A 116,714-nucleotide genomic window follows, 5' to 3' on the forward strand; every position below is an offset into this window, starting at 1 on the left:
CTTTTAAATCCCAGTCACAAGATCCTTGTTATCTAATATGTTTCAGGCTCTTTTATTTAGAGGAATTACTCATAGGGTGAGCTCTACTCATTATTTTCTGAATGTTCATTTTATCCTTGCTCCATTTTCCATGCCAGCTTGCATTGAGAATGACAATTCCATTCTACTCTAACACTGAATTACTATGTAGACCTCTTGTGTAAAAAAAATCTACTGCCCAGCACTATAAAAATCTTTAGCAATTCCTGAAGGTAACACCAGTAGCACAAACACTGAGATCGACAATTAATAAATGGGACCTCCTGAATGAAACTGAGAAGCTTCTGTAAGGCAAAAGACACAGTCAGCAAGACAAAAAGACACCCCACAGATTGGGAAAAGATATTCACTAACCCCACATCCGACAGAGGGCTGATCTCCAAAAATTACAAAGAACTCAATAAGCAAGTCTCCAAAACACCAAAGGATCGAATTAAAAAATGGGGGACTGAACTAAATAGAGAATTCTCAATAGAGGAGTATAAAATGGCAGAGAGACACTTGAGAAAGTGTTCAACATCATTAGCCATTAGGGAAATGCAAATCAAAACAACTCTGAGATATCATCTTACTCCTGTCAGAATGACAGTCTGTACTGGAGAGGATGTGGAGAAAGGGGAACACTTCTCCACTGCTGGTGGGAGTGCCAACTCGTACAGCCACTATGGAAATCAGTGTGGAGATTCCTAAGGAAAATGGGACTCAGTCTACCACAAGACCCAGCAATTCCACTCTTAGGCATATACCCAAAAGACACCCATTCACACAACAAGGATGTCTGTTCCACTGTGTTCATAGCAGCATTATATGTAATAGCTAGATCCTGGAAGCAACCTAGATGCCCCACAACTGAAGAGTGGATAGAGAAAATGTGGTACATTTACACAATGGAGTACTATTCGGAAAAAACAAAGGAATCTTGAAATTTGCAGGCAAATGGATGGCACTAGAGGAAGCCATCCTAAGTGAGGTAATCCAGACACAAAAAGACAAACATGGTATGTACTCACTCATATATGGATTTTAGACATGGATCAGGAAAGTGTCAGCCTACAATCCCAGTGCCAATGAGTCTGGGAAACAGGGAGGTTCCCAAGAGATATGCATGCTACCCCAGAGAAGTGGAATGAGGCAAGATCTCCTGAGCAGATTAGCAACATGGGGGGGGGGAGAGGGAACCAGGAAAAAGAGAGGGGGAGAAGAGGAGGGGAGAAGAATGCATGGGGGAGCAGGAAGGTTGAGTCGAGGTAAGAACAGAGGAGAGCAGGATGAGAGATACCATAATAGATTAAGTCATTATAGGCTTGAGGAGAGAGCTGACACTAGTGAGATCTCCAGAGATCTACAAGGATAACACCAACTGGGAAACTAAGCAATAGTGGAGAAACTACATTAATTGCCCTTCCTTGATGGTAAGGTTGATGACTACCTTATATGCCATACTAAAACCTTCATCCAATGACTGGGAGCTCTTGAATCCCAGACTGATGGCTGAGAGGCCAACAGGGGACTGATCCAGGGAGGAGGCCACAGAAATCACTGGGACCTTGGGTAGTAGATCAGTGTTTATCGTGGTTTATAAATGATCTTTGGAAGCCCATTCCAAATAGAGGGATGCTCTCTCAGCCTGGACACATGGGGAAGGTCCTAGGTCCTGCCCTGAATGAAATGACAGACTTTGGAGATCCCCCCAAGGAGGGCCTCACCTTCCCTGGGGAATGATGTGGCGGTTGGGTGGGGGGTTGGGGGGACTGGTGGAGGGACAAGGGAGGAGGGATGGGAGAGGGAGCAGATATTGACATGTGAAGCATTCATGTTTCTGATTTAAATAAAAAAAAACAAAAAACCCAATGAAATTCAAAGCAAAGCAACAAAGCAAGAAAAGGAATTCTAAACATCTGAGAAATAGAAAAAAAACTTTAGCGATTGCTTTTGTAAATAATACCATACCTTTAGGTATTACATGCTCTATCTACAAGCAGCTTAGCATCAATTACATGAGTTGAAAATCATATGTTGTCGGGAGCCATCATTGTTATTTAGGACATCTTACAAATATTGCCAGCCTTTTTAAAAGAATAGCCCATCTGTTAAAAGAATAGCTGCCTTCAGTCCCATTCAACCCTCTTCCCCTCCCCAGCTTCCTAATGAATAGAACTTGGGCTCACAGGAATAGCTGATGGCAAAAAGGAAACATCCACAATTAGATCACTTAACCCCTCCCTCTGTGACCCTTTCACCTTGCCAACACCTGCTATCTGCTCACCTTCAGTGGCCTGGTTACTAGGCAACGGCCCCTCTCTTTCGATTACTCCACCCTACAAGTTTCCTGGCCTAACCACTATATAACAGGCCTGAGAAAAATAAAATCTCACAGCTTGATCAGAAAGCCTGTCTTGCTGTCCGTTCTTTGTGTCTCTTGTCCCTTTCATTCCAGGTTCCTATGGGCACGACCTCCGTTGTTCCCTGCTGGCCAGGGCAATATGTTACTATAAAGTATTCTCTTCCATCTCTGCCCTAGTATTTTATATGTTCTTCAGCCTGTTCACCTGTGGCTCACAGAGAGGCTCTCTCCATCCCTTCACTTTCACCAAAAGCAGACTTCTGGTAAATGGTACCTGGTGTCTCCTGACTCAGTGTCAGTATCTGGGGGCAATCTCTTTAACTCTCTCTGATCTAATCCCAAACTTAGGGAGACCTTGTATTCCAAGTCATGGAGGTGGTGGTGGGGGGAGGGAGTCTACTCAGCAATTCCGCCTCTCTCCAGTACAGAAAGATCTCTATGCAGTTACCCAGAACTGTGCCCTATACTCTACTTAGGGACATAGATCATCACAGCTCTCCTTCCTTGGCCTCAGCGGGTCTTCACCAGAGCTCTCTATCCTTTTTCTGCAAAGGATGTATGATTTTGTTTCTGCATGTAAAAGAGTTGTGTGGTGTTGTGTGCCTGGACCCTTAGAGACAGTCTTGGTCTAATTTTCCTATGTGCTGTCATTCTTACTCATAAATACCTGGCAGGTAGCCTTTCTGTGAGCTATCATTCTTAGTCATGGACACCTGGCAGAAGTTCATGGAGATGAGTCAGTGATGGGTGCAAACTCCCCCTTGGGTTTGTAGTTATCAGGGATTTTATACTCCCACACTTGCCAATGAGTAGCCATTAGCACTACAGTGTGACAGTTTTGCCCACTGGGAGGTAAATGATAAGGCAATAAATCACATCTCACCTTTCCCCCATCAGCTGTCTCCCTTCAGATTCCAGCAACCATTCCCCCAACTTTTCCCTGAAAAGTGTCTTTCTTTGCCGTCACCTCTGTTCATCCTCCTGCCCTCAATGAGTGTGGACACAACGCCTGACTTGACCTCCAAAAGAAAATTTATTTTCCATATGAGACACAAATATTCCCACTCCTTGGCCCCTTCCTCCACTATTAAGTCCTGCAGTTTCCTCTGCAAGACCCATCGTTTGGGAGCACCATCTTTTGTGGAATAGCTCCATCTCGGCTTCTCTGGTCCTGAGGCTGCCAGAGACTCCCATTCACAGCTCAGTGTGCTCTGTCTGAGGTGTCTTCTTAGCCAGGATCTCAGTCCAGAAAGCCACTTCCTCCCCCTTCAGTCTCTGGGCTTGCTGGGTGGTGGCTCCAATTTGCAGGTAGCCTTCCTTCTGGTCATATTCTGGCCAGTGTGGCAACCCCTTCCCATTGGGGTTCCTGTGAACATAATCAAATAGAATTCCTTAAGACCTCTAGGTGGCCCTCCATTCCTCTGAAGTTTAAATGGATCACTGGCTTATCTCAGTTGAGAAGCAACAACCTTCACAGACATTGATTCTAGAAAATTCTTGCCATAGAATGCTGTAACCTCACAAAATGGTCAGGGCTTTGGTCGCTATGATTTCGGAAGTCACCCTTTCCAAAAGGTATGCCCAACTACACTGTGTCCACCCTTTACACATTTGCCACCAGCCTCACCCATTCCTAGCAAAGTTGGCCCAGTATTTCATCACCATCTTGCTGAGGTTGGTTTCCTCTTCTGAGGCGCCCCCTGTGGGGAAGGTGAAAGAATGTTTTTGTTACTCCAAGTGTGGACCAGATGGAGCATCATTTGAAAGCTTGTTAGAAAGTGGAACTACCTGTTTACTCTTCAACTACTCAGTCAAACCCTTCAGTGTGAAGATTCTGGCTAATTACTGTGCACATTCAGGGAGAGACTGATAAATGATTCAATAATGAGAATGTGTGTGCCATGAGCCTGTTGCCTTTGTTGTCCATATTCATCTGCCTTTCCCTCCTTCCTCAGGGTCAGAATGCCATATTTCAGACTGTCCTCTGCTTTGGAGAGGTGCATCTGGGTTATGGGAGTAACCAGCCAATATGTGATTTGACACTCCAGGACATAGAACCCATACATGACATTGCTTGAATTATTGAGAACCTAAAGCCCAGGGACCTAGGGAAAATCCAACTACTACTTTTGCAAAAAAATTAATAAATAATGTATAACAACTACAATGTAGCAATAAAATGACTCCCATCGATACTATACTATGACTATGCTATAGTCATAGAGCAATATCTTGCTCAGTCATTGTCAAAGATGGGAGCCAACGCAGAGACCCTCAGCCAGACATTAAGTTGAAGTTGTTTTGTGGGAAATCAAATAGTGGTATTTTAGTTTTAGATCAGGGTCTTGTGGGTGATCTATCACTTCTCTTCCGGATCCACAGTTCATGATTTATAGAATGACAATGACAGGGACACATAAATCTTCATGTGTCTTAGCATAAGAGAAAGGTTGGGAACTGCCTGCTGTATCTCAATTCTGTCATAGAGTACCAAGAAAGTAGCATCAGGAGAGGAGAAACTTGCTGAAAGCCCCTGAACCAAGAGTGGGTCCCACTTCTCCTGACTTCCATATAACACCCAATATAGAGCCAATACCTTTCAAAAATGGAGCCCCAAATACAGAGAAGATTTCATCACCATGGTCTCCTACCACTGTCTTGGGTCTCTTTTCAGTTATGAAGCTTGGACGATACTGAAACTCATACGTGTAGGTAGGAACTCCAGCATCTAAGGAGACATGGATTCATGCACAGTTCATGTTAGCAGATGGACACCTGGGTGGTACTGAGGTCTCCAGCCCTGAAGGAAACAGCTGGTTACAAGTACAGAAGAGAGGCAGCCTCTGGAAAGCCCAGCGATTGCTTTGGGTTTGCACAGTTTTTGAAATAGACGTGGGATCTGAGTCAGGTGTTGATAGAATACAGAATGAGAGGATATAATTCAGGCAGTAAGTGCTTGGGTGTGTTCAGTGACAATACACAGTGCCTGCTCATTCTGGGGAATCAACACCCAGTCAGCCTGGTTTTGTGCTTTCCCACTCAGTAGAACCATGCAAATTCAGTTTCTTGTTGGAATAGGAGGGTATACAATTACATATAAATGTATACAAAGAAATCTGCCTTTGTGTTTAAGGAAAGCGCTAAACTTGCAGTTCATACTTCAGACACCCTCATTACCTTGTTTCCTGCTTAACCTGGAAAAGTTAAGTTCTTACAAAATTAGAGCGGAGAAAACAGGCACACTCTTTTCCATCTCCTCTACCTTCTTGTCTCACCAGCAAAGATGCAGTGTATCAAGATGTCTTTCAGAAACGAGGAAGAAATAACAGCCCCCCCTGAAAGAAGCTCATGGAGCTCATTGTCTCTGCAGCTTCCTTGTAAGAATTTGCTAGAGTCCTTAAAACTGAATGCTGAATATGCTAATTAACAACATGGAAGCCAGTGATGTAAACTTGTGAATGCATATTCAGACCACTGTTGAACTATAATCATAATAGGTAGGGGATTTTGTTCTACATAATACTACATTCTGTACAAAAACACGGCTAACAACTAACAGTAAGATAGCCATTCAAAACGACATGAATTCTGGCACCAAAAAATGTGAAAAGTGGGGCTATAGAGATGCCTCAGTAGTTAAGAGCACTGAATGATCTTACAGAGGACCTGGGCTCATATCCCAACATCCACATAGCAGCTCTTAACTCAAGGTCCAGGGACCGATGCCCTCTTCTGGCCTTTGTGGGCACCAGGCACACATGATGCACAGACATACACAGGCAAATAAACCCACACACATAATATAAAAATAATAAATGTTTATAAAAATGTCAAACATAGATAAAATGGTAGAGTTGTTATATGAAATCAAAGTTATATTGCTATCAACTTAATGTAGGTTTCATAGGCATAGGGCATCACTGTAAATGATTCTCAAGGTAGCCACAATGTGAAATTTCTTAGCAAAGCACACAATAAAACTAAGGGACTCAAATCATGTAAGCACAAATACCACCCAATCAGCTGGAAGGGACCAAAAGAGTGAGGATGAAAGAGAGTATTTATAAAACCATCAGAGAAAACCTCGCCACCCTCCACCCTCTGCCCTCTGCCCTCTGTTTGAGGTGAGTGTGGGCTCTGCTCAGAGACCAACTCTAGACAACCCTATTCCCTTGGATCTTCTTGGGCCTGCTCCATGGGTAGAATGGACCCACCCCAGCAGTACAGACCACCCTGAGTCTGACCACACCTCACTCTTGGCTCCTGTATGCCCTATACCTCCCGCCTTCTGTCTTCTGCCCTGTGCCCCCTCTTCCCTCCACTTGAGTCTTGGTCCCTCTAAACCTTCAGCTTGAGTGAGGAGAACACCAGGAGAGGCCAGACCATCCAGAGTTGCAGACGTTGATGTCTTGACCCACTTACACACATGAGAGACTAGAGGAGAGGAAGAGACCCCACCTGCATCCACTCGAAGAAGGGATGGGAAGACCACAATATAAGAACACACTTAACAACAGAAAGATCACCAGAATCTAGGGACTCCACACCAGCAGGATCTGAAAAGCCAAATGCAGATGAAGCAGAGGAAAAAGACAAACAAAATACACATGGACTTTGGACTCCCATCCAACAATGTGAGATGCACTCTCACCCTGAACTCTTGGGGGAAGGTCTGGGCCCTGCCCTGGATGAAATGACAGACTGTGGACACCCCCATGGAGAGCCTCATCCTCCCTGGGGAAGTGAGGGGATATTGGGGGGACTGGTGGGAGGGCATGGGAGGAGGGGAGGGAAATGGAGAGGGACCTGGAACTGACTTGTGAAGCAACCTTGTTTCTAATCTAAATTTAAACTTAAAAATAAACAATAAAAAATAAAAACCAAAAAAAAGTACAGTATATACACATGCACTCATGATAATGTAAGGGTATGTGTGCCATGACATAAATGTGGAGGTTTGAGGATATTTTTATGGACACTTTTCTGCCTTTACATGAATCCTGGACATAGAATTAAGGTTGTCACGTTTTCAAGGGTATTTCTGTAAGAAAAAAATGCATAAAATGGATGAAAAGACAAACCAAAAAATGCAAGAAATAAACAAATCTCTTAAAGAATCTAAAGAATGCCAAGAAAAAAACCAACTAAACAAGTCTAGCAAGCAATTCAAACAGTTCAAGGCTTGAAAGCTGAAATAGAAAAAAATAAAGAAAACACAGAGTGAGGGGATGTTGGAAATAGAAAAGCTGGGTAAAGGACCAGGAACTACACATGTAAGTATAATCAATAGAATACAAGAGATGAAAAAGAGAATCTCAGGTGTTGAAGACTCACTAGAGGATATACAGTCATCGACTAAAGAAAATCTCAAGTCCAACAAATCCCCAACACAAAATATCCAGGAAATATGGAACACCATGAAGAGGCCAAACCTAAGAATAATAGGTATAGAAGAAGGTGAAAAAATACAGTTCAAAGGTACAGAAAACATATTCAACAAAATCATAGAAGAAAACTTCCCCAACCTAAATAAGGATACACCTATGAAAATACAAGAAGCTTACAGAACACCAAACAGACTAAGCCACAAAAAGAAGTCCCCTTGCCACATAATAATCAAAACACCAAACTTACAGAATAAAGAAAAAATATTAAGAGCAGCAAAAGAAAAAGGTCAAGTAACATATAAAGGCAGGCCTATCTGAATTACACCCGACTTCTGAATGGAAACTTTGAAAGCCAGAAGGTCCCGGATAGATGTTATACAAACATGAAGGGAACATGGATGCCAGCCAAGACTACTATACCCAGCAAAACTTTCAATCACCATAGATGGAGAAAACAAGATATTTCATGACAAAACCAGATTTAAACAATACATATCCAGAAATCCAGCTCTACAGAATCTATTGAAAGGAAAACTCCAACCCAACGAAGATAACTACACTCACAAAAACATAGTCAATAGATAATCCCACTTTACCAAACACCAAAAGAAAAAGAAGGCAGGGCAGGGGGGGGATCCACACACAATAACACCACCACCAACAAATCCAAAACAAACAAGAATCAACAGTCAATGGTCATTAAAATAAACATGACATGTACTCTCTCATATATGGATTTTTAGACATAGATCTGGGGAGTGCCAGCCTACAATCCCATGGCCAGAGAGTTTGGGGAACAGAACCTTTATTCAGTGGCTGATAGAAGCAAAGGCAGACTCCCACGGCTAAGCACTGAGTTGAACTCAAGAAATCCAGTGACAGAGAGGGAGGGCTGATGACCAAAGGGGTTAAGACTAGCCTGGTTTAACCCCCAGAAACAGCTGACCTGACAAGGGTTAGCTCTTGAATCCCAGACTGATGCCTGGGAACTGATCAAAACCCCCTGAATGTGGGTGTCAGTGAGGAGGCCTAGGTAATCTATTGAGCCTTGGGTAGTAGATCAGTATTTATCCCAGGTATATAAATGGACTTTGGGCTCCCATACAACAATGAGAGATGGACTCTCACCCTGGATTCTTGGGGGGAGGGTCTAGGCCCTGCCCTGGATAAAATGACAGACTATGGACACCCCCATGGAGGGCCTCATCCTCCCTGGGGAAGTGAGGGGATATTGGGGGGATTGGTGGGAGGGCATGGGAGGAGAGAAAGGGAGAGGGACCTGGAATTGACATGTGAAGCAACCTTGTTTCTAATTTAAATTTAAATTTAAAAATAAAAAAGACTGGAAATTGTAGGGAGGTAAAAAAAGGAAAGTACCTACCATTGTATCTAATAATAATGCTTTAAATATATGCTTATATATAAAAAATCCCTCAATGACAATGGTCTTAACTTGCCTTTAAAAAGACACAGGTTAACAGAATGGATATTAAGACAGAATCCATCCTTCTGCTGCATACAAGAAATATACCTCAACTTCAAAGACAGTGGTTACCTCAGAATAAAGGATTGGGAAAAGATTTTCCAATCAAATAGACCCAAGAAACAAGCTGGTGTAGCAATCCTAATATCTAACCAATTAGACTTCAAACTAAAATCAATCAAAAGAGATGAAGAAGGGCATTTCATATTCATCACAGGAAAAATCCATCAAGATGAAGTCTCAATTCTGAACATCTGTGCCCCAGATACGAAGGCATCCACATTTGTAACCATAATAGAGGGAGCCACTATAGGTTTGAGAAGATATCTGGCACTAGGGAGATTTTCAGAGATCTACAAGGTTGACACCAACTGACAATCTAAACAATAGTGGAGAGGCTACCTTAAATGCCCTCCCCTATAATGAGATTGATGACTACCTTATATGCCATCCTAGAGCCTTCATCCAGTGGCTGATGGAAGCAGAGGTAGACACTCAAAGCTAAAGACTGAGCTGAACTCCTGGAACCCAGTTGTAGAGAGGGAGGTGTGATGAACAAAGAAGTCAAGACCTGAATGGTGAAACCCACAGAGACAGCTGACCTGAACAAGGGGGAGCTCATGGACTCCAGACTGGTGACTGAGAGGTCAGCATGGGACTCATCCAGACCCCCTGAACATGGGTATCAATTGGAGGCTTGGGAAATCTATGGAGCCTCGGATAGTAGATTAGTATTTACCCCTGGTGTACAAATGGACTTTGGGATCCCATTCCACATGGAGGAATGCTCTCTCAGCCTGGACACATGGGGGAGGGCCTAGGCCCTGCACAGAATGATATGATAGACTTTGAAGATTTTCCATGGAGGGCCTCACCCTCCCTGGGGAGTAGAGGGGAGATGTGGTGGGGGGCTGGGGACACTGGAGTAGGGTAGGGGAGGAGGGAAGAGTGAGGGAGCTAGGATTGGCATGTCAAGCAAGCTTGTTTCTAATTTAAAAAATAAGTTAAAAAAGAAGCATTACTAAAGCTCAAATTACACATAAAACCTCACACCCTTATAGTGGGAGACTTCAACACCCTGCTCTCACCACTAGACAGAAACTTAACAAATAAACAAAGGAAATACGAGAAGTTATGACCTAATGGATTAACAGACATCTATAGAACATTCCATACAAACACAAAAGAATATATCTTCTTCTCAGCGCCACATGGAACCTTCTCTAAAATCAACCACATACTCTCTAAAATCGACCAACATAGCAAAGTTCAACAGATACAAAAAAATTAGAATAACCCCATGTATCCTATGGGATCACCATGGTTTAAAGATAGGATTCAACAACAGCACAAATTGCAGAAACCCTACCTACTCATGAAAACTGAACATTGCACAATTGCACAATTCCTGGGTCAAGGAAGAAGTAAAAAAAAAAATAGACATAACATACCCAAACTTATGGCACACTTTGAAAGCAGTGCTAAGAGTACAGAGCACTAAGTGCCCACTTGAAGAAACTGGAGAGTAGTCACACTAGAGAATTAACAGCACAACTGAAAGCTCTAGAACAACAACAACAACAACAACAACAACAAAAAACAAACTCACCCCAGAGGAGTAGATGCCAGGAAATAATCAAATTGAGGACTGAAATCAATAAAGTAGAAACTAGGGAAGCAATAAAAAGAATCAATGTAATTAAGAGTTAGTTCTACAAGAAAATCAACAAGACAGACAAAACTTTATCCAAACTTACCAAATGACAGAGAGTGAACATGCAAATTAACAAAATCAGAAATGTAAAAGAGGGCATAACAATTGACACTGAGGAAATCCATAGAATCATCAGGTCATACTTTGAAAACCTGTACTCTACAAAATTCAAAAATCTAAAGGAAATGGACAATTTTCTGGACAGATATCACACCAAAATTAAATCAAGAATAGATAAGCAATTTAAATAGACCTATAAATCCTAATGAAACACAAGCAGTCATCAAAAGTTTCCCAACCAAAATAGCCCAGGGCCAGATGACTTCAGTGCAGAATTCTACCAAATATTTAAAGAACAGCTAATACCAATTCTGCTCAAATTGTTCCACACAATAGATGTAGAAGAGATAATACCACACAAAAAAACAACTAAGAAAGAGAACTACAGACCAATTAACATTGATGCAAAAATACTCAACAAAATACTGGCAAATTGAATCCAAGAACACATCAGAAAAATCATCCACCATGATCAAATAGGCTTTTCTCATCACAGGGATGCAGGGATGGTTCAACATATGAAAATCCATTAATGTAATCCACCATATAAACAAGCTGAGAAACAAAAATCACATGATCATCTTACCAGATGCTGAAAAAAACCTTTGACAAAATCCAACATCCCTTCATGATAAAGGCCTTGGAGAGATCAGGGATAACAGGAATATACCTGAACATAATACAAGCTATATACAGCAAACCAACAGCCAGCATCAAACTAAATGGAGAGAAACTCAACTCCATTCCTCTAAAATCAGGAATAAGACAAAGCTGTCAACTCTCTCCATATCTCTTCAATATTGTACTTGAAGTTCTAGATAGAGCAATAAGACAACAAATAGAGATCAAGGGGATACAAATTGGAAAGGAAGAAGTCAAACTTTCACTCTTTGCACATGATATGACAGTTTATATATGTGACCCAAAAAACTCTATCAGGGAACTCCTTCAGCTATAAACACCTTCAGCAAAGTGGCAGGATACAAAATTAACTCAAAAAATCAGTAGCCCTACTATATACAGACAATAAATAGGCAAGAAAGAAATCACAGAAACATCATCTTTTACAATAGTCACAACGAACATAAAATATCTTGGGGTAACACTAACCAAACAAGTGAAATATCTGTATTGTAAGAAATTTGAGTCTTTAAAGAAAGAAATTAAAGAAGATACCAGAAAATGGAAATATCTCCCATGTTCTTGGATAGGTAGGATCAACAGAGTAAAAATGGTAATCTTGCCAAAAGCAATCTACAGATTCAACACAATCCCCATCAAAATCCCAACACATTTCTTCACAGACCTTGAAAGAACAATACTCAACTTTATATGGAAAAACAAAAAACCCAGGATAAGCACTACAACCTTGTACAATAAAGGAACATCTGTAGGCGTCACCATCCCTGATTTTAAGTTCTATTATAGAGCTATAGTCCTGAAAACAGCTTGGTATTGGCACAAAAGTAGACAGGTATACCAATGGAATCAAATTGAAGACCCTGACATTAACCCACACACCTTTGAACATCTGATCTTTGACAAAGAAGTTAAAGTCATACAATAGGGAAAAAAGCTTCTTTAATAAATGGTGCTGGTGTAACTGGATGGGGTCATTCAGAAGATTGCAGATAGACGCATATCTATTGTCATGCACAAAACTTAAGTCCATATGGATCAAAGACCTCAATGTAAGTCCTGCCACACTGAACCTCTTAGAAGAAAAAATGGGAGGTACCCTTGAATGAATTGGTACAGGAGACAGCTTCCTGAACATAACAACAGTAGCACAGACACTGAGATTGACAATTAATAAATGGGACCTCCTGAAACTGAGAAGCTTCTGTAAGGCAAAGGAAACAGTCAATAAGTCAAAAGGGAAGCTCACAGAATGGGAGAAAATCTTCACCAACCTATCTAACAGAGGGTTGATTTCCAAAATATACAATGAACACAAGAAGCAAGCCACCCAAACAGCAAACAATCCAATTAAAAATTGGGGTACAGAATTAAATAGAGAATTCTCAATAGAGGAATCTAAAGTGGCTGAAAGACACTTAAGAAAGTACTCAACATCCTTAGGCATCAGGGAAATGCGAATCAAAACAACTCTGAGATACTAAGATACTATCTTACTCTGGCCAGAATGGCTAAAATCAAAAACACCAATGACAGTCTATGCTGGAGTGGATGTGAAGAAAAAGGAACACTCCTCCACTGCTGGTAGGAGTGCAAACTTGTACTACTTTGCAAACCAGTATGACAGTTTCTTAGGAAAATGCCAATCAGTCTACCTCAAGATCCAGTAATTCTTCTCTTGGGCATATACCCAAAGATCGCACATTTATACAACAAGGACATATGTTCAACTATGTTCATAGCAGTGTTGTTTGTAATAAACAGAACCCAGAATCAACCTAGATACCCCTCAACCAAAGAATGGATTGAGAAAATGTGGTACATTTACATAGTGGAGTATTACTTAATGGAAAAAATGCAACAAAATCTTGAAATACCCAGGCAAATGGATGGAACAGGAAGAAAACATCCTGAGTGAGGTAACCCAATCACAGAAAGACAAGCAGGGTATGTGCTCACTCATATATGTTTATTAGAAATAGAGCAAAGGACTACCAGCCTACAATCCACACCACCAGAGAAACTAGGAAAGAAGGTGGACCTAAAGAGAAGAACATATGGACCCCTGAAGAAGGGGAGGGGGACGAGAACTACTGAGCAAATTGTGATTATGGGTGTGGGGGGTAAGAAGAGGGAGGTAGAAAGGGGAGAAGGGGAGTAGGGAAGGGGGAGGAGAACAGGAGAGAACAGGAGGTCTGAGACAGAGGAGGAATAGAGGAGGGAAAGAAAGGAGATTTCTTGATAGAGGGAGTCAGTATAGGTTTGGAGAGATGTCTGGCACAGGGAAAAAGTTAGGGGTTCCACAGGGATGACCCCAACTAAAAATCTAGGCAGTGGTGGAGGGGCTGCCTTTATTGCCCTTCCCCTATAATGAGATTGATGAGTACCTTGGTTGCCATTCCTAGAGCCTTCATTCAGTAGCTGATTGAAGAAGAAACAGGCACCCACAGCTAAACACTGAGTCATACTCCTGGAATACAGTTGTGGAGAGGGAGGAGGGATGAGCAAAGGAGCCAAGACTGTGCTGGAGAAACCCTCAGAAACAGTTGACCTGACCTAGTGAGAACACAGAGACCATAGTCATAAATCTGGGGAACCAGCATTGGACGAAACCAAGCCCTTTGAATGTGGGTGCCAGCTAGAAGGCTAGAGCAGTCTATGGGACCTCTAACAGTGGAGCCAGTGTTTATCCCTAGAGCACAAATGGACTTTGGGAGCCATTCCCAGCCCAGATACAAGAAAGAGGGCCTAGGCTCTCCCCCAAATGATGTGATGGACTAGGGCATTACTATCCTTGAGGAGTGGATGGGATGTGTGTTGGGGGGCTGGTGGGTAGCATGGGAGGAAGGGAGGGCGATGGAATGGGGGAATTGATATGAAAATAGCAGTGCTCCTAAAATTAAAAAAAAAACCCTCAAGTGAATGGCATTAATAAGTCCTTGCCTGTCAATAATTCCGTTCAATATATATTCTCCAGTAAGGGCGTATGTAGTGACTGAATACTGAATGGGTATTTTTTTAAGGATCTGGGATTCTGTAGTCTTAAAACAACCCCCCACCAACTTTTTAAGACCCACACAGACTGCCTATGAAGGAAAATTAGATATTATTCACAAAGAGGAGCAATAGGTGAAAAAGAGGATTATAGCTACCTCATAACAGAGTTTTAAAAAAGTACAAAAAGAAAAAAAATAAAGACGTATTGTATTGATGAGAAGTAAATTCACCAATGAAATATATACGCTGATTTAATGCAATGTACATAAACAGATAAAACAAATATTAAAGTATCAGGAGGGAGAGGGAAAGGGAGAGAGAGAACTTATAATACCAAAGCAGTAGTGGATTGCAGTACCCCACTTTCTACAATGATCAGGTAACACAGACAGAAAATTCACAATAAAACACTGAATTTGAACAAAGGTTTTAGAACACGGGGCATGATGGAACCGAAGAATAGTTAGAATAGTTCACAGCTTAACCCCAACAAAATATATATTCTTTCCAAGCACCCACAGAACAAAAGCTGGAATAGAGCACACATAGGCACAAGCGAATCTTGCTTCATTTAGGAAGAACTAACCTCACACTCTGTCTGTGCAGTCCTGAGTCATTGACAGACAGCCCTGTGGTAGTTGGAGAAGGTCTCGACTTCTCCAACTAGGGCTCACAAAGGTGGATAAAGGGGCACCAAGGACATCAAAGATTTCCTACGCCTCCTTTCCTTATAGGTCTTTCCAATCTCTTTTTGGACTTTCTCGTCTGGAAGAAGTTCTTTCCCATACAATCCTATTCCTGACCACGGATTTTCATTCGTTCTCTTGATTTGCTTTTGTAAGAAAGTGCTTTGTTTAGCCCAGGCTGGCATTGAACTCCCGATGTAGCCAAAGAGGACCTAACCTTCCTTCCCTGCCTCCCAAGTACTGGGATTACAAACATGTGCCACTAGGTCTGACTTGTATGGTACTCAGGATGGAACCAGGGCGTCCTGCATTCTAGCCAGGCTCTCTACTGACTGAGCAACATCCTAGACTCATGTATTATGTGTGTGAATGTGTATGTGTCAGTGTATATGCACACATGCACATATATGTATATATACACATGTATATACACAAATACATATATACGTGTATGTGTATGTCCTTGTGTATGTGTATATATATACACCTGACTGAGAAGTTGCCAAGTCAGAGACTTGTTATTGAGTCTATGTCCTCCTGCTCGAAATGTAGGACTCACCTCTGAGTCCACGGGACATGAGAACAGTTGGAATAGCCATAAATATATCTCCAAACAAGTCCAGGAGAAGGTTTTTCTTTTTGATGGGGTCGTCTGTTTGTCCTAAATACTTCCCAACGACTGCTGGAATCATATTCTCAGAGATGTTCTGAAAAAGATCGGAAAGTGACCACTCCCACCTGCAGACAATTAACAAGACTTTATGGCTCATGAACCACCAGGCTCTGTGCCAAGCATCTGGTTATACCAGGGAGGATTCTTTAGATCAACCTGAGTTAGGATGTCAGGCATCTGAAAATTGCTTTTCCATTGGCTGTGGTGGAATGGATCCTTTTGCCTGACAGCTTGGACACCATTGCCTAGTGAATGCTATACTCAGCTGTTTCTAGAGGAAATTGCTTTTCTCTGTCTCCTGCATAGAGGAAGGAACCCCCAGTGTCTCTCCCTGTTCTCTAGGGAGAAAGACACTGTATATCCCAGCAAATGACTTTAGAGTAAGCTATTCCTAGGAAATGGATTGAAAAAGACACGGCTCAGGAGATTTTAGTCAGCAAACACTTTGTGTTAGATTTACAGAACCCAGACTATCTATCCAGGGATCTATTGACGACAGAAGGTCATGCGTCAGAAAAGCAGGAAACCTCCAGTGTGTATAGGCCACAGAACCCACCTATCTGATTTGCCTCCTAACTACTGGGTCTTAGGCCTCCAAAAATAAATCTGATGGTCTTTGTGGTTCATGGAATAAGTATTTTCTAAGTATAAACTCTCCAAATAAATCTTTCTCTTGGCAACTTGTCCTGGACCCATGAGGGTATTTGATTGGTGAACAATGATTGCGAGTTTATTACACAGGGGTATAAAGTGGAAGAGTAGAAAAGTCAGGAGTGGACCCCTGTCGCCACTGTTGCTTACAGCCATTGAAATTGTCTGTGTTTAAAGCAAGCCACTGAACTTTGCTTCCCAAAACATCCCCATGAATCCCTAGAGCCTTACAAAGACGGAGTGTAACTTCAACAGGAGGGAACTGGCCATTTTCTCGTCCATTTTGTCTTCAATACCCATCATCTGGTAAAAAAAAAATATGGTAAAACATTTGTAAATCACAGTAAAACAGGAGAACTCTACAGACCAATCAAATGGAACAATGGAACAAAGATGCTTGTTGTATTTGTGTGGTTTTAACAGAGATGGGAGTTTATGTGCTGAAAATGAAATCAACAAACAGATGGAACTCCATGAATACATCTAAGCAATACAGAGCGGACAATCAAGTGAGTGTATTTATTACACTGGGAGGCAACAGTGATCCTCTAGGCAGTGGAACATTCAGACCATGGTCAGGTCACATAGAAGCTGAGGGGACGCAGGAGACACAGCCCACACCCCTTCAGATTCAGGTGGCAGGGGAAACAAAAACAAGCATTGTGTCTGTGAGTCTGTCTCCCTGTGATGCTCCCTGAAGTCCTTTTGTGTGAGAGATGCAGTGTGGAGAAGCACAGATCATTTCCTGTCCAGAAGAGGAGGTGCCCCAAGCTGAGGATCGGCACCATCACAAGATGGCGCTGGGAAGAAGCTACGGAGGTGAGGTTTCAAGTGTTAACTAAGAAAAACAGTCCACTGTCCAAACTCACACCAAATGAGGTTATCACACTAGCAGACTGTGCTCAAGAGGGTGTAGGACACTATATACATAATAGGAATATCTTTAAAATTACTGGGTAATACTTTTCCTGCTCTGCTTTTTTTTTTTTTTTACTTTAAGAGGGCTTTGCTGTTAAACAATAAACGAGATCTTACTTGACTTGACTCCCTGTTGCGCCTGATTGTCTCCAGGTTCCAGGGAAGCTGCAGGGATGGTTCAACAGCACACTGCCATCTCTGAGCTCGACCCAGGGGGCCTCTAGAGACCCCAACACTGCAGGACACTGGGATGTGCTGATCTGTCTAGGTTTGCACTCAGAGCTCTGGTCTGGTTTCAGCATGTCTTTGAGCACAAAAAGCCACATCCCAGGCTGACACCATGGCCCCAAGATGCCTGCTTGGAGAGCTTAGCATTGCCAATGGAAAGGTTGGTGGTGGTCAGACAGGACCCTGAGCTCCTGCTCAGAAGTTACTTTAGGAAGCTTACAATTACTTATCCCTCCTTTGCCCCATGTGGTGCAAATTGACACTCTGGCTTTATTGGGGACTCTCAGAGCAAATTTACTTGGAAAGTTTTAAGCTTCTTTGAAATGTACTTTATCTGGGTGCAAAATCCTTGATCAGAGCAGGGAGGATGCTGGTTGATCCTCTGTGGAGGTCATCTAAGAGATATGTACATTCTCACCATTGGAATGATCCAGCCAAACTCTTGCTTGTTGATGCCCACCATGTAGGGCACAGTGTTGAAGCTCTTCTCAGCCAGGATCTCTTCTGGTGCCTTTGGCAGCACCACTCCATCAATCACAGTGGACAGGGAGGGATTTTCCTGGGGAAAATAGAAATACAGTGCTTATGAATGCCCTACCCTAGGTTTCTCCTATATATCCCATCTTTGCTGGCCTGAGAGTTTGTCAGGTATAAAAGCCCTTGTGGCTATGGCCACAGAAACCCAATGTGCTAAGAACAATGGTTGAATCTAGGAGTCTTCAAGGTCAGAAATGTGAATTGTGGTCAAATGTCACAATGTGATGGTGGTAGGGAATTGAAGAGAATTTCCACGTATTAGTGAGAGCTACTCATTAATAGTTCTTACTTATTAATGCATCTGCCTATGCGTTTCTAAACCTGGGATATATGAGTGGTTTGGAGACTTACTGAACTGTTCTCGAGGTGCCCCAGACCTTGTTCCTAGTTAGAGAAAGAAAAGACCACAACCAACAATAGAGAATACCACCTGGGTGTGATTACTGCCAACTTGGAGAAGCTGAGTAGTGAGGAGGGCCTGCTCTAGATTCTGGCAGGAGGAGCTACCTATCTGAAGGAGGATGACATGCTGACCATGCGATGCTGGTCTTTCTGATGTCTGGAGAGGCATCTTTGCAAGAACACTACATCAGCTGAAGAACAGCAGGAGAAGGGAACGGATCAAGTGACAGAGGAGCCTGTGTACAGGGCTAATCCCAGGAAAGTCACAGAGGTGGTAGACTTCAGTGGAGAGTATTAGGGAGAGGGCCACAGGGCGGGGCTATTTTTTCCTTATGTGACAAATTTTTTGTCTTTACATTTACTAAAATTTCATTGTGTAACGTACTCCATTTTCATTTTCCATTCTTCTGTTGATAAACATACATGTGATCCTGTTTCTTTGATATTATGAATAGTGAGACAAAAAAATGTAAACGTGGACAGGCAGAAAACAGCAAAAATAAATAGTTTGGCGACATTTATAATAAAACGTAATTCTTCATAATATGCTATATACTGCATAATAATGTGTACATTGGTTTAACAGCCTAGGGTCACATGAGAAGGGAGTCACAATTGGAGAATTGTCTAGATGACATTGGCTTGCAGGCACGTCTATGGAAGAATGCTTTGCATTCCTGAGAACTAGCAAGCAGCCATCTCCATGGATTCTGTTGTGCCGATTTCCTTGACTGTTCAGAACTGTGTGAGATTCTGCCACGAATTCCCTCAATGATGGACTGCGGTTGAGACATGGGGCACAAAGAAACCCTTTCCTCCACCAAACAGCTTTGGCTCCCAGTGTTTTAATAACAGCTACCGAAAAGAAAAGAAACAGAAATATATATGGCACCTTCTGGGAACTCAGGGTACTTTTGTGGGGACTATCACAATGGAGCCAAGGGAATTAATCCTGCGAGCAAAGTCAGGATTTAAAGAAGGGAAATGGCATGGGCCAACTTGTATTCTCAAGGAGGAATGGAGTGAGAAGTAAGGTAGAGGCAGAAAACTTCCAGAAGACCAACAGTCAAGGCCAGCATGGACGGGAACCTGGGATTCTGAGGATGACTCTGACACTGGCAGCTGAGAGCCACACAGGAAATGCCACCCCTTCCAGGAATACTGATAGCTGATTTGGAGGCCAGGTGCTTGTCTTTTTGAGACAGAGAAGCGAAGGCATCTTTCCCTCTTCTATTTATCTCATGTTCCACAACTTTTGTGTTGATAGGTCCAGTTTGAGGTTCCTTCCCAAGTATCTGCACTCCAGTCACATCTCATCACTCCACTGTTCAGTCCCTGATCTCACCTACAAATCCCTGCACTGTAATCTCCCTAACCCACCCCCTGGAACTTCCCTGCCCCTTGTCTGTACAATGCATCTCTACTTGGTACTATGGCTTAGACCTGTAATACTGTCAAATGTGAGGCTGAGGTAGGAGCATCAAAAATTTCTATGCTACATAGTAGTAGTACATTGTCTGGAAATAAAAGAAATAAAAATAAGACACTAAAAAAGACCATTGTTCAGAGCCCACCTATCATATATCTATGCTGAATCATAATCCAAACTTTTAGCTAAAACTACACCCCTCACTTCAGTGACTTCCTCAAGCTTGCTCCTTCCTCACTGCCTCCATCTAAATGTCTCCTGCAGCAGATCTAGGGAGGCACAGACCTGTCTTGTGTCACTGTTTTATCTCAGCCATAAGTCAGCTCTTATTGCACAGTAAAACCTGACTGAAAGAATCTCATGCCTTCCTCACAGGGTCTTCAGGGAATGTCTGTGATCTCCAGGGACAGGGTCCAAGAGAAGGCTGTAGATGCTCATAGCTAATGACTCCAGACATAGGCCAGTTCTGGGAGGTGACAGGACAGGAGGATTAGGCTGTGGGCACTGTCTGTGACTTTCCTGGTCATGGATGGAGGGTGGAGCTCTCAGAACTGAATGTCTTAGGCTCCTGTCTGTGTAACTCCAGTCCTGTACTCCAAAGACTACTGAGACTGTAGCCAGTTATGCAGCTTCTTCTTAGCAGAGGTTCAGTGCAGGCTTCTCCTATCAGGCCATCTGTGTAATGAGAACTGTAAATGGGGAGAGCTAGTCCCAGTGAGGTAAAGATGCTGACTGAGAGCACTGTACATGGAGTCAGTTAGCCCCACCTCTGGTCCATATGCCTAGTTTAACCTGCAAGTGACTTCTCTGGGAGCCTTGGGGAAAGCCTTCATTCATAGGTAACTAGAATTTGATGCTGTTAAGATGTAACACCAGTAATCGAGAAGAAGTTCCTTACCTTTCCATGGTCTTCACTTTCATCCAGATCAAAAGGATTCTATGAACACAAAGGGAAGGATGCATTGAGAACCTTCTCCCCATAAGAGTTCACCCTTTGACCTTTTCCCTGGGGTATCAATTTCCCCCACCTGGGTCTTACATGCGGTCCCTGCATGTGAACACAGTGTAGAGCAGAATGGAAATAAAAGCAGCATGAAGGGGACAGGCCCTGGGATCCAGAGCCTGGGTCCATGTAACTCTGGAGAACATGTTTATTGCCTATGCCTGTGTTCCTCTTAAACACCACCCCAACTTGGGCTCTCTAGTAACAATGGTGTTTTCCTCAGGAGCAACAGCTCAATGAGGTGGATGTGGCGGCCAGGACTGTGTGTTCAAGAGGAGATGGGACAGTGGATAGATTTGGTGTCATGGCATAACCTGTCCCTTTGGCAGAATCTTGCTAATCTGGTGCCAGAGTGTCAGCAACTAGCCTTAATCTTCCTTGGGCTACACCAGGCCTAGCCCTGTAGAATTGTCTCCTTCCTCTAATTCATCTTTTGTTTAGAAGATACCCTTTCTTTCTCCTGTTGCTCTGTGTGAAACTTGTCTGAGAAATGTAATTGTATTAATCTCAAAATAACTCTGGATTGAATATACTTGAAATTTAGTAGTTATGTTTTCAGGAATATAGAATGTCTTATTCAATAAAGAATATGACAAGAGTGTTCAAAAAGCAAGTCTGCAAGATTTCCATGCAATTCCTCACCATGGAATACATTATTAGACTATCTTTTGATATTTAAGATGTTTCATAATAATAGATGAAATTTCCTGTTAGGTCAGAAGGCCAACACTCTACCTGAGAGCTGAGAAACTGTTCCCTTAGAGTTTATGCAGGGCAGGAACATCAGAATATATAAAGTTTGAGGCCAAGGACTCAGAATAGGGGCAAATATAATGGACACACATACCAATTTCAGTGAGACCTCCAAGAGCTCCTTTTCTGTCTTCTGGCGCAGGCAGTGAACCATGACAGCTGACGTGGTGGTTTTACAGCCAGAAATCGTAGCAATCAACTGAAAATATTATAGGCAACACCAGAGCAATGACTACATCCTTCATCTGTGTAGAGAGTGAACTCTAGCCTGTACCCAAGAGTAATGACTTTGTCCTCCATCAATGTAGACAGTGGATTCTAGCCTGGACCTGATTTTCTTCTTATTCTGTCCTCTTCTTCCTTCTTCTTCTCTTTCCCTCCCTCGCCTCCTCTCTTTTTCTTTCATTCACTCTTATTTGTTGGTTTGGTTTTGTGATAGAGTTTCACTAAGCATTGATAGCTGGCCTAGGACTTAGAATATAGACCAGGGTGGCCTCAGTCTTACATCAATTCTACTATCTACCTTTGATTCCCTAGGTATTTGAATTATAGTCATGCATCACCATATTTGGCTTGCACATCCAGTGTTTTGTGGTTATAAAGGGTTTGTAATGTCCCTAAACCAGCAGTTCTCAACTTGTTAATTGTAACCATTTGGCTCAATTTGGAAAAATGAAAATTATCCTATATATCAAATAATCACTTTATAAGTCACAAAAGTAGCAAAATTAGAGTTATGAAGTGGCAATCAAAATAATTTTATGGCTGATGGATCAACACAACATGAAGAACTATATGAAAGGATCACTGAATTAGGAGGGTTGGTAGTCATTGCTCTAAATTGCCAGATGTAGAAATTAAATTTCATGGACTATTGCCTCTGTTACTAACTGCAATAATGACATGTCATGGTTACATAGTCAATACCTGAACCCTGTTATCTTTCCCTGATTAAATGTGCACAGAGGCAGCCCCAAGTACTACGTATACACACACACACACACACACACACACACACACACACACACACACACACACAGCACATTGTTTTCCAACTTGGATATCTCTAAGGAGGTAATTTGTAGTGAAGGATAAGTTTTGTTTGGTTTTGAACTCACTAATATTTGGTCTCAGGTGAGCTATAGAATCCCTTCATGTTTCCGTTTCAGGGCAGAATCACAGGGTGTTGGAGAAACACGATTCACATGACTTCAGAAATCGAAGGATGTGTCTAATCTGTGAGACAATAGCAGCCCTTCTGCCCAGCCATTCTTACTTTGAGAATTTTTGGACTACTCAAGTGGCATGTCACAGCCAGAAAGGCCAATGAGAACCCAAGGGAAGCTCAGCAAAGCATGCAAGAGTTGTTCAGGTTGGCACCTACTTCAGTCACAGACTGGGTGTTCCTCTTGACCAGGCCTGTACTGACCACCACACCACTCTCAGAAATGGCCCTGTGGAAGAGGTTCTTGGCCAGAGGAGACAACACCTGGTGGGGGGAGAGAAGGGGAGATTTTATGTGCACAAGATGTTGTCATGGTTAACATCAAATTGAACATGGATCAAGGCTCTCCTAGAGATAAACCTCTAAGCAAAGCTGTGAGGGAATTTCTGTATCAGATTAATTGAAGTTGGAAGCTGCTTCACAATGGCAGCATCATTGTTGTGACCTGTAACTGTCAGCCTGCCTATCATCTGGGTCCCTGTTTACATGGGGATGCTGACTCACTGGGTCATCAGCCCAAGCCAAAACAAACAAGGGAGAAAAATAAACTATAGATAAGTCCCAGATGGCTGGTGAAAGTCAAAGGGATTGCCCCAGTCTGCATCGCAAATACACCTTTTAAGAGTACTGTGCAGGTTTCTGCGGATAAATTTTGTTTTACTTAGAAAGATACCACACTTGTTTGATCCTCCTGCCATTTTAAACAACATGATTTTGAAGATCTGAGGCCCTCAGTGAACTTAGCAATAGCATTCAGTTCTGTTCTGCACCCTCTCTATGGAGTCCATGTGACTAGTCACATCAGTTTTTGCTGTGGTGAGGTGACCTCCCTGCCATTATAAAATGCATCATGAAACTCCATATGAAATAAAGTCTTCTTTCAGCTGCTTTGGTTGGGTATTTGCCACAGCAAGGAGAAAAGTAACTAATACTATGAATCATGAGACACTAGACTTTTAGGGTTTCCTCTATCTTCTCATTTATCCCTGCCATGCACCTGGTAACCGGTGTGCTCCATGGATATGACTGCTTCTCACCAATCCTGGCGCAATTGCCAGGAAGCTCTTTGTTTTGACATTCCCCAAGGGCATCTCAGCAAGATGTGGCTTGAGTTCAGAGGTAGAAACTGCATGGAATGGAAACACCCTAAAGTACCTATAGGGAAAAAATCCCTACTATTGGAAAGGCAATACTAGCGAAAAGCATGGCAATACCTAACCATACTAACTTTCTGTCTCTCTGTTGCTTAGAATTAGCCTTAGACTAAAGTCATGAAGGCCTGTGAAAATTTCTCAGAATGCTAGTGCATTTTTCTAGTAGTGAAAAGTGAAATTAGACGAAGATATCACTATCATAAGATTCAATATTTAGGACTCATTCTTTTTGTTTATGTTTTATATTCCAATCCCAGTTCACCCTTCCTCCTCTCCTCTCGCTCCCGTCACTCTCCCCCCACACCCCACATCCCATCTTCTCCTCCAAGAGGGTAAGGTGTCCCCTAGGAAGTCTACTAAGTCTGTCCCATCATCTCCTTGAGGCAAGACCAAAGCAACTCTCCACCCCCACACACCTGTGTCTAGACTGGGCAAGGTGTCTCTCCATATAGAATGGGCTCCACTAGGTCATGAGATTCCATCTAACACCGTTCAGAATGGCTAAGATCAAAAGCACCAATGACAGCTTGTGCTGGAGAGGATGTGGAGAAAGGGGAACATTCCTCCATTGCTGTGGAAATCACTATGGTGATTTCTAAAAAAACTAGGGATCAACCTACCTCAAGACCCTGCAATACCACTGTTAGATATGTGCCCAAAGGAGGCACTTTCACACCACAGGGACATTTGCCCAGCTATGTTCATAGCAACATTATTTGTAATAGCCTGATCTTGGAAACAACCTAGGTGCCCTCAACTGAAGAATGGATAAAGAAAATGTGACATATTTACACAGTGGAGTACTTCTCATCAGTAAGTAATAATGATATCCTAAAATTCAAAGGCAATTGGATAGAACTAGAAAAAAACCCATCCTGAGTGAGGTAATCCAAATTAGGAGTCATTCTTCCAATGCAATATCATGCATTACAGAAAGGTAATAATGGGCAAGAGGACTTACTATTAAGGAATGTATTTATCTTATGTTATATATAGATAAAAACTAAAAGAGATTATAGATGGAAGCTGCTAGGATGCATGCATGATGAACAGATAAAAGAATGATATATATCATACACATATAATTATTCATATGTGTTTATAAATGTATATACATTTTTAGCAAAAGGCTGAAAAAATAAATGAGACAATAGCCAAGATAAAATCCCTGTGTATGTTGTTAACAGATGATTTTATTCTTCATTGGGCATTTTATAGATTTTTTCCATTTACTTAAAAATTCTTCTTCTGAGCATTCAAGTATGAAACCAGTGTTAGTTCCATCACAGAATACCTGCCCAGCTTTGCCGAAGCTAAGGATTCTTATAGGTCCCAGGACATCCAGCAGTTTCCCTCACTGTTCCCTGCTCAGTTCCATGCATGAGCAAGACACCTCATGCCCAGAGCATGCCTGAGACCCACATCTTCTTCCCTAATCTTCCCACTGAGTCTTCCACCTCTCCTTTCTCCCTTCAGAACTTCCTCACCTCCCTAAGATGGCCTGCCCCTGCTTTCTTAAATTCAGGGAAGCCTCAGTCTGATCATGGATGTTGAATTTCCTTAATGCGCAGATGTGACTTCAACCCAGGCAAGGACCCTTGGTCCAACTCATTGCTCCTCTCTTCCAATTTGTAGTCTGTACCCATCAATGCATCCCAGGACTTGAACAATGAGACCTAATGCCAAAATTATGAGATAATCGGAAGCAATCAACCAAGTGAGGAGAGAAGCTGGAGATTTTCATGGCTCCAAGACAAATAAATTGAATGGTAAGCTTATGAGAAAAAGAGAGTTAATTGTGTCTGGAGCTGGTCACCATCTGATTGATGCTGTGCAACAAAAAGAATCAACCTGAACACAGGTACTGGATGTACAGGTGTTGGGCTTGACCGGCCTTTTTAAAACGGATCCCTTCCACAGCCATGTCAAACCTCAGCAAGAGGTCTGGAGCCAAGAACACTTACAAGAACAGAGACACTTGCACCTCCTGCTGACTCTCCAAAGATGGTCACGGAGCCTGGGTTCCCTCCAAAGTTTGCAATGTTATCCTGGACCCAGCGCAGTGCGGCCACCTGGTCCCGATGACCCCAGTTCCCAGGGCTGTGCTCATCACCTGTACTGCAAGATGGCAGGATATAACAGGCGTAAAGATGCCACAACTGGGCCCTAAGGAGCTCAAGGTGGCCTCAGGGGACTTTCAGAATCAGGCTTGAAGCTGCATTTTGACATGATGGACTTTACCTGCCTATCATCCCTCCAGCATTGCTTGATGTGGGACTCCACACTCATCTTCTAGCAACTATGTGCTGCACTGAGGATCCATGATGCATCTAACACTTCCCTAAAGACTAGAGAGTATCCCATTATAAGGCAGACAAAAACTCTGACTATGCCCAGCTTACATTGGAGAGCTAATCAAGAAGACAAGAAGAGAGCATGTCAGCTGGCAGAAAAACACACTGTGGTCAATGTGGGGCTGCATCATGCTGCTTCAACTGGGAAACTGCTATTTGAAGCAGTAAAATTGTGAAAGAGGAAGAAAGGACCATATGGGTCCCATCAGTAATTACAACAGACATTAGTTAGGAGAAGCAGCAGATGCAGAGATCCATGCCATGGGAATAGAAGTGTGAAGTTAAGAAGTATCACATGGAAATAAACTAGAGACTTTGCAGGATCATCCATGCCTTCCCAAGTGCAGTCCACTGTCCAGAGACATGATGCCGTCATTGTCTCCTGAACACTTGGTCCACTGGCTGGAGAAGTTATTGCATTAGAGCTGGAAATTTAGAACCACAAGTGTTTATAGAAACTATAAATGTCAAAGGGCTTTGGGTACAGGAATAGCGAAAGGTATTAGTGTCTGCCCAGCCCAATGCTGGGTTCTGGCTTCTGCAATGGTAGTCAGAATCAGCAGGGAAGGAGTCTGAAAAAGTGAGGCCAAGTGCAATATGACATTGAGTGTCACATGCAAGAGGGATCTCTGTAGTGTTCATAGGACCTTGTTTTTTTGTTACAAAAAGTAGCAAACCTGTCTCCCATTACTCACTTCCTCCTTTGTCATGAGATCTCCTCTGCGTGTAGCAATCTGATTTCTATTCTTCTAGTGTGTTGCTTCTCAGTCAAGGGCTCTCACTAGTGTTCTTCTACCCAATATTGGCTCTGAGTCTGCAGACTATTTTAAATAAATATGTGTTCTTATATCTACCTAGTCTCAGATACCTGTGTTATTAGTAGAGAAAAAACAGAACAAATACTAGCAGAGAGAAAATCTAGTATCTTACCTGAGCAATCCAAAAATACCCAGGCGATATTGAATGGTTACCACTACCACGTTTTCATGGGCAGAGAGAGCTAGTCCATCATAGGTTGATGCCCCACCTATCATCAGTCCACCTCCATGGATCCACACCATCACCTGGAAAATAATAGAGTCACACAAGAAGTACATTAAAGAGTTGGAAAGACTGCCAATTTCATCTGAATTGGAAACCTGAACCTAGGCTGTGACTCCAGGTTATCACTCAAAGAACACCAGTTCTAGGGATTGCTGCAAATGCCTGACTCTGTTGTTTCTAACTCTCCAAGATAAAGTCCAGGCTGCCATGACACTCAGTATGCTCTACATTTCTTCTCATTTCTCATATCCTTCTAAGACATAGAATTGAGGTTTTCCTGGTGCCTGTAAAGGCTCAAGAGTGTTGTCACAGCCCACAACCACATCACTTCACAATAGGACCTTTCAGGCAACTGAACATGAACAAGTGGCAGACATTGTATTTCAGCTCAGTCTCATCAAAGTTAACTACTCAGTGGTGAATTAAACCCCTCAAGGTAATGACTGTCTTGTGAGACACCCACTCCTCTGATGCTGCCCCTTTGTAATGTGCCTCTTCTGAAGTCCCAAATCCAACCACTATGCTAAGCCCAGTCCACATCCACTTCATTCAAGAAGTCTTTGGTCATTTGGCTAACATTATCTCAGTATCTACAGTGTATCAGGCACTCTGATGAATCTTGAGATAGGAATGCAATAATTCATATTCTGTGTTATTTGATTTAAACGGGACGGGGATCGGGGATCAAATGAGGATATGTAAAATAATATTGGGATAATAGTATCAATTAAAGAGAAAATATCATGGGCAATGAACCCAGAACGGATGTATGCACCATAAATCACTTCTTCTATGGCAAGGGTCAATACTCTCCTGCGTGACAGATAAGAAACAGAGGTGAAACTTTTTCTGCTGAGAAACTACAGCCAACAAGAAAAGGTGGATGGGCTTGATCCTGATGCTATTTCCCAGCACCCAGATACTGAACTTCCCAACCCTTGCAGCCCATGACCACAGTGTAGTGAGTCAGCTGATGGGTCAGGAGGCAGACTCTCCTGCAGGTCTGACTAGTGTGTCAAGTCATTGAACTTTCACATGACAATACCCATGTGAGGAAGCAGACTGAGGTTAAGAAACGTTTCTGCTCTCTCATGAATTCAAAGGAACATCTATGATTTATACCCAGAACTTGTGTCTCTAAGCCCCGTGTCTACAGCTAGAGTGTCTGCAGTTACTATGATCAAAAGTCTCCACTTCCTACTACAGGATCTCTGCAACCTCCAAGAGAGATGGAATCCTGGATATCTAAGAGTGAAGGCTGAGTTCAAGGTGGTGGCAATGGTGTCTTGAAGAGGTTATGTATATATGTAGAGCACTTGGAATGGTCCTTGAAAGCATAGCTGAGTGGGAATGGTTTAAAGGTTTCCTTTCTTTGACCCTAAGTTTGACTGCATAGGCACATGAAACTCTTGGTCTTTGTGGGGTTTAGAAAAACCTCCAAAGATATTTCTGTCCTACTGATATGCTACCACTCCCTATTCCAACAATTGCTTCTGGCCTCTTGATAAAGCGTCTCAAAGGTTCAAAGTTTAGTGAAATTGATAGCAATTACTGAGTCCTCCCAGAGTGTCTTGAATAGAGATGCAAGTTCTCCTAGTGCAAAAAGCCATTTAAGACTCAGATCAGCCATGGGCATCTATTGCTATCCCCACTTTATAGATGAGGAATTGGAGGCACAGGGATTGCTATCCCCATTTTATAGATGAGGAATTGGAGGCACAGGGAAGATTGTCAGCCAGCCCAAGGACACATGGAAGATCATGTTATGTGGATAGTCCCCAACATCCTAGGCCATTTGCAATGAGACCACAGGAAATGGCTGCCTACAGGGATGCTCACACTGTAGATGCTGTAAAGAATGGAGGTCACTGAGATTTTCCCCCTATCTCTCTGTGACTGCGGGTACAGGTAACAACAAATCTTAGTATATGAATCTACAATTTCCTCCCCTATTCCTGGGTTTCACGCAGAGAGCTTCTGTGAAATTTGTTGGGTTCTGACCTGTTGCAACCCAGGGGCTATCTTTTAGAGTAATCTGTCCCCCAACCTTGTGACCTGTACCTGGCAGCTTGCCCCACTCTTGCACTGTGTTTCATGTGACATGCTGAGTCACTTGGTCATTAGACTGTGCCAAAGCCAGCTAGACATGTGAATGATCTATAGTAAAACCCCAGGGTTCTGTCCACAGGCAGGAAACATTCTTATGAGATTGTCCCAGCATCCTCCCTCCCTACTTCATGGGATAGTGCAAATTTTCATCAGGCAATGAAAATTGTCACAGGTGACCTGAGAATAAACCATTACACATCTCCACCCAGACCTTCCTATAAGAGCATACATGTGAAAATCAGGAGACTAAGTCATGTGAGCATCCCTTCCATGTACTCTTTTTTTCCCCCATCTGTACCTCAGTTTTTCTACCTGCATCATGATGTGTTGTTCATTTTTTCCCTAAGATTCCTTCCAGCAATGACTATTTTGGAAATCATGACTTAACTCTCGTGGGCATAATTCTCTCCTAAGGAAGATTAGCCACTTTTCCTTTTGTACTGTGATGACTTGGGAAATTACATGTCAGACGTATCGCAATCTCTACCAATATCTGTCATCGTTGGAAACACACAGAAGTGAATATTAAAGGAAGCTCTTGTTCTTGGGTCACTCCCTGCCTATGTTCCCTTGCTGCATCTCACCCCCTCCCCCGTTCCATCATATTCCAATCCCAGGGAGGTTATTCATGCTCAGATTGAAAGTGTGGAGCAATGGTCCCTGCACTTACTGGTAATCGGCTGCTTTTTGTCAAGTCAGCAGGGGTGTATATATTCAGGTAGAGACAGTCTTCAGAAAACTGTAGAGGAATGCTCTCCTTTCTGTTGGTGAAAAGCTCTGACAGCACCTGTCCTCCAACTGCATCCTGGGAACACCTGGGAGAGGAGATGATATCTGAGAGTTTACCAGAGAGACTGAACATATCATCTGGGCTTGGCCATACACTGAGAGATTAGAGCCTAGAAAAGAAGTTTCTGTTGCTTTGCTGGAGTTATCACCATGGGCGAGAGGTGGCAACTGTGGTAATCTAGGGTCTCTGAGTCCTATGAAGGGAGATGCATTTTGTGCCTCTCTTTTTCAGGGAGTTTTTAGGATGCTCTGGACAAAGGAGAAACTGACCTAGGAGATGTTGCTTCTTACGGTGCCTGGACAAACCTTTGTCCTTCTGGGCTTTGTACAGTGGTCTGTTGTTGACCATGCTCCTGCATCAGGTTAACATACTGTAGTTTTCCGAAGAGATCCACCAGTCAATACAAGTAGCTACAGTGACAGGAAGGTTGTTGAAGGTGGAAGCGGGGAGAGCATTGTTGTGGGATAACCGCAGGAGAACTGAATTTTAGTCTTGTCTCAGACATGATGTGCTGGGTGGTCTATGCTGAGTTTCTTTCTTGCTCTGGTTCAAGCTTCTTGGTCTAGGTGGAGTGAGTAAACTCTCTAAAGTTCCTGATGTCTAGTTCAATGCTCTCCTATTGCAACAATCATTATTGGCTTCTAGACAAAGGGTTAACATGGTTTTGATAACAATTACTGTCTTGTCACAGAATATTAGGAGCAGATTCCTTGTGTTCAAAGCCATTTGAGAGTCAATTCAGTCTCAGACATCTATTATTGCTACTTTTTAATATATTTTACTATTATTTTTGTCAATATTCCTAAATATTATCATTTACAGGTGAGGAATTGTAGACACAGAGAATATTTCAGCTGTCCCCAGGACACAAAGCCATAAGACAATGTTAGGTAGGGGTTATACTTCCTTTGCAATGAGAAGGCTGGATGTCCCTGTCTGTGTTATGCAGAGTTGAGGTTGTGCATGTCACACAGACTGCAGAAGTAGAACAGCAACGACGCCTAAATCTCCATCCTGGGTAATTTCCCCTACATTACTGAGAGTTAGTGCCTGGTATTCATAAAAATATAAATTCAAAAGTCAAAAGATTTACAGGACTTCGGATTCACTAATGTTTAGAAAAATATACACCAAGGTTCAATTTATTATTGTTATGGTCTCAGTTTGTGTAGCCAATGCACCCAAGAAAAATTCACCAAGTAAGCCACAACACAGGTAAGGGCCTAGGGACAGAGGTTACCATGTTTCCATGGGTGAATTGTACAGAATCTTGATGTTCTGGAGAGAAAGGTAAGCAAAGTTCATGTATTTGACTCAGGAATGTTACCTTTGAAAACTTATCTCAAAATGTTTATGATTGTGTGTAATGATGTAGCTAATGAGAATCCATCAAACTTTTAGTCAAGAAAACTAATGAACTAGATAGAAGATGGGGTAAATAAATAATCCTTTAGTACTGATGTTTATGGATGTGTAAGGCTGTCACCCTAACTCTCTGTTGGGCATACACAGACAAAAGACTGGGAAGCACAATTTCAGATGCTAGTAGAATTCTCACTGAGTTGCTAAACAGCACGTGGTTTTCACTTTCCTTCACTTCTGTGTATCTCCCCACTTATAATATTTGCATCTAATTTGTAAACATAATATAAACAAAGCAATTTTTGTAAAAGAAAAGCTTGGAATGATAAGAAAGAGGGAAGAATGGGATTCTGGAAATCCTCAAGGAACCTGGCTGATCACACAAGTGTTGTCTGAGTTGATTTGTAGATGCTTGATATACTCTGGGGTGGTTGTGAGGCCATCTGGATTTCTTGGGCCTTTTCACTCAGTTACAAGGGTGATGTGACACACCTTTGGTAGTCACTTAGCTTTTGATTAGGTAGAAAGATAGGCCTGGGTGTGAGAACATGCAGTCACATTCACTGTTTTCTTCAATCACAAGCCCATACCCATCCCATTCCTAAGCAATGCCAAGGTTCAAATTAGGAGAATATAGCATCTTACTTCTAGTCTCCCTCATCTCATCAACTACTGTTTTCCAAAGCATTTATTTAGCATGTTCTGATATATTATGTACTTTATGTATTAATCCACAGGTTCCTCATTTTCTCTTTCCCCCAATAAGATAAAAGTTATGAAGGTATGGATACTTTTCCTCCTAATGGTTTCTGAAAACCCAGAACATTCCTGGTTCACCACAACTTCTCAATAAGTTTGTGTCAAATAAAGGGCTTGGGAAACTGTGAAAGTTACTTGGTAACTAGACCGTTATTGAGGACCCACAATGCTCTTAGGGGTATCAATAATTGCTATTAACCCAGTTAGTTAGAAGACAGCTTTAAATTCACCATGGATCACCCTGAGTTAGACATCTCAAGCGAAATGGGCCCTAGTCCAGTGACTTACATGGGGGGATAGGAGGTGACAGTTTTCACAAAATTCCAGGGTTCTGGAGGCTGTGGTGGAGCAAACCTCAGGGAACCAAGAGGAGGCTTGGCAAACGGGACTCCCAGGAAGACGGCCACAGGCTGTTCGAATCCTTCTAAGCTCACATACTTCCCCAGAACTTTGCCATGAACAGTGTCCACCACTGGAGGTGAGGGTGGGTGCCCTGCTGAACAAGAAACATGAGAGTGGAGAGACAAGACCTGGATTCATGGTTGGTTTTGTCCCTTTCAGGTTTTTGTCATTGAAACACCCAAGTTCTCATTTCCTTCTTACATGATACCACGATACAGTCAAATGTGTTTGTTTAAGAATTGCAACAGAAAAGTAAACCAAATGGAGGCATAAAACTATCCAGTCTAAGCCACTATGGAAAGAGGTTAAGGCACCATTCTGTGCTTGGCCTGTATATATCTTCACCCACTTTGTTCAGGAAAAAAAACTTTCCAAATGTGTGTAATCCAGAAGAACTTACCCCAAACTGTGCAAACAGCAAGAGAAGCCCAGAGCAGAGCACAAAGCCACATGGTGGAAGGACAAGAGCTCTGGAGGCAGGGAGGTGCCTGCTGCTCAAAGAGAAAGTGTTGCTCCTGCCTCTTTGTTGTAGCCTGGTCTTTAGACCAGTTAGTACAGTTACATAAATCTCTCCCTCCTCTAAAGAGCTTCCAGGGTGTGTGTTATGATTTCCAAGCCACGCCCACTAAGAGTTTACCCTTGTTTATCTGAAAGACACTCCTGGACGCTCACATTACAGATAGCCAGAAACTCATCCAACAACTTGTTATGTAAGCTTTTCTAGTTGGAACACTCCCACTCCAGTGTGCCTTGAACTTCCCAGGGAAGTCACCAGCAAGCAGATGTCTGCAGGCAGTGAGAAGCCTTGGTTTAGGATTCTCACTACAACCCTGAGAGTTTAGGGCAGGTCACTTCCCCAGAGTTGCTCAGCTGGGGAGTTAGCACAACATTAGCTACTTTGGACTGCTATTTCCTAGAAGCTACGCTCTCAAGTTTTGAAGGTCTCTAATCTCACTCTGAAGGACGAGCCGGTTTCTAGGGGATAGGAGTTCATGATGGCAGAGCAGTAGCATAGCAACAAGTGGTAGGCAGGATGGTCAGGACAGCGGAGAGTTCATATCCTGGAGTGAAAGCTACAAGCAGAGAACTGATGAGAGTCTTTAAGCGTTCAAAGCCTCCCTCTAGTGACACATGCATGTGTCTCTTCTGTGAAGGCTCCATTTCCTAAATACCTCCAAATAGCACCACCAACTGTTTATCAGGCCTTCAAATGCCTGAGATTATGGGGAACATTTTTCATGCAAACTACTACAATATTCTTACACTAAATAAACACCATGGACCACAATCTTATGTTCTAATCATCTGTCCATGCGTTTATTTTATGGGATCTTTCTTTCTTTGAGTTATTATTTGCTTTTATTTTATGTGCAAGAGTGCTTGCCTGCATGTCTCTGCACCATCTGCATGTAATGCCCACATAGGCCAGAAGAGGGCATCAGGACACCTGGCAATGGATTTAAAGCTTGTGACTCAATATGTGGATTCTGGAAATTGAGTATCAGTCCTGATACTCACAGCTAAACACTGAACTGAACTCCTGGAACCTAGTGACAGAGATGGAGGAATGATGAGCAAAGGGGTCAAGACCATGATGGTGAAACCCACAAAGACAGCTGACCGGACAAGGGGGAGCTCTTGAATCCCAGACTGATGGCTGAGAAGCCAACAGGGGACAGATCCAGACCCCATGAATACAGTGTCAGTGAGGAGGCCACAGAAATCACTGGGGCCTTGGGTAGTAGATCAGTGTTTACCATGGTGTATGAATGATCTTTGGGAGCCCATTCCAAATCGAGGGATGCTCTTTCAGCCTGGACACATGGGGAAGGGCCTAGGTCCTGCCCTGGATGAAATGACAGACTTCAGAGATCCCCCCCAAGGAGGGTCTCACCCTTCCTGGGGAATGATGTGGGGATTGGGTGGGGGGCTGGGAGGGCTAGTAGAGGGACAAGGGAGGAGGGGTGAGAGAGGAAGCTGGGATTGACATGTGAAGCATTCATGTTTCTAATTTAATTAAAAACATATATTGAGGAAAAAATTAAAAAAGAACAGAAAAAACAAAAACAAACAAACAAAAAAGAAAAGTAGCAATTATCTTTTCTGCTAGGAAGCTAGTGAGGTAAATGTGGCTTTGGCTTGTTCCTTCTTCTCTCCGATTGCTCTGCCTTTTCCCCTATATCTGACTCCAGGTTTTTATTTTTATTTTTTTATTTTTATTTTTTTTACTCAGCTTTTTTTTAATTTTAATTTTAAATAGCTTGTTTTACATGTCAATCCCAGTTCCCTCTCCCTCCCCTCCTCCCGCACTCCCCTTCCACCCTCCCTCCCACCCTATTGCCAAATCCTTCCACATAGGGGATGTCTAGAGTCTATCATTTTACTCTTGGTAGGGTCAAGGCACTCCCCTAAGAGTCCAGGCTGAGAGAGCATCTCTCTTTGTGCTATAGGCACATGAAGACAGATTGTATACCAGGGATAGACACTGATCCACAGCTCAGAGCCCCATAGGTTGTCCAGGCCTTCTCACTGACACTCACATTTGGGGGGGTCCAGATCAGTCCCATTCTGGCCTCCCCACTGTCGGTCTGGGGTCCAAGAGCACTCCCCTGTTCAGATCAGCTGTCTCTGCTGGTTTTGCCAGCCCATTCTTTGCCAATTTGCTCATCATTCCTCTCTCTCTGTCACTGGGTTCCTTGGGTTCAGTTCAGTGCTTAGTTGTGTGTTTGCCTCTGCTTCCATCAGTCCCAGGATGTAGGCTCCTGGATAGTTATAGACATCAAGTTCATTATCAGGAATGGGCATTCGAGGTGGTCCTTCCACTATTGCTTAGCTTGCCAATTGATGTTATACCTTTAGATCACTCGAGGTCACTCTGGTGCCTGATCTGTCTTCGATCCTATGATTCCCTCTTCCCCCTATTCTACCCCCACCCCCTCAACTTCCTGTTCCCCCATGACCAACTCCCTTCCTCTTTACCCCCTCTATTCTTCCCAGGTCCCACTACCCCCTCCTCGCCCTGTTCCCCATCCATTCAGAGGATCTTGTCTCCATCCTCTTCTCTTGGGTACTATGCATATATGCATATCTTTTAGGTTCTTTCCTGTTTCCCAGACTCTCTATCTGTGGAAGTGCAGACTGGCACTATCCTGATCCATATCTAAAATCCATATATGAGTGAGTACATACCATGTTTGTCTTTTTGCGACTGGGTTACCTCACTCAGGATGGTTTCTTCCAGTGCTATCCATTTCCCTGCGAATTTCAAGATTCCATTGTTTTTTTCTGCTGAGTAATACTCCATTGTGTAAATGTACCACATTTTCTCTATCCACTCTTCAGTTGAGGGGCATCTAGGTTGCTTCCAGGTTCTGGCTATTACAAACAATGCAGCTATGAACATAGTGGAGCAGATGCCCTTGTTGTATGAACCTGCCTCATTTGGATAAATGCCTAAGAGTGGAATTGCTGGGTCTAGTGGTAGATTAATTCCCATTTTTCTGAGGAATCTCCATACTGATTTCCAAAGAGGCTGTATGAGTCGGCATTCCCACCAGCAGTGGAGGAGTGTTCCTCTCTCTCCACATCCCCTCCAGCATAAATTGTCTTCGGTGTTTTTGATTCTAGCCATTCTGACAGGAGTAAGACGGTATCTCAGAGTTGTTTTGATTTGCATTTCCCTGATGGCTAAGGATGTTGAGCACTTTCTTAAGTGTCTCTTGGCCATTTTAGCCTCCTCTACTGAGAATTCTCTATTTAGCTCTGTACCCCACCTTTCAAGTGGATCCTTTGGTAGTTTGGAGACTTGTTTCTTGAGTTCTTTGTAAATTTTGGAGATTAGCCCTCTGTCAGATGTAGGGTTAGTGAATATCTTTTCCCATTCTGTGGCCTGCCTTTTTGTCTTTTTGATTGTGTCCTTTGCCTTACAGAAGCTTTTTAGTTTCAGAAGGTCCCATTTGTTAATTGTTGATCTCAGTGCCTGTGCCACTGGTGTTATGTTTAGGAAGTGGTCTCCTGTACCAACTCGTTGAAGAGTATCTCCCACTTTCTCTTCTAAAAGTTTCAGTGTGGCTGGATGTATGTTGAGATCTTTGATCCATTTGGACTTAAGTTTTGTTCAAGGCGATAAACATGGATCTATCTGCAGTCTTCTGCATACCACTACCCAGTTATGCCAGCACCATTTGTTGAAGATGCTTTCTTTTTTCCACTGTACAGTTTTAGCTTCTTTGTCAAAAATCAGGTGTTCATAGGTGTGTGGGTTAAAATTAGGGCTTTCGATTCGGTTCCATTGGTCTACCTGCCTATTTTTGTGCCAATACCAAGCTGTTTTCAGGACTATAGCTCTATAATAGAGCTTGAAGTCAGGTATGGTGATGCCTCCTGAAGTTCCTTTATTGTATAGGGATGTTTTGGCTATCCTGGGCCTTTTGTTTTTCCATATAAAGTTGATTAATGTTCTTTCCAGGTCCTTGAAGAATTGTGATGGAATTTTGATAGGGATTGCATTGAATCTATAGACTGCTTTTGGCAAGATTGCCATTTTTATTATGTTGATCCTACCAATCCAAGAGCATGGGAGATCTTTCCATTTTCTGGTATCTTCTTTGATTTCTTTCTTCAAAGACACAAAGTTCTTGATATACAGGTCTTTCACTTCCTTGGTTAACATTATCCCCAGATATTTGATGCTGTTTTTGGCTATTGTAAAAGGTGATGTTTCTCTGATTTCTTTCTCAGTCACTTCATCATCTGTATATAATAGGGCCACTGATTTTTTTGAGTTTACCTTGTATCCTGCCACATTGCTGAAGGTGTTTATCAGCTCTAGGAGTAACCTTGCGGAGTTTTTTGGGTCACTTATGTAAACTATCATATCATCTGCAAATAATGAAAGTTTGACTTCTTCTTTTCCTATTTGTATCCCCTTTATCTCCTTTTGTTGTCTTATTGCTGTAGCTAGAACTTCAAGTACAATATTGAAGAGATATGGAGAGAGTGGACAGCCTTGTCTTGTTCCTGATTTTAGAGGAATTGCTTTGAGTTTCTCTCCATTTAGTTTGATGTTAGCTGTTGGTTTACTGTATATTGCTTTTATTATATTCAGGTACGTTCCTGTTATCCCTGATCTCTCTAGGACCTTTATCATGAAGGGGTGCTGGATTTTGTCAAAGGCTTTTTCAGCATCTAGTGAGATGATCATGTGGTTTTTCTTTCGCAGATTGTTAATATGGTGGATTACATTGATAGATTTTCTAATGTTGAACCATCCCTGCATTCCTGGAATGAAGCCTACTTGATCATGGTGGATGATTTTTCTGATGTGTTCTTGAATCCGGTTTGCAAGTATTTTATTGAGTATTTTTGCATCAATGTTCATGAGGGAAATTGGTCTATAGTTCTCTTTCTTAGTTGTGTCTTTGTGTGGCTTGGGTATCAAGGTAATTGTAGCCTCGTAGAAAGAGTTTGGCAGTGAGCCTCCTGCTTCTATAGTGTGGAATACTTTGACGAGTATTGGAATGAGCTCTTCTTTGAATTTCTGGTAGAATTCTGCACTGAAGCCATCTGGGCCTGGGCTTTTTTTGTTTGGGAGATTTTTGATGACTGCTTCTATTTCATTAGTGGTTATAGGTCTGTTTAGATTATTTATCTGTTCTTGATTTAGTTTTGGCAAGTGATATCTATCCAGGAAATTGTCCATTTCCTTTAAATTTTCAAATTTTGTGAAGTACAGATTTTCAAAGTATGCCCTGATGATTCTCTTGATTTCCTCAGAGTCCGTTGTTATGTCCCCTTTCTCATCCCTGATTTTGTTAATTAGCATGTTCTCTCTCTGTCTTTTGGTTAGTTTGGACAGAGGTTTGTCTATTTTGTTGATTTTCTCAAAGAACCAACTCTTTGTTTCATTGATTCTTCTCAATGTTTTCCTGGTTTTACTTGATTGATTTCAGCCCTCAATTTGATTATTTCCTGGCGTCTGCTCCTCCTGGGGGAGTTTGCTTCTTTTTGTTCTAGAACATTCAGCTGTGCTATCAATTCTCTAGTATGACTGTTCTCCAGTTTTTTCATGTGGGCACTTAGTGCTATAAACTTTCCTCTCAGCACTGCTTTCAAAGTGTCCCATAAGTTTGTGTATGTTGTGTCTTCATTCTCATTGAAATCAAGGAAGTCTTTAATTTCTTTTTTATTTGTTCCTTTACCCAGGGATGGCGCAATTGTGCATTGTTCAATCTCCATGAGTTTGTAGGGTTTCTGCGATTTGTGTTATTGTTGAATTCTAATGTTAATGCATGGTGGTCTGATAAGATGCAGGGGTTATTCCAATTTTTTTGTATCTGTGGAGATTTGCTATGTTTCCTATTATGTAGTCAATTTTAGAGAAGGTTCCATGTGGTGCCGAGAAGAATGTATATCCCTTTGTATTTGGGTGGAATGTTCTATAGATGTCTGTTAAACCCAGTTGGGTCATAACTTCTATTAATTCTTTTGTTTCTTTGTTAAGTTTCTGTCTGGAGGTCCTATCTAGCGGTGAGAGCGGAGTGTTGAAGTCTCCTACTATTAGTGTGTGAGATTTTATGTGCATTTTGAGCTTTAGTAATGTTTCTTTCACGAATGTAGGTGCCTTTGTATTTGGGGCGTAGATGTTTAAAATCGAGACTTCGTCTTGATGTATTTTTCCTTTGATGAATATGAAGTGCCCTTCTTCATCTCTTTTGATTGATTTTAATTTGAAGCCTAATTTGTTAGATATTAGGATTGCTACGCCCGCTTGTTTCTTGGGGCCGTTTGATTGGAAGATCTTTTCCCAGCCCTTTACTCTGAGATAACGTCTGTCTTTGGTGTTGAGATGTGTTTCTTGTATGCAGCAGAAGGAAGGGTTCTGTCTTCGTATCCATTCTGCTAGTCTGTGTCTTTTTATAGGTAAGTTGAGGCCATTGACATTGAGGGATATTAATGACCATTGATTGGTGATCCTTGTTTGTGCTTGATTTATTGTTAGTGAAGTTATTTTGTGTAGTTTCTCCTCCCTTTTTCTTTTAGTGTTTTGTAAAGTATGATTCTATATTGCCTGTGTCTTTGTGAATGTAGTTATCTTCCTTGGCTCTAGGTTTTCCTTCTAGCATTTTCTGTAGAGCTGGATTCATGGATACGTATTGTTTAAATCTGGCTTTGTCATGGAATATTTTGTTTTCTCCATCTATGGTAATTGAGAGCTTTGCTGGATATAATAGTCTGGGCTGGCATCCTTGTTCCCTTAGCGTTTGTAGGACATCTGACCAGGATCTTCTGGCTTTCATCGTTTCCATTGAGAAGTCAGGTGTAATTCGGATAGGTCTGCCTTTATATGTTACTTGGCCTTTTTCTTTAGCTGCTCTTAATATTTTCTCTTTGCTCTGTAGGTTTGATGTTTTGATTATTATATGGCGAGGTGACTTCTTTTTCTGGTCAAGCCTATTTGGTGTTCTGTAAGATTCTTGTACTTTCATAGGCATATCTTTCTTTAGGTTAGGGAAGTTTTCTTCTATGATTTTGTTGAATATGTTTTCTGTACCTTTAAGTTGAAGTTCTTCACCTTCTTCTATACCTATTATTCTCAGGTTTGGCTTCTTCACGGTGTCCCATATTTCCTGAATATTTTGTGTTAAGGATTTGTTGGTTTTGAGATTTTCTTTGGTTGACGATGCTATGTCCTCTAATGAGTCTTCAACACCTGAGATTCTCTCTTCTATCTCTTGTATTCTATTGGTGATGCTTGCATCTGTAATTCCAGACCGTTTACCGAGCTTTTCTATTTCCAGCATCCCTTCATTCTGTGTTTTCTTTATTGTTTCTATTTCAGCTTTCAATCCTTCAACTGTTTGAGCTGTTTCCTTAATTTTCTTGGTTGTTTTTTCTTGGTGCTCTTTAGATTCTTTGAGAGATTTGTTTATTTCTTGAATTTTTCCCCCATTTCATGGATTTTTTTGTTTGTTTTTTCTTCTATTTCTTTAAGGGATTTCCTCGTTTCTTCTTTGAGGCTCTCCATCATCTTCATGAAATAATTTTTAAGGTCTGTCTCCTCTTCTTCATCTATGTAGTGCTTTTCAGGTCTTGCTGGTGTTGGATCCCTGGATTCTGGTGGGGTCATGTTGGTGTTTCTATTGCTGAGTGATCTCTTATTCTGTCTTCTTCCCATCTCTTCTTCCAGTGGGTGCTGGTGGGGGCTTTCTGTCTCCACTGGTCTCCTTCCTTACTGCAGCTGAAGCTGAAGCTGGCCTCGCTGGGGTTGGGGTCTTGGAGGGGCTGATCTCTTTTCTGAAGCTGGGCTCGCTGGGTTGGGGTCTTGGAGGGGCTGATCTCTTTCCTGTGTGGGCGGCTCTTCTGGAAGCCGGGAGCGGCCCCAAAGATGGAGGGGGATGGGTGATGGGCGGGTGGTCCCAGCCAGAGACCCAATCTCACCTGAAGCTGGGCTCGCTGGGTTGGGGTCTTGGAGGAGCCTGTGTGGGCGGTTCTTCTGGAAGCTGGGAGCGGCCCCGAAGATGGAGGGGGATGGGTGATGGGCGGGTGGTCCCAGCCAGAGACCCAATCTCACCTGAAGCTGTGCTCGCTGGGTTGGGGTCTTGGAGGAGCCTCCAGGTTTTTATTATTAAGACCTATTTGAACTCTTGTTATGACTTTCCTGGATCTCCTGGACCAGGAACTGCAACAAGCTTGACTTGCCCTGGAGGACTGACCTACCATGAGCCTGTTGAGACAGCCTGTCTATGCCCTTCCCCACACAGAGCAGAGGGCAGAGGGCAGAAGGCAGAGGGCAGGGGGCAGAGGGCAGAGGTGAGCTCCAGGCCTCATTCCTGGTCCCCACTTCCTTCTGCTCACCCTCTCCTGGATCTCCTACACTGAGAACTGCAGCAAGCTCGACTGGCCCCCAGAGGACCGAGCTACCAGGAGCCTAATGAGAGAGCCAGCCTAAACCCGCCCCCACTCAGAGCAGAAGGCAGAGGGCAGAGGGCAGAGGGCAGAGGGCAGAGCTCCCACCCACAGGGGAGTGTCTGAGACCCACTTACACCCACTGAGAGACCCGTCAGTGAACTGGACCTGCTTACACCCACTGGAAGAGAACCTTGGACCCGTACTCACCAGGAAAGGAAGAGACCCCACCTGTATCCATTGAAAGAAAGAATGGGAAGACGACAATACAAGAACAAATTCAATGACAGAAATACAATATGATGCCACCAGAGTCTAGGGACCCTACACCAGCAAGAGCTGAACATCACAACACAGATGAAACAGAAGAGGATGACCTAAAAACCAACTTCATGAAGATGATAGGAACTCTAAAGGAATAAATGAGAAAATCTTTTAAAGAAATGGAAGAAAAGACCAACCAAAATTACAAGAAACAATTCAAACAGTGCAAGGTTTGAAAGCTGAAATGGAGACAATAAAAAAAAAACACAGTCTGAAGGAACACTGGAGCTAGAAAAGGTGAATAAATTATCTGGAACTACAGATGCAAGCATAACCAACAGAATACAGGTGTTAGAAGAGAGAATCTCAGGCATTGAAGTTTCACTAGAAGAAATAGATTCATCGACCAAAGAAAATCTTAAGTCCAACAAATCCCTAACACAAAATATCCAGGAATGTGGGACACCATAAAAAAGCCAAATCTAAGAATAATAGGTATAGAAGAAGGCAAAAAACCCAATTGAAAGGTGCAGAATACATATTCAACAAAATCATAGAAGAAAACTTTCCCAATCTAAAGAAAGACATGCCAATGAAAGTACAAGAAGCCTACAGAACCCCAAATAGAGTGGACCACAAAAGGAAGTACCCTCATTACATAATAGTAAAAACCCAAGCATACAGAATAAAGAAAGAATATTAAGAGCAGCAAAGGAAAAATGCCAAGTAACATACAAAGGCAAACCTATCAGAATCATACCCTACTTCTCCATGGAAACTCTGAAAAACAGAAGGTCCTGGATAGATAGTCTACCAATACTAAGAGACCACGGATGCCAGCCCAGACTACTATACCCAGCAAAGTTTTCAATCACTATAGATGGAGAAAACAAGATATTCCACAACAAAATCAGATTTAAACAATACATATCCACAAATACTGTCCTACAGAAAGTACTGGAAGGAAAACTTCAATCTAAGGAAGTAACTATGCTCACAAAAGCATATGCAATAGATAATCCAACTTTACCAAATGACAAAAGAAAGAGGGAGGATAAATCCACAAATACACAACCAACAACAAATCAAAAACAAACAAGAATTAATACTCAATGGTCCTTAATTTCCCTCAATATTAATGGTCTTAATTTGCCTATAAAAAGACACAGGCTAACAGAATGAATACAAAGACAGAATCGATCATTCTGAAACACACCTCAACTTCAAAGACAGACATTACCTCAGAATAAAGGGTTGGGATAAAATTTTCCAATCAAATGGATCCAAGAAACGAGTTGGTGTAGCTATCCTAGTATCGAACAAATTAGACTTCAAACTAAAATCAATCAAAAGAGATGAAGAAAGTCATTTCATATTCATCACAGGAAAAATCCATCAGGATGAAGTCTCAATTCTGAATATCTATGCCCCGAATACAAGGACGCACACATTTGTAAAAGAAACATTACTAAAGCTCAAATCACACATAAGACCTCACACAGTTATAGTGTGAGACTTCAACACCCCATTATCACCACCAGACAGGACCACCAGACAGAAACTCAACAAAGAAACAAAGGAACAGTAGTTATGACCCAATTGGGTTTAACAGACATCTGTAGAACTCCCCCCAAACACAAAAGAATATACCGTCTTCTCAGCGCCACATGGGACCTTCTCTAAAGTCGACCACATACTTGGCAACATAGCAAACCTCAATAGGTACAAAAAAATTTGAATAACCCCCTGTATCTTATCAGACCATCATGCGTTAAAGTTAGAATCAACAACAACACAAATTGCAGAAACCCTACAAACTCATGGAAATTGGACGACACGCAATTCCTGGGTCAAGGAAGAAATAAGGAAAGAAATTAAAGACCTCCTACAATTCAATGAAAATGAAGACACAACATACCCAGAATTATGGGACACTTTGAAGACAGTACTAAGAGGAAAGTTCATAGCACTAAGTGCACATAGGAAAACACTGAAGAATAGTCACACTAGAGAATTAACAGCACAACTGAAAGCTCTAGAACAAAAAAAAGCAAACTCACCCAGGAGCAGTAAATGCCAGGAAATAACCGAGTTGAGGGCTAAAATCAATTAAGCCGAAACAAAGAAAACAATATGAAGGATCAATGTAACAAAGAGTTGATTCTTCGAGAAAATCAACAAGATAGACAAACCTCTGTCCAAACTAACTAAAGACAGAGAGAGAACATGCAAATCAACAAAATCAGGAGCGAAAAGGAGACATAACAACGAACACTGAGGAAATCCAGAGACTTTTCAGGTCATACTTTGAAAACCTGTACTTCACAAAATTTGAAAATTTAAAGGAAATGGACAATTTTCTGGATAGATATCACTTACCAAAATTAAACCAAGAGCAGATAAGCAATCTAAACAGATCTATAACCACTAATGAAATAGAAGCAGTCATCAAAAGTCTCCCAACCAAAAAAATTTTGCAGGTCCAGATGTCTTCAGTGCAGAATTCTACCAGAAATTAAAAGAAGAGCTAATTCCAATACTCCTCAAAGTATGCCACACAATAGAAGCAGGAGGTCTTCTTGCCAAACTCTTTTTACGAAGCTACAATTACCTTGATACCCAAACCACACAAAGACACAACTAAGAAAGAAAACTACAGACCAGTCTCCTTCATGAACATTGATGCAAAAATACTCAATAAAATATTAGCAAATCAAATCCAAGAACAGAAAAATCATCCATCATGATCAAATAGGCTTCATCCCAGGGACACAGGGATGGTTCAACATACGAAAATCTATCAATGTAATTCACCATATAAACAAACTGCAAAAGAAAAATCACATGATCATCTCACTTGATGTAGAAAAAGTCTTTGACAAAATCCAACATCCCTTCATGATAAAGGTCCCGGAGAGATCAGGGATAACAGGAACATACCTGAATATATTAAAAGTAAACCAACATCTAACATCAAACTAAACAGAGAGAAACTGAATGTAATTCCTCTAAAATCAGGAACAAGAAAAGGCTGTTCTCTCTCTCTGTATTTCTTCAATATTGTACTTGAACTTCTAGCTAGAGCAATAAGACAAGAAAAGGATACCAAGGGGATACAAATTGGAAAGGAAGAAATCAAACTTTCACTATTTGCAGATGATATGATAGTTTACATAAGTGACCCGAAAAACTCTATAAGGGAACTCTTACAGCTGATAAACAGCTTCAGCAAAATGGCAGGATATAAGGTTAACTAAAAAAAAATCAGTAGCCCTATTCACACAGATGATAAATGGGCTGAAAAAGAAATCAGAGAAACATCACCCTTTACAATAGCCCCAAATAATATAAAATATTTAGGAATAATTCTAACCAAACAAGTGAAAGACCTCTACAGGAAGAACGTTGAGTCTTTAAAGAAAGAAATTAAAGAAGATACAAGAAAATGGAAAGATCTCCCATGATCTTGGATTGGTAGGATTAACATAGTAAAAACGGCAATCTTGCCAAAAGCAATCTACAGATTCAACACAATCCCCATCAAAATATTGGCACAATTCTTCACAGACCTTGAAAGAACAATACTCAGCTTTATATGGGAAAACAAAAGACCCAGAATAGCCAAAACAACCCTGTACAATAAAGGAACGTCTGGAGGCATCACCATCCCTGATTTCAAGGTCTATTATAGAGCTATAGTCCTGAAAACAGCTTGCTATTGGCACAAAAATAGATGGGTAGACCAATGAAATTGAATTGAAAACCCTGATACTAACCCACACACCTACAAACACTTGATTTTTGATAAAGAAGCTAAAATTATACATTGGAAAAAAGATAGCATCTTCAATAAATGGTGCTAGCATAACTGGATGCTGGCATATAGAAGACTGCAGATAGATCCATGTCTATCACCATGCACAAAACTTAAGTTCAAATGGATCAAAGACTTCAACATAAATCCAGCCACACTGAAACTCTTAGAAGAGATAGTGGGAGGTACCCTTGAACCAATTGGTACAGGAGAGCGTTTCCTGAACATAACACCAGTAGCACAGACAATGAGATTGGCAATTAATAAATGGGACCTCCTGAAACTGAGAAGCTTCTGTAAGGCAAAGAACACAGTCAACAAGACAGAAAGACAGCCCACAGAATGGGAAAAGATATTCACTAACCCCAAATCTGACAGAGGGCTGATCTCCAAAATTTACAAAGAACTCAAGAATCAAGTCTCCAAAACACCAAAGGATCCAATTAAAAAGTGAGGCACAGAACTAAATAGAGAATTCTCAATAGAGGAGTTTAAAATGACTGAGAGACACTTGAGAAAGTGCTCAATATCCTAAGCCATCAGGGAAATGCAAATCAAAACAACTCTGAGATACTATTTCACTCCTGTCAGAATGGCTAAAATCAAAACACCAATGATAATCTATGCTGGAGAGGATGTGGAAAGAGGGGAACACTCCTCCACTGCTGGTGGGAGTGCCAACTTGTACAGCCACTTTAGAAATCATTATGGAGATTCAGAAAAATGAGAATCAGTCTACCACAAGACCCATCAATTCCACTCTTAGGTGTATACCCAAAAAGATGCATATCCATACAACAAGGACATCTGTTCAACTATGTTCATAGCAGCATTATTTGTAATATCCTGAAACTTGAAGCAACCTAGATGCCTGAAGAGTGGATAGAGAAAATGTGGTTCGTTTACACAATGGAGTATTACTCAGCAGAAAAAAAAAACCAATGGAATCTTGAAATTTGCAGTCAATGAATGGCACTAGAAGAAACCATCCTGAGTGAGGTAACCCAGTCACAAAAAAGACAAGCATGGTATGTACTCACTCATATATGGATGTTAGGCCTGAAACAGGGGAATGTCAGCCTATAGTCCCCAGCCAGAGAGTATGGGAAACAGGGAGGACCCTAAGAGAGATATGCATGGTATCCAGAGAAGGAGAACAGGACAGAATCTTCTGAGGGGTTTGGGAGCACAAGGGGGCAGGTGAGGAAGCTGGGAGAAAGAGAGGGGTTGAAGAGGAGGGGAGAGGAGGACATGCGGGAGCACGATAGTTGAGTAGGGGGAAGAATAGAGGAGAGAAGGATGAGAGATACCATAATAGAAGGAGCCATTATAGGTTTGAAGAGAGATCTGGTACTAGTGAGATGTCCAGGCCTATAAGGATGACACCAGCTGGCAGTCTAACCAGTGCTGGAGAGGCTACCTTAAGTGCTCTTCACGTGATTGACGACTTCCTTGTATGCCATCCTAGAGCCTTCATCCAGTGGCCGAAGGAAGCAGAAGCAGACAACCACAGCTAAACACTGAACTGAACACCTGGAACCCAGCTGCAGAGAGGGAGGAGTGATGAGTAAAGGGGTTATGACTTGGCAGGTGAAACCCACAGAAAGATCTGACCTGAACAAGGGGGAGTTCATGGACCTCAGACTGATAGCTGAGAGGTCAGTAAGGGACTGGTCCAGACCCCCTGAACATGGGTGTCAGTGAGGAGGCCTCAGAACCCTTTAGGGCCTCGGCCCATTCCACGTGGAGGGACGCTGTCTCTGCCTGGACACACCGGGGAGGGCCTAGACCCTGCCCCAGATCATATGACAGACTTTCGAGATCCCCCATGAAGGCCTTACCCTCCTTGGAGGGTGGAATGGGGATTGGAGGAGGGGTTGGGGGAGAGTTGAAGGGGGGTGGGAGAGGAGGGGAGAGAGAGGAAGCTGGGATTGACATATGAAGCAAACTTGTTTCTAATTTAAATTAAATTAAAAATAAAATAAAGAAAAGTAGCAAGTATTCTTAAATGCTGAGCCAATTCTCCAGCCATTGTCTATGAATTCCTTAACATTTCTAAAATGCTTGGCAATTACACAACAGGATTGTACCCAAGTGTGTGTGGAGAGAGAGAGAGAGAGAGAGAGAGAGAGAGAGAGAGAGAGAGAGAGAGAGAGAGAGAGAGAGAGAGAGAGAATAGAGAATATATATACAGCTTGATTTCTGATTTAATATCATGGCCTTGTTTCTGTTTCTCATCCCCAGGGCCCAGGAGACTTGGAGACTTGGAGAGAAGCATGTACTACAGTACTGCCCACTGCTGGACGATTGGAAATTTTGTGGAGAAGAGTGGTGTGATTATAAAGATTTGCGTTGACTCTATTTAATAAGTCAAGTCAAACACCTTTTCAGGGAATGGGAAAGGGTAGACTTGGTTGGAGAGTAGTGGTATCTGGAGTGGGGACAAGAATCAATTGCATGGGATGGAGAGACTGGGTCAGTGGTTAGTAGCCAGAACCCTGCTCTTATTGCATACGGCCCAAGTTTGACTCCCAGGACCATGTTGGGAAACTCACTACTATATGTTAGTCTAGATCCAGGAAATCTGACACCCTCTTTTTTACACACACACAGACACACAGACACGGACACGGACGGACACACACACACACACACACACACACACTCACTCTCTCTCTCATGTAAAAAATCTTTAGAAAGTCAAGCTGTTTATTTCACATGAGGAACATGACAACACATTTTATATTGTACAATGACAGCAAAACAGGGGTGACTGCAAGAGAGGATATTTGCATACGGGGGAGTGTGAGCACTATGGCTATTTAGGAAAGATAATGTAACAAAATGCTAGCCAAGATTCTCCATTAGTCTCTCACCATGACATTAAGTAGTTCAGGTGTTCATGCACAAAACTGTTCTCACAAGAGTTGAGGAAACTCAGGGAGCTCAGGCAGAGTGCTTGCTTTTAGTATATGAAAAATCATCCTGAAGAAGGCAGGTAGGGGATAGGCAATGAACCCCAAGAACTCCAGAGTCCAGAGAGGCACCCTCCACCCACGAAGGGAGAGACATCTAAATCCAGCTCTTCAACTTGAAAAATGTGCCCTTTCAAGCCAGGGAATGCAGACACCTGTGAAGAGAATTGATATAAACCTTATAAACTGGAAGGCATTGCCTGAGATCCCTCTAGCGTGGACCAGGACAGGTCAAACTGAAGTGAGAGACTATGTGTCCACCAAGCTTATGATCTAAAACTTCTAAAGGGAACCTTCAAACTGAAATGAAGGCATGTTAAGGAGTAAGAAGAAAACATATAAATGGTCAGAAATAAAAGAGATGGCTCAGAAATTATCATACAAACAAACCCAAATGTTCTTCATAGGCTTTGTTTAACATGATAATATGTTTCTCTGCCAATGCAGTGAGCCAGATCAAGTCAAATTGAAAAAAAAATAAGAGAACAGGTTTATTTGAGCAAAGCAACTCCTAGGATAGTCCTCCAGCCCCTGAGGCCAAGGCAGGAGAAAGAGAAAAGGCAGGAGAAGTCACATGCCTGAATTAAAGCAGGGAGCTTACATATCCTGTAGGAGAAGGGTGTTGATTTGTCTTGACAAGCTAGGTTCATGCCCAAGTATAATGCTTTAGGTGGGGACTAGGGCTGCTGGTAGCATCAGGGGAGGAGTTGTTACAGCAGCCAAGAATGTGTAACTGGGCTTTCTGACACCTTATTTTGTTGGAGATTCTTTGAAAGGGTGGGGTTTGCAGAGAGAGAGAGAGAGAGAGAGAGAGAGAGAGAGAGAGAGGGGGGCTTCTCAGAGCCTGCAGCAGTGAGCTGGGGGTTACAACCAAACAGTTTGAATAGCATGGATTTGGTATATGAACTACTCATATATTTACCATAAAAGCTAAAAGCAAATGAATTGAAATAGTATCTTCATTAATATGGTAAACAAGTTATAGGTTGAAACATCAGCAAGTTGAAGTGTGGGGAGGATGGCACAGGTGTGGAGTGGAGGCTGAAGTGTGACCCTAAGTCTCACCTGGAGATTTTCCAAAGGTCTCAGTGGCTTCATCCACCACTTCACAATGACATTGCAAGGATGACTGGGGGCAGAGAGGCTGGAACCCAAGGGCTGCGAATGTGTCAACAGAGACACACCAGACCAGAGGCTGGAATGTGACACCAGCAAGCCTGGAGCACAGCTTCTAAGTACCTGGCTGCTCAGGCCAGTGATACGCCATGGGCAGAGAGACTTGGCATCAGCAGAGACAGTGAACACAGACATGAAAGGGGATGGACACAATGGCCTTGGACACATGAGCCTGCACTGATTCCCTGGGCCCTAAGGAGAGTCCCATCACTTCCTAGGCAAGTGAGGCCTGAACCAGGAAGGTAAATTACAGAACTCAGCACAGCTGTGGCAGAAACTCAATACAAAAGACATGTTATTTAAACTGCCCTAGGAATCTGTTGTTTCCCAAATCAACTTTGGCAGGTTTGAACTGGAGCTGTTGTGCACAGGCACAGCCTCCTATGTGACACATCACAGGGAGAGAGGGAATGCAAAAGATATTCCAACAAGGAAGAGTGCAGCTGATGCCCTACTATGCTTTTAAGAATCTATTGTACTTCTATCTCATTTTGTCTGTTTATTTTGTCTTCACGTCTCCTTCCTTCCCTCCTTCCTTCCTTTTTTTCTTTCTTTCTGTTCTTTCTTCTTCTTTGTTCCCCCTTTCTTTTTTGTTTCTTCTGCTTTCCTTCCTTTCCTTCTCCTCATCTTCCTCTTCCTCCTCTTCCTTTTCTTCTCCTTCTTGTCCTCCTCCTTCTGGCTGCACTACGTGTCCCTGGTTGGCTTGACACTCACTGTGTACACCAGGCTAGTTTTAAACTCTACATGCTTCAGCCTCCTGGGTCCTGGGGTTAAAGGGCCTTATTTTGACACAACTCTAGAGTCAGGGCCCCTGCCACCTGGAACTACCAACAGGCACTACACAATGCACTAACCAGGGTATGAACCCTAGCCTAAGGATATTTCCTGGTTATTGTCTCTTATGAAGGCATCTCCTTCTGAAAGACATTATGATGGACTCCAAATTTGCTGGAGTTGAACACTGGAAATAGATGAAGAGGATCCAGGTTGGTTAATGTGAAGTCACCGACCTTATCTTTCCTGAGTTCTTGGTCCTGTGAAGCCTTGTTGGGGGTGGAGGTTGTTTCTGAAGAGTTTGCTGCTTCCTGCCTGGAGCTGTCTCTAAACATCCTTCTTAACCATGCCAAGGGAGTCCAAAGGCCTCTTCTTAGCCTGGAATATTATTTGTTGAGATTCTCTCCGGAACAAGGGTCTCTTTGGACCTTCTCTTGAAACCCTGCTTCCACAGGGCTGCACTTGCTGTGAGGACTGGGCCTGCTTGAGGAGCTGGTTTTATGCCTGCTCATGCTCCTTTATCATTAATCCACTGGTTCAACAGCCACAAGCATTTACAGTTCACAGAACAGCTGATTAGCCTGGGTTAGGTGGTCTAGCCTGTAGCTGGTACCACTCCCACAACCCTTAAAAGACAGCAAAACCCAACTGTTCTGAAAAACAGTTACCAGAGGCTGTATATACTTGTAACAACTTTATTGTTCATAATCATCAATACAGAACCAAGTGGAGACCAATTTCACAAGGTGATTTTTCTTTTGCTTATAAGAAGAATTTCTACCCTGGTTAAGATAATCATAGTCAAATCAAATTTCTACACCTGTATGAACATCAAGATGACAATTATGTCTCAATTATAGTTTCATAGAAGTCACAGAATGAGAAGGAATGGACAGGAGCCAAGGTGTGTGTTCTTCCTCAGATTTTTATGTTTGGAAATGGGGGTTGAGCATTTACTGGACATGCCCCTTTGTAGCTCAGATTCACTGTTTATTTTGCACTGAAAAAGTCATTGACCTCCTGTTTGGGGAGTGCACCAAATTCTGAGGCTAGCCTGCATATGATCAGAAATATATTCATCTTGTCCTTTAGTGGCTGGTAGTGTTCAAACGTGGTGGTGTTCCCATGGTTACCATAAACCTGTCTACGTCATGGGGTCAACTTCTGGGAGGATTTACACTTCTTTCCTTGTGGACCTTGGATTCTCCCAGGATGACCCTGGACAACTCCATCACTGGTGATGTAATTCTTCCTTTTTCCTAATGTTCATCTTGTCTACTCTATTATTGAAGGGAAAGTCTGTGATGTCCCAGTTGACATGACCACAGAGGTATCAGCATGGGCAGTAGCTTTGGCAATGTAGGCCTTGCCAATCTTGCCAAATGACCATGTGGTATTTCTCCTTCCAGAACTCTTTTAGTACCATCCCATTAAGATGCTGGGTCATAGCCATTCAGTTAAAATAGTCCATTGGAATGTCACCAACTTGTTCTTTTATCAACAGCATGGATAAAGATAAACCACAAACATTTTATCTCATTGACTATGAATGGGAGCAATATAAATTATGTCATTCTACAATTCTCCTGTCTTCTAGACGTTTTCATGTTTCCAGAGCATGCAGCCTGCCCTACCCTGGACTCCTCAGAAGGAGAGAAGTTACCCCTTCAACCATTTGCTCTCTTGCTCACTTGGACTGGCCCACAAGAATGGAAAATGAAAATGAAAATGTGGGGCATATACACATCATTTATATCGACTGTTCTTCAAACATGAGAATAAAATTATGTGCTTTGCAAAAAGAAAAAGAAGAATGGAACCAGAGTTCAATATGGGAAGTGAAATAAGACAGATGCAGAAAGACAAGTATCAAAGTTTGAAACATTAATGGTTGTCGTGAGCATTCAGTACCCATCTTTGGATATCACACTGTTACATCAATATCTGCTATAGTGTAATTGCAATGTCACATGAAATTTTAAAAACTTGACATAAAATGGCATGCATTAATTCTGCCTCACACTTTTGGTGCTATTCTGTCTGCCTTGCTTTCGCACCTCCAGAGAGTCTTTCCCCCCAGCACACCCAACTTTGGTTTCTGGAAGTTGGTACAGGATATGTACTGATTCAGCACCAGTGCTTAGTGGGTTCTCTAGTCATTGTCACCTTCACACCCTGGGTGAGTCTGTCTTAGAGACATAGTCTTTAAGTGACCCTGTTTCTCATCAACAGTAAGTCCCTAGACTTATTCATCAACACCTGGGAGACATTTGTGGAGAAGTCTGTCTTGGGTGCAAGCTCTTTCTTTGGGTCTGTGGTTCCCAGCAATTTTGCATTCTTAATATACCACACATTGCCCCTAGCACTTAGAAAACTCTTCATCCTGTCTCTTTATATTTTTGAAAATATTTCCCTGGAGAGGGAATGTGAAACATGTTCACATCTGCTATGACAAATTGTCCCCTGAGCACAACAGCCCTTACCCTCTTGATCAAAGAGTTTAAGAATGTCTGCAAATGACTTTTATGAGACCTTTCAAGAGAACATTCTCCTATAGAGGAGGGATTAGGGAAGGTCATTAGACCCTCATGGGAGATTCCAGCCACTCTCTCTGGACCCTCATATAGTCTCTGTGCAATCCTGCCCAAGTTGTCCTTAGAGGTGATAGATTACACACAGGGTGGACAGTTAAACAAAGGATGGATTACATCTATGCAGTGACGGGGAAATCTTCATACCAAATGGGGAAAGCATTTTGGTGACACAACTGCCTCCTAAGTAACTTTGTTAGTAACCTCTCATGTATGATCCAGTCAATGAGCCTGATATACTCACTGGTAGTCAAGGTGGACTTGGTAGAATAATTTCTCTTTTTTTTCTGTTTCTGCTCTGTCTAGGGTTAGTAGATGCTTGTTCATGTCTTCCATAGAATAGTTAACACAACAATCCATGTGTTCCTGATGTTTGTATTCATTTAGAGACATCTTTAAAGATTTTTTGATGTACTATTCAGTGGAAAAAAAAACCAATGGAATCTTGAAATGTGCAGGCAAATGGATGGCACTAGAAGAAACCATACTGAGTGAGGTAACCCAGTCACAAAAAGAGAAACATGGCATGTACTCATTCATTTATGGATTTTAGACATGAATCAGGGGAGTGCTAGAATACAATCCCACTGACAGAGAGTCTAGGAAACAGAACCTTCATCCAGTGACTGATGAAAGCAGAGGCAGATACTCACAGACAAACACTGAACTGAACTCTTAGAATCCAGTGTCAGAAAGAGAGAACTGATGGGCAAAGGAGTTAAGAGTGGGCTGGTTTAATCCACAGAAACACTTGACCTGAACAAGGGGAAGCTCTTGGACTCCAGATTGATGGCTGTGTGGAAAGCATGGGACTGACCCAGACCCCCCTGAATGTGGGTGTCAGTAAGAAGGCCTAGGTAATCTATGGGACCTTGGGTAGTATTTACCCCTGGCGTACAAATAGACTTTGAGTGCCCATGCCACAATATGGGAGGCTCTCTCAGCTGGGACTCTTGGGATAGAGCCCAGGCCCTAACCTGGATAAAATGACAGTTACTGGAGATCCACCATGGAGGGCCTCACCCTCCATGGAGATCGGAGTGGAGATTGGGTGGAGGACTGGGGGACTTGGTGGGGAGGGAGGGGGAAAAGGGGAGGGAGGGAGCTGGGATTAACATGTGAAACAAGATTGTTTCTAATCTAAATAAAATAATAATAATAAAAAAGAAAAAACTAAAAAAATTTTTTATGGTTCTTCTCTCTTAATTTATGCTTCCCTGAGGCACATAGATTAATCTTGAGCCAAAGACATTGTATTTGTTAGGTTTCTATTGGTGTTATAAAGACATTGACAAAAAATAATTTGAAGAGGAAAAGTTGTAAATGCCTACATATCGGGACTCATTGAGGGAAGTGAAGGCAAGAATTCATGGTAGGAACCCTGAAGCAGGAACAGAAGTAGCAACTTCCTGTCTTGCTCCTTCTGGCTTGCTCAGCTTGTTTTCTTATACAACCCAGTGCTACCAGCCCATGGATAGTACCACCTACAGTGGGCTGGTCCCTCTTACATTCATCATTATTCAAGGAAAGGTTCTACATGCTTGCCTACAGCCAATATGGTGGAGGCATTTTCTTAGTCTTCCCTGATAACTCTAGTTTGTGTCAAATATAAATATACACACACACACACCAAACAGACAAATAAGCAAAAACTACAATAACAAAAAGAACCCAACCAGGATGGACACTGACCCAATTTTTGTTTTCAAAACAATGTTTTATTTTTACAAGTTGAAGCAACAAGGATCCTCTTTAATGCATTTGTACAAAACACCAAACAATTGTGTGGCCCTAAAGATAATAAGCCTTATGTCTCTGCAGGACCATCTGTGGCATACCTCTTACTTGGCTCCAGGCTCTCAAACATAGCTGGAACTTGGGATCAGAGCTCAGCATGTTCTCTGTGTGTTGTCCTCTCTGCTGCCTCCTTGGCCCTGAGTTCAGTCCAAAAAATCACTTCTTTGTCTTTCAGTCTGTGGGCTGCCTGCACTGAGGCACCAATCTTCATGTACCCTTCCTTCTGGTCATACTCTGGCCAATGTGGTAGCCCTCCCCCATTAGGGTTCCTGAGAAGAGAATTAAAAAGAAAAAGAAATTCACCAAAGCAACTGTGCTTGTCCCCATGTTGCCCCGAGATTTGCCAGGATATCTTGGTTTAACTCAGCCAAGTTATGAAGGTTGGTGCTCATCGAATGGTTCTGTGAGGGCTGACAGAAGAATTGGGAAGTGGCACCTGCTTGGAAGAAGTGGGTCATTGAAAGTCTGCTTTGCACGATGTTGGAATGCCACTTCTTTATCTCACTGCTTCCTGACTGCCAAGAAATGAGGAGCTGGTTCCCATCAAATGCCCCATCTCCACTACATTCCTCTTCGTCATAGGCTCAAAGTGAAAATTTTAAAAGAAAACTCAGAGCCCCAATAAAACTTTCATCCTTTAAGTTGACGAACGTCAGGTATTTTGTCTTACCGACTGAAAGATGAAAGCACAAAATTATTACTGAATTTATTACTAAGATGTCGAGCTTTCTGTGATTAATTTGGTAAAGTGGCTCTGAAGAAACTTTCCTGATTTCTGAAGGATTTTGGAAATGTTTGGAGAGAGAGCTGTAGGAAATTCAGATTGTAATGAGTGAGGCATAAGAGGAATTTTAGTAGGTTCTACTAGGAAAAGAAACATGAAGCTCATGATGCCTCAAAAGAGAAGGAGGTTTCTATGAGAACCTGGAATAGAGGTCACTCATGCTCCATTCCGGCAATGAATTTACCTATATTTGTCCGTTCCCATGTTTTATAGGGTACAGAGTTTAAAGATGGTAATGTATTTATTGGTTGAGGAGATTCGAATGTAGCATAGCATCCAGGTAGTGTAGAGGGTTTTGTTTTGTTTCATTTTTAATCATATTTACAATGAGACTCAGAAGTACAAAACACAGCATGAAGATTAGAAAAAACTCAATTTTGCCAAAATAAAAAACAAAAACACAAAAATCAACCCCCTCACCACCACCACCATAACAGAGGAGTGTGGTTAAGCTTGTGTACAAGGTGAGTGTGACTGTTAGAGAGTCCTTTATTAAGTGAAACCAAGTTTCAAACACCAGATCAAAATGAGTGCTGCCCTGAGGCTTACTTCTCAGGAGTTTGCAAAAGAGCACAAAGTTTGGAGGTTTGAAACAGCCTAGAAGTCTCTAGTTTCACCCTAGTCCTTACTCTTCACCCATCTTTGTCTTGCCTTTCTTTCTGCCATTTATACTTATAGCTGTTTCTCGGATTCCAAAATGCGGCCATCACAGGCACAAGGGTGTAAAGGTATAAACTTGTTCCAAAGATCCTGCTTTGAGAAATTAATGCTTGATGTCCCCTGCCCAGAGGGTGACCTGAAGAATAAGTTCTCTGGTATTTGTTGCCTTATGTTCAAACACTCAGAGGCTATTACAGGTGATGGCTTGTAGAGCCTGGTGACATCTTAAGCCATAGGAAAACCTTAGTGTTATCCACACGGGTATGACTTTGTGGTTATGCAGAATGCAAGGGAAATGAGGTCATTAAGGCTTCTACATAGATTGCAAACAAAAGAGCTTGAGGCCAGCAAGTGTGTGGAAGGTTTGGAGTCCCTGCTGACAACAGTGAAAGCATGATGCTTAAAGCTGTGAGAGTGAAGCTGATGTTGCTATGGAGAGTCTAATGAATTACAAGTGCCAGAACCTGGGCCTTCTACCCAGGATCTGTTTGACATGAGCACAGGTAGCCTAAGACAAGCCCTTGGGCCAGCAGGCAGCAAGGCCTTGGGGGAAGGGCTTCCTAAGTCCTTCAGAACCCTCACCAACCAATAGATTTCTGGATGCTTAACACATAGCCTTGGGGATTAAACCCTATTGGGCTTGGTCATCAGCTGAAAGAAGTCCTGGTTCATGGTAGGAACTCTAAAAAGCAGGATTAGCTGGTAGAAGTTGATCCTAAGGGACATGCCCCTGATGAGCATTGGGACCTTAGTCTTTTCCTCTATTTGTGCTGCCCAACTGCCAGTGAGATGGAGAGATGAAGGGATCACATTATCCCACCATGTTCCGTACTAACAACCAGAGCAAGTGGGTCGAAGGACTAATAACTGAACACTCTGAATCAGTGAGGCAAAATGCATGCCCCCTCCTTTACGCTGAACCTTCTCAGAGGGCGCCCTCACAGCTAAAATGGATTTCTCTAGCTGTCATTGTTAGAATGCAACGGTCACAGGGACAGGAGATTGGGCACACAAACATTAGAAAACACTCCTTCCCAACAAATATGACCACACCACACCCAAATCTGTCTTGTCTTTGCCACCAGCCTCACCCATTGCGAGCAAAGTTGGCCCAGAATTTCATCACCGTCTTGCTGAGGTTGATCTCCTCTTCTGAGGCACCATCTGTGTAGAAGCAAGAATAAGCTTCAGATACTCACCCAGAGGCTTTCAGTTCAGCAGTTGCACAGCAGGAGTGATGCTCATCATCGCTATCTTGGGAGCTTGTTAGAAATTCAGAGTCTTGACCCTTGCCATACCTTATTAAGTTAACATCTACCTTTTAAGAATATGCTGGCTACTGATCAAGACCCCCTGAATGTGGGTGTCAGTGAAGAGGCCTAGGTAATCTATTGAGCCTTGGGCAGCAGATCAGTACCCATCCCGAGTATACACACGGACTTTGGACTCCCATCCAACAATGTGAGGTGCACTCTCACCCTGAACTCTTGGGGAAGGGTCTATGCCCTGCCCTATATGAAATGACAGACTATGGACACCCCCATGGAGGGCCTCACCCTCCCTGAGGAAATGAGGGGATAATGGGGGGCTGGGGGAAGGGCACGGGAGGAGGGAAGGGAAAGGGAGAGGGACCTGGAACTGACTTGTGAAGCAACCTTGTTTCTTATCTAAATTTAAACTGAAAAAAAAAAGAATATGCTGGCTAATAATCTACACTTTGAGTTAGGAGTAGCTTTCCATATACTGGCTTCCTTCGTCACCCATGTTCATTATGTCTGACCCAAACACCACAGCTGGGAGTTTCTTCAATCTAGTAGGACTGGTGGCTCTTGGGGCTTTTCTTAATCTCTGTCTCTGTCTCTCTGTCTGTCTCTGTCTCTCTCTCTGCCTCTCTCTCTCTCTCTATCTCTATCTCTATCTCTCTTTCTGTTTCTCCCTCCAAAGTTCCTAATATTTTACAAAACACGGAAAGGCCCAGAGACACTGATGTCATGAGAGACATACGTTAGATTGCTAGTTATGCGCAACTACTGAAGAGCCACATACTGAAGACCACTGTGAGAGCTCCCTTTGAATATCACATTCCAAAATATAAGCAAATCTATGACCCAGATATATAGACAGATGTGCAAAACACAACACCTTGTTCAGAGTTAGAAATGAACGCTTCCCTTACTCACACCCCAGCGTCCTTGTATGGGAGGAAAATCAATTCTTAGCATTCTCACCCCAAAGTGCAGCCCATGACTGATCTACCATTTTTCTTACTGGTTTTACAGGTCATGTGTCTGAGAGTGACTATGACTGGGGACACATGAATACACGCCTCCTTCATGTGTGTGAAACATCATAACTGACTCCCAATGTAGCTAAATCACATACATACTGGCAGGAAAGCGGACTGGGGAGAAAAGGAGAAGCCTGCACAAGGCTGCCAAGCCAGGGCCCAAATCCAGGACTCCAAACGCCAAGGCTGCAGGCAGCAAAGAGAAATACCTTTTAAAAAGGGAGATCCAAATACTGAGAAGATTTCATCGCCATGGTCTCCTGTGACTTCCTTGGGTCTCATGTTCGATACAAAGCTTGGACGATACTCAAACTCATACATGTAGGTGGGAGCCCCGGCATCTGTGGAGACATGGATTCACGGAGAGTTCACACTGCCCAATAAACACCTGTGTGGTGCCAAGGCTTCAAACTACACTGAGGTCTCTGTTTACCAGCACGGGGAAGAAACACAGTTTCAGGGAAGGAATTGCCCAGGGCTGCACAACTAGCTGATTTGGAATTAAGAGAGTAAAACCACAAATACATGTAGAAATGGAACAAGGATCTCTTTTGTTTCAGGGAACCACAAAGCCTAGAGTTTGTGTTCCACACCCCACTTCCTCCTTGCTCAGGCAGTGTTAAACTCTTAAGATAGCGAGGTGGCACCAAGACAGGTAAGTCAAGGGAGACAGAACTTGTCTCCTGACCCTCTCTCCTCTGCTTGCTTTCTTGCAACCAGGATGTCCTGTTCATGTGCCAAGATGCCTGCTGTCTTGCTGATAGAACACTGTAGCTGCCAAATACTGCTTCTTATGGGCCACCCCATTCCATGTCCCCAACCTTGGAAACTCAGCACCTTGCAGCACTCATGTGGGGCAGGGTTAGTGCCTACAGCAGAGTAACTCAGAAGCAAAAGTGCCAGACCCTATAGCAGCCTCGCACCTATGTATATGCTAAGAAATGTGAAAGTAAAACATGAAAAAAGGGAAAAAATGCTTATCTGTAAGAAAGTTTCTTCTATATCACAGAATCATACTTTGTATATATGCATATTTGTGATAATTTTATGCACATTTCATATACTACTAGCATTGCTTCACATTATGAGTTACTCATTCACAAGTTAAAGCATGATTTATATTACCATGTGTACACGTATGATTGGGTGTATGTGTGCCATTGTGTGCACAGAGGACATTGGATGACTTCTTGGAATTTGTTCTCCCCTTTCACCTTAATGGGCATTCTAGGAGTCAAACTCAGGTTGTGGGAATTGTGCAATAAATGTTTTGTCCACTCTGTACCCACAAAGGCTTTAACTAATTTATGCCATCTCACCACAGGATGAAGAATACTCTGCCCAGTTTCCTCTCACAGAGTCCATCTCTGCAACCACAAAGGCAGTCCTGTGACCCTAATCCACCCGAGAAGCAGCCGCTGCAGGGTCAAGTAGGAGTGCCTCTGCCACTCAACCATTTTAGCAAGGAACTCACTTCTAGGGTATACAAAACTTTTGTGATTGAAAGAACTCATTTATACAGTACTTTGCTCAAGATTTTTTTGCCTGAAGCCCTAATATTTATAAAAATTCTTCTAAACAATTGCAAACAATTTTTGAATAGTTCAAGCTGGAACTTCAAGAAAACCAAAGACAATGGGGTGCTGTCACCAGGCTAAACATTTGAATAAGAGGACTTATAGAGAGACGAAAACAGAAGGAGGACAGAGGGTTTATTTCAAGACACACACACACACACACACACACACACACACACACACACACACACATCTCAGCATTAACAGTGAAAGAGAAGGGAGAACCCCAGGGCCATCAGCACTAAGAGCTTCACAATCCAGGAAGTGCCAAACCTACCACCAATGTCTTAGAGGAAATGCCAGGGCCTGGGAGAGCAGGTGATCTAGGCCATGTGCTGAAGGAAAGTAACCCAGCCTGGAGCACTGTGCTCAGGAAAGGGTCTTTCAGGGGTGAGGGAGACTGAGCAGCTTTCCCAGACAGAGCTGTGGGACTGCCTTTGGACCTGCCTCAAGGGAGTGGCTAAACAGTGCTCATTAAACTGAAACTTAAAGACAGTGATGAGTAACACGAGGCATATGAAAATCAGTGATGTCAAATGAGCCACGTGCAGGACACTTTAGGACTATAGTGATGATATAGACACAATCTTGAATAGTGTGAGGGGTCACAGAAAATTCCTGCTAATGATTATAGCTGGACAGATCACCAACTAGAGTTATAATAAACTGCTACTCAGACAATGTAAGTTCTGACACCAAGCATATACAAAGCATGTGTGTGCATGCATGTGTTTGTGCGTATGTGTGCATGCCTGTGTGTATGCACATGTGTGTGTTTGTTTGCCTGTGTTATGTGGGTGTAAGTGTACTTGTACGCATATGTGTGTGTGTGTGTGTGTGTGTGTGTGTGTGTGTCTTGAGGGGCTGAGGTGTAGAGTTCTTACCGAGAATCAAAATTACTAGCTTAATATAGGCTGATGGAAGTTACATATAAGCCTGAGGGTAGATAGGAAGCAAAAATATTTTGTAGGTATAGAACATAAATACAGAAATGATTCAAGACACACCCTCACACAACAGCAGAAAGCTACAAGGGAGAGACCAAGAGAGGAAGGAAACATTCACAAAACAACCAAATTGCAGCTCCAAAATAGCATCCATAAGCCCTTCCCTATGAAAGGTTATCTTCTGAAATACAAGAAGCAGACTGAATGCATTTTATCCAAGTTTAAGTTCCCAGAAACCCCACTACCTTTGAGGATGTACATAGGTTAGAAATGAATTAAAATAGATATTACATATACAAAGAAAAAATAGAGAGAAATGGTAGCTGAAGTCATACCAGACTAGAAAACTGAGTTCAAACAGTGTGAGAATCCAGTCTTGGTAGCTCACACTTATAATTCCAGTACTTAGTAGGCTGAGGCAGGACAATTGTTGTCAATTTGAAGCCAGTTTTAGTAAGTTCTAGAATAGTCTGGGCTATAGAGTGAGAACTTACCTAGGGAAAAACAAGCATGAAAAGAGAGATTCATAGCACTGATGACAGGGTCAAGTCATTCACAGCACACAACAATGGTAAACATAGATACATCAGAGATACTACATATGCAAAACACAGAGGTTTTGAAGGGAGAGATAGCACACAAAAGATTGTAGTCAGTGGGAGACACTTCCCAGTGCTGCCTCCTGGTCTTGAAACATTTGGTACAACAAAAGAGCTCTCCAGTGTGAAGTGCCTACTTCAGTAATGTGCACTGAGTTGGTCCCACAAGAAGGAATCAGCCTAGAAGGCGGCAAGGAGGAGGCAATGGCAGATGCAGGAGAGCAGCAGTGGCAGAGAGCTGAACTGCAAAAGTTGACACAGCTCAACAGCCTGAGAAGACAGGGCAGGAAGACCATTTACAGAATTAGCAATAGCCAGGGAGCAGAGACGGCATGTAAGGGAGCAGGGAGCAAGGAACAGCATTCCAGGTCACTGTCAAGTCTTTAGTGACAAAGTTCTTCAACTCCTGGGTCAGAACCTGTAATGCTATCCAGGATCAAGGACTAAGGAATCTGGTCTCCTAAGCTTACAGTCATATGCAAGAACTGTAATCAGACTGTCCAGAGGACTCAGGGTTGGGGGCAAGCAAGGAGTCGGAGAGAGGGATGAAGAAGGGGGAAATGATGCAAATACGGTGCTTGTAGATGCAATTTCAAAAACTAATAAAATAAAAAAACTAAAATTGAGTGAAAGTAAATGCAAGATCAGGCTACAAAGAAAAAGTACACGACTGTGGTCTAGACTCCAATACTGTAAGCAACACAAGTGAAAAAAAATGGGACATCAGCAGACTGAGGGTTTTTCACACCAAGGAAAACCATGTGCAATGGAGAGAGACAATCCACAGGCTGGGAAAATGTTTGCAATCTGTACATGCGATAAGTGTCTATTTAAATATATACATAAGGGTTGACAAGATGGTTCAGCAGGTAAAACTCTTTGCTTCCATGCCCAATGACCTGTATTCAATCCCCAGAAGCCACATGATGAGAGGGGAGTACCCACTCCCACAGGTTGTCCTCTGACCTCCTCATGCATGTTATGGCATGTGTACACCTACACAAACATGTGTAGATAAAATATAGAAAGTTAAGAATGTGTATAAGGATCTCAAACAACTCTATAGTAATAAATAAATACGTAATCAACAAAACGAGAAAGGGGCAAGAGGTCCCGGCAGACATTTCTCAAAATATTACTCACAGGCTTAGGCTGAAGAAGGTGCGGGGACCGTGTGACAATGCCACATAGACTATCTCAGAGAACAGTCTGTGAGGTGGTGGAAGCCTGCACCAGGGTTGAGTTACAAGGGAGCACAGAGATGCAGAACTCAGAGCTCTACCAGCACTCAAAGGGCACACAGCTTGGTTACACTGACCTATGGAGCCTACCATGTTTCTGTCCTACCTGAGAAAGCAAATAGAAGGAACATTCCTCATAGTGAGAGGAACCAACACCCTTTGCCCACTGAGGGAGAAAGTTGGACCAGCCTTCAGATTATGTGTGCATGAGCACGTGTGTGTATGTGCATGAGTGTATATGCATGAAGGTGTGCGTGTGTGTGCATGCATGTGTGTCTGTATGTGTGAGTCCACTTGTTTTAGGTATAATTCAATTACATGAGTTTTTGTTCTTGGGTTTACTTTGTTTTGTTTTATCTTTGTAATAACATTTCAGAAGGGTTAGTTTCTCTTCATAATTGGTCGTTCTTTCATATAACTGCTTGCCATTTTTATAGTCATTGTTAAGCACTATGTTGTGCATTCTGTCTCACCATAATATGTCTTTGTGACTGCCCCTCAGCCTTTTATACCCACAAAACCCTTCTACTCCTCACTTCTACATCCAGTATAGTCTCCCCCTCCCTCCCATATTCCTATCTTGTACATCCCCTTCTTACTCATATTCCAGTCCCTTTCCCCATCCAGTTTCCTTCATTATTTCACTAGTTAATAATGGTGTCCTTTAACTAAGTTGTAAGCCACACCTTTCTCCAACCAGTACCCAGCCCATGGCAGCTGAATCCATATGGGAACACAAGCAATAGATATCAGTGTCTCCAATAACTAGACTGACATGATACTGGAAATGACAATTTCCAGTTATACCTCAGTGGGAAGCCTTATTAATAGGCTAGATCTCGAGAAGGACAGAGTAGCAGGGCCTGAAGAGAAGCTAGAGGAATAATAACACTCTGCTAAGATCAATAATAAATTTTCAAAACACACATGAACAGACCTGAGATGTGGATATATGGCCACCCTGAGAGTTTTGAGGTTTCAAGAGAAGACAAGATATATGAATTATGAACATATAAGGTGAAGATTTCCATGACCACAGCACAGAAAATACTTCCCATAAAAACGTAGAAGAAAATAACCCCAAATCTAGAGAAAAGACACCTGCCCAAGTACAAGAGTCCTAGAGAGCCCCAAATAGAGGGGAAGAGAAAAGGAACTCTCCATGTCATTATAATTAAAGCACTGAAAATAAAACAAAGAAAGGCTATTGGAAGATGCAAGAGAGAAGGCCCAGGTCACATACAAAGGTGGGCCAGGTGGTCTTATAGCTGATTATCAGAATCTGTTTAACCCGAAAGGGCATGGAAAGATGCTTGGCCAGTTCTGAAAGACCACATCTGCAAACTCAACAAACTATCGGTTATAGTTGAAGGGAAACCAAACTCTCCATTACAAAAGCAGGCTACAGGAATTAATGAGCCTTGAACTTGTTCTTGAAGGAGTACTTAGGACTGAAGAGAAGGATAAACACATTGGAGAGGCCACTGGAACAAAGTAAGAGTAGTACAGTCAGCAAATGTGGAACATAACACCACCGCTGATCCAGCAGTGAGAGGCGTTAATGTACACCTTTAGACCTTTAGACAATAACATTATTGCTATTTATTATGCAAACAAAAAGACATACACTAGCAGATGCAATAAGAAAACAACAACCATCTTTTTGCCGCCTTTAGGAAAACATACCTTCCATCAAGGTAGACACCACCTCAGGGTAATCTGATATTAGAAAAACAGACTTCAACCAAAGTGAGTCAGAAGAGACAAAGAAGAGCTCTTCATTCTAATCAGGGAATGATGTACCAGGAGGACATTTTGGTTCTAAACATTTGCGCACAAAGCAAGTACACCCAATTCCTAAAACAAATTCTGTTAGATATAAGCAACATATTAATTGAAACACAGTAGACAACTTCAATATCTCACTCACCCATGGACAACTCATTTGGACAAAGGGAAATAACAGAGACACATTAGAGTCAAATAAAATCAGAAATAGACCAATGTGATACCCAGAGGAATTCCACCCAAACAATTCAGGAAAAAAACATTCTTGTAAGTTTGTGGAAATTTTATTAAATACTTTATAGATTTGGATACAAATCAGGTATCTATAAATGTAAGGAAGCTGAACTAACTCAAAGTATTTCTTCTAACAATGGAATAAATCTAGGAGGCAACACAAAGAGAAACTATAGAGATTGTACAGACTCATAGAGATTAAATAGCATACTGATTAATGAAGAGAAGAACTCCAGGGAGAATTAAAAATTTCTAGAACTGAATAGAATGAGACAACAATAACAGATGCCTACCAGATAAAATGAAGACAGTCCTAAGAGGAAATTTCTTTAGCTCTATGTGCCTACATTAAAAATCAGAGTGGGGCTGTCATGACAGCTCAGCATCTTTAGCTCTTGCCCCCCTTTTCCTCCTGACCATTAAACACAGCTCTTTTCATGCTTGCAGTAGATAAAGGTGCCACAAGATGAATAACCTTTGAAAGAAGCATCCGGTCGATGAGCTGTGGCTCCTGGTGGGTTAATGTGCAGCTCCTCTTGCCTTTCAGAAAGCAAGCCCTAAGATGCTACTTCTTTTTCCTAGAGCATTCCAGTTGCAGCTAAGACGCACACGTGCCAGGCATGTGTCTTGGAGTCTGTCTTTTCTCTGTATCACTTTCTTACCTCCCAAATGCATTTTCTGTGATTATTTTTTAAATTAAACTGCATGCAGACCCTTTTCTCACAGATCTTTATAGCAGGGAAAACAAGAAAGTACTGCAGGTCATTCGGAATCAACTTTTGAGGCCTCATCTCAATAGATTTCATATCTATCCATACCGAGAGGTGGGCAGGCCAGAGACCTAGCAGATGAACTTGTGTCCATCCCCTATCCAACACTGGAGACTCACCTCTGTGGCCACGAGACACCATTACTGATGGGACACCAAATATCACATCTGCAATCAAGTCCAGGAGCAGGTCTTTCTTTTTGGCAGGGTCATCCGTCCCTCCTAAATACTTCTCAGTGGCCATTGGAATCAGATTCTTGGGGATTTTCTGAAATGAATCAGAAAGTGACCACTCGACTGGGTGAGCAAAGGGGCTTCTGCAGTCAGTCAAGAAGGTGTTTTGGGTCATATGATTTGCTAGTTAGTAATTCTTCTTTAAATTAATAGAGCCTGCCGTATCTTATTAACCTATAAATAACAGCATCCCATGTGACATAAAAAATCCAAAAATTTGTCTTTATTTATTTATTTTTAAGACAAGTTTTCTCTATGTAACAGCCCTGGCTATCCTAGGACTTGCTTTATAAACCAGGCTGGTGTCGAACTCATGGAGATCTGCTCCCTGGGTGCTGGGATTAAAGGTGCCACATCTGGCCCTAAGACCAAAAATTTGTAACTAGCCTGGTGTTCACCTATCTGATTTGCATCCAAATAACTCCATAAGGAAGTCTTGTGCCTCTGGTCCCTAGATGCTCTGGTCTTTGTTTCTAATAGTCTCCATGGTCTTGGTTTTGTTAGCTTTAAAAAACAAGTCATTTCCTCTAAAACTTATCTTGAAGGCAATGGGATGTTGATGGGGGAAATCACAAGAATGGGTTCAACATACTGGGATGGCAAAATGGGAAAATCAAAAATGTAGGGGCTTAAACTTGCATCTCCCAGCATCAACTTGGTCTGGGATTAGAAAGAAAACTAACAATCTTCTTTCTTAACCAATTCCCATGATTCCCCAGAGCCTTACAACTGTTGGGTAGGACTGCCACAAGAGGGAGTTAGCCGTCTTCTGGTCCAGTTTGCCTTCAGAGAGTGGATAGCCCATAATCTGTTAAACAGATGATTAAGCACTGTGAATCATGAAGAAGTAACAACAACAAAAAAAGTCAACTAAGCAAACCAAAATGGAATAAGTAATAGTTTGGGGGGGCTTGACAGGCATGGGAGTTTAAGTTTGTGAGAAATAAAATCAACAAAACCAATGGACATATATGGAAGAATACAAGCAATGTAGAGAAGACCTTAAAGGTTTGACCACACGAGGACCATGATGCAGCTTTCAGCAGTGAGGGAATATTCAGGTCACAGTCATTTAGAAACCAAGGGCTCAGGGACAGAGGACATAGGCCACATAGTCCAAGGCTCAGGTGACAGGGGAAACAAAACCAAGCATTATGTCTGTATGCCTGTCTGCCTGTGATGTCCCCTGAAGTCCTTCTGTGTGAGAGTTGCAGGACTCTGGAATGTGCTGACCTATCCAAGTTTGTACTCAGACCTCTGGTCTGGTTTCAGCGTCTTTGAGGTCTGGTTTCAGCATGTCTTTGAGCACTGAAAGACACATCCCAAGCTGACACCAGGGCCCTAAGATGCCTGCTTGGAGAGCTCATCATTGCCAATGGAAAGGTTGGCGGTAGGCAGACAGGACCCTGAGCCCCGTAGTTAATTTAGGAAGCTTACAATTACTTATCCCTCCTCTGCCCCACTTGGTGTAAACTGACACTCTGAATGGCTTCATCAGGGACTGTCATAGCAAATTTACTTGGAAAGTTTTAAGCTTCTTTGAAATGTGTTTATCTGGGTACATAACCCTTGATCAGAGCAGGGAGGATGGTGGGAGAGCCTCTGTGGAGTGCATCTAAGAGGTGTGTACATTCTCACCATTGGAATGATCCAGCCAAACTCTTGCTTGTTGATGCCCACCATGTAGGGGACAGTGTTGAAACTCTTCTCAGCCAGGATCTCTTCTGGACTCTTTGACAGGAACACTCCATCAATCATGGTAGGGAGGAAGGGGTAGGTCTAGGAAAGACAGAAATCCAGCCTCTATTGACTATTCTGCCCTGTTACACGCATGCCCTCTTTGGCTGTCTGGGGGCTTGGCCAGCACAAAGGCCCCTGTGACTATGGCCACAGAGACTCAATGCTTTAAGAGTAGCTAATTCTAGGACTCTTTGAGGGGTCAGCACTGACAAGATGATGGTGGTAGGGAAGTAAAGAGGCCAATTTTCATCCAAAGTAAACTATAAACCATACAAAAATGTGTTTCAAAGTTCAGAGTATATTTTTAATTTAAAATATCAATTTATATGTTAATTTGTGTTAATTATTTTAGATAAGTCTGTAAACTTGTTGAAAATATTGAACTAATAAATGCTAAGCCATTTCTCCAAGAGTTAGTTCCTGGGAGCCACTGGTCACAATTTTTTTAAATCATTCTTCTTTAATGAGTTAGTTTCTTTCTTTTCTTTTCCTTTTTTTTCAAGACAGGATTTCTCTGTAGCTTTGGAGCCTATCATGATACTTGCTTTGTAGATCAGAGTGGCCTGTAATTCACAGAAATCTTTCTGCCTCTTCCTCCCTCTCCCAAGTGCTAGGATTAAAGGTATGTGCCAAAAATGCTCAGTTATGAATTTCTACTTAATCACACATTACATAACAAACCTTTCTTACAAATTACTAGTCAAATTAAATTCATCTCTCTAAGAGAGCACTGTTTGGGAAAGGCTGAACATGTTTCTGATCCTAGTTCATGTGAGTTTAGATTTGATTTTTTTCTCACAATCTTACTTTCTACTATGCCCTTCTTTTTATTTTCTATCCCTTCCAAACTTAATGACACACATGACCACTCTCCAGAATGACTCCCCCCTCTCCCTCATCTCCTGACCTATGAAAGTCGCTGTTTTCTGTTTTGGATGCACTGTGATGTTGTTTCATCACTGAATTCAAGACCAAAAGCATCACAACTAAACCTGAAGGAAATTCATCCATCACATGTGTTATCTCTGTCATGTTCCTCACATTCACCTGTGCTTGGGGACACTGGGCAGCTCTTTATCACTATGCTGGAGAGCAGCTTAAACAGAGAGATTAATTGAAATACTAAATAAATGTTAAGACACATCCTTGCAGAGATCATGAAGAGGTTACTTCTGAATATGGGAGAGGAATCAAGATTTGACTTCAGGTGGGAACCTGACTGGGTATGACATGGCTTGAGCTTCTTGCTGCCCAGTGCATATCATATGGTGCAAAAGACCCCGATTGATTCTAAGTGTTGAATTGGGGTTGCAAGTACATTTAAGTAAATGACTTCACAAGTAGAGACTCTATGACCAACGAAGGTATACTGCATGTGTTCATCTATAAACCTGAGTGCTCTGGGATACAAAGTTTTTAGAAGTAATGAGCTCTTTCCTCAAGGTGTCTAAAGTGAGACTTCGTTCATATTTGAAGAAAAAAACCCACAAGTCATAATCAAATAGGCTGACAAAACAAAATGTGTCCTGGGCATAATTACTGCTGCCTTTAGAAAAGCTGGGAGGTGCAGCAGGGCTCCACGGAAGGCTGCTCATCTGAAGAAAGATACATGCACTGGGGCCACAAAGCCTGTTGTTTTGCCATCTGAGGCAGGATCTGGACAAGAATGCATTATACAAGTAAGGATAAAGGCAGGCATTTCCAAACATGGGAAAGGGCTGAAGCCAAGAGAGCAGAGTCAGTGTGCAGAGCTAAGCCATGATGGTCAAAGAGGCCTGAGCTTGGAGGCCTGCTCTGGGGAAGACTAAGAGAAAAAATTAAAGGGCAGAGAACTTTTTCTCTGTAATATTTGGCCCATCTCTGGCCCTCAGAGATGTGTTCAAGTACTCATTCCATGAAGGAAAGGAGTTTGCCTTTACTCAACATCTGCAATCCAGAAAGCCAAGGTCCTCGCCTCTTATGGGTCTCCAAGCAAAGTCACGATTTTATCAGATGGAAAATGGCATACTCTAATTTGTGTTCCCATGGTAACTCCATGAGGAATCGGGTTGAGTAGAGAACATGAAGGTAGAAAATAATAAAACTTACAAAGCCAGACCAACCACAAGGCACGTAGTAATTGCTATACTACCCATGAGTACCAAAGCCTTCTCTGTGAGGCCAAGTGCACTGCCTGCCTGAGTTAGAGGCCAGTGGTGTCCTTCCTCCTTTTCATTATCTCACCGATGGTCAGCAATCCACTCAGAAATTCCTTCAAAAATATTTTAACTACAATCACCTCTAGCTCCGCCGATGCAGCATAAAGTCTTCCTACCTGGTCTTCCTGAACCTATTCTACATGTTGCTTATACAGTGAATTCCTACACTGCTGCCCAAATGGACTCCAAAGCTAGATATGATGTCTTATACTTGCAATCCAGGACTTGAGAAGCTGAGACAGGAGGATCACAAGTTCAGGGACAGCCTAGACTTTATAGTAGGGCTATGTCTTAAATCACAATAAACAAAAATATGATAATTGTGGTGGTTTCAATAAAAATGGCCCCCATAGGCTCATAGGGAATGCCACTATTAGGAGATGTGACCTTGATGGAGAAGGTGTGTCTTTGTTGGAGGAAGTATTCCTTGGGGGTGAGCTCTGAGGTCTCAGAAGTTCAAGGCAGGCCTAGTGTCTCACTGTCTCTTTTTGCTGCCTGCAGATCAAGATGTAGAACTTTCAGGTCCTTCTCCAGAGTCATGTCTGCCTGCATGCCACCATGCTTCTTGTCATGACAATAATGGACTATAAGCCAGCCCCAATTAAATGTTTTCCTTTATAAGAGTTGCCACAGTCATAGTATCTCATACAGCAATAGAAACCCTAACTTGGACAATACTATAAATGTCTAAGATTATTTTTTGAAGCCCACTGAACACCTATCTCTTGCTGAGTCAAAATCCAAGCCTTTCAAATGCTACTGTCCTTCTCCCTTTTCCTCAGCCTGAAGCCCATGTTTCCCTCATCATCTCCCCTCCAAGCACTCTGGCTTCCTGCAGCAGGCTCTTGTAACTGCTGTCCCCTCTGCCTGTAACACTGCCTCCAAATTTCCAAATGGCTTTCTTCTTAATCACTCTATCTGCTGTTGGCTGGTTATAACAAACTACTAGCCAATTCTGTCCCCATCTCCCAATTTATCCTCTATTTGTCTGACTACAATCAGACATATCTCATATTTTATTTGACCTTCTGTTAAACTCTCCCAGATCTTGGAGTGGAAGACTCCAAAAACAGACACAGCATATCATCTGTGTTAGTGCTATGCCCCAACTGGTAAATCATCTCTTGCCAAATGCTAAAAGTAAGTCTCATTTCATCCTCACAGCATTTTCAGGGAATAACTAGGATCCCCAGGGAAAAAAACCTAAGACAGGACTATAAAGATTGCATAGCTAATGTTACCGAATGGCAACCACTGCTGAGATGGAGCACACTTCTGGAGTTTCTTGGATACTAGGAGGAGGTTGGGGTTGTTAAGAGCACTGTACTGGGAGTCAGGACAGTCATATCTCTGGTCTTCCTGCCTGTATTACTACAACAGGAGACTTCCCCTCTTAGGGAACACAGGAAATTGCTATAATATCACCATGGAGATTTTGTGTTCATAATTAATTGGAGCCAAACATTGTTAAGACTCAACATTTGTAATTGGGGTGGGGAGGTTCTTACCTCTTTTGGGTTTCCAAGTAGGTCCAATTTAAAAAGATTCTATGAAGATAAAGACAGAAGATGTGTTAAAAAGCCATCCTTGTACAAAAGTTGATCATTTGAACTGAGTCTCCAAGGTACCAGGGTACCCCCTCCGCAAGCTCTTCCCTGCCTGTGTTATCTGGGAATGAGCATAGTGTGGAACATGGTGAAGGAGGGGCATCAGAAGCAAGGGGAGAAGCCATAGGACCTATAGTTAGGATTGGTGGAGTCCTTGGGAGGATGCCTGCTGCCAGTGTCTATCTTAATATCCTATTGAGGCATTATAAGAAAATCTAGAAAATTATGTTACAATTTAGTTTCTAAATCAAAAAATGATGTGACACTTTTCCAAAAAAACATGCTGAATACCATCAACCCCACAAACGCAGGACTGTCTTTATTTGCCAGTCCCTTAGGACCAAAACCAAGAATGTTCAAAAAATAAGCTTCATAAGTTTGGAGGGCTATCATAAAATCTTTCATCATGTTATTATTGGAATACTTTTAGCACATGAGTTACTTCATAATAATAAAGGGGAAATGAAACTCACAATTAGGATCTGAGAACAGTGGATTTGAAAGGTGGGAAACTATCCCATGCAATCTGTCCAGGACCAGAGGACAGCTGAGCAGATGAAGATCAGAGTCAAGCACATAGAGTGGGTGGCCAAGAGAATGTATAATGCATATACTTACCATTTTTTGTGAGGTCTCCATGAGTTCTTCCTCTGTCTTCTGGCGCAAGCAATGAACCATAACAGCTGATGTGGTAGTTTTACACCCAGAAAGAGTAGCAACCAGCTGCCGGAGATCACAGGCAACAGCAGAGGTCAAGAGCAAGGGCCAACTTTCCACTAATATACACAATGGATTCTATTTTTAATCTTTCTTTGATTTATATTTTAATCTTTATTTTCTTTATAAATCTGTTTTTAAAGATTTACTTAATTTTTTGTAGTAGAGTGATAATTTTTTCTCTTGAGTAAGAACCGTTTTTTTAATTTTAGAAGCACTCTTGTTTAACATATCAACCCCTCCACTCCCTCCCATCCTCCCATTCTCCCCACTGACTCCCCCAACCCACCCTGTCACTCTCCAAGGATAGTGAGCCTCTCCATGGGGGATTATCAAAGTCCATCACATCATTTGGGGGAGGGCCTAGGCCCTCTTTCTTGTATTTGGGCTGCAATAGTAACCCTCCATAGGGAAGGAGCTCCCAAAGTCCATTTGTACTCTAGGGATAAACACTGGCTCTATTGTTAGAGATCCCATAGACTACCCTGGCCTCCTAGCTTGCACCCACATTCAGAGGGCTTGGTTCGGTTCAATGCTGGTTCCCCAGCTTTATGACTGGGGTCTCCATGTTCTCACTAGGTCAGGTCAACTGTTTCTGAGGGTTTCTCCAGCACAGTCTTGGCTCCTGAGCTCATCCCTCCTCCCTCTCCGCAAAAGGATTCCAGGAGTATAGTATGGCTCAGTGTTTAGCTGTGGGTGCCTGTTTCTGCTTCAATCAGCTAGTGGATTCTATCTTGTATCCAATTTTCTATCTCTTATTCTTTCTTCCTTCCTTCCTTCCCTCCTTCCTGCCCTCCTTCCTTCCTTCCTTCCTTCCTTCCTTCCTTTCTTTCTTTCTGTCTTTCTTTCTTTCTTTCTTTCTTTCTTCTATCTATTGAATTATGCAGTTCTGGCTGGTATTGAACTTGCTATATAGATAGACCAGGCTTGTCTTAAAGTGTCAAAAATTCTTCCGCCTCTTCTTCTCAAAGTACTAATATTATAGGCATGTGCCACTATGCTTGGGTCACACAACCAAATTCTAAAGACAAGACTGTTGTATTTTAAGAAAATTGGAGCAAAAGAGAAAGATACCGTATGACAGGGTTCAAGCAGAGTTTTTTGTTTTAATTAGGGAAAGGGATCATAAAAAGGGGAAAGGGGAAAGGGGAAGGGGGAGACTAGCTTCCCAGCAGGAAAGAGGAGAGAGGAGAGAAGGGGAGAGAGAGAGAGGGAGAGAGGAGAGAGAGGAACAGAGAGGGAGAGAAAGAGATAGAGGATGGGAGGTGGGCAGGACCGTTTTAAAAGGGAATATAGTAAATATGTACAGGTGGTGCTCTTAGTGGCTGCAACTGAGGGTGTATTATGTCAGAACCCAAGGACAGGCCAGTACAGATGCCTGAATACTAACAAAGATAAGTTTGAAAAATGTAGTTGTTGTGGTTTGAATGAAAATGGCCCCCATAGGCTGATAAGGAATGGCATTATTAGGAGGAGTGGGAGTGGTCTTTTGGAGTAAGTATGGCCTTGTCAAAGGAAGAGTGTCACTTTGAGGTCTCATATGCTCAAGCCATACCCACTCTGAAAGTCTCTTCCTACTGCCTGTGGATCAAGATGTAGAACTCTCAGCTACCTTTCCAATTCCATGTCTGTCTGCATGCCACCATACTTCCCACCACGATGATAATGGACTACACCTCTGAACTGTGAGCCAGTTCCAATTAAATGCTTTCCTTTATAAGACTTGCAGTGGTCATGGTGTCTCTTCACAGCAGTAGAAATCCTACCTAAGACAGTACTCTAGCCCAGTAGTAAGTCTGGGTGCTGGTCCTACAGAGAGTTGCCTCTGCTACTAACGAGAAAAGTTAAATGAGCTGGATACACAAACAATATCCCCATTATTGTCAATTATCCCTATTAACATGTTTATTGCTAACACCACAACATGTATACAATGCTCTTGGATTTCACTGCTTCTAAGGAGATCATTTGTTATGGTGGTTTGTCTGGTTGCAAATATCACTTCCTTCACTTCTCAAATAGTTGACTGAAGGCAAGCCATAGAATCTCTTTTTGCCTCAGCTTCTCCACACACAGGTGAGGGTAATGATTGTGCCTATTTCTAAGGAGAGCTTATGTGTACGATGCGGCTTTCCATATTAGACTGCGGGACATCTATACTGTACTATTCACACAAAGGGACTTTGGAACCTGCATAGTGTGGTTTAGGTGGAGTCATAGCCGTTCTTCCTACTTAGCCATTCTCACATCAGACATCCACTGAGCATTTAAGCTGAACCCCATGGAAAGAACAATCCCCAAGGACGACAGGAAAACGAAGGATGCAGATGATGTTCAATGTGATACTTACCTCAGCAATGGGCTTGGCGTCTTTTGTAAACAGAGCAGAAGTGAGGGCCACACCACTCTCAGAAATGGCCCTGTGGAAGAGGTTCTTGGCCAGAGGAGACAACACCTGGCAGGGGAGAGGAAAGGAGGAGGGTATATGCTTACAAGAGTGGTCAGTGGCTCACTTGCTCTATAAATCTTCCTCCAGCTACTCGCCTGCCCTAGCCATTCATTTGGAGACCATGGGGCTGCGGGTACGACAGACCATCATATCTCTTTGTCTGCTTCAAGACTTCTCTTTGGGTTTTTCATCCCCACAAGAGAACATCAATGGGATGGGAACAGAGACCAGGGTAAGAAACAGATCAGGATTCTTGTGGCAGGTGCTCATGAGCACAACTGGAAAGACAGTTGGTCAACGCTGTGCCACAGATTCTGTCCTATCAATTCCATTTGTCAGAGTATATCCTAAGAATAAAGATCGTGCAGGCCTGTAAAAATGTCAATGTGCTTATTCTTTGTTGTAGTAAAACTTGGAAATATCTCAAGATTCTAATATTATAAAATTTGGCAATAAGGATGTATTCTAAACATGAAACAGTATGCGATTGTAAAAGATATCACATGTCTAGGAAAATATTTATGTTGTATTATATATTAAAATTTATTTTAGGTAAAGGAATGCCAATGTTGATACATATTTGGGAGAAAAAGAAAAAGAAGAGAATATGCATGGGTGGAAGAAGACAGTTAGATAATATAGACAGTTAAATAAAATTGTGGGGCAAGATTAGAGAAATAAGAATAAAAATACTGCAGTAATAATCCAGAGGTGGAAATGAGATGTACAACTTTCTTCTTTGGGTTAATTGGTATTATTTCTTTACTAAAGCATTTCCCTTTCTGAACACGAAAACAATGTATGTTTAAAAATACAGAAAATACGCTAATATTAATTTTCCTCTCAGTTCCAAGGCAGTTTCTTACTGCTCACAAACCTTCTGTATATTCTCTAAGTATCACTCTGCTCCATCTCACACCTAGACACTTCACATCCCCATCTGCATCTGTGACCAATGTCTGTGTTCCATCCTCCCCCATTCTACCTATCCCTCCACCCTCACACCTACTGACCCAGGACATCCAGGTTCTTTCCAGTTGGCTGCTCTCCCTCTTGGGCATGCAAAGCTGTCAGACCTAAAGGGAAGCTCCATTCTGTCTTTGGACCTTAACTTTTCTCCATGAGTAAATCTGGCTTGAAGCCGAACAAGAACATCTGATCTAACTCATGCTGGAATTCACACTCCTATTTGTGCTTATTTTGCTATTCCTACAACCCAGGTAAATGGGTGCATGTGTGCGTGCATGCGTGTGTGTGTGTGTGTGTGTGTGTGTGTGTCTGTGTCTGTGCCTGTGTGTGTATGTGTGTGATGAGAAACTGAAAGTTCTTGAGTTCCTGCATGTAAAACTAAGTTTGAGCTTCCCAAGGGCATAGGGGTCTTTGGTCCTTAGTTTAGTTCTGCGCTGTCTTTTGATGTGTTGTGAGTAAGGTCTTGTAAGCAAAGATGCTCATGGCTGGATTGGATAGTGGATAGTTTGTAGGGTGTGCAGACACATAAACCCAGGGACACTTACAAGAACAGAGACACTGAAACCTCCTGCTGACTCTCCAAAGATGGTCACGGAGCCTGGGTTGCCCCCAAAGTTGGCAATATTATCCTGGACCCAGTGTAATGCAGCCACCTGGTCCAAATGACCCCAATTCCCCCGACTGTGTTCATCCCCTGTGCTGCAAGACAACAAATCAGAGTTGAGGCAGAGATGTATTGGCAAAGCTTGCAAGGATCTCAGTATCTCAAATGGGCTGGAATTCCTCAACAAACACCCCGAATCAGGCTGTAAACTGCATCCCTGACACAGAAGTCTAGCTGTATCTCCTTTTACAGCATTGTTCTTTGGGGGATTCTATGCTCATCTTGCAACAGATATGTACCAGGGGCCTGCACACATCCATCACTGCTCTGAGCTAGAACACAGCTGAGAAGAAACCTCAAATCTCTGACTACATTCAGCTCACACTGCCGACCATGAACTGGCAGCTGAAAAGAGAACAGTTCCAGAAGGGGGAAAAAGAAAATCAGGCAAACACCATGCTAGATATGGGCCTGTGGGTGATTCTCTGCTTCTTTTCACTGGGAAAGGCTGCTTTGAGACACTGGGTTGCGTGGAGACCCGAATACAATGAGGACAAAGGTTTTGACTATCCAAAAGTGGAATTACACCTAGAAGAAGCAGCAGGAGCAAAGACTCCAGAATGTGGGACACTAGTGTGAACACAGCTGCTGTGAGCCTTGGAAAGTGCTTCTGTGTCATTATAAATGACATGGAGACATTGTGCAGAGACATTACAGGACTTCCTTTCTCATAGAACACTCTGAGTGAACCAACCGTTGCTTTAAAATGACAGGGTTGTAATAATAAGTTATTCTAATAGTTATCACTCCCACAGACTCAGAGCTATGATTAGAGTGGTAGCAGAGGGTCGCAATGGCTGCTATTGCATGGATAAGGGCTATTCCCCAACAGTTTATTGCTAGGGTTCTGATCTCTATTGTGGTGTGGTATTATCAGTGAAAGAACACATGACTAGTGAGGGACAAGGTGATTGTGTGAGTGAGTGCACAGCTCTAAGAGGGGTCTGCATACAACTCATGGGACCTAATTCAGCAGAAGGGACTTTTTATATAAAAATAGCAAGATCTGGGCTGGAGAAAAGGCTCAGTGCATAACAGCACTTACTAATCTTATCAAGTATCTAGGTTTGAATTCCAGCACCCAGTGGCTATCAACCATCACTTCAGTTCTAGGGGATCTCAAGCTCTCTTCTTGTCTTGGCAGGTACCAGTTACTTGGTTCACAGACATATGTAAGTAAAACACCCATATACATAAAATAAAAATAAATATATCTTTTTTTAAATTTAGAATAGCAAGGTCTCTGTTATCCCTAGCTTTCCACCTCGTCATGTAGTCTTTTCATGTACACTCTGTTCTTCTATAATGTTCAATTTTTTTCCTTCCAAGGGCCCTCAACAATAGCCTTGTTAATGAAACTAGTCAATCTTGCACTTTCAGTCTCTCAAACCTTGTGTTAAATAAAACTGCTTTGTAATTAACTCGCTTCGGGTATTTTGTCTTATTGACAGAAACAGACCAATGTAATGGCTAATATGGAGAGAGGCAAGTACAAAATCTTACCTGAAGAATCCCCAAATGCCAAGGCGGTACTGAATGGTCACCACTACCACATTTTCGTGGGCAGAGAGGGCCAGTCCATCATAGGTAGATGCGCCACCCACTACCAGTCCTCCTCCATGGATCCACACCATCACCTGGACAAGAGCATAATCAACCTTGCAGTCCATAGCTTCAGTGTGACGAGCTAACTTTCAGTGCTGCCGGGGAGTCGGGTCATAGATAGCAGACTTGGGAACACAGCGAAGGTTGTTTGGTTTGGTCATCAATCTCAAGTCACTATGGCCATCACTCAAACAACACCAATGGCCAACAAAGCTGTAACATATATCTCTCTCTTTCAAACTCTTCCGGCTCCTGCCCAGAATGTAACATAAGTCGATACTCCCCGTGTTTCTCATTTCTCATATGCTCCCAAGATTCTCAAATCAAGACCATCATCATGGGAACAGTTCACAGGTCAAAGATATTGTCCCCTCTCACACCCAGTCTTTTCACCCTATGCCTGGGTGACCATGAAAAGGTCAACTCTTGTATTTCTGCTTCATGTCATCCCAGGCAGCTCCTCAGTGGCGAACTAGACTTTCCCACAGGTAAGTGATTCTCTAATGAGACGCATACTATCCCGATGGTGCACCTTCCTAATGTGCCTCAGTCTCCCTACCCTGCTAATTCTATCTCATACTTGCTTTCTCCAGAAAGTCTCAACTCTAACAGACTTGAATTTGAGAGGACGTATAATTTGTGTTTATTTTTAATTTAAAGAGTATACCAATAAGGGAAGAAAATGAGAATGTGAAAATAATATCCAGATAATCTTACTAATGAAAATTAAAATCAGTACACAGCACTTTTCTAAGTATAGAAATAAGCTACCACGTGGTAGGTAAAGTATTTTCCTATGTGACAGATAAAAAATGTAGCTCTTTGCTGAAGTATCGGAAAATAAGAGGTAGAGACAAAGCATCCATCTAACCCTAGTCCCCAGATCCTGAGCTGTCCAATCCCTGCTTGTAGCTGCAGACTGGTCTAAAGGTCTCCCTAGTGTGTCAGCACAGCTGTGCACACTCAGGCAGGGCTGTGATGCGGCTTGCTAGTCATGTGAGGAAACGGGCAGAGGCTAAGAAATGGCTCTACTTTCTCATCTTCTCAAAAGCAGACTCTATGGCTCTAAAATCCATAATCACAGCTGGAGGGTCTGCTAGAATGTCTCCTGTTATGGTATCCTCAAGCATGTCCCCTCCCTGGGCATCCATGCAACCTTTAGGAGAGACTGAGTCAAAGTCATCTAAGAGTGAAGGCTGAGCCCAAGTGTTGGGGCCTGATGATGATATTTCGGGTATAGCCCTCAGCTCAATTCCAGGAGCTTAATCTCCTATTGTCTTTTAGATGTCAGCTGGTTACCTCCTGATGGCCTAGCCACAGTGGAGAATGGCTTCTAGTTTGTATAACAATAGACCTAGGCCCTCAGTAAGCCTACACCCATCATGAGGGCTTGGGGACTGAGACTGAGATGTGCTGTTATGGAATGTCTGAGGGCTTGTGTATGTGCATTCTAGGACCATCTCTAGGATTAAAGGGAGTGTTTCCTAGTCAGCCCTATACACATGATAATAGGTGTCTTCAGCCAGTACCCCTGCTGTTGGAAAGCTATTTAAGAGGATGCTTGATTAAATCATGGTCTACACTATTGACTGAGAGCCCTCCTGAGATAACATGATGTCTCTGTCTTATCCTTAATGCTGCTGGATAGCTAGAACTTCCCTGATCCACACTCCCCCACTCAGGGTTAAGCCTGGGGCTGTTTAGCTGGTTCGGAACACAGCTCCAAAGACATAGGACCCTCCAAACAGCATAGGACTGTTACAGGCTGGACCCTGGCACCAAGAATGGTGAACAAGGATGTGCTGACCAGGGTATGATGAATTGTGCAGACCCGATGACAAGGTCCTTGAAATCAGGGCTTAGGTTTCTCTGTTCTCTAACCCCAAATTTGATGACCATTTGTTTGGGTTACTTGGTACACTATAGGAGATGATGATGTGTGTGACTAAGGTCTATCCTCACCTCCCTGTGACTGCTAAGCACATGGAGTACTTAATTTTAGCACACAAATCTACAAATATCTCCGACACCAGGGCTCAGACCAAAGGGTTTCTGGGAAATTCGTTAGGTGTTGGTCTTTTACAACACAGGTACCACCATCTTTTCAACCCTGTCCCATTTTCTGGCACTGTGTTTCCATGTGAAATGACTTACTTGGTCAACAGACCCTGCCAAACACAGCTAGAAGGGAAATCAGCTACAGTAAAATCCCAGGGTTTTGTGCAAGGGCAGGGAAAGTGCTGATGAAATTATCTCAGTGTTCTCACTCCTTGTTCCTCCATGGGACAGGGAAAGCCTTCACCTAGCAATGAACGTTTTCACATTTGTCACACATGACCTGAGGATAAAGGCAACAAATACCCTCCCTCCCAAACACTGTCTGAAAGTACAACATGATGATCAGAAGACCCAAGTCATGTGAGTACCCTTTCCCTTCTCTACTACAGCCTCAGTTTCTCTAATTGCACAGAGACACAGGTTGCTAAATTTCTTCTGAGAGTCCTTTTCAATTCAACTTTTAAGGAATGATCTCTTAGTCTTTCTGGGGATCAGAGTTTACCTAAGAATGAAAACCAACCATACTTTTCCTTGTTTGTGTGAGAAAACTTAGACATTTAAGATGTACATTCCAAATGTATCATGATCTTCACTGAAATCTGATGTCACTGGAAAAATCTGAGGTCACATTGTGAAAAAAAGCTTTAGTTCTGGAATCAGCCCTGGTCTGTGAGCCACTGCTACTAACTGCCTTCATTCCTTTCTGGTTGCCCAGAATAGCTGGAGGCTGGAACTCAGATCTCTGGACCATGGTTCCCATGATTACCGGCAGCCGACTGTTCTTTGTCAAGTCGGCAGGGGTGTATATATTCAGGTAGAGACAGTCTTCAGAAAACTGTAGAGGGATGTTCTCCTTTCTGTTGGTGAAGAGTTCTGAGAGCACCTGTCCTCCAACTGCATCTTGGGAGCACCTGGGAGGGGAAAGAGATTAAGGTTCCACTTGATTGAAGTTTGGACTTATTAGCCAGAACCCAAATCTGTACTTGGAGTTTTGAGCAAGAATTGAAGTTATTCTCATGGGACTGGAATCCTTGTCAAAGATAAGAGTCTTTAGGTTCCTGGTGGGACTTCTGATATGCTAGATTCTCCCAAAACTGCAGAGGGAGGATTGGGCATCTCTCTCATTCTGGAGCTTTTGAGGTACCATGGACCATACAGAGAAGTACTCAGCTGGGATCTTAGACACCCTCAAAAGTACCTTGCTGAGGGCATAAATACTGTCAGCACCGACATTTTTAGGAAGCTATCTGGACTTTTCCACTCCGTTCTAAGGTTGATTGGGGGACACCAATTACTGTTCAGCTGTGACTAGGTGCTGTACAGATGAGGTGTGAAAACTTGCAGTCACTCACAATGTTCTGTTCACTCACATAGTCCCACCCACACACTCTCAAGCAACACCAAGGTTCAAGGCAGCAGAATAAGGCATCTTACTTCATGCGCTTTATTTTGAAAGAAGCCCCCCCCCAATCCCAGTAGCTTACATAGGAGGGTAGGAAGTGACATTCTTCACGAAGCTCCATGGCTCTGGAGGCTGTGGAGGAGCAAACCTCAGGGATCCAAGAGGAGGCTTGGCAAATGGAACTCCCAGGAAGACAGCCACAGGCTGTGCAAATCCTGCTAACGTGACGTACTTCCCCAGGACTTTGCCATGAACAGTGTTCACCACCGGTGGTGAAGATGGGTGCCCTGTTACACAAGAGAAAATGAAGATACATCAGTAAGGAAAAGGGAGAACTGAATTCCTTGTGGGTTTGTCACTTTAGGACTAATGGAAATCATCTGAACCCTTCTGGAACACGCTTTTAATCCCAGGACTCGAGAGGCAGAGACAGGTGGAGTTGTTAGTTCAAAGCTTTATTGGTCTTCAGAGAAAGTTCCAGGACAGCCAAGGTTACACAGAGGAACCCTACCACCCCCCCCAAAACGTCCAGCTGGAGTACTGGGCATAAATATGAACTTTGGTTTGAACTGGAAGTATTCATCCACAGGATCCTGGTGCCAAGCTACAAACTGGGTGAGACTGGTCAAGAGATGCCCCCTGTCCTCGTGGGGTGGGGATGGAGTGGGGTGGGGGTGGCAGGGGTGGTTACCTTGCAGGGAGAGCAACAGAAACACTCCACTTAATGTTGAGATGCATGAGGCTGTGTCCTGAGGTGGAGCCTGGATAGTGATGGTGCATTGGAAGAAGGATTGAGGCCTCCTGATTGGTCACAGAAGAGCTGTGACTTAGAGCAGCATGGGGAGGAGTGAAATGGGAAAGCGGTAGAGCTGGGGCTGATAGAGCCGGAAGGAGAAAGTGTGCTCTGGATCACAGACAGCACGGCACCTGGCTGGGAAGGGTGAGTGTCCTTTGGATTACCATTGGGAGGGGGTCCATTGGAGAGAAAGATTACCCTGGGTGAGAAAAAGTGCACACAGGGAAGGCCCTGAGTGACTGGGAAGGGGGTTTTACTTGGACAAATAAATAACAGAAGTAGGTCTATGGTAGAGCAGACAAGACGGGTCTAGAATGATCTTCTTGTGGTTCTGAGATAGGCACAGTCTTCCAGGGAGGAGACACTGTCCACCAAACCCATTTGTCCTGTGGTCTCCACTCTTATAGTCTCTACAGCTTCCTCACCTGTCCTGTTTCTACTCTTTGAGAAACCTGCTCAAACCAAGTTGGTCTTTCCTTACATGGCTGGTGAACTTGAGACCCTTGGTCATGGCCACCCTGGGTGTCTTCTCTTGTCTGACCTCAGGGTCTCAGTTTGTCAGAGCATCCCTCATTGGGAGGGGCCTATTCTCTCATTCTTCATCTGTTTTCCTTTGAGTAGAAGCAAATTGTCACCAGTCTTCCTCAAAGCATGTGACCAGAAAAGAAAGGAAAATCACAAATTCAGTGAAAAATGGCCAGCAGAACTGGAGACTTCTCCAGGGAGGGAATCCAGTTACTGTGTCTCAGGCTACCGACAGCCAGTTGCAGATTAGAATATCCGTGATGTTGTTTACTAGTTAATACAAAAAATACTAAGCGGGACTTTCTAGCAGATAGGTACACATAGTCTCTACTTTAGGATATTCTGGAAGGCCATGGAGAATGGGGTGAGAAGCTGACAAATATATCCAATAGTTCAAACGGATGAAGGAGGTAAAGTCTGAGCAGAAATAGCCCGGAGGCCTGTGTTAGCTCAGTTGTGATCTCCTACCCTGAAGTGTGTAGAAACAGTTTACCCCCAGGTCAAGTATCTCATGGCACACAGGACGCAAAAATGACACAGATATTATGCAATTATGTATTTCAAATTATGTAACACATGCCACGCATTACTGAACACCCGCTGTGTGCCCAAGTACCTTTAGTCTTTTTACACAACTCCTCAAAGAAAACTTGCCAGGTGCCTACTCAACAGCTGCAGGCAAGATTTCAAGGCAACATGAATCCGCTACCTAAAGGCAAAAATAGGATAGGACTGCAGGGTAGCCAGCAATGGAGGAACTTTCCGCTCTGAATTTCTGTCTGTTCTTACTCTGCCTTACAGTTTGTTTCAAGCTTCACTTTTACATAGACAGAGAGAAGGTAATAATCCAAACAGAATACTGCTAGCTGAGTACTGGGCTAGACACCAGAGTCAGAAACAAGCTGGGTATCATTGACACTGGGGGATGGCATTCCCAGGTTACCTCAGTTTTTCCTCCATGTAGTGGCACAGACATATACCAAGACCCCTCATTTCACCTCAGCACCTATGGTGAGTTTTGCTCTCTGTATCTGTTGGTTTGGCACGTAAAGATCTGCATTCCCTGAGGGAACTATGACCCCAGGGCCTACCTATTAGAGGCCCCATCCCACCCTCAGCTTCCTAATTTATCTGAGTTTCTTGCCTGGTCTACCTCACCTGTCCTGATCCCCAAGATCTAAACACCAAAAAACCTGAAGACAGACCTAGACCCCCTGAAAAGCTCCTGGTAACTGTCCCCATGCCACCTCCCTCCTCCTCTCTTCTTTCCAGATGAAGTGATGGCCCTTGTCCCTGTCCCTCTACTGTAGAGATGGAGTCACCTAGGCACTGCATCGTCTAGGTACTGCAAAGTTAAGGATATAGTCTTGGAGTTGTTAACTGGGAGTCAACCTTGTATCTGCCTCCTGAGTTTGCATTTTCAACATTTTGCTCGGTACTCTCTATGACCTGCTTGCAGATTGACCAAGAATCCCACAGAAATAGACTAAGCTTTCTCCAGCCTTCCTGTGACAACTGCCTACAGGTGGGTCTCTGGGTGTCTGTTCTCCCCTATGTCTCTGAGAGACTAAGGTTCTTTGGACTTCATTTCACTACTTCAAGAAAGCAAAAGTCACCAAGAGACTAAGACTATTTTGTCCTTGCCCTGAAAGTGTCATCATCCACTTGTGCCCAGAACAAAGACTGAAAATGCACACCCAGATATTTGTAATTTGAAAGAACTTACCCCAAGCTGTGCAAGCAGCAAGAGAAATCCAGACCAGAGGGTAGAGCCACATTGTGGATGGACAAGGGCTCCGTGGACCTGTGAGGTATCTGCTGCTCTTTAGCAATGTTTCTACTGTAGACCCAGGGACCCGCCTCCTTAAGTCTTGCCCAACCAGTTCAGTTATGTAATCTAAAGTGACAAAAAAGCTTTCCTTTCCCAAAGAGCTCCCTGAGTGTCAGTTGGAACCTTCAAGCCACACCCACCAAGAGTTTACCCACTTTTGTCTGAATAATCAGTACCCAATACTCAGATTACAAATGGCCAGAAACCCATCCAACAGCTTCTTATGTAAGTGCCTATCCCTGCAGCGCTCTCAGCTCAATGCACCTTGGACTCTCAAGAGCAGCAGCAGCAGGCAGGTGCCTGCAGACAGGGGAAAGTTTTGGTCTGGGGTCCTTAGAGGAAGCTGGAAATTGTTAAAACACTGCACATCCTCACACTGCTCAGCTGGGAAGTGAGGACACACGTCTCCAGTCTCCCTGCACTGCTATTTCCTAGAATCCATGCTCTCAAGTTTGGAAGGAATCTCACTCTCCAGCAACCTACAGATAAATTAGAAATTATCTTTGCCATATTTCTGCAAAGTGACCTGGCCCACCACACAGCACCTTCAGGGTCAAGGAAATCTACCCTTCAGAGCAAGGCCTTTTGAACACAATATTCTTAGAGTAAAAAATGAGCTCCACAGATCACGATCTTTGCCTCTAAGTGTCCATGCAAGCTGGGATTCTTAAACATTTACCAAGCTGCGTGGCCTCTTTTCATGGGAACTTGCAACAGCAGGTGGTGGTAGGTGGTGCATCTCTAGAATTGCTGGTCCTAGCCTGCTGCAAGATGTGACATCTTCGTGCTTTTGTCTCTTCGTGCTTTTGTGTCTGGGTACCTCTTTTCATCCTGCTGTCATGCATTTGGTTTGTTTTTACTTGGTCCTTTATTTTTAAATCTTCGAGATGCATGCCTAGGCTATTTGTGTTTCCATTTTCATTTGTGTCTAAGTATCTTTTAAGTTCTTGAAAGTCAGGAAATTTTTAACTGATTCATTTTGGAAAAAGTTACGTGAACTGATAAAATAATAGATATTCCACAGTTCTGCAAGACACTGTTCTGTGAATTTAAATCCACTTGATGCATATTTGTGTCTTTTAAAAATGTAGACAGTCATGATATGACTCCTTTTGTTCTGAGTCCTATTCATTTTATTTCCATTTTCATCTCATTTAAGGAATTTTGCAATCATTTCCCCTTCCCCATATTTCTTTAATGAATCATTGTTCTTTGCAAATTATATTGTTCAATCTTCTGACTTGCTTTTTGGTTTCATCCTTTTATGATCTGACACAATGAAAGAAGTTATTGTAGCTTTCATATTCAGATTTCTAAATTCTTCGAATTTGCAAAGACTTACTTCATTATCTAAAATGTGACCCGTTTGGAAAACATTCCATAAGATGATGAAATGATTATGGATTCTGCATCTGTTAAGTGGAATATTCTCTAAATTCCTGTGAAGTCCATATGATGTTTTGGGTAATTTAATTTTACTCTTTGTTGACTTTTTTATTTTTTTATTTTTATTATTTTTTTAAAATTTTAAATAGCTTGTTTTACATGTCAATCCCAGTTCCCTCTCCCTCCCCTCCTCCCGCACCCCATCCCCCCCCATCCTCCCACCCTATTGCCAATGCCTTCTGCATAGGGGATATCTAGAGTCTATCATTTCATTCAGGGTAGGGTCCAGGCACTTCCCTAAGAGTCCAGGCAGAGACAGCAACCCTCTTTGTGTTATGGACACATGATGTCTGTTAGTATTCGAGGGATAAACACTGATCCACTGCTCAGGACCCCATAGGTAGCCCAGGCCTCCACATTGACTCTCACATTCAGGGGGTCTGGATCAGTCCCATGCTGGTCTCCCAGCTGTCAGTCTGGGGTCCAAGAGCTCTCCCCCTGTTAGATCAGCTGTCTCTGCTGGTTTTGCCAGCCCATTCTTTGCCAATTTGCTCTTTGCTCCTCTCTCTCTGTCGCTGGGTTCCTTGGGTTCTGTTCAGTATTTAACTGTGGGTGTTTGCCTCTGCTTCCATCAGTCACTGGATGAAGGCTCCAGAATGGTTATAGACATCAAGTTCACTATCAAGAATAGGCATTCGAGGTGGTCTCTACACTATTGCTTAGCTTGCCAATTGGTGTCACCCGTTTAGATCACTAGAGGTCACAATGGTGCCTGATCTGTCTTCTAACCTATGATTCCCTCTTCCCTCTATCCTACCCCCCCCCAGTCGACCTTCCTGTTCCTCCATGTCCTACTCTCTCTTCCACTTCTCCCCCTCTCTATTTCCCAGGTCCCCCTCCCCCATCCCTCGCTGTGTTCCCCATCTGTTCAGAGGATCTTGCCTCATTTCTCTTCTCTTGGGTACCATGTATATCTTTTAGGTTCTTTCCTGTTTTCCAGACTCTCTGTCAGTGGAAGTGCAGACTGGCACTCTCCTGATCCATGTTTAAAATCCATATATGAGTGAGTACATACCATGTTTGTCTTTTTGTGACTGGGTTACCTCACTCATGATGGTTTCCTCCAGTGCTATCCATTTACCTGCGAATTTTATTTTGATGATCTCCCTGTTGCTAAGAGGAGGGTACTGAAATCACCCACTGTTTTTGTACAAGTGCTCCTGATGTTACTGTTATTGTTTTGGTACCCTACCATTCTGTGTATTTGCAATCACTGTATTTTGTGTACTTACCTGTATGTCTCTTCTGACTCATTTGGTCATGGAGTCTGTTGAGTCAGGTTTTACTATAGCTGCTCTTGCTTGCTTTCAGACTCTGCTTGCTTGGATGCCCTTTCCCCTATGTTTGTGGAAGTTTTTCATGGTGAGGTGAACAACAAATTGTTGAGTCCATTTTTTTTTAAACAATCTAATCAGCTAGTCCATGTCTTTTAATTGGGGGAATAAGACTGTTAATGGTCTTTGTTTTTAAGCAGTCCGTAGTAGTTCTGGGGCTGGCTTTGTTGTTTCCACTCGTTTTGAGTGGGCTCGAACTGCTTCTTTCTCTTCTGTTTTCCAGAGGTTTGGCAACTCACTGATTTAGCAAATGCTCGAATTTTCATGATCCTTATTTGCTTATTTTCTCTTTTCTTGTGACTCAGTCCTTCTGTCGCCATAGTAGATTTTGTCTTATTTCTGTAATGCCGGCTTAGCACCCTCAAGGATGACTTCATTGGTAGAATGATCTAGATGGGCTGTTATTTTTATTTGGCAGTTGAAAACAAAGGGGAAAGTAACAGAATGTACTAAAATGTTAGAAATCAATAAATGTTTACAAGTAAATGACTAGAATAAAATGCAGAATATAGTTAAGAGAGACAACTGTGAAAGGGAAGAAACAGGTACAATTAAACAGCAAAATAAGGGTATGTGGGATGGCTCAGTGGGTGCCGTCAGTGCTGCCTAACCACCTGCGATCAATCCTCCTGGAGACCTGCACAGTGGGAGTAGAGGACAAACTTCTATAAATTGTGTTTGTAATGCTCACCATGCCCAGCAGGAGACTTTGTGAGTTGAACCAATTGTTCCTCAGATGCTCTGATCATCAGAATGAGCTGGGCTGGGTAGCATCAGTGCTATCTTGACAGCTGAACTGATGGTTGGATGGTTGCTAGCGCACACGTTTGTTTGGCCTGCTGGCTTGAGTGGAGTGTGGGTTGTGATACACTTGAGTGTCTGTGGAGTGGAGTGATAGATTGACACTGTTCCCTCCCCCACCACACAGGTGATACTGGAAAGCCTCCCACTCAATCGCGTGACTGCCTGCCTTCCCAGAGCAAAATAAGCTCTCAAGACTGACTTCTTGGCAGTTAGCCAACAGAAATTTGCTGTGGGTTCGTGCAGACATGGAAATGCTGGGAGTATTTCTTCCAGTGACAATCTTAATTAGACTCTGCTTCTTTCTTACAGGGACTGTGTCTCCCCTGAAAACCCCCCATGAGTCTCCTGTACGGTCGTTTAAAATCCCCAGTCTACTTAATTCAACGCCTGAGTCATTACTCAGTCTAGATCAGCTGCTCCTTTATTTTGTCTCTTGCTAACCAGGTCTTCTTTTCTGTGGCTGCAATTTTTGCATTTAATATTTGATACAATGTCTACAATAAAAGAAACTGAAGTAGATGGTATTTATGAGGAAATATGAGCACTGCATGCTTTTCTGTTAGTCTGATAAAACCCCCATTCTTTGAGTGTGCGTGTGTGTGTGTGTGTGTGTGTGTGTGTGTGTGAGTGTGTGTGTGTGTGTATGTGTGTTCTAAAGGGCTTGAAATTTTCTAGCATAGGATATTCTTTTTGTTGTTGTTCTTTCCTTAGCTCCTCCAAACTACACTAATGTTAGCAGCAGTCCTTTTCTTTTTTTAACACTTATCCAAGGGCTGATTCTGAAGGGCTTGTGTCTTGCTTGGTGCTCAGCTTTCAGCCTGACCTGTGCATGCACCCTTGGCAGGAATCTCTCCCACACAGTCGTTTCATTTAGTCACATTTCTCAAACTTGATACTCAGTAGCGGCTCGCTTGAATGTGACATCCAATCCAGTTTCCAGAACTCTTAGAGGACTCCTGGTCCTGGACATTGGAATGCAGATTTCTCTGTGAACTTGTTCTTCTTGAGCAACAAAAGACTTCTAGTAACACTGCCCAGGACAGTTTCCCTCTGCTCTCCTGGGTGTGAATATATTTTCTTTTTCTTCAGCCTCTTTGCCATGCCTTCAGAGGAGAGAAAGCCTTATACTTTCCCCCTTATGGACGTTATTGATCAGGATAAGGCAAGCCGGGCAGGGCTTTATGTAGATGCCACCGCCTGTGCTTCATTGGAGAAGTCAGTTATGTGTGTAACTCCTCCTTGGATTTCTGGTTCCACGGACTTTATATTCTCCTATTACACCCCACTTAATTAATATTCCGCTAGACTCTTTAAAATCAGGTTCTTCATGTGTTGATGATGTCATCACTCAGAAGCAGAGGGAAGGATGTAGGGAGAGATCTTACGTACCCACAGTGCTATGGGTACGTAAGATCTCTCCCTACAAAGAGAGAACATCTCCTTCCCCGCAGCTCTCATATCCCCCCTCCCATACGTTCTACATACCTGTGACCACGCCCGTAGCACTGTGGGTACTAAGATCTCTCCCTACAGAAGGTGAGTGGGGATCCCCATTTCTCTCCCCCCAAGGCCTGCTCTCCTCTAGATTTCTGGATCATCATTCCCTGACTCCAGTCAATCTCTGCAGAGCCATCTCTGGTCACGTTTTTCTCTCTGAGGAGCATAGATTCATCTCCAATCCAGGTTACCGACCTTGATTTGATTTACAAACCAATATTTATTTCCCAAATTGAGTCCTCATGTACAAATATTCTTTCTCTCTGGCCTCTGCCCACTCCCACTGCACAGTTCCCTAGTCTCTCCAGTAACCCATCATTAGCCAAAATAATCTATTGTGGAATAGGTTCATTTGTGTTTCCCTGGTCTTTTGAGGTTGGCAGAGCCTTCCATTCACAGCTCGGTATGTCCTGTCAGGGGTGGTTTCTTAGCCAGTAGTTCAGTCCATAAAGCTACTTCCTTGTCTTTTAACCTCTGGGCTTGTTGAATGGTAGCTCCAATCTGCAGGTAACCTTCTTTCTGGTCATACTCTGGCCAATGGGGCAGCCCCTTCCCATTGGGGTTCCTGGGAACAGAATCAAATAGAATCCTTAAAGCTGCTGTGTGTTTCAGGCATTCCTAACACATGTATGTGGATGTCTGGTTTATCTCTTCCAAAGACTCATGCACCAAAGAGATGGGAGCAGCGTTGACTCAACCCCGGGTCACAGGGTTAGAGTCGATCACTTAAAATTTAAAAGCCGTCCCTTCCTATTGGGTATCCCTATTGTGTCCTCTTACCCACCAACCCTGCTCCATCTGGGTCACCACACTCACCCATTCCGAGCGAAGTTTGCCCAGAATTTCATCACCGTCTTGCTGAGATTGATCTCCTCTTCTGAGGCGCCATCTATGAGTGATAAAGATAATCCTTTTGAGTCAGTTCATGGTCTATAAGCTAACTAGTGGTATCACTTGGGAGATTTTTAGAGAAGTCGGGTTTGGGCTTTCACACCAAAGCCTTTGAATCAAAATATCCATTGCTAGAAGATCGAGTAGGGTTGGTACACCATTTCAATTTGAGAATGACTTATCTAGGACACCACAGTCAGGTAGTGCATTCTGTTGGTGGTGACCCATGTCCAATGCCACTGACCTCCTTGATACGGAAATGCTATAGGTAAACAATTCCAGTGAATCACAGGATTCAAGTGATTTCTGGACCTCACATCTTTTCTTACTATTCCTCACAAACACACAATTAGATGTACAATAGCCCTAAGACATAATCTTGGGGGCTGCACAGGGTGTGTCATAACTAGCCAAAGAGTGTCTCAAGGCCAGTCATTAATCACAGTAACTGCTGGAAGTAAAGGTATTGGAGATATTCCGAAAGGTTTTCTTTAGATACTATATTATAAATTATAGATAAAGTATCACATGTGGCTAGGCATGCATATAGGGGCAGAGAGATGCATATGACAGCTGACTCATGGTCATGGACAGCTTGACCTCACCCTCACTCACATCCTGATACATCATTTTGAGTGGGAATTGAAGCATCAGTGGCATTCTTGTCTTTCAATGAGACACTCAGATGACCCCCTTTTCTTGGTCTAGATCCAGACACAGAGTATTGCTGGATTCCCATGAGTATGAACGTTCCTATGCTGGGGCAGGACCAAGGCTTGCTAACTTGACAATTGAACTCAACTCTGTTACCCTGAATTGGGCAATGAACATCAAGAGAGGAGGAGAAATGTGCTCAAGGCCACATGAGCAAGACTGGAACCCAGAACTCCTAACCACAAGCTCACAGGCAGCAAAGCAGCATAACCTCTTAAAATCGGTGCACCGAAGACAGAGTAGACTTCATCTCCGTGGTCTCCTATCACCGTTTTGGGCTTCATTTCTGGTGAGAAGCTTGGGCGATATTGAAACTCATACACGTAGGTGGGGGCTCCAGCATCTGGGAAGACATGGATTCATGTACAGTTCAAGTTGCCAGACACAAGCCTCAGTGGTTTTGAGGGCTCAAAACCCTAGAAGTACCTTACAGAAACCCTTAGAGTTTTTATCATTTAAGCACAAAGATAATGATGGATAACACAAGACAAATAAAAGGCATGAAAGTCAATGACAAAGAACAACAAACAATATTCAGAAAATCTAGCATGGCCTTGACAATCTTGGTTCTTAGTATAGAGACAAGACAAAGTGTTATAAAAACACAACTAAATCAAATGATATCTGTAGCCAAACTATTTTCATTACAAAGTGATATACATTCTCATATCAAAGACACAAAAGGGTATATGGTAGAGGGATGTAAAATGGAGAGTTGTTCTATCAATCAAAATTGTGCCTAGTGTCCTATACCAGAGCGTCTCAGTATAAATTAAGTGTTAGAAGATCTGAAAGGTCAGATTTTCAGATATAAAATTCATAAGGAAACACAGATCTTGATCAGTATTTTGAAAAACCAATCTAATAGCATTGTGCATAATATTCCACCCAGCACCAACACAGTACCTATTAGTTTCCAGCACTCATGGGACATTCTGCTGAAACGATCCCATGTGAGGACAAAACACAATTATCAGCTAATACAAGAAGACTGGGATTGGAGCTAGTATCCTTTCTGATCACAATGGATTGAAACTAGTCATCAACTACAGGAGGAATTTTGGAAAATTCATAGACTCTTGGAAAGAAACATGGTTCTGAGCTACTAATATGTCTGTTATGAAACTAAGTGAAAAAAATTAAAGCATATTAAAACAGGGCTGGAGAGATGGCTTGGTGGGAAGGCCTTCGGCTCATAAGAGTCAGGACAAGGGTTTGGATGCCCAGCACATGTGTAAAATACAGCCGACCTTTGGCATTATAGGCTGACATAATCCGAGTGGACTGGAGGCAGAGCCAGGGGATCTCCAGAGCAAACTGACTAGTTAGATAAACCTGAACTGTTAAGACCTGAGTTCAAGCCAAAGGCCCTGTCTCAATATGTAAGATGCAGAGCAACAGAGTTCTGGTCTTTACACTCACACACACGAGTGTAAGAAAATGGAGTCAACAGCATCACAACTTGCCAAAACTTACGGGATATAGCAAAAGCAGTTGCCTGAGAAACATTCATAACATTAAACAATGACATCTAAAAAGAAGCAAAGTATCAAATGACCTACAGTTACATAAAAGGGATTTAAAAGGCCAACAAAGTAAGCCCAAGGATAACAGGAAGAAGAAATACATAGGAGCAGATAAAAAAGCAAAGGCCTAGAGAGTCAGCTCAGCAGTGAAGAGCCCTGGCTGCTCTTCTAGAGGATCTGCCTTCAGTTCTCAGCATCCAGTTGTCAGCTCCTACATGGGGGCTCACAAGCCACACACAGCTCCAGGGGATCCAATTCCTCCTCTGGCTTCCGTGGACACAGGCACACATGGTGCACAGATACGTATGAAGGAAAAATGTCCACAATCATAAAACTAAGAATATTTTTAAAGTGAGTTCTGAAACTATAAGAAAGGATAAGAGAAATCATGAATTTTTTTCGTTCCTGTTTTTAAAAAGAAAATCAAAAAATAACAAACCTTTAATCAAACTAAGAAAAAGAGAGAGGACTTACACAAATGAAAGAAATGAAAGGCCTGGTGTTACAAATGCCACTGAAGTACAATGGAGCATAAGAGAGTATTACAAACTACTTCATACCCACAACGTGGGTAACCTAAGACACAGAAAGATGTTTTCATTCCAATATAGTTTACCAAGAATGAAGTAAGGTCTGGAGAGATGGCTCTGGCTCAGTGGTCCGGAGGTATGGTGCTCTTCCTGAGTTTGTTAATAGCCCATATCAGGCAGCTCACAACCTTCAATAACTACAGCTCCAAGAGATCCAATACAGTCATCTGATCTTTACAGCACTGTGCATACACACACACATACAAACACACACACACACACACACACACACACACACACTACAAATAGGTTGAATTAGTGATAAGCACCCTACCCATGAATAAATTTCCCACATTCTGATGGCTTCACAGATGGGTCACACCAATCGCAGAGAAAAACTAGTATCAACTCAAACATTCTCCCCAAATTTCCTTAAAAACCAAGAAAGTGGGAGTAGTTACAGGAAAGGATTACCTTCAAACTAAAATAAGAAAAAGACATTATAAGAACAATTCAATAGCAAATACACCATATCTTCCATAAGTATAGATAGAAAGCACTCAAGAAAATGCTAGCAATGAACTATAACAGCACATTTAAAGGCTTATCCAATTTGATGCAGTAAGACTTATCACAGAACTATGAAAATGATCCATTTTTGTGGTGTGTAGCATTACAGAATGATGAGCAAAAACCAGGTGGTCGTTAAGGCCAGCCTGGTCTACACAGTGAGTTCTAGACAGCCTACATAGTGAGACCCTGTCTTAAAAAAATAAAAACAAAAGTATATAAAAGGGCCCACATTACACAAAGTGTTCAGTTGGCTCTGTGCAATTCCTATAAAAGTTCCAGTGCCAATATTCACAGGTACAGAAAAGAAATTCTAAATTCATATGAAATATCAAGGATGAGAGTAAACACATACACACACATTCAAACACACAAATGTATATATGCATATAAGTACTAAATCAAGGCAATCATGAATAATAAGAACAATGCTTAATGTCTGATCCAGTACTTTCATGCTGTACTGAAACTTGAAATAAACTTGTACTAAAACTTAGAATAAGAAAGTACTTGCAACAACAACAAAAAGGGAAAAGAAAAGACAGACACACTGACCAATGGAACCCTATAAGGAACTCAAATGAAGCCAAGAGCATAAAGTCAATTTTGGTTAGAATATGGCAAGGCTTTCCATTTCATGAGAAAAATGTGTGTGTGCTGTATTTTTCACCTAGAATAAACATAGTCTCTAGTTATGATGAACTTCTTATGATTGTTGTACATTCCAAGAAAGTAAAATTAGAAAAAAGAAAGTCACTGTAGTAATAGCTGTTCACAAAAGTGGATTTTCTTTCTTTCTTTTTTTTTTTTTCTTTTTTGGTTTTTCGAGACAGGGTTTCTCTGTATTGCTTTGGAGGCTGTCCTGGAACTTGCTCTGTAGACCAGGCTGGCCTCAAACTCACAGAGATCCACCTATTTCTGCCTCCTGAGTACTGAGATTAAAGGTGTGTGCCACCAATGCCCGGCCTCACAAAAGTTGATTTTCATATGCAGAAATGTTGGACACTTATATAATTTACAAAAGACAAACTAGAAAATTGGATTATAGTCTAATTCACAACCAGAAACTAAAACAACAATAAGAAAACATAGAGGAAGAAAAAGCTATGACATTATCTGGAACATGGTTGTCTGTGTTTGACATCAAAAGTGGAGACAACCCAGGCAAAAATTATATCCGATTGCAAAGCAAAGGGAAAATAATGAACATTCTAAACAGACAACCTCTTCTGATTATGTGTGTGTATTTGTATTTGTGCAAGGTGGGGAGTTTTTTCAAATGGTACATGCAACAAAGGGTTGCTATACAAATCATCCAAGGAATGTAAATAATTCAATAATAAGAAGAAAAGCAAACAAGCCATTTGTTGGGTAAGGATCCAAACCTGGGGGAGTGTGACTGAAATCCTAGCACTTAAGACAGTAGTCAGGAGGAGATCAAGTTCAGGGCCAGGGTTAACCTTGTCTAAAAAGAAAGACTTTGTCTTACAAAGAAAATAAAATGACAAGGACTTGAGTAGACAATTTTTAAAAAGCAGCATAAAAGTAAAAATAGACAACAGATTAATAAAAAATTTTTAACATCAATGATCACTGAGAATCACAATGAGACAGTGTCTTTCCCAGTCTGAATATATTTTATGAAAAGCTACTAATAACAAGTAGTGGTGGCAAGGATGAGGAAAAAAGGAAACTCATTCATACAATGTGTGTGCTACAAAGCAAGAGGACAGCATGTAAAGTAAGTTAAAGATGTAGATGGAGTAATGCATGCTTTTAAAAAGGGAGATGTACTGCCATTATGACGTCATACATATAGATTGAGAATATGCTAAATGGACTAAGTCAAGATCTACATAGACAAATATACACACTGTGACTCACATGTAGCCTATGACAAAAGGTCTCAAAACTGCAAAGAGTGAAAGGGTCCCAGGCTGGAGGTGAGAGGTGGGTGGATTGCCACATAGTCAGAATGCTTGTATTCATCTTTGGAATGTTTTGTCATTCCTATCTATTTGTATGTTTTGTTGGATGGGCAGGCCACCATGCACATGTGGTTAGAGGATGACCGTGTGAGCCCCCCGCATTGAACTCAGGTCATCAGGTTTGGCAGCAAGAATCTTACCTGCTGAGCCATCTCACTGGTCCCTCCACTTTTCATTTTTGAGTAACATTGTACAATATGATAAGTACTGTTAATAAAGAATATTTAAAAATGCCGAGAGGAAATGTCAGGTTTTCACTAAGCAAAACTTGCTGAGGTAGCAAAGTCGCAGTAATTATTTTACAATGAACACATAAACTGTGATATCACTTTGTGTTTTTATTATTTATACTATGCACATATTTATTATCGCATTTGCTGTAGATATGAATTTATATGTATATAGCTCATCTATATTCTTACTGTCTACGTATCTTCAATATAGCACTGTGTTCACCCTTTTCCTCTTACCTGCAGCTGGGGAAACTGAAGTGGTAGCAAGTGGCTACTAGTTTACATCATGGTTGCAAACATGAATTTTAAAACCCTCTTGGAGGACTGCACAGATGCCTTGGTGGCTAAGAGAACTTGCTTGTCTTCCAGAGGACCCAAGTTTGGTTCAATGACCTTCTTTTGGCCTCTTTAGGGACCAGAAGAAAGGAACATCTCTCTCTCTCTCTCTCTCTCTCTCTCTCTCTCTCTCTCTCTCTCTCTCTCTCTCTCTCTCTCACACACACACACACACACACACACACTTGCACGTACATAAAAAAAAAAAAAAAGACGAGACCAAGCCTGGTCTATCAAGCTCCAAAACAATACAGAGAAACCCTGTCTCGACAAAACAAAAAACAAATTTTAAAATCATCCCAGAAAGTTAGGGAGGGTAATCCAGAGCATAGAATTATTCACTGGCTTGCAGATTATGGGAGAGAAGAAGGTCTCTACAAATGGGGGCCATGGAGGTCACACCATCCCCAGAGTAAGCTCATTCCCCCTGGCCTCACAGCCATGCCCAGCACTGAGTCACATAGGAAGGTCCTGTGGCAGACATCAATCTGCACATACTGCCACACTAAGATGGACAGAAGCTAGCCAAGAATACTGAGAGTGTCTATATTCCTATTCTACACAGGTCTTCTCCCTCATTGGCCTCCTTGGTCACAAACAGCCTTCCTGATTCTTTATCTCATTCCTACCCTTCCCCAGCTCCATTGCTAATACTCTAAAACTAGCCCTGGCCTCCAACCCCTTCTCAAACCTCATCTAGTAGTTGACCTCTAACCCCATATACCAGTATAATTTCAGTTAAGGAGACCTGTGACAGATGGTGTGTCACTTGTTCCTGTTTGCAGCCTGAATTCTGTCTGCCTCCACTATCTGCCACACTACCTGAGGGCTCTTTGTCTGACTACTACACACTATTTTGCCTACTTTCACAGCAACCCAACACTCAACAGAAACAGTATCCATTCGGACCAGGCTTAGCCTACAGCAAGTGGTCAAGGATGGATAAATACCCTGATTCCCTACTAATTAGGTGGTATCACCTTGAGATATGAGTTCTGCTTTTTTCCCAGCCCTCCCCAGCTCCAGGAATAGATGCTTAGTCAGGCATCATTCATTAGCCTCCGTTTCTTTTCAGAGTCACCTCCTCATCTCCCAACTCATATTTTCTGGGATCAATATCCTTTTCCTCCCTTGCATTTCAATTCTTTCTTCAGATAATGATGTCACAAATCAAAGACGCCAGTGCCAAGATAAGGCCAAAAGATCAGTTTTAGAGGCTCGGTGTCCATAGTTTCCCCATGTGCAGATGCCAGGAGGTATGGCAGTCAGAGAGACAAGTGATAAAATAAAGGGTCCATCTCCTGTCCAACCTCTGGGACTCACCTCTATGTCCACGGGACACAATCACAGATGGGACACCAAATGCCACATCTCCAATCAGCTCCAGAAGTTGGTGTTTATTTCTGCCTGGGTCTTCTGTGTCTCCTAAATACTTTTGGATGGCAACTGGAATCTCATCCTCAGGGAGGTTCTAGAACAGACGAGGAAAGTGACCACTAGCATGTGATTTGTGTGGCTTCTCCAGCTCATTGATTATGAACTGCTTGAGCCCAGGACAAATCCCTCCTGGGTAGTGAAAAAATCGGGACAGAAGGAAGACCCCAGTCATTTCATGACATTCAGTGGGTTTGCAATCTGGACAAATTCACAGCTCTTCTTTGTTTAAAAAAGGTTGGCATAAGTGACAAATTGACCTAATTCCATGGGTGCTTACAAGAATAAAAGAGGACTTCTTCAACAGTGATGTAGCCGTCTTCTGGTCCAATTTCACGTCAGAGGGTGGATAGTCCATCATCTGTTTAAAAACATGTTGAAGCACCTGTGAATCCTCAGGAGTTAGCAGAATGAACTAAATAAGCCAAGTGTACTGGTTGGTTTTGTGTCAACTTGACACAATCTAGAGTCAGAGAGGAAGGAACCTCAGTTGAGGAAATGGTTCAGGGCGATCCAGATGCAATGCATTTTCCCAATTAGTGATCACTGGAGGCAGGCTCAGTCCATGGTGAATGGTGCCATCCCTGAGCTGGTGGTCCAGGGTTCTATAAGAAAGCAGGCTGAGCAAGCCAGTAAGCAGCACCCCTCCAAGGCTTCTGTATCAGCTCCTGCCTCCAGGCTACTGCCCTGACTGTCTTCCGTGATTAACAGCAATATGGAAGTGTAAGCTGAATAAACCCTTTGCTCCACAACTTGCTTTTGGGTCATGGTGCTTTTGTTGGGCAGTAAAAATCCTAACTAAGACACCAAACAATTAAGGCAAAGCAGAATAAAATTATTGTGTTGGATTTTGATGGTCAATGATGTGTAATGAGAGCATATATGGAGACTTATGGCAAGCATGTTCAATTCCATTGTGGAAGCAGTGTTCCTCAGGCTGACTTGCCTGAACTTACAGCCATTTCCTACTTAGAGACACCCCTTGTTTGTTTGATTGCCTGAATCTTATCTCTATAAGCTCTCTCAGCCTGGACACTTAGAGCCCCTAGTTTTAGTAGAATGACAAAGTGTTTATTGAGATAGATTTCCAGGACTGGACCATCCAGGGTTAAAGTTAGCTCAGGAAGAAAATGTCTCAATGGAAGTATCCATGGGTAAGAAGAGACAGATGCCCTAGACACAAGCAGAGGTTGGTGAGGAAAGAACTTATGTTGCAAGAATGATGGGCAGGCAATGGGGGTGTTTTATCTAAGCGGTCTGTTTATGCTCACTGTTGGCAGAATCCAGCCAAACTCTTGCTTGTTGATTCCCACAATGTAGGGCACAGTGTTGAAATTCTTCTCAGCCAGGATCTCTTCAGGCATCTTTGGCAGCAGTACTCCATCAACCACAGTGGGAATGAAGGGATGACTCTGGGAAAGAGAGCACACTTTGCCAGGAATAACCCATTTCCATCTGAGTTTCTAAGGTAGCGTCTAGAACATAAACCCTACGGCTTGGGTAGGGGACCCAGGAATTTGAGGTCCTAAGAAGGAAATTAAGGGACTATATGCCACTAAGGCCTAACTTGGGGTATCTTTCATTGACAAGTTGAGGGTTGCAAGGAAGGTGCAGAGGGACCCTCAGCTGAAATAAAACATATATCATTGTAGAACATGTATTTCTACATCCGGAATGATACTCTCTATCCCTGATAGTTATGCCTGTAAAGTTGCCACGAATACTGCATTAATGACTCCTGAGCCAGCACTGATGGGGAATTCTGGAGCTAGGTTCCTGGAACCCTCTGCTCACAACATTGTCATCATCCTTGTATCATATGTGGGTCCCAGTTTTAAAGACACATTATATAACACAAATTTATTTCAAAGAATTAGCATACGTAGAATTTATTATACTAAAACTCCAGATCAATAGGGCTTAAGATTTCCCCAATCATGAGTCACATGAGAAGAAATTTCTTTGTCTTCAGAGTCACAATCATGAAATCTGCTATGGTTTTTAAATGCACTGTCTCATGAATCCACTACCTAATAATCCATTATTTCATTTTCTATCTCTTCCTGACTTTGTCACACAGTAGAGGTATCACATGACCACTCTTTAGTATGGATTCCCCAAGAGCTAGGCAATTCTCTCCCCTTTTGGGGTTTATTGCCATGTTGACTCATCAACATTGACTTCAAAGTTGAGACGCACTATAACTCAAGCCTGACAGAAGCCTGCCATCAGGAATGTTTCCTCCATAAGGCTCCTCACAACCTGTCTTGCTTGGGGACCCTGGACACATCAGCATCACTAGGCTCTAAGGCATCTTAATCAGAGAAATCACTTAAAGTAGCAAATACTTGGCAGTAACAGTCCTCAAGCTGGACACGTGTGATTATTAATGATGAGACAAGAAGATAAAGCTTTATTGCAAATAGGATGCTAGGACTACATGACTCACACTTGGCTCAAATCTCTCATTGCTCTGTCTGGGTGCTGCAGACGACCACAGTAATGTCACACCTGTGGACCTGGGGCTTATATGTTCACTTTAGCAAGTAACTAAATCATAGTTTATAGAATCTAGGATTAACGGTGAGCAGCATGTCTGTATTTATATTCTAAATTAGCTGTTTTTGAAAAACAGTTGGACTTTAGCTGTTTGGAATATCACTAAACCATGTACTTGTTAAACATTAACTATAGAGAACAGAGACAAAATACTGCTGAAAGAGAGAAGCACAAACTACATAAACACCACGTCCACTATCAAGTCATGCTGTAGGAGTCAATGCCACAAAGCTACCCGCCCAACAGGGCGGGGTCAAGGTAGAGATAAAAGGAAGTGAAAGGAAAAGGGGCTTCCCTCTTTTTTTCTGCTGGAAGCCCGCCACGCTTCTGACTCCCAGCTTGTGCGACTCTCTCTCTCTCTGGTAAATAAATATATTGTTTTCCCTATAGAGTATCGAGTATCGCTATATCATGCCAAAAACCCCTTCAAGACTGTCCAGACCCCAAATACTGTCCCACTGCTCTAGGCTGGTGTAACCTACCAAGACCCTGTATAACTGCTATGCACTGGCCCCCCCACGTGGGCTCAGCATCTGCCCTGGCTCTTACCTACACATCACACTATTTCCAGACTGCAGCTGAGCCCTCTGGGCATGCACTGCTTCATGCGGGGTCACAAACCCAGTCCTGTCTGTGGTGTCCTCCTTCCCACATCCATGACCAGCTCAGTTTCAGACCTCTTTCTTCATCCTTGCCTTCACCCCAAGCACACAAGCCTCCCTCAGCAGGTCTTGGCTGCTACTCTTCCCTCTGTCTGTAGCATTCTTCCTCCAGGGTTCAGGACAGCTAGCTGGCCTCCTTGCCCCCTCCAGAGCTTTATTCATGAACTTCAGCCACAAACACTTTAAAGACACCGCCCCTGACCCGTTCTTTACAGAAAACCACTGGCCAACTGTTGCCATCTCTCCCTGTTTTTAATTTAATTCTAGTTGATAGAAAACATACATATTACATGCTGTTATATACATTCTTTTGTCCTCTGCTACACACCTTGCCTACTAGGACAGAAGTCTCCAAGAAAGTGTGAAATTGCACACACTTCACTTTCATACCCAGCTGTTAAATCAGCCCCTGACACAAAGCAAGTCCTCAGTAACTCATTTCTGGATGACTGAAAGAATCTCATTTCACTCTCAAAAGACCCTTTAGGGAACTTCTGGGATCTCCAGGATTTAAACAGCTGGCCACAGCTGGACATTGGAAAGGTGGGAGAGAGGAGACAGAGGGTGATATTAGACTTTCCTAGATCATATGAGAACAGAAGTCTAGGCTCCTCTCTGTACAGCTTTAATTTTGTTCCTGCCATGAAACCTTTAGATAGGCATCTCTGACTCTGGAGAGCAGAGAGTTCTAGTGGAGCCTCTCCCTGCAGGCTCATTTTGGAAGTGAGGAATTTGAATGAGAAGGGGATAACTAGGCTCAGAAGGCACTGAGTTGTATTGATCAGGGGCACTCTACAGAGAGTTGTGGGTAAGTTCAGTGCCTGCCTCTGATTTCTCTGTCTGTGCTAACTAACAAATGAATGACTTGGTTTCCAACTCTGGGCCTTGGCAACGCACCCACAGGAATGACCAGACTTCTACAAATGGAAGGATTATTCATCCTTATTTCGAGTAAAAACACTGTTAAGACTCAAAAGAAGACTAACCCAGAAAGCAATGGTCCTTACCTGTCTAGCATCTCCATGTAAATCCAGCTTAAAAAGATTCTGTGAAGATAAGACAGAGACTGTGTTAAGAAGCCTTCCCTGCATGATATGTTATGATAGCCTTTCCTTCCTGATTCCTACAGTGTCCTCTGTGCATGGGCAGTGTGTGTGTGTGTGTGTAAGTATGTATGTGTAAATATGTGTGAGTGTGTAGGGGGTGAATATGTATGTGTGAGTGTGTGGAGTGTGTGTGTGAATGTGTGTGTGTGTAAGAGACAGTACACAGTGAGTGTGTGTGAGAGTGGGGGGTCAGTGTGTGTGAGTGTGTGTATGGGAGAGTGGTGTGTGTGTGTATGTAAGTGTGTGTGTGTGTGAGAGAGAGAGTGAGAGAGAGAGTGAGAGAGAGAGAGAGAGAGAGAGAGAGAGAGAGAGAGAGAGAGAGAGAGAGAGAGAGAGAGAGAGAGTAGGGGGTCAGTGTGTGTGGGGGGAGTAGGGGCAGCAGAGTCAAAGTCACTGGAGCTCTAGAGAGGCAGCTTCTGTGAGTGCCTGTCCTTTGTCTCTTCACCTTTCCCCCTACTAGTTCTCTTACAATACCCCAAATTACTCCACAGGAACAGTGAAAACAAAGTGATTGTTATGGTAACTTGAAGGGCTGTGGGGGCTGAGATAAGCTGGAGTGGCAGGAGAAAACACTTCATTCTTATCCAGATATTGTGAGTTTAGGCAACTACATGTGACATGGTGTTACCATGTCCCCGAATATAATTAACAGTTCAAAGATACCTGCAAGGCAGCATAGAGTTTACACCAAATGTATTGTTAGAGTTTGGGGAGGGTTGGCTTCCAAACAGACCTCATACAGTTCTTGAGTGCCGCTGTTTTTAACCTCCCAAGGAACAAACCACCTGCTTATAAAGTCATCAGAAATGATGGCAAATAGAGGGAGAGAAATTGGTAGATACCAAATATGCTCTCAGCACCTGGATCCAGCTGCATCCTGAGCCCCCTGCTCCTGAATGCCTCAGGCCTTGGTTACCTAAAGATTCTGTCAGTACACATTCCTGAAGTGAATGCTCTAGTTTTGTGTTGGAAAACTCTAATGCCCATGCTCACTGTAATTTATTCTACTCATACCTTCCTGTCTTGTACATTCACCATGTTCAAAGCTTAGATAATGGGTCTGACCCATGTATAGAAAGCAACTCTATTATGAGTTTTAGCTCTACAGTCAAGCTTGCTATCAGATGCTCTCTCTCTCTCTCTCTCCTCTCCTTTTAGTCATAGAAGCATTTTATAAACTCTTAGAATTATATCATGTGATCCTAGGTTCTCTGGAGTTTCCTGCATGTGATGGGCATTCCTATGGATGGAAGAAAATTTTTCTCATTCTGGGTATACAAACATATCTCTGAAACAGGAACCAAGGAAAAAACCTATAATCCCACTACTGAAGATGGTGATGCAGGAGAATTGAGAGGCCAGTCATGCCTCTCATGAGAGTGAGGCCATCTCATAAATCCAAAGAGAAAAAGAAAGCAGCCGTTCTTAACTTCAAAAGGCTTGAATTTCATTATTTATTGAGTCTGATGGACCAGAATCCAACACCCAAGGCCATATTGGACTCAATTCATGGATATACAGGAAGAACAGAATGCTAGAGGTGGTCTATGGGGATCCAGGATTGTCTTCTAGTGTGCAATGTCTGTATGAAGAGATCAGGCTCTCAGCTAAATCCTGAGACATCATCTGTACTTGTCCTTTCAAACTGAATAGTTATCACACCCCTATTTTTCAATTATTTGTCCTGTGAGTTTCTGTAATAAGCTATCAAAAGTATCATTTAGTCCTCAAACAGCACCTTTTTGAGAAGGGTAACACTAATGAATGTGTCTCTTCTTTGATTCCCATTTGATATATGATCATTTTTCTCTTTGGATTGTCCTGACAAGCAGAGATAATATTTACTTTATTCTTACATCTCCTACCCTGAGGCAAGAAAATGTACCAGATAGATAGCTTCTCCAAAATTACAGGCCAGAAGAAGTGATGAAGTCTGGGGTAAAGTACAAAGGTTGGGGACACTAGGACAGGCACACCTACCAATTTCAGTGTGGTCTCCAACAGTTCTTCCTCTGTCTTCTGGCGAAGGCAGTGAACCATGGCAGATGATGTGGTGTTTTTGCAACCAGTTGTAACTGCAATTTTCTTCAGTAGATCACAGTAGAGGTCAAGAATAGTATTTATACATTTGTCAATAAAGCCCAGGGTTCTATCCAATACCCACATTCTAATGATGGCACACCAGTGCCCAAAAGATGCAATACCAGCAGGTATGGGTTCTCGGCCCCTCAGAATGTTGCCCTCTGTTACTAATTGGAATTTGATACAGACTATTTAAATATTGGAGACTGTGTAAACTTTATAATTTATTAAGTGGAGCTGGGCATGTTGTCATACACCTTTAATCCCAGCACTTAGAGGCAGAGGCAGGTAGATCTCTGTGAGTTTTATGTCAGTCTGGTCTAAAGAGTGAGTTTCAGTCCAGCCAAGGTTACAGAGTAAGACCTGATCTCAAAAATTAGAAACAAATAATTTGTTAAGTGGGCACCCTATTGTGAATGTGATTGAGTTAAAAGAAGCCATGTGCAGTGTGGTGACAAAAAAGAACCCAGAATGCTATTGTCTGGTGTAGATCCACTTCCTCCATGCACTGGCCAGGTGGGTTTTATCACCACATATGAATTGCATCTATCCTGTATGGAGAAGTACTACATGTGATGTGCTCAAGAGAGTAATCCTTGCTGTCACACCAAAGCTTGTATTGGATTGCAGTGAATCTAAGAAACACAATTCACACAAAATCACTCCAGAACTTGCAGAGCTTGGCCTAGATGTGAGCTCAAAACAAGCTCTACCCATTAACCATACCAACTTCATCCCAGGACAAAAGGATTCATGAGGAGAAAAGATAAAAGGACCCAGGAACTTCCCAGCATGGAATTTACCTCAACCAAGGGTCTGGTGTTCTTCTTGACCAGGCCTGCTGTGAGGACCACACCACTCTCAGAAATGGCCCTGTGGAAGAGGTTCTTGGCCAAGGGAGACAATACCTGGCAGAGGGAAGTAGAGAAGAAAACTTTATTGTCTCAGTGACTCATAGACCTCTGTGGGACCAGGATTTGGACTCCATTTGATCACCTTGAAGACAGATGATAGATACAAGTAGAAATTGATAAAAATTCTAGGAATACTACAGAAATACATGCCATATTGTCCTTCTTGGATTTACCTGCACTTTTCCTTATCTCTAAGGAAATTACAAGCATTTTCCTCTAAATATTCAGCTAGTGAACCAATACATGTTTGAAAATGTGGTGATGTGTTGACATTCTGATAAATTCTCAGGGATTCTGAAGGCCACGCATTACTCTCAGAAGTTTCCGTAGATTCCCTTGGTTTCTCTTGCTCCTCGTCTCCGAGAAGACACCTCAGATATCAGAATGTGTCTGTGACCTACAGCCTTTATCCTGCCTCTCCTTGTTGCACTGTCTGTCCATCCCTCATCACAACCATCTCTCCTTTCCCAACTGGACCCTTAGTCCCAGATACTGTTGCCCTTCTTATTGGGTTTTCAAAGCCTTGAGGCCACCTCTGATGAGTTCCCAGTGTTTCAGTTCTCTCAATGTGTAGGTCTATCCTGCAGCCAAACAGTGATGCCTGCTCTACCTCATGCCCTTCCCAACACTCCTTCCCAAGAGTGAATTCTAGGCTAACATGATGAGCAAAGAGAAAGAGAATTCTATTACGTGAGAAGAGAAATAATACACAGCAGGTACTATTTATAGTGGGGCATAAAAATATCTCCTAGTAGCCAAGGAGGATTTGGTTCCTAGCCTTCCACTGTCTAATGCTGAGCAATAAAATTATCAACCTGAACCCAGATACTGAAAGCAAAGTACCCACAGCTGGGACTGACTGGTCTCCAAGGGATCCTATCAGCAGCCGTCGTGCCTGGATAAGATCCTGTGTTGGGGACACTTACAAGGACAGAGACACTTTCACCTCCTGCTGACTCTCCAAAGATGGTCACAGAGCATGGGTCTCCTCCAAAATTGGCAATGTTGTCCTGAACCCAGCGTAGTGCAGCCACCTGGTCCAAGTGACCCCAGTTCCCCTGGCTGTGTTCATCCCCTGTGCTGAAAGAAAGCAGGTTGAAGGTAGATCCATGGTGGCTGAATTTTTAGAGCTAGAGAGAGGCTGGTGTTCTTTGTGAAATAAGTGAACCCTGAATTCCCGGCACATGCTTTTATTGCCTCTCATCTCTCTAGAAATGTTCTGTCTGGTACTCTATACTCATCTTCCAGAAACTATGTAGCCTAAGAACTAGTGAGGAAAGAAGACAGACAAAATCTCCAACTTCTGAGTATATTTAATTCACACTTCCGAGCACAGTAAACAGGAGTGAAGAAATTTTAGTATGAAGTAAAGAAAGTTCTTTGAAGAAAAATAAAACTGGCTTACAAAAGTTGCATGTATGGAGCTGCCACTTCAGGTGGTATTTTCTGATTTCAGGACCAAGAGAGGCCTCCTGGAAGCAGTGGTCATTAATAGGGACTTGAATAAAATGAGCATGTGGGCTTATGAATATCATTAAGTATTACTCCTGTTAAAATGAGCAGCAGGTACAAAGACTTCTGGAACTAAAAATGTTGGTGTAACTAGCAGCAGCCGATCAGCAGAGCAGGTACTGTGAGCCTTGGCAGGGAGTTCTTTGTTGTTATAGGTGGGTGGGAACTGTCTATAGAAAGATGATTTAACCCGTATCTCTCACAGCACTCTGGCCACTCTGTAGAAAATACATGGCTTAAAAATGACAGGTTCACTAAAAAACAAAGCAGTGGTTATAACAATAATCCAGTCCTAAACTATAAGAGTGGGAGCAGGGAGTAGATGGGAAGTAGAAGTAATCAGTTTGCTTGGAAGTTGGAGACAAAAGGATTGGTTGGTTGGTTAGATGTTGAGTGTAAGAAAAAGAGAAGTCCCAAATGTCCCCAAGGCTTTTATGTTGAGCAAGCAAGCAAGAGGTGAGACAGCCAGAACCTGCTCATCTGTGTAAATGAAAAAGAAGGTGGTGTGCTCTCTGCTTGGAACAGCAGAAGCTTGGCATGACTCAAGAAGAAGCTTGGCATGACTCAATCCACCTCCTAAAGCACTGTGACAACTTGGCAAAACATGCTTTAAAGCCAACTGTTATCTATGTCTGGGATATCAGAGAGAACAGCACACAAATCTATTCAGAAGCAAGTCTAGGGAGTGGAGAATTAACAGACAGGTGATATCTATTACTGAAGCAAAGGAATGCATTGTGAAGAAGCCTAGAAGAGGTTTCTAAAATGTATGGCAACACTGGCGCTGGATCCTTGCATGCTTGACCTGGCAGATGTTACATTTTTGATGTGCTCATGTGAAAGGATATGGAGTAACAGAACCTGCAAAATGTGAGGTACAGTGAAACATCATTAAGACCCTGGGTGCACTGCCCTTGGAGGTGTTAAGCTCCCTGGGCCAAGGTTAGTTCCCTAGTGAGCTAGTTATAAAAGGAGCAAGACTTCCCAAATCCCCTCTCCAGCTTTGTGTCTCATCATGTGATCTCTTTCCACTTACTGCAGATTCCATTTCTGTCCCTCTGCCACGTTGATCTCAATAAGGGCCCTCACCAGACCTCAACTACAAGAAACCATGTCCTGAATGTTAGCCTCTTAAATCCAAAACTCAATATTTTCCTTATAAATATCACAAGATCTGGGGTTCTGATATATAATGAGAAAACAGATTCATATGAGGGTTTGTGTATAGAGAAGAGTTCAAAACTCTACCTGAGGAATCCCCAGATGCCCAGACGGTATTGAATGACCACCACCACCACATTTTCATGGGTAGACAGGACCAGTCCATCATAGGTTGATGCCCCACCCAACACTAGTCCACCTCCATGGATCCACACCATCACCTGAAAAAGGACACAACAACACATATCATTAGAAGCCTCCTGGAGGGCCATGGAAATGGTCTAGTTTAGTTTCCTGTATCTATATTGACTTAAGGAGGGCATCACCCAAGCTACAGTAGCACCTGCTATAGCCTTTCCTCCCCAGTTCCCTCAGCTGGGGTGAGTTGTCCCACTCATCATTTCTCACCTGTCTTCTAAGACTCATGAGCTCTGTCTTTACAGGTGTCCTTAACTAAAAACACCATCATGGAAACATCTAAGGCTACCAGTATCATGCTCACCCCAACACCCTATCCTCCTCATGTCAGAGCTTTCTGTGAATAGCTTATATTAAGCTTTCTCAGACTTTATGTCTGATTGCGTATATGGTGACACTGAGTGCAACAACAGGAAGTCCCATCCTGTGCTTTTACATTAGACCCGATAAAAGGACTTTCTTCTTTTTCCTCTTCCCCCTCCTCTTCCCTCCACATCCTCTTCCTCCTCACTCTCTTTCTCTCTCAGACAAGGGTTTCATATTGTTTAAAGACAGTGTAACATGACTGGCCTGGCTCTTCCTATGTAGACCAGGCTGACATCAAACTTTCCCAAATCATTTTTCCTAAGCCTCTTCAGTGCTGAGGCTGCATATGTGAACTAAATGCTTCTCTTGAGTGGCCTTTTCTTGACTAGTAGTTTTTACTTCTGATGCAGAGGGTCAAACTCAAGCCCTTGAGCATCTAGACAGCTACTTTTTTAACCTTTAAGCTACACTGTTGTCCCTCTTGCCTATCTTGATATCCATTAGTCCAGCAAGTTGAGGTGGTGATCTGAATAAAGGAGTAGACTTGATGACAGTGGAAACAACAGCACCAGAGCCAAAGGAGCATCCTGCAACTATTACAGTGGCAGAGGCAGGGACTATGGCAGTTGGCAAAACACAGCTATGTCGGCAGAATAGCAAAGTTGACAGCAGCACCAGAAGCCAACAACACACCAGCAGCAGCACCAGAGGTCATGAAATTAGCAATGGCAGCAGAAGCTTCAATAGTAGCAAAATACGGTGGTAGCTACCATCCTAGAAATGGTAGTGAGAGGCAGTTACTCTCAGAGAGTAGCAAGGACAGATAAGATGAATGGTAGAATTTAAGAGAAGATAGGATGGAGAGCCGAGGTTCATAGAGCTACAAGATAGGGCTACAAAAGCCCAAGAATAGGAACTACAAGTCTTGGCTGCCAGAAGAACTCCAGAGAGCTCCTCGATCTTAAGGACCCAGAGTCTCAGCAACCCTTGTTCCTGACTGGAGTTGAACAATAGCTACTGTCAGAGGTTAGGAGATCCTGATATCCAGGCCTGAAAGCTGTAATGCTTGCTGTGGTGTAATGCTGGGGGATCCCGATGTCTAGTTAAAACTGGAAGCTGCAACTCTAGTCCCTGCCCAGAGCAGGGAGTGTAGCCTTGAGGCTACTCTCAGAGGCATGAGGACCCTGACTTCTATAACTGCCAAAGAACTACAACATTTGTCACCATAGGTCTAAGGGCTCCAGTTCTGGAAGACTTTCCAACATTTGCACCACAGCAGGATACCACCTACTGTGCCAGCTGTGGGTCACTGCCACAGAGGCTGCAGAAGTTGTTGAACTTCTCAGTGATCCATGATTCCTAGGGTGAGGAACTGTAGCACAATGGCCAGTAATACTATAGGTATTCAGTTTTCCCTGTCAGATAATAAGGGAAGATTAAATTCTAACTGTATGGTCATCTTCCCCAAGCACCAGTTTCATAGATGAGGAAATAAAGGCACAGGGGACTGGAGAAGCTACTCAGTGTTTCCCGGCTTTGAAGACTCCTGCAATGAAGAGTACATCACCAGCAACATTCCCAGATCCCAGTGCACCCAGAAGGTGAGCACCATTGCCTGATGTCCCTGGGGAAAAACAAAGGAAAGTGTCTTCTATGATGGGTGGAAGCTCTGGGCCTTCAAATCACTTCATGCCTGTAGTGTCCCTGCCTCTAGCTGCCCTCAAGCCCTTCTGTTTGCATGGAGGAATCAGATGCTGAAACTCAGAAGGTTGGAGAAGTCCGACCACTTACCGGCAGCCTGTCACTCCTTGTCAAGTCAGAAGGAGTGTAAATATTTAGGTAGAGACAGTCTTCTGAAAACTGGAGAGGAATGCTCTCCTTTCTGTTGGTTAGGAGATCATTGACTATCTGCCCTGTCACTGGGTCTTGAGAGCACCTGGGAGGGGAGAGAGAATATCTGAGGTTCCAACAGATACAACCTGGAAACATTACCTGGCACCGACCTTGCACAGGGAGATGTAATTCTGTAGGTGAGTTGCTATCGCTTGATGGGAACACTGGAATGGAGATACCCTCAGGATGCCACAGGAACTCTGGGGCTGCGATCCTCTTGTCCTATAGCAGGAGAATGATTTACTGTGTCTCCCTTCCTAGAATCTTAGCTCTGCCCTGGCCAACAACATGGGTGCTCATATGTTGGCTTGCCTTGGAGATGAACTCCCGGCACTCTCCTGGGCTTTGTACAGTGGGTGCGAAGTTGGTTGAATTTCTCTACCAGGTGAAGATGCTCTAGTCTTGGAGCGACTGCCATCAGCCACAGAAATGCCCTCAAGTGGCAGAGCTGTATGCCAACCAGCATCTCATCAGTGACCTCAGGAGACCTTCTGAGTGACCTTGGGCCATTTCCTGATCTGGGCTCCAAACTGCCAGGTCTCAATAAGGAGAATGCTATGTCCATCCAAGACCTCTGCAGCCTTGGCCTGTTGAGGCTCTATCATCAGTTACTGAAGCCATTACTGTTACATTCATATGAGACCTCAAAGGCTGTTCAAGATTAGAATTAGCAATGCTACTGAAGTCTTCCAGTGAGTCAGGCACTGGTTTACATTATATGCTCACTCATTGATGCCTGAGGTTAGCTCCAGGGGTGGCCTCCAGCTTCATGCTCATCTCGCAGATTAGAAAACAAGGCACAGGAAAGCCACAGGACAGATTAAACATCTCACCACATCGGCAACCCACCACACAGTGCTTATATTCCCAGTGCATTACAAGCCCGGTCCCCAGAACTCCATGGACCCAGAAGCCCAGCAGCATTGCTTCTGGTGTTTAGAAACAGCAGCCAAGGTCCTCAAATATCAGAATGACACAGGTACCAGGTGACAAAATGGGTTAACAAAAAGTTCATTCGGGGAACTTTTCCTACATTATGGAGGGTAAGGGGTGTAATAGTCGTAAAAAGCAGCAATTCAGTGTCAAAAGAGGAATTGGTTCATTTCAATTTCAACAGAAAATAAAGATTAAGATGACGTTTACTTATTACTTTATTATCTTAATATAATATTAAATAATACAATATTTCCAAGATATGGTTTCCAGTGAAAACCAAAGCCTCATATACATTCCCAGTACCTCTCTTTCTGCTGCAGTGACATAGCCTGGATGGCTTTTTTTTTATTTTGAAGATAAGGTTTCTCTGTATAGCCTTGGTGTCCTGGAAGTCACTCTGTAGACCAGGCTGCCTTTGAACTCACAGAAATCTATCTGCCTCTGCATGTGCCACCACCAATTAGCTGAGATTGCATTTATCATTGCTGTGATTATTGCATATTATTTGTTTCCCCAAATGCAGGGTAAAAGTATTTCAATAAGCCTAAGGTTTAGGCAGAGTTTGTTGTTCGATATTTTTTTTTGGAGAAAATTTAAGAATAGGTTCATAGCATTTGATTAAATAATGCTACTTCTTGGAATGTATCCTAGAGAATTCATGAATATGTGGAATAATTTAGTTCCAATACATGATCATACCTGTGCATCGACTATACTAAAGCCGGCTTTGTCACCAGATGTTAAAGACTGGGTGAGTGGGATGCAGTACAATGCTGAAATGAAGGCAACTGAAAGTAACACAGTGCTACTCAATGGCAGAAGTTGATGTCAGCACACTCATAAGTGAGACAGACTCTTACAGAGCTGCAGACTGCTGCCTGCGACAGACAAGAGACTGTACACATGTCAGATGGTGAGTTGTCTCTGCTTAGCATCCCGTGTGGGTTTACCTTCCTCTGCTCTGCACTGTGTATTTCCTAACTTCACTGTACCTAGTAGCCTTTACATACACAACCAAAGTCGAGAAGTGCGTGATGGAGAAAGGGCTCTAGAAAGCTCATTGGTTCTAAATGTCTCAAGTTTCCATGGTGTCCGCTTTTGATTTTGTTTTCCAGCAGTTGAAAGGCTTTTGCTAAGGGGTCAGGAAACACACACATATACTGCAGGCACACAGAGAAAAAAATCCTTCTGCAAAGCAGAGGGGAGACTCAGGAAGCTGAAGTTCTCCATAGTGTTTTCGATTCCAGACCACATCAAGTACTATGTTGACTCATTCCTACATCATTCTGGGACAGATTTTCTCCAAAAGAGACCCAGGCCCACCCCAGTGGCTTACATAGGGGGGTAGGAGGTGGCATTCTTCACGAAGCTCCAGGGCTCTACAGGCTGTGGTGGAGCAAACCTCAGGGATCCAAGAGGAGGCTTGGCAAACGGGACTCCCAGGAAGATGGCCACAGGCTGTGGGAATCCTTCTAAGCTCACATACTTCCCCAGGACTTTGCCATGAACAGTGTCCACCACGAGTGGTGAGGATGGGTGCCCTGTGGAACATGGAGAAAAGGAGAACACATCAGAGGGCAAGATAAGACCTGGAATTTTAAAGGGCTTCTCTACTTTCTAAGTGTGAGGTCTGAATAAATTGTCTCAGCCCAGTAGGCCTCGGTATCTTCTCACCTCAGACGAGGATGAAGCAAACAGTCCTTATTTTAGAGGGCCAACTAGGATGCCTGTGGATGTTGGCAGTGGGGAAATTCTTTGTACTAGACACTAATTACTTTTTATAGGTAGGAGAAAAATGTTATAGATAAATACAGATATATAAATAAGAAAGGAAGAACTGACCCCTGCCCAGTGTTGAGGTCTTGGGAAAGGAAGAAGACTTGGTACCAGTTCAAGGAAGGTGCTATTCAGAAGTTGGTAAGATGTCCTAAGATAATGTCATAAGACAGGAGCACTCAGAACTGCAAGTCAGTAAGAGGCAGCTGAAGGTCAGCATATGGGGCAGGGCGTGTGTGTGTGTGTGTGTGTGTGTGTGTGTGTGTGTGTGTGTGTGTAAGATTACTCTGTCAGGGCCACTATGAAGTGACAGGAGGGCTGAATGTGAACACAGAAATGGCCACAGTTGGGGTAAGAATGTCTACCATTGAGCGTGAGGATGAGGGCACAGCCTTGAAGAAGTGCAGGGAGAAGGGGAGCAGGGCGATAGAGAAGCTAAGTGCTTCAAAGACGTGAAGGAAGTCTGGACAGATCTCGGTGTGGCCTCTACTAAGCCAGTATCAACCATGCACTGAGAATGAGTGGAAACCAAATGTCTCAGCATACACAGTTTGGTTAAGGTGGAGATTATGAACAAGGCCACCTGTAGTAGTCCTCACTTATATTGTGTGGAATGTGCACAGATCGACACTGTGAGCAATCACTGTATGCTCAAGCTGCATTCCACTTCCTTCAAACTGTTTCTCAAGGAAATTTTACTAGGTGATTTTTAATGTACTCACTTAACAGGGGAGCAACAGGGACTTGCAAACAGCTTATGCAATCCTAAGACGGAAATGGGTGACCAGCAGCAAAGAATGCTCCACTCCAAACCTGGCTCCTTTCTTTGCTTTGCTTCCAGCTCTTGACTTCTCACAGTGTCACGTGTATAGAGAGGAGATAAAAATCTAAACAGATTCTAGGCCATCAGCATTCTGGTAGCCAAACACCAGCTCTGGATTCAGGAGCCCCGGATAGACTAAGGTGGTGTTAGGAGAATGCGTGACTCTATGAATCTCGGTTTGTCAATTGGTAAACTGTTTTACAGATAAACACTGAGATCCAGTGTAGTCCTGTATCAACCACGAATCTAATCTGATCATTTGGTGCTTTGACATATATGGCTTTCATGGCCCCGTGGGAACTGTGGTTCCTAGGATGCATAAAATCCAGAATCATTGCTGCACCAACCTCCTTATTTCATGTCTCACATCTTGAGCTACCATCTTACATGTTGTAGTCACTTATGGTCATGCACAAGACAGCTAAGATAGTCTGTGACCTAGAATCCTTTGAATTTTCTCTTTTTGTGTTATTTAAAACATTTTTAAATTGAGATATATTTTGACCTTATTCTTCCCTTTTCCCAAGTTTTTTTGCAGTTCCTCACCTCTCCCTTTCTGCTCAACTTCAAGTTCTCTCTCAAAAAGCAAAAGCCCAATACAGCAGCGAATCCCCCCAAACCAAGAAAACAAAGTAAAACTACACATAAAAGGAAACAGCAATGAACTTGCAACCAAATAAAAGCACACACAAGAGCCTGTGGAATACATTATATGCTGGTCCTTAAGATGTTTTAAATTAGTGTTACACCTACTTATATGGCCTCACCCACGCCTACAGAAGATGCCTACAGGAAGCACCTGTCTATGGTTTGTCCATCCTTCCACCTCCTGGCCCTGCTGCTTTCCTTTGGTCACACCCCACCCAGATGGCAAACCCTTCCTTGGGGAGCCAAGACTATCAATGCGTTATTTCACTGGGCATTATCTCTAATGTGGTGACTTGACCACACCTCCAATTAATGTGCTCTATTTTATTTTAATTATAATTTTAGTGTGTGTGTATGATGTATGTGCATGCATGTGCACACGTGTGTGTGTGTTTGTGTGTAAGTGAAGGCATGTGTGTGTGTGTGTGTGTGCTGTTGTGCACATGTAGAAGTCGGAGCATCACATTAGACATTGTTCCTCAGCTACTAGCCTATATGAAAAATGGTTCCTTTTTTGTTTGCCACCAGTGTACAGTAGGCTAGTTGGCTTACGAGCCTCTCGGAATTCTGTCTCCACATGCCATCTTGGCATAGAAGCCCTGGAATTGCAAATGCATGCTACCAATTTTGGCTTCGTGTGGATTCTGGGGCTTCAAAATCAAGTCCTTGTGTTTGCACAGCAAGTGCTTTACATATGAGGTTGCTCCTCAGCTAGATACACTTCATTTTATGTCACCCACTCATTATCTACCCCTCTCCCACACCTCCTCTAGACTAGTCCCACCTGAAGTGTTGTGGAAAGAACCACCTAAGGTATCCTCACAGTGACTCAGTGGGGAAGGTACTAGTGTCAACACTTCTTCAGAGATAGGCTAACACAAGACAAATGGTTTGGAAGTACTGAGCTGAGATTCAGAATTTTCTACTAAACTTCGTTCCATGATCAGGCAAAAATGTAGACTAATAATTAAAGAGAAAACAAACAACTTTCCTAATCCCCTTTGTAATACACGGGGCTATCTCATTGCCCTCTGTACCTGCCATGTGATCCTAGGTCTCAGAATGTTTGCCCTCTCTAACTCAGCTTGTCCACTTGCTTCAATAGTTGGTTTGGGCTACTTGTCAAAGGGTGAAAATTGCTAGCTTCACACTATGCTCACCTCTGCCCACCTTTACCAGGTATTAGTGATTTGAAATGTGCCCTCAATACCCCAATATCTGTATTAAAAAAAGACTCACCCTCTGCTGTGGAAGCTGCAAGAGACACCAGGATCAGAGCATAGAGGCACATGGTAGAAGGCTACAGGCGTGGGGGACAGCAGGGTCACCAGCCTGTGACAAAGGGGAATACTGTGACAAAGGGATGCTGCCCCCGTCCTGCAGACTTCTTAAAAATTCCTCTCAGTTAACTGTACAATCCCATAAAAGGATACTTTCTGTTCCAAAGAGCTCTGCAAGTTTACCAAGAGATCGCTAAGTCATCCCCACCCAGAGTTTACCCTGCTTTATCTAAATTGTCTGGACTCTACACTTAGATTGCAAGAACCCACAAACTGGTCAAACAACTTCTTGCATAAGCATCTCTCCCTGTAGCACTCAGGCCTCAGTGTTCTCTTATTTCCCAAACGCAAGCACCAGCTCTGCAGACACCATCAGGCAGAGGACTTTTAGGTCTTGGGTCCTCACATCAAGCTGGAGGAGTTCAAAGCCCCTC

General features: G+C 42.8%; 3 protein-coding genes and 1 long non-coding RNA gene across 6 annotated transcripts; 1 reads left to right on the top strand and 3 right to left on the bottom strand.

Moving 5' to 3' along the window:
• Nucleotides 1–3,397: 3,397 nt before the first annotated feature.
• Nucleotides 3,398–33,702, bottom strand: LOC101832654 (carboxylesterase 1C). 2 transcript variants are annotated; one of them, XM_013119896.3, is made up of 14 exons: nucleotides 33,543–33,702; nucleotides 33,029–33,236; nucleotides 30,500–30,644; nucleotides 27,607–27,740; nucleotides 26,287–26,440; nucleotides 23,328–23,432; nucleotides 22,038–22,142; nucleotides 21,086–21,124; nucleotides 18,238–18,378; nucleotides 16,905–16,976; nucleotides 15,909–16,056; nucleotides 4,980–5,111; nucleotides 4,011–4,083; nucleotides 3,398–3,749 (listed from the first exon to the last, which is right to left on the bottom strand). In XM_013119896.3, exons 1-14 carry the CDS (start codon nucleotides 33,592–33,594, stop codon nucleotides 3,578–3,580), a joined length of 1,680 nt encoding a protein of 559 aa, XP_012975350.1. In that variant the 5' UTR covers nucleotides 33,595–33,702; the 3' UTR covers nucleotides 3,398–3,577. The 2 variants fall into 2 exon arrangements, with proteins under 2 accessions (XP_012975350.1, XP_021088135.1); XM_021232476.2 differs by having other exon boundaries at nucleotides 33,029–33,233; nucleotides 33,543–33,700.
• Nucleotides 33,703–55,359: 21,657 nt separating this feature from the next.
• Nucleotides 55,360–85,072, bottom strand: LOC101832386 (carboxylesterase 1D-like). Its single transcript, NM_001281669.1, has 14 exons — nucleotides 85,017–85,072; nucleotides 82,052–82,256; nucleotides 81,334–81,478; nucleotides 78,408–78,541; nucleotides 76,786–76,939; nucleotides 75,173–75,277; nucleotides 72,724–72,828; nucleotides 72,007–72,045; nucleotides 68,199–68,339; nucleotides 67,288–67,368; nucleotides 66,447–66,594; nucleotides 59,381–59,512; nucleotides 57,976–58,048; nucleotides 55,360–55,709 (listed from the first exon to the last, which is right to left on the bottom strand). The coding sequence occupies exons 1-14, from the start codon at nucleotides 85,066–85,068 to the stop codon at nucleotides 55,526–55,528; spliced, it is 1,698 nt and encodes a 565-aa protein (NP_001268598.1). The 5' UTR covers nucleotides 85,069–85,072; the 3' UTR covers nucleotides 55,360–55,525.
• On the top strand, nucleotides 82,845–96,658 carry LOC121135909. Its single transcript, XR_005873027.1, has 2 exons — nucleotides 82,845–82,909; nucleotides 91,802–96,658. It is a non-coding gene; the product is annotated as an uncharacterized LOC121135909 (long non-coding RNA).
• Nucleotides 90,403–116,490, bottom strand: LOC101831953 (carboxylesterase 1E). Of its 2 annotated transcripts, none has more exons than XM_040735295.1 (14): nucleotides 116,240–116,490; nucleotides 113,090–113,294; nucleotides 110,928–111,039; nucleotides 108,508–108,641; nucleotides 106,674–106,827; nucleotides 105,637–105,741; nucleotides 104,732–104,836; nucleotides 102,653–102,691; nucleotides 99,696–99,836; nucleotides 98,705–98,785; nucleotides 98,314–98,461; nucleotides 92,019–92,150; nucleotides 91,019–91,091; nucleotides 90,403–90,767 (listed from the first exon to the last, which is right to left on the bottom strand). In XM_040735295.1, exons 1-14 carry the CDS (start codon nucleotides 116,289–116,291, stop codon nucleotides 90,596–90,598), a joined length of 1,653 nt encoding a protein of 550 aa, XP_040591229.1. In that variant the 5' UTR covers nucleotides 116,292–116,490; the 3' UTR covers nucleotides 90,403–90,595. The 2 variants fall into 2 exon arrangements, with proteins under 2 accessions (XP_040591229.1, XP_005079198.1); XM_005079141.4 differs by lacking the exon at nucleotides 110,928–111,039 and adding an exon at nucleotides 110,716–110,860 and having other exon boundaries at nucleotides 116,240–116,488.
• Between the last annotated feature and the right edge of the window lie 224 nt (nucleotides 116,491–116,714).

Source organism: Mesocricetus auratus, unplaced genomic scaffold (assembly GCF_017639785.1).
Source record: "Mesocricetus auratus isolate SY011 unplaced genomic scaffold, BCM_Maur_2.0 Super-Scaffold_100045, whole genome shotgun sequence".
NCBI lineage: Eukaryota > Metazoa > Chordata > Mammalia > Rodentia > Cricetidae > Mesocricetus > Mesocricetus auratus.

What these genes read in the sequence shown, in the direction of transcription:
- LOC101832654 (XM_013119896.3), bottom strand. Translation starts at nt 33,594, where the DNA reads ATGTGGCTTTGTGCTCTGCTCTGGGCTTCTCTTGCTGTTTGCACAGTT. An exon ending in AAAGTGAAGACCATGGAAAG is followed by an intron (nt 18,379 to 21,085) that starts GTAAGGAACTTC and finishes TATTTTCCCCAG; the next exon opens with GAAAATCCCTCCCTGTCCAC. An exon ending in GCCAACTTTGCTAGGAATGG is followed by an intron (nt 3,750 to 4,010) that starts GTGAGGCTGGTG and finishes TTATGTTCACAG; the next exon opens with GAACCCCAATGGGAAGGGGT.
- LOC101831953 (XM_005079141.4), bottom strand. Translation starts at nt 116,291, where the DNA reads ATGTGCCTCTATGCTCTGATCCTGGTGTCTCTTGCAGCTTCCACAGCA. An exon ending in TGTGTCCCGTGGACATAGAG is followed by an intron (nt 92,151 to 98,313) that starts GTGAGTCCCAGA and finishes ATGTCTTCCCAG; the next exon opens with ATGCTGGAGCCCCCACCTAC. An exon ending in CGGTGCACCGATTTTAAGAG is followed by an intron (nt 91,092 to 92,018) that starts GTTATGCTGCTT and finishes TATCACTCATAG; the next exon opens with ATGGCGCCTCAGAAGAGGAG.
- LOC101832386 (NM_001281669.1), bottom strand. Translation starts at nt 85,068, where the DNA reads ATGTGGCTCTACCCTCTGGTCTGGATTTCTCTTGCTGCTTGCACAGCT. An exon ending in TGGAGACCTCACAAAAAATG is followed by an intron (nt 72,046 to 72,723) that starts GTAAGTATATGC and finishes TTATCTTCATAG; the next exon opens with AATCTTTTTAAATTGGACCT. An exon ending in GGCAGTCCTACCCAACAGTT is followed by an intron (nt 66,595 to 67,287) that starts GTAAGGCTCTGG and finishes GATTCATTTCAG; the next exon opens with AAAATCCCCAAGAATCTGAT.